General features: G+C 44.5%; 3 protein-coding genes and 1 long non-coding RNA gene across 4 annotated transcripts; 1 reads left to right on the top strand and 3 right to left on the bottom strand.

Annotated features, from left to right (window-relative positions):
- Positions 1 to 3,452: 3,452 nt before the first annotated feature.
- Positions 3,453 to 8,981, bottom strand: GRP (gastrin releasing peptide). Its single transcript, XM_067316064.1, has 3 exons — positions 8,816 to 8,981; positions 7,122 to 7,372; positions 3,453 to 3,799 (listed from the first exon to the last, which is right to left on the bottom strand). The coding sequence occupies exons 1-3, from the start codon at positions 8,979 to 8,981 to the stop codon at positions 3,746 to 3,748; spliced, it is 471 nt and encodes a 156-aa protein (XP_067172165.1). The 3' UTR covers positions 3,453 to 3,745.
- A 12,520-nt stretch (positions 8,982 to 21,501) lies between these two features.
- Positions 21,502 to 29,294, bottom strand: SEC11C (SEC11 homolog C, signal peptidase complex subunit). Its single transcript, XM_067315509.1, has 6 exons — positions 29,063 to 29,294; positions 27,217 to 27,326; positions 25,835 to 25,984; positions 23,522 to 23,641; positions 22,140 to 22,197; positions 21,502 to 21,717 (listed from the first exon to the last, which is right to left on the bottom strand). The coding sequence occupies exons 1-6, from the start codon at positions 29,102 to 29,104 to the stop codon at positions 21,664 to 21,666; spliced, it is 534 nt and encodes a 177-aa protein (XP_067171610.1). The 5' UTR covers positions 29,105 to 29,294; the 3' UTR covers positions 21,502 to 21,663.
- Positions 29,295 to 48,481: 19,187 nt separating this feature from the next.
- On the bottom strand, positions 48,482 to 102,637 carry ZNF532 (zinc finger protein 532). Its single transcript, XM_067315897.1, has 10 exons — positions 102,561 to 102,637; positions 102,006 to 102,114; positions 83,954 to 86,316; positions 77,115 to 77,296; positions 73,918 to 74,094; positions 67,309 to 67,471; positions 63,857 to 64,135; positions 53,921 to 54,033; positions 52,032 to 52,179; positions 48,482 to 50,739 (listed from the first exon to the last, which is right to left on the bottom strand). The coding sequence occupies exons 3-10, from the start codon at positions 86,294 to 86,296 to the stop codon at positions 50,245 to 50,247; spliced, it is 3,900 nt and encodes a 1,299-aa protein (XP_067171998.1). The 5' UTR covers positions 86,297 to 86,316; positions 102,006 to 102,114; positions 102,561 to 102,637; the 3' UTR covers positions 48,482 to 50,244.
- Positions 102,638 to 104,927: 2,290 nt separating this feature from the next.
- LOC136995347 (uncharacterized) lies at positions 104,928 to 108,454 on the top strand. Its single transcript, XR_010886921.1, has 3 exons — positions 104,928 to 105,060; positions 106,651 to 106,933; positions 108,413 to 108,454. It is a non-coding gene; the product is annotated as an uncharacterized lncRNA (long non-coding RNA).
- The last annotated feature ends 32,375 nt before the right edge of the window (positions 108,455 to 140,829 follow it).

Raw genomic sequence — 140,829 nt, 5'->3', positions numbered from 1 at the left:
TCTTTGCTCAGTCAGAAATCTCAGGCTCAGCATAGAGAAGCACTCTGCAAAGCTCTGTACAGGTCACCAGCCTGAGCTACACGGAAGAGAAGACAGTTATCATAAAGAGCTTTGAAGGTCTCTGAATTAATAATTACGTGAAAAAATGTCATCATGAAACTTGGTCTCAATGCCAGCATCTCTCAAGCAGAAAGCATGTACTAATCTCTCTTCCTTCCCACCCCTGCTCAAAATCCTGCCAGTATTCAAGCAGACTGGCGAGGGAGGCAGTCCTGGCCTAGAGTTTGTCACGGAGTTCAGCTCAGCTGCTTTCCAGCGGAGCAAGGCTGGCTCTCAGTCCAGGGCCGACCCTCAGTCCCGGGCAGAAGGGGTCGGGAGAGGCGGCCGTAGAGCTCAGCGCCGCTAGTGACCTGCTGGAGCAGAGGGCCGGCCGTTGCGCCTGCTCCGCGGCCGCGGCAGGTCGCAGCACCTTGGGTGAAAACACACAGAACTCAGCCGCGGTTTAAATTTCTGTGCTGAGCTGCAGGGGGGTGTGTGGGGGGGCAACACCACGTCCTTCCTCTGCTGAGGACGTGCTAACCCCTGCAGGCGGGACGGCGAGACGAAGGGTCTACCTTCCAGCTGCCTCAGCTACATCTGCCCGGGATTTTGAATAAGAACATTTCACTGATGTAACTGAATGATTACCCATGTACTGAATGATTACTACTGTGGATCCCAAGCATCTGCTCGAAGTTCCCAGCCGCGCTCCTCGCCAGTTCAGTCTGCTGGGGTTTATAACGAAGTCCCGTTCCAGCGGGCACTAATTCAGGGGTTTCCCTTTGGCTGCAGCGGTCTTTGGGCTGGGCACACGGGTTCTCACTCCCGTGCAGCCAGCGTCTTCCTGGGACCCTGATGCCGTGTGATATAAACCTTGGAACTCTATCAGCTTCTTTCCATAGTTCGCCTACCACTGAGTAGCCATTTAAAAACTCCTGTTATAGGAGAAAAATGACGGAAGGTGAGAGGCCTCTGGGCAAGCCCAGAACCTGAAGGAGGGGCTGCTACTTTTGAGCAATGCTTTGAAGCAAAGGGCTCCTCAGAAGACCTGCTTAGCATTAGCTCTCTCCTGCTCAGATGCCACTGCCAGCTGCAGCATGGCCCAGACACAGCACGGCTTGTACAGGAGGCAAAGCCCCAGCCGTTTGGGGCTTCCTCATTTGTCATGAACCCATCATAAATATGCTGCTTCCCTCCTTTCCCTGTAACATGCTAAAAAACATCCTTTCAGTTCATTTGATGCTGCCTCTGGAACAGGGCAGTGCCATTCTATGTGCGGGGAAACTGAGGTACAGAGAAACATGAAACACCCGAGCTCAGACAGGGACGGCACGATTGTGTTACCTAAGCCCAGGCATCCTGCGCCATTTGAGACCCTGCGAGGAAATCCGAGTCATCCACACAGGCCTGGCACATATGACACAGGCTCTACAAGACCTCTTGCTCTGCTGGTGCCACAGCTGGAGGCCGGGTCACGGGTGCTCGTGGTGCCTGTGGGTAGGATCCCACCTGGAGTCTGTATGAATATCTCCCAAGCCTCCAGATGATAGATAGTGCCTTGGCTTCTGGGCCAGCTTTCTTCTGCTTTATTTCTTGGGTGTGCAACATATGCACATATTCACTCCAGTGACTTTGGCCACATGAAAACCTGAGCCAGCTTCCCCAGCACCTTTGCCTAGTGTCCCTCTTATTTTGCTCAAGCCCTTCCTCGCTCTTCCTTCCTCGCCGCCAAGGTTGAGAAGGGGATGCCTGACTCCAATGTGCGCGTGATGCTTCCAGGGATGGCCTAGGACCCCGCGGCTGTGGGGCACTGGCTGAACTGCTGCGCACTGAGCAAGGTCTCTGTGTGGTGTGAGCAACCTGTGCCTCACCGGGGAAATGAGGGCCTGCCCTCCCCTCTCCCCAGGAAAGAGTCCTCCCCGCTCTTCTAGGGTTCCCTGTATCATCCCTCTGACGAGCTTTTCTTCTGCTGTTCTGGCAAAGGACTTCTTTGGTATAACTGTCCCACTCTAGTGCCGCATTGAGTCCAATCAAACGACTTGATGGCAGAGCCCAAAATGCACCTGGGAAGCGCTACGTGGCCTTTTTCGTACGTCCTTCCTCCAGGAGGGCAGGGGGGGCCTGGGAGGGAGGTGGGACTGGCACACCGCACGAGCAGGGGGATCTTTCTGAAGAGCTAATCCTAACTCCCGGCAAGGCCTTGCAGTGTCTGTGGGCAAGAAGGCAGACAGGGACATAAAGAGACATGCAAAAAGGAGAAAGATCAGCTCGTTTGAGTTATAAAATTCTGGGACAGGAGTTAAATGCATTGGGTAGCCCCTTTGGCTGCCGTAGATTGGGATGTTCACTGAGATAAATGGGATTTACTCTAGAACCCAGAAAATCTAAAACGAAGCACGCAGGTATTCAGTTACAGCCTTACTGACTATATTCCCAATCGGCACTACAGTGCCTTTTTCTCCATGGTTTCGTCCTAGGAGACCTGCAGGGCTGGATGAGGGGGCTACAGAATATAAATCCGGACATTATGTAGACCTCACTTCACCTTACTTCTGCTTTGGGAATAAATTGCTGAAAGGAATGAAAAGGGGAATTACACTGCATAACGCGGCATTCACGAGGGATCAAAGGGACAAGTCCCGTGCATCCGCGCCGCACTCGCGTGGGGACAGCAGTTTGGCGTCTAACGCACAGCGCTGCCCTCCAAGGCAAGGGAGCCCGGCGGAGGGGCGCGACCGCCCTGCCACGCCGCGTGGGCTGCGCCAGGCCGCCACCGCGACGGCGACGGCGACGGCGACGGAGACCGCGCGCGCCGCTGCCTTGGCCGAGGGCGCCGCCTGCCGGGGCCGCGCAGCGCTGCGGGGCGCCGCGGGGTCTGCAGGGGCCCGACCTGCCCGTGGGGTCTGTCCTGCCCTCTGGGGTCCGTCCTGCCCCGTGGGGTCTGTCCTGCCCTCTGGGGTCCGTCGTGCCCCGTGGGGTCCCGTCCTGCCCCGTGGGGTCTGTCCTGCCCCGTGGGATCTAGACCAGATCTGGGCCTTCCACGGCGCGACCGTCCGCAGGCCTGCACACACGGGCGCGGGGCATGCCGAGCTCCCCGACCGCCCCGCCCCGCAAAACACGGAGGCAGGCTGTTCCAGCAGGTTTCTCCGCTTCCAGCGTGGGCATCACGCTGTCTGCACTTGGCCCACAGAAACCTTGGGAAGACAGTGTCACCTTCAGTTCACAGAAAAAAACTACAGACCAGGGAGCGATTCAAGATCGAGAAGACATTCAGTGAAAAATGAACCATCCTGTTGCTTGTTTGCTGCCAGCTACGGCACAGCCGATATTGCCGTTTTCTTAACTCAGATAAAAGCATAGACTCAGCCTTTTTATTAGTATTATTTATTGTGAATGTTGAAAAATCATGTAGTTTCAAACTAAGAGATGAACTGATTAGACAGGTAAGTCATATAATTAATTGGAAGACCCTTCCTTGACAATTATGTATACCAAAGCAGTTCAAGCGAGAAAATGCAACTTTGAAAACGAAACAGAGAGTTTAGTCGATGCTGGAACATACCAGAATATGTGTATTTAGGTATTTTACACAAAGGAAATCTTGTTTACAGAAAAGAAACCTTGTTGGTTATCTGATACAATCAAGTGCTTGTGAAACATAGTCTCTTACGGAAATTATTTCATTCCTTCAAGGCTGAGAGACCTTTCAACTTGGAGTGCTTTCTTTCATATTCACAACTTGAAGCAGATACTCCATCATCTAATAAAAAGAGATGAATAGTATTTATAGAGCGGTCCTGACAAAAGTCACTCACTAAGTTAATAAGCCTAATGTATAACTGCTCTGCGTATTCACATAACAAACACATTCCTAATAATCTTCCCATAACAGACCCCATTTGTTTTGGTTAGCTTAATAACTGACTGCCAAAGTACGAGGAAAGTCATTCTCCCCAGTAATTCTGCCTGCCATCTCATTTATATAATGTCTCATTAGTGTTAAAAAGTCAAGGCACAGAAACAATTTGAAGTTTACTTTCAACTTATTTTTACACTTGGGCCAACTTGCAAAAGCAAGATTTTCCTTCTGATTTTTAACTACTTTAATAGTAACTTATTTGCTGAATGAAGAGCAGGCAAGGTCTTAATTTGCTTGGTATTAGCTGAAAACAGAAGAAGACAGCTCAGACGCACCACACTGTCTCAGAAGTATTTTGCCCATCTCTGTTTGGCTTTTTTGACTATTTGTATGTCACAGCACTTTCCCCTTTCTGGGCCAGTTTTTTAGAAGGAAATTTTTCCTTTTATTCTTGAGAACTGCACACTGTGAGCATCAGTGGTGAATAAGGCACCGGATGGATTTGAGCTAACAAGCCAGACCCTGAACTCGGTTACCTGAAGTACATATCCGTATTTCCTTCTGCAGCTTCCAGCTTTGGGGGTAGTAACTTCTGATCTTTAATTCAGAATTTAAATTTTGAATTAGATCAACTAAATTCGTCACAGTCCATGAAATAAAGCCCTCACGAGTACATTTATTTCCAAGGCAGCCTGTCTTCACTTGTGTTCAGTAGATGGGAGCGAACACATCAGACTCCTCGTGGTGAGCATCTCCGCCGGGACACACTCAGCCTATGATGAGAATTACAGCCCCTTGGTCCCGAAACGGTCCAGGGACAGTCATTCCCTCAGCTCACAGCAGAGTTACCTTTTCCGTTTACATCTCAGTGCCTCAACCCAACAGACAAACGTGCAGTGAATACTAACCCACTGTAAATACGGCGTCTCGTTCCTCCTAGAACGAGTTCCTATTTCAAACTCAAATACCAAATGGCTGGGAACGAATTCAGTGCCAAGTACAAACTTTCTCATCCCATCCACTGCAGCACCACCATCAGTCAGCTCTACCTGGCCGCCTTCTGCCTAGGCAGGTGCCTGCATCCCTCGCTCCTGCACGTGGGCACCTTTGTCAGCTGTGACACAGCAGCGCATTAAATGAAGGTGTTGCCTAACCAAGGTCTGGGCAACACAGAACCCATCGCATCCAGAAAAATCTGGAGAACCAAAATCCAGAGGTTGCTTACGCTCTTTTATCACTGTGCACTTGTATCACTGACTTTCATATGTACCAGATTCCTACCTTTATAAACAAGCAATGCCTCCTTTATTAAAAATAATAACTATCGTGATTTAAATGTTTAGGAAACTATTAAAGCTCTCTAAAAAGTAAAGCATATTCCTTTTGACCTGCAGATCTTCTGCACCTGGAAGGCAGAGCTCAAAAAGGTGCACAGTTTGATTCTGAAATGCCTGCTTTTTACTTAACTGAGCCCAATGGAAAAACAATACATTGTGTCTTAAGTAGCCTGCATATAATCATGTATTTGTGTCCAACCACAGGAAAGCACAAGTTACATACTCCTGTCATGATTCTCTTTTACTCTGCGGTGGAGACAAACTAATTGTTGCATGCCAGAGATCACAGGTTCTACCACAAAATGGGGCTCTGCAGGTTGTCATATGTCTTAATTACATGAAAAATGTGAATTTTTTACCACTCACTGGAGAATCCTGGAAATTTAAGGCAATAATCTCATTAATCCATGTATATGTTCAATGTCCAACTACAAAAATGTGGATTAATTAATTTAGGATAAAAGTATACACATGCGGGCACGACTCAACTTACTGAATGAACATATAGCCTTAGTAAGTAGAATTTATTACCAGATACTTTTAGAAGTCAAAATATTTCTCCTTTTACATAGCATAATGGAATTCGTCCATATAACTTGATTTCATAGCTGCACACTGCAGAACTAACGATGAGATAAATAGTTTACTTTTAGATACTATTAGTCACAGTTATTGTAAGTGTCACTGTCATAAAGCCATAGCCAGAAAGAAACATATGGGCAGCATTCATATCAGTGGTGTACGAGACCTAAATTGTGGCTTTATGTAATGGGTAAATTTGTATCCGTATTCAAGTCAGTGACAGAGCATTCACTGATTTCACTGTGCCAGGATTTCAGGAGGGAGACCAGGGTTGAAGTGAGCTCAGGAACAGTAACTACATCCCATCACGGTAGAATTACAGGAGGAAACCTAACATCTGGAAACCTAACATCTTTGAGGGAGAATATTAATCTTTCTGCACCATTTCAGCACCACCCCAAAGAATTCCGGAGCTGTATCACCATTACTGTACCTGATGCAACATACAGAAAGGAGTTTTCCAGTAAATGCTGCAAGCTACATGGTAATTCATTTATACCCTGATTATTTTCTGCAAAACCTCACTTCCAAGTATATTTTACAGGATTTTCCAAAATAATAGGGGTAAATCTGTTCCAAAGTCTTGTTCTCTTGCGGATAATAAGTACATTAACTCAAGGGAAGAAGAAGTGGGTCCCAGGCACATATAAAACTCCTCAGTGACCACAGTCTCATTTTGCAAGACCAAAAATAACCACAGTAGTGGTCAGCATCATCTGCTGGGGAAAGCGATGCCTCGGGGGGAAGAAAGGTTTGCATGGGACAAAGGCGGAGCTGGGAGCGGAAGCAGCTCTCCAGCCCAGTGTGCTGTATCCCCGGATCTGCAGTATCCGACAGGTCAAACAGCGGGAAAATAACAGCCAGACGGGCAACGCTGGAAGACAGTTAACATGACGCAGCCTTACACACAAGACCCGTTGCCTTCTCCTGCCCTCCTGCACTCATGTCCTTTTCACACTAGCTTGGTTTTTCTGAGTCGATACAGAACTTGGTGTTGATGTGGTCATCTGAGCATGAAGTGCCAGAAGAGAAAAAAAAATAACTACCAGGGGACTTGCATGGGATACGTGCACTGAAATCTGCCTAACGCTTGCTGAGCGCACGCCCGGTAGCAAGTGAATTCATAAAAGAGGTAATCTATGATGGACAATTTGTAATCAAGAGTAAGGTCTAACTTTTACTGAATGACTTGTTCATTAGACATATTTCTGCTAATTTTCTGGACAATCCATAAGTTAGAGGAAGCTGATATGTTACTATAAAGCAAATGCTAAATATACAGAATCTTTTTGCTATAAACTTACATCCTTCCAGCTGCTATTGTCATCTGTCTCCCAGGTGTTCCTGGTGTACCAGGGAAGCCCTCCTTTTAAGATATGAGCACTCTTATTTTCATTTCCTTCCAGCAGCCTTAGCAAATATTTGGACATTTCTTCCCACTGCAGATAGTCTTCCAGCTGCTTGATATTTTCAGGTGATGCTGAAAGTGGGATCTTGTTTTCTTCTTCATCGACATAAGGAAAATCTCCAGTGCTCTTTTTCCCCATTAAATGTCCTGTAAGAACAACGGCAGTAGCATGAAATTAAAAAAGATGTGAGTGTGATCGTTCAAAGATCAGCTGGGGAAGGGAAGGGAAGGGAAGGGAAGGGAAGGGGATGAGATGATGTCAAAGCTGAAGCACACCTGGGACTGGAGATTTTGTCACTGTGTAATTTCCTCTGTCTCTTATGCTAAATTGGCAGGGAAAATGCTGCTGGGAGCATGCAGAGCGAACCAAGCACTCTGCCTGGGGTTAGGGAGGGACACCCGGGGAGATCTGCGGGAGTAAGGAGCGGGTGGAGGAGGTGACAGTTTTAGACTTTCCCTGCCCTGACACGGGATGTGGGATCTCCAGTACAAGCCCGTGTTCCAGTGCCGTTCTAGGAGCTAAGGTGGCCGCACCTTGATGCCCCATGCTTTGCTGTCAGTCACAATGAATCCACGAACGGCTTTGGGGCATGAAGGAGGCTAACGAGGCTCCGGGAAGAAGGGGGGTCCAGGCAGCGCCCGAGGAGCCTCCCCCGGGCTGAGCCTTCCCCAGCGGGGCGCAGGGCTGCGCCTCGGGGCCCGCGGAGCTGCCGCGTCCTGCCCCGCCGCCCCCGGGCCTGGGTTGGGCTCCCGAGCCCACGAAGAAAGGCAGCAGCAGGAGACGGAGGCACCCAGCAAACACGTCCAGGGCAGGGGGAAGCCGCTGCTGCTGCCCCGCGCCGGGGGGGCCCGGGCGGCAGGGCGCTGCGCGGCGGCGCTGGCCGCAGCCCGGGGCCGGGGCGCGGGGGCTGCTGCCGGCGGCTCCGGGGCTGTCGGCGGGGGCTGCCGGTGGCTCATCGCCCCCGCGGGGCCGGGGCCGGGGCCGGGGCCGGGACTGGCCGGTGGCAGAGGCGCCGGGCAGCGCGGCCCGCTCCGCCGTCGGGGCGCTGAGGCAGCGCCGTCGGGGCGCGCTCGCCCCGGCGCCGGCACGGACAGGCGCCGTCGGGGCCGGCGGCGCGAGGCGGCAGGAGGCGGAGGGCTGCGGGGCCGCTCCGGGCGGGCAGGGGGCAGCGGCAGGCGGCGGCGGGCAGCGCTGCCGCGGCCCGTGGCTGGACGGTCGGGGCGGCGCCGGGCCGAGGAGCGCGGCCGCCGGGGAAGCGCCGGGCGCTCCCGCCGCTGCGGGCTGGAGGGTGGAAGCGGCGGGGCCGGTGCCCCCCCGCCGCCGCTCGCCGCGGCCCTCCGCCCCGTCCAGGCGCCGTGGCCGCGGGGCGGCGGGGGCACCGCGGCTGCCGTCGGGGAGGCGCGGCGGGACGCGGGGCCCCGGCGCCCGGCGCCCTGCGCTCCGCGCCCGAGGGGAGCCCGTTAGCGGCGCCCCGCTCCCGGGAAGGAGGCGGCCGCGGGGCCCGACGGCGGCGGGCGGGCGGCGCGGAGCGGAGCGGGGCAGGGGCGGCGGCGGGCGGGAGCGCCGGGCCGGTGCCGCGGGCGACTTACCCACAGCCCAGTGGCTGCCGCGGGGGTAGATCTTGGTGAGCGCGGGGGAGCCGCCGGGCTGGAGCGGCGCCGCGCCGCCCTGCGCCGCCAGCAGCGCCAGCAGCGCCAGCAGCGGCAGGGAGCGGGGCCGAGCGCGGGGCCGCCGCGGGTCGCCGCCGCCGCCCATGGTGCCGCCGGGAGCCGCCGTCCGCTGCGCGCCGGCTGCGGCTGCGGCTGCGGCTCGGGCTGGGCCACGCGGTGCCGCCGCCGCCGCCGCCTTTATACGGAGCCGGGGCCGGCGCGAGCGGAGCTCCCGCGCCTGACGCCTCCTCGCGGGGGCCGCGGGGCGGCCGCCCCCGGCCCGCGCCTCCCTCTGCCTCCGCGGGGGCGGCGCGGACGGCGGCTGCTCCCCCCGCCGCGGCTCCCCCCGCGGGGCGGCGGCCCGGGCTGCCGGGGCGGGCGGTGCGGTGCGGTGCGGAGCGGGGGCCCCCGGCGGAGCCGCCGTCGGCAGGGCCCGGCCGCAGGCTGCGCCCCGTCGTGCTGCGCTGCGCCCTGCACCGCTGCGCTGCGCCCCGGGCTCGGGCTCTGCGCGCCGCCGTCCCTCTCCCCCCCCGCCTCGGTGCCAGGCCTCTAGTGCGGCCAGCGTGGCGCCAGGGGGATTTTCCCGATTACGTTTGAAAAACAGACACTTCTCACAAGTCTCTTTTCCCCTTGTCTCCCCTCGTCTAAGGCCGGATGCCCGGGGAACCCGTCGAGCGAGCCGGCCCCGGCCCCGGCCGGGAGGGACGGGCCCCTACGCGGCCGCACGGCGCGAGCGGAGGAGACACGAGTGGGTTTGACAAATGCGGAGGAGAGGGGGGAGATAGATAGCACCGGCCACGCTGCGCGCTCTCACCAGCTGCGGTGCGGAGCGGGTATGTGTGCACTGAAACGGTGTCGCGCTGCGCCGGGGAGCCAGGGTGACTCGGTTGTGTTTCTGCTGGAGGAAGGACTTCTCCGAATTTTACAGTTAAAATGAATCTCTCTTCCATACAGAAAACATGAACATGTCCACAGAAGTTGTTTGTGTCTCTAAATAACTAAAATAACAAGATGACAACGTTATGCAAAAGCTTGTGAGGAAAAAAATTAGATTTTGAACCAGCGTTCTTACTTATTTTTTGAGCTGGCCAAATCATCGCAAAATGACAAAACTCAAAGGACAGTATCATGTGAAGCTCACTGAAAGAGATGATCTTGTGCAAAGAGTTTCTTTTAATTTCCAGTATCTCACGTGTTTGCTGTCACAGGTATTTATTGATGGGATTCACACATTTACAGGACTTTTTCCTTGCCTTGCACAGAAACCCTGTACACTTTGCAGAGCTCCAAGGCCCCTGGATCTGTCCAACTTTCTAACAGTTAACGAATGAAAGAATTCCTGTCGTGAAGCAAGAGGGCAGAGATGGCGAAGCGGAAAGGACGGATGAGTCACTGGTGGGGGCAATGGAGGACTGCAAGGGCCGTGAAGGAGTGAAGCGCTCGAACGTGTACTTCTGGCGTGTGAGCGGTCCCACCGAGGCGACGGCGGATGAGTAAGTGGTAGGTGGCAATAGCGTCTTGGTGCGCTGCTTGTCCCGGAGGGGAACAGGCGCGGGATGGCGTCTGGAGGAACTGGCTCAGCTTACGTGACGGCTTTGCTGTCCCGAGGAACGGTGCTCGGGGAGCAGGGACGTTAGCAGAGCTCGCTGGAGGGGTTTGCCAGAGCCTTCGGCTGACCTGCGTAACCGGAGCTGAAGTATACCCGGATCCCTTTCCTCATGGAAACTGGCACGGAGCTGAATTAGCCTAATTGCTTTATGAGCACACTATTTAGTACACTCACTTTCGAAGTCAATTGTGTATCCTACTGTATGAGCTAAATTGTTCCCTTGTTTAGTGTTAGCTTTTGCATCTTCTTTTACTGCTTAACGTGATTCATTCTTTGATTTTGGTTATTAATTACGCGTTCTTGTTTAATTCACAGTAGGAGTCTCATGCCTCGGTCAGGAGTTTCGCTGCGCCACCTGCGGCAGAGCTGCGGGTGCTGGGTGCGCGGGGGGGCTGCGTGGTGGCCAGCCGAACGCGGTGCTGCCATCCCAGGGAAACTCTAACTGCTCGTTGCGGTTCGAGGCAGGAAACTGAAAATTCAGGAAACTCTCCTTTTTTGGCGGAAGCAAAACGAAAGCGCAACAAGCTTTCCTCGCCTCGGCTGCCTGTCCGGGCGGCTCGCCGGCCCGTCCGTCCATCTGTCCATCTGCCGCCGCTTCCGCGCCCCCCGCTCCCCGTCCAGCCGGGCCCGGCGGCATGAGGCCGCCCCGCTCCCAGAAATGGCCGCCCCTGCACGAGCTAGTCCTCAGTCTATTTACCATAAAAGTCATGCAAACAAATAAACTTTCCTCGTGTTCAGTATATATATACAACAGGTCTTAGTTCCTTCCGCGTACTAAAGGACATGCCTCTGCCTTCAATCTCATCTCACACTGTCTTGGGTTACTTTAATTTGAGACTGTTCCTTATGCGCTTCCCCTTTTGTATCTTGTACTGTGGACTTAATAAAAATTTAATTTATTTTGCCCTTTAGGCATTCAAGTTACAGTGAGAAATACTAAGTTACAGAGCTGGTCAAATTTGGATTTGAACTTTCTTTTTAATTAGCATTGGCTTTTCAAATGAAGGGGCGTTTTTGCTTGGAAAAAAACAGATATTTTCAGGGTTTTTGTCATAAACAAGTACAAAAAAAACCTCCCCTAAACATTCAGTCTGGGTTATTTGAAGCGAGCAACCAACAAAAAATCAATTTGAGGATTCTTCTGTTTTTCTGGAAGAAAACCAATAATTTTTCTCAAGTAAAGCGTCTCTGCCAGCCTATTTATCTTTTTTATCTTTTCCTTTGCTCTTATACCGGCACTCACCACCAGAGTCTTCTCTCTGCATCGACTGTTTTCAACGGAAGGCAATTCCCATGCTTTTCGACAGCAACGGGCCCTGTTAAGATCTGCAATCCTGTAATTTGCACGTGTGTCTTGACGGAAAACCTGCCCATACTGCAGTGAGCCCCGAGCCCTCAGGAGACTCGAGCATCCCTGGGCAGTGCTGAGGGCAGCTTGCAGCTTTCCGAAGCAGCCGGGCGGTGCCCGACCGGCGCCAGGACACCTGCGACCGGCCGTGAGCGGTGGTGGGGACGCTGCTGTCGCCGGCTCCCCCCCGAGGGACGAAGGACAGGGGGCACGAGGGGCACGAGACACGTGCGGTCGGTCCTGCCCGTGGTGCCGAGCACCGACATCCGTGTCGCTGAGCGTGGGATGTCCCGGCGGAGCCATGTGCTCGGGCAGCGCTGCTTGCTCACGACCTTAAAGGAAGGGCATGAGCAGACCGGCCGGGTCCCGCGGCGGCTCGCGCGCCGGGGCGAGTGAAGGAGGAAGCCTTCTCCCCGCTATGTCCGCTGTGTCTGCGTCCCCGGGAATTGCACACCCCGATGGATTTTTCACAGGCAGGATTAGCGTCCGCTTTCCCGGCTCATGTAACCTCGCGTGCAGGAGCCGGCTTGGCCCGGGCCAGCACGTGGCTCCTCTAATCGCCTGCCTTTCCCGGCCAGCAGCTCTGGCTGCAGGGACAGCAGTGCCTCGCGGGCCCTGGCTCGTCGTCTGTGGGGTGACGGACAGAATTGGGCCACAAGCACGTGAATTAACGGTTCAGCAAAGGAAGACAGACCCATGGAGCTGCTGGGGATGCCAGAGCCCTGGAGATCCCCTGCTCCAGCCCTGCTCCAGCTGGGTCAGCCGGAGTAGCCTGCCCAGGACCATGTCCAGGCAGGTTTGAGCATCGCCAAGGATGGAGACGCCACAACCTCCCTGGGCAGCCTGCTCCAGCGTTTGATCATCCTCACAGTAAAAAAGTTTCTCGTGTTCAATCTGAATTCCCTGTGTTTCAGTCTGTGCCCGTTGCCTCTCACCCCGTCACTGGGCACCGCTGGGACGAGTCCGGCCAGGTCTCCGGACACCCTCCCGTCACATAAGCGTTGATAAGATCCCCCCACCCGGAGCTTCCTCTTCACCAGGCTGAACTGTCCCAGCAATTCCAGCCAACACCAGATGGATAAAGGATCAGAGCAGAGTAACCCAGTCCCTAGCAAATAAAACCAGAAAGTCCAATTAAAACTAAGCCAACCCAAACCAGAGACACCAAACTATTCCCGTACATAAATGGAGAAACTGGGCAAGAGCAGTGGGCAGCAATGCAACAGTGAGAAACCAGGTAAAATGGGTAAAAACCCCAACCGCCCTCCAGCCGGGCAAGAGGGCTGAGCCGCCTGCAGCCCCTCCAGCAGAGGAAGCCCCGGGCCGGGTCCCTCAAGGCGCCGCCGAACCGGGGCCATGCCTCAGGCAGAGGAAGAGGCAGCAGCCTTCGTACCTCTCCCTTCCCTCCCTTCCTGTTAACATAAATCTGTGTTTGAACTTCAGGAAACAGCTCTCCTCGTTTTAAAACATTTTTCTTACTTTTCGTGTATCTATCCCCATGGCCCAGTGAACGACACTTGCGCTCCGTGGCAGGAAAACTTTAACGTGTTTTAAATGCTATTATTACAGTAACACCGTTTAATTTGCTTTCTTTACACTTTAGGCAAATCTGGTTGTTCTATCAGCAAGGCGGATTTTATGGAAATAAAAAGAAACAAAGGAAAAACCGGCACGTCGCTCGCGGCGATGCTGACGTTGGAGGCGGCTGCAGCGTACGCGCAGAGCTCACGGCGGTTTAAGCCCGCCGGCGGTGCAATAACAGCCCTGGTGCCTGAGGGACCCTCTGCAAATGCCGAAGGTGCCGGACGGCCGTGGGGCCGGCGCTCTGCAAACAGCCCAGACAGCCGCTCCGGGGAGCGGGTCCCAAGGAGCCGCGGGCGATTCCCGGGAAGGAGCTACCCGCCTCCGCGGTGGCTGAGCCGTGTGAGATGAGGAGCGTTTATTTAGCGAGGCGCAGCTTAAGACGCTTGGCTGCGCCGTGCCGCTCGCTCCCACCTGGCCATGTGCCGTGCCATGCCTCACCATGCCGTGCTGTGCCGTGCTGTGCCATGCTGCTCACTCCCACCTGGCCACACACTGCGCAGTGCCATGCTGCGTTACACTGTGCCATGCCACACTGTGCCGTGCCTATGCCATGCTGTGCTGTGCCATACTGTGCCATGCCATGCCATACTGTGCCATGCCATGCTGTGCTGCACTGTGCCATGCCGTGCTGTGCCATACCATGCCATACTGCACTGTGCCATACTGTGCTGCACTGTGCCATGCCATGCTGTGCCATGCCATGCTGTGCTGCACTGTGCCATGCCGTGCTGTGCCATGCCATGCCATACTGTACCGTGACATGCCATGCTGCACTGTGCCATGCCATGCTGTGCCATGCCATGCTGTACCGTGCCATACTGTGCTGCACCATGCCATGCCATGCCATGCTGTGCCATGCTGTGCCATACTGTACTGTGCCATACTGTGCCATGCCGTGCCGTGCTGCCTGCTCCCACCCGGCCGTGCTGTGCCAAGCAGACAGAGCAGCCCCGGAGCGTCCTGGCTCTGCTGCTCCACAGAGAGGGACTCCTCCTCTGGGGATCCAGGACCACAAGCCAAGCGCAGCAGAGAACCACTCCCCAGGTGGATGGCGGCACCCGGGATGCCTCAGCCACACGGCCACTGCAGGAACAGTCTCCGTCCTGCTTCCGCTTCCGCATCTGGGGAGCTGGGGTGCGACGTCCCCTTCCAGGGGCCAGGTCAACACAGCGATTCTGCTTGCGCTTCGTGATTATTTTTCACGCGTAGCTCCCTACCCCGGAACAGGGCATTTTGGGACACCTGGGCGGCATGTGCACGCGGCTCCCGACACACACCGTCACCCCTTCCCCTCCGCCTGCAACTCCGGGCTCAGCGTCAGCCGTGACAGGCGCCGGCAGGACGCGGTGCTGGTGGCTCCAAGGGCTCAGCGAGCCCCTGCCGGCTGAGGGGCGCCGGGATGTGGGACGCACCAGCAGGGACGGCGCCCGGCTTCCCGGGCTCGGCTGCTCGGCACGCTGCCCGCGCCGCCTGCAGCTGCCGTGGTGCGGCACCCAAGGAGGTGACTCATCTGCGCGTTCGTTAATTTGCAGCTAAACCTATGGAAAATAGGCATTGAGGAAACATAAAACCACGAGTTCTCTTCCCAAATGCCGCCTTTCTTCCACATATAGCTGCTGCTGCTGAATTCACAAGCGCCGTGTGTGGTGCAGAGCAGGGGGAGCGCAGCACGAGCCCGGGCGCAGAGCTGGGGCGGGGAGGCCGCGCGGGGCTGAGGGGCAAAGGGCCGGCGGTCAGGAAGGGCCCGAGCGGGAGCCGGCCTGGACACCCCAGCCCTGGGCTGCCTGTGGGCACGGACGTCCCGGTGGCACATGGAGGGGCCGGACGCCCCAGCTGGGTCCCCCCTCTCCACCGCGGCCGCAACGCAGCATGGGTGCCCGTGCGCAGGGACGCCGCTCCCAGCCCTTCTGGCTCCAGATTTGTAAAATACAGGTTTTCATTCAGGGCTCGCAAGCACGATTTTCACAGCACTAGAACCCGAAGTCGTAATGGGATCACGAAGCAAGCGAGGCTTTGCCCACCGCTGCTCTTTCTTTGGTCACCAAACCCAAACCCACACAGAGGGCTGGATTTCAAACAGCTTCAAAATTCAGGCAAAGTCCCATCTTTGGCTACGTCTACATCAGATTTGTATGCATCTCCATAAAGATAAAGAATATATATATTTATATAGAGAGAATTCTGCTGGTATCATATTCATGCACAAATGAAAGAAAGGCAAATTTGGTTCTGAGTACAAAAGCAATGTATCTGGGCGTGAATGATGACGCAGGAAGGATGGTTTATACTCATTGAGGCCAAGCTGTGTAACAGAGAAACACGCTGAAGTTTTTATCATGTAGGTGGCTTACATCTTGTTTGCGTTGGGCCACAAGATCTGCAAAAAACATTGATAAAATTTATGCACGCAGAGGAAAATGTCCTTTTCATCGCTGCTGCTCGCTATCTTGATTAAACACAGAGGGAGACGTCTGGCTGACACGGCCGAGCCCAACACCAGCGATCGGCGCCTGCCACTGGCCGCGTCCCGTCGCGGGGGCTCCCTGGAGAGGGTGCTGCGGGGCCGGACCCCGGGGATGAACGAAACCCAGCACCTGCCCTTGGGCTTCGGGAATGGTCAACCTGCCACCACCACCATGGGGACCGTGGGAGCCCACCACCTCCAGTGAGCAGGTCACCAGATCCAGGTTCATCCCAACCCATCCTGAACACGGGGGAACCGGCAGCCTGGAAGCAGAGCAAGCAATTCAAGAAGTTACACTTGTAGAAAAGGGAAAACCCTCTGATGCCTCAAAACCACCCAGGATCTTACCAGTTACTGTTTTTTTATTAGTCAGCCCCACGTATAACTTCTACCTATCAAAGCATACACACGGCCAGGGGTTGTCCCTTGCTTCTGCAGAGCATGCCCCAAGTCCTGCTTGGGCAGGATGCTGGGCACCTCGCAGCACGCCGGAGCAGCCCAGCGCAGTGCCGCCACCGCCGCGCGCTGGGGGAAGGACGCTGCCAGTGGCCTCATGGGAAGCGGCCGCTGCGATGGGCCCTGACGGAGTCGGCCTGCTCCTGGCGCTCGGGAGCATCCCGGTGCATCCGAGCGTGCCGAGTTAGTCAGGTTGGGGCAAACCCGTTCAGTGCTTTAGCCCAGTGACAGCATTGGGCCTTTTATTTTTTTTTTACATCTTCACTTATGCCTTTTGCACCAGAATAACAAAATCAGTTAAACCCTGAAAACAGCACAAAGTCCTTATTGATAGATGAGGACCCAAAATCATTTCAGCACTGACAGAGAGCTGTGGTGGCTGCTGGCACCTTTTCTCTTTGCCTTCTAGGCAGCGGCCTTGGATCTCTACGTCAGTGAGACAGAGATTTGGAAAAATGTGGGATTAACAGAAAAGGCTGGCAAAAAGCTGAATGATCTTCTCTCTGACACATTAAGAAAGAGGTGAGTGCTAAAACCATTCCTTGCTGGGTGATAACATTAACATTCAAAGTAATACAAGCATTATTTTTAGAAAGCCAGACTATTCACATTAGGTTGAACTGTAAAGCATATCTCCTGTAAAAAGCACATGCAGCACATCTGTGCATTTCTGTTTTTCTTTTTTCCTGAGAAAAAGAGAGGTGTGATTAACCAATTGTAATAGGTTGTTTCCTCTCCACTGCGAAAAAGACTTTGTCTACTACAGTTTAAAAGGTGTCATGATTACAGAAGTGAAAGATTTAACCTGGGGATGGTCTTGGATCTGGAAGACATCCCAAACCCTCAGATAGTTTTGTTTCATGCCCGTTTATTGCCACAAACCAGAATTTCAGTGACTGGCGGTGGGAAATGCTAGCTGAAGAGCTGGGAATGTGCAGAGAAGGGTTCAGGCGTTGCCCATCATGCTTTTGCGCCTGCAGCTTTGCACACTAGGTGCTTGCCCTGCTCTTCTCTCCCCGCCGAGGGTGGGAGATCCTGTGCCCAGCTAGCTCGTGCCTTCGGGAAGGCTCAGGCTGCAGGAGCGCTGCCGATGGGGATGCGCGAGTGCAGATTGCATTCAGCAGCACCCAAAACAGCCACGGCACAGCAAAATGCAATGGGTTACAGGTGGAGACTGGGGAACGTGGTGCGCTCAGTGTCAGCTCCGTCACGGCCTGATCAATCCTGAAGTCTTAATGTTCACTTCATGGTGTTATTGGAGGATTCTTCACCTAAGGGAACACACTAACATATCGTTTGACTCCCCAAGTCCATAGCAGACATAGAACTGACTCCCCTCCTCGTGCCCCTTAGATGTCTGCTCCACCAGGTACGTATTACAGTAAGAACATACTTGTTCTTGAAGCGCACAGGTGATAAACATGAAGTTACACGCTACAGCTGGGCAAATCTAACAGGTCACTGTTCCCAAAGGCTAAACCTGCCTCCTTTCTTTGCCTCTGCCGTGCTCCTGGCTCTTTCCAGGTGCTTTGCTGAGCCTGCTCAACTCGCAAACCCAGCAGAGAATTGCTGACTTCTGGCTAGGTTTGCAGGTTGCGTTGCCTCCAGCGAGCATGAGAGCTGGCAGAGAGAGAGAGACGCGACCATGTTGTCTGCAGTAGGAGGACTGTCCGATCTCAGCTGATAGATCAGTTTAGCTGGATCACGTGAAGTCACCTTCAAACTTGTTCTCAGCAAGACTAGTAGGAAAAACTCATAACATTCAGTTACAAAACATTTCAAATAGGAAACAGCATTATCTCCACGGCTATAACAATATTTAACAGACATTAAATCATTCAAGCCTTGTACAGTGCAATTTACTCACAGCAGAAAGAAAACATCCTCCTGATATGCATTTCACTGACAAAGCTCATTTATCTTTGTTACTGGCTTGAGAACTAAAAGTCTCTAGCAGAAGGAAAGGGTTTATATCAGAAATTCAGATCCTGGGCAAAATCTTTTGCACTTCTTCCCTCCCCTGCTTCTACTGTAAGGTAACAAACGAGCAGCACTGCTTAACTAGATTACAAGAAATGGAAATGGTTTGCTTAAAGTAGCTCAGACAGTTATGGGAATCCAAGTCAAGAAGAGTCAAGAGCAACCCAACCCCTTAGGTCATGAGTAATCTCTAACCATTCACAGGCAGCCGATAAAATAGGCCTGAACGAAGCAGTCAGTAGGGAGCAAATTAATGCAACTTATTCACAGAAAAGGTAAGCTTGCTAGTGATCAACAGAAATACTAATATGCCAAAAAAGAAACTTTAAAACGATTATGTGATTCCCAAATCCGAAAAGTGCCATTTCTCCTACATAAGAATAGCTGTACTTTGTCACGCTGCACATTTTGTCTAACATGGCATTAATCTCCCATGAGCAGTAATGGCAGGTGCATATAGAGCCGTTGCGAGGCGAGGGGACGCTTCCACAGAGCACTGCCCAACATCCAGCAAAGCACTACCCAGGGACTTCCCAGGCCAGAGGTTAAGCTTTTGGATACGCTTCTATACAACTGTAGGTTATTTTTTGTGGTACTTTACCTCCTTCTAATGCAGAAAATGACAAATGCGCAACCACGGTGTCCTTCGGCTCCCTAGCTTTGCAGCTAATAACGTTTTCATCTACAGATAACTGTAAAGAGAAACTCCACACAGTTCTCCACACACCACCTCTCTAATGTGTGATGTCTAACTGGGATCCCACAAGCCCCCATTTCATTTCATGGTGTCCTCCAAACCCACGGAATAGCCTGTCTGATCTTGAATTCTCACAGCATCATCGACAAACCGATAAAGCAAGGAGCTAGAAATAAGTCATCATTAGACAATACTTCTCTCCTGCACCCATGAGAAATCTTCAAAAGGGAAAGAAATCACTTGGAAAAGTTCTTTTCCTCTCAGTCCTGTCTTGGCACAAACGGGTTGATCTCAGCGTCAGCAGAGACTCCAAATGCCAAAAGCTGGTTTGAGTCTGCATTTCAGTAGCCTTAGTGTCAGAGCTACTCCTTTGCTAAACCATGCAGAAGAGCTGAGGGAAGATCAAAAAGAGTGACTCAAAATACCTAAAATCAGTACAGGATCAAAAGAATAAGCCATTTATGGGAATAACCCTCTCAACACGGGGAAAGCAGCCATGGGAATCCATCATGGCTTAGGTCTGTGCCACACTGAAGAATACCCCAGAAACCAAAACTTGGATTTCAACAGATGCATTTACAGCAGTCCCAGCTAGTGGAATCACTCCTAAAACCTGATAGGAAACTACATAGGCAGGAACTTTTAATATTTATGTAAAAAGATCTAGCATTATGGCATCTAGTCTTACCAGCTGAAAAAAGCTACTGCGTATCACAGAGGAAAATGTAGATTACTTATATGCTTGAGCAAGTTACTGTATGTGGCTGACCAAGTTGCTGCTGGATGCAGCTAGCACATCTCTACACACCCGGCTAAAACCAGGAAGAAGCAGCGAGCCTGCGCTGTCATCCCGTGTCTCACTACATGAGCAGATCTGGCAACGCTGACGGCTGTATGCCACTCTATTTTGCAAGTCAACTCTACAAATTAAGCTTTTAAGCTCTTCTTGACAAATCAAGACACAGGATATCATACCCAAGAACTAAAACCCTTTTTTCTGAGCGTGAACCCACATATTTAGATATTTATCCTTCCTTCTCATCACCAATCCATGTTTCCTCAACACAAGAAAAAATTTCCATAATCATGTGTTGAATCTGTCATCTGGGTTATGTCCGAAACCCCACTCAAAATTAGAGCTGATGGTGATTGCATGAGGAGTAGAGGGAGGGTGCGCACGGGGAGGGGAGAGAGATAAATTCCAATTTCAGCAATAAAAAAATTAAAAAAGTCTTACTACCTGTACACTGCCTCCAAAAATTAAATTATTATTATTTTTTTAACTGTGATGGTACCCTTCCAGGAAGATTGCATTAAGAATATCTAAATTATTATGACATGCCATTTATTATACTCAATTTTATTTCTAACCAGTTTGACACAAAATAAGTCATTTTTATAATACAGTTTGTTGTGAAAACTGCTTACTAAGAGACAAAAGAAGTAGTATTACTTGGAAAAATTCAGCAGTTGTCTGCCTTTCAGCACTGCTAGTTTCAACAGAAGGGGTGCCATTATTGTAAAATATTATATTTTTTAGAGGTGAGGGATTACAGAAGAAACAAAACTCCACAGGAAAAAAGCCTCATGCTGTTCCTATCAAAGCTACAAACCCAAAGCAAGCAAGGAAAACAATTTCTGCTTTGCTGAAGGTACAATATTGACATTTGAAGCCAAGAAGAGAAAAGTCCAGAATTTCACACAAGACAGTTCTCAGGTTAAGTTTTAAAATGAAAAATCAATTTTATGTTTAATACTCTTCAGGTATCATATCACAGGAGAGCACAATACATTCTCAGTACTGCAATATGAATGATGTTTTTCCTTATTGGTAGTAATATTACCTAAGTATACTATGGTGCTTTTCATTTAGTAATTTTCAAGTGTTAGTAAATCGCCATAAAATCTTTTTAGTAGCTTTGTGCTGTAGCTGGGAACATGAAGGCAGAAAGGTTAATGGCCTGAATTCCAGAAACATGGACAGTCCACAGTTCTAAAATCAGGTTGCAAGGTTTTTGTCCCTAGGCCACAAGGGAGCAAGTTTCAGATGCACGGAGAAAACGCAAAGGCTCCAATCCTCAGCTCCTAACCAGAATAAAGGTCTCTTTTCTGTCTACTTTTCTCAGAGCATATTGAAACAACTTTCTTGGGGCGTAAGTGTGACTAAACTCCTACAACTCACTACCTGTTCCAACCCGTATGGTGTGTCCTTGGGGTAGTGAAAAGACCAGGGAGCTCACAGAGGTTAAAAATAATCAAGCGAAATAACCCAACAGACAGCAGGGAGCAAGCAGGTTCAGTTGCAGCACTGCTAGAAATCAAACAAACAAACTGCAGTCCCAGGGCTTTGTCTTCGACGCGTCCAGCAGTGTTGCAAGTTACTTCAGCACATGGAGTCAGTGCCTTCCATTTGCAAAGAGCTACCTGAAAGCAGTAACTACTTAAGTTGGTAAATATGCAATTACATAATTAATCAACAGCCAAAAGCTTTACTCATTAGCTGTACAGTTTATTTAGACAAGACAAAAGTTTGCACAGTTTTGTAACTGTTTACAGAAATTAAAACATCTGAAATATATTATCTTTTCCCAGTATATTTAACTTCATTCTTGGAAAAGTGGCGCTCTCTCTCTCTTTTTTTTTTTTTAATTTAGGATTCACGTTTCAGTAGTACATATGCTCCCATTACTGCCAGAAGAGCATACTGCAAAAGAAAATAAGGACTGATTTTAAATTCTCCTCATGGAAACTCTGAAATTACACATTGTTTCAAAATGTGCCCCCTCCAACATTACACCTTCTAGATGAGTACATAATTATAAAATTACAGGAATATTTTAATGTGCTCATATTTATTATAAATAGGAATCGTAACTGTATACTCTTAGCTTATGATATTCTTACAAATAAAATGCTTCAAATGTTTAAAAATACTAAGTTCTATGGGTAATAGACAAGCTTTTTATTTCGAAAGCCCAAAAAGCAGCTAATTTTACATTAGGCAACCAAACTATGGAGGCAAATTTATTAACATGTGTTCTTCTTATATACCAGATTCTTTTCTTATTAGTTTTACTTGTTATTTTATAGTTTTATATTTCATTATTCAAATGTTTGTATACACACCTTAAATTTTGGATAGTCATTCATTATTATGGTTACCATACCAACATAAGGCAAAAATCTGTAATCGACAAAACAGATCAACATAAAATTAACCCTCAAAAATTACATGAAGATGCTTCAGTACTACTCAAATTTCATTATTTTAGATAATTGATTTCAGAGAAATAAACATCCAGAGAGACTGCAAGACCTGTAAAGAGCATGTGTGCTTGACACTGCAAGCTAGGGAGCAAGGTCCGAGATTCCCCTCTCCTCCCATCAAGTAAACACTCTGCCTGGCTGCATATTACTTATAGCATTAGAACCACATCAGCACCACAGAAGTGGCAAGTAAGTATCACCATAATGAGGGGTAGCAGCAAAAGCCTAACTTTCTGCAACACAGGGGAATCTGGGAATTCGTCTTTCAGTGTCTCTTGTTGCTGTGGAGCTATAAAAGCCATATAATCTAGTGCGGTAAGGATTTCGACCTAGTATGAAACATAACTTAGTTGGTGTTTAACCTAACCTACCACAACTAAAGGTTTGGAGGGGCACTTGTTTTATTTCTTTTTATTTAACTTGAATGCAGGGACAGAGTCTAGAAAAAAAGCAAATAAATATTCTTCAAAAAGAAGTATTTGTTACTCTTACCCTAGAGTTTACCCTAAATCTGTGACAACTTATACCACTCTTAAATTAGGCAAGAAAAAACACAAGCAACTATATCACTTGACACAAGAAGTCCTACTTTCTGCTAGGATTGGCCCATGACATTAATCTTAGCCTAATGGACATAGCAGAATTTGCATCAAGTTTCTGATGGCATCGCTAAGTCTCTCAAAGCCCAAAACACACTTTGCAAAGGGCTCTAAGCAAAAGTGTTCCAAATAAGAACAGTGTAAAGCAATCACATCATTTATACTTGCCACTAATGTATATTTGAAAGGGGAAATAAGAAGTTAAATTTTAATCTAAGAAAAATACATATAACTGAATTAGTTTGAGAAAATTTTTAAGACTGACTTTTCATCCCAACTAGGGGATGGGGGCAACCAGGATGGGGCAAAAAGCTCAAACCTTGTATGAAATTCTTGTGGGATGTAAAAATCATTTCCTAGGAATTTCTGGTACAAGGATGATTTGGTTAAATTTTGTGTTTACTGGTGAACTATTTATGTTGCAATTTACCATGTTTTAAAAAATTAAGTCCCACTCTAAATTAGTGAGAGGACTACAAAAAGCAACATTTCCAGGTAAATTATTTTTGAATTTCTTAAAGAAAATGGTAATTAAATGATTATCAAACAAGATCTAGTTTGTACTAACACTGAAGTTGATTTAAGTTTAAAATTTTCTTTCTATATTTCTTGCAAAGAACATAGACATGTTGCACTACTTACCCTCTTGCTCTTCCAACAACGTCTTTCTTCTCTAACCAGTTCTGACCCTCTTTGTACAAGCCTCTATCATCGACTTCATTATTATCACCTTTAGTCAGAAATTTGATGTCCCCATTTTCTCTAGAAGGCAACAAGGTGATAAACTAACTACCACTTAATTTAAAAATCTCAATTAACATCTACAAAGCACAATGAGGATGAAAAGTACTACAAGATTAGATAACATTTACTTCCAGTCCTGCTTATTTAGCAAACACCATTAAAGCATTAACATTACAGACTTTACTGACAGAGTCAACAGATTTTAACAAGAGGTGTTTTTTTAAACACGCTCCCAGATTGTCATTTGATGTAAGCAATTATACTCTGAACACCAGAGAAGCATTTTTCATCCAGAGCAGGCACGAAACTCTGTCATCAAAGCAATACGTGCGGATGAGGAACCCCCCCCCCGACCCTATATTTTCAACAGAACAAAAATGAAACACTGAGAAAAACAAACAAACAAAATTTGATTACCAAACATCCAAATGAGTAAGAAAAGTTTTGTGTTTGGATTTTTTTAATAGAAATTGAATAAGATCCAATGATGTCATCACACATTAGAGAATGAATTTAGCTGAGTTTCAGCAACAAACTTCAGCAAATACAAGGTACACCCTAAATCTTCATTTAGGAATGGAATTATGTATAACAATATACTGTTTTAAGTAATTTTCTTCTAAGTTTAATATACTTGCTTAACTCATAATAGATCTTTTTGTCATTGTCAAAATAAGCATGATGGGAGTCCTCCTTTTGATACAAAGAAATCCTGAAGACTTAAGTGAGCTGCAAATTTGCATCAGATTCAGTATTTTGTCAGTAAGATTGCACTACAATTTCAGGTGGTTTATTGTTTACCTGTTAAGCAATATAGTGAGTTCCTGGCAAAACCTTAGTTATAGTTGATATCTATTAATGTGGTAAATAAAAAAACGTAATTGGTCTTTAAATAACATCATGTGGACAAAACATTTTTGTGGGTTTTTTACTGGATTGTAAGGAGAAACCTAAGGGATTGAGATGGTTCAGTAGGTGGCACTCTTCCTCTCACATGAGTAAGTGCTCGTGGCGCTCAGGAGAACCAGGCTGCTCCCTCAGAGACATAAAACTGAAGTCCTGACCTCTCCCAGCCATTAAAAAGGCTCAAAATTATTTTTGTAGGAGTAGGTTTTAAATCCTGAACATGCCCAAATCATAGCTTTTCCCTACTGTTTCAAATGGAAAAAATATTTTACACTTCATTCTGAACATTATGTAATTTAACCATCGGTGTTAGACCTGCCATGTTTCAGTCCCTTTCAAGCACTAGGCATACGTACAGTTGATGCATATATGACTTTGGTTCAACACTATCATTCAAATAAAGTTTACAATCTTCAAAATGATTTTGCTCCGTTAGCTGCTAATTGCAATTAAGGATATCAAGAAACAAGGAGTTTTTCTGAAGATCGATTAGGTATTTAAATGAAAAAAAAAAACCAAAAAAACAGGCAGTACTTGCACATACATATTTGTTTTGAAAAAGCGTTGAAGGACAGACACCACTTGAAAGATAAACACCTTCAGTTCATTGCTAGAACTTCCTGAGGAACAAATATATTAGTGCTTGCCACATTCAAGTTACATTTTCATTATGCAGGAGTGGAAAAAGAATTGCCTCTCTTTTGTTTGGGAAGGAACTGTTTATCATACCAGGTATATGCAAGAAAAAGTAAAAACAACCTGCCTGTTGCTTTTGAGTATAAATTATTGTTGGTATTGTGATTAATACACACAAAAAGAGTAACACTTTTAGTCAAATCTCTGTTTTATGGAAAACTGCCATTAGCAAAGGTCACATACTTGTCAGGTTTCATCTACAGTTCTAATTCCGAGTCTTCGTGTCCTTCTAGAGATTTGTTTTTAGATGTAGCTATTTCTCATAACCAGACTCCCAATTCTACAACAACCACTAATGGAAGTGGACTCTGCTCCCATACACATTCCCACTGATTGCAAAATGATGTGTATAGCTTGTGTTACCAGACTCCTCTTTGGTGTAGGTTTACCCACTTTGAACCTGAGCAACTCTGCTGAGGGACAGGAGTCAGGGTCTCAAGAAGCGTGCCACAGGATTGGGGCCAGATACGGATTAAGCCTAGAGACAAATTTTATCTTACTGTGCATCCTCACTTGCCCTTCTCAAAAGATACTACCAAATTAAAATGTAAGTGAAAGTCAGTAATGGAAACTATATTTAGGAGCAATGAAAATGTCAAGTTGCATTACTTTTCATGAATTTTGATTACTCTGTGAACTATTGGAATGTCTCTGCCTTCAACTTTAAAAACAACTATTTCACCAGCTCTGATTGGGTCATCATGGAAATTTGTTAAGAACAACAGGTCTCCCCTGTGAAAAGCTGGTTCCATGCTGCCACTGCAAACAAACAGAAAGGGAAAGATTATTGGCATTATGGTAAATGAAAGAAGAACCACAAAAGCAACGAGCATTTAATCCTTACCGATAAACTCAAGATTTTAATTCAAATCTGTAGCTTCACCCATTCAATAGCAGTATACAGACATTTGATACACAATCCAAGCCTTAGTAAGTCCCAGGCTGAGATAGCCTGTGGAAGACTTACCCTACTGCCTCAACAAAAGAAATAAATGAGCTGTATAGAAAAGTATTGGCATTGTTGCTATGATGGAAGGAACAAAATGAGCCATTCTGGTTAAGATAAATAATTCATTAGTGAAAAGCCAAAAGACGTTTCACAGAACAGGAAGTACTGCTCTATATAGAAAAGGTTTGACTTACACAAACAAGGCTGATGCTTACATTAGTGATTACTGCTCATGATCTGAAAATTCATGCATTTTTTCAAAGCTAGCCATAATATCTTTTGGTAGCAGCCTTTAAGATAGGACTCCAGATCCCATTACTAATTACATGAACAAACAATTCCCATTAAAATATTATTATTCCTACATTCCTTATATATTCCCTATTGATACACATTGAATCTCAGTATGGCTGAATCTTCCACATATGTTTGTGCTTAACTTTGTGTATTTGATTAGTACTCAGGGGCCTGCAGGACTGGGCCTTTATATACCAGAAGTAAGATATCATTGAGAAAGAAGCAATGAGTATGTATAGTTAACTCAAAGTGAGTTTTACCATAATACAATTCTAAAATAAATATACATAGGCAAACAAGAAATTAACAAATAGACCTGAAAGTGTTCAGTGCCTTCAGCAAGTGCACTATGCTTATTTAAAGTTTTTTTCCCAGAGACAACAGAAGTTTCACAGGATTACATATATTCCTATTAAAGCAGAACTGATTTTTTGGAGTCCTAATCCCCACACAGATAGCACTACACAATCCTGGGTAGTTGATATCTATACAATAAGGGAACAGACCCAGACTTTCAAAGGTTTCACATATCTACTGCTTCTATTGACTTCAATGAAAACTAGATTGCTGCTATGGAAGTGGCCTTTGCTAGATGCCCAAAAACAGAGCTAAAAGAAAGTAGTGCTCAAATGCTTATTTTAAGTATGTGATATTCTAAACTCCAAGTCTATCCAAGGGGAAGGGGAGGAGACAAAAGACAAACCACTGCTTGGACTATAACAAAAAAGCCTTTACATTGACTTACCTGAGCACCACAACAATTGGGCTTTCACTTCCCGTAATGACAATCAGCCCTTTCCATATCATAAGGGCAGAAGACACTATCATAGCAAAATTTAAGACTTGGTAATACAGCTATAAGACACAAACAAGAAAAGTGTTTTAAAAAGTTACTGTGCTGTATGCACAACATAGAATTTCAACCTTTGTGCACTGCGCAACCCTGAAGCACAATCCAGGCTTGTTTACTTATATCATATTCCAGCAGAAGCTTCATAGATACAGCAGCACAACTGTGAACACCATGCTGCAGGATGAAGTTTTAATCCTTAAGTGTACCTTAATCTTGGTTTATGACACCTATGGAATATTATGCTTGCTGGTGCTAGAAGCTAGTGAACTTCCCACTAGCAAAGACTTCTAAAATATGTGAAGCTTTATGGCAAATGATCAAATCTATTTTTGATTACACGTCCCCGAGTCCTACTTGAGACGATAAGTATTCAAAACACACATGAAAAATAATGTAGACTACTACTAAAACCAGGATCAGCAAGAGCCTTTGTAGTTTGAATAGTTTTCTTTGTTTAGAGAGAAGAGTTGGGGGGAAAGAGGGGAGGAGATGAGAGTGCCATTTTCTCTTACTTTCGGACAGGAACTTCTTACATGCAAAATCTTTTATCAATTTCTTCAACTCACTTACCAACCCTTACAATAATGGGTACATTTTCTTCCTACCACCTCCTTTTTCTTTTCTTGGCGGTACAGAGATACTCTGGTGCAAAACGGCCCTGCCCACCTCTGTTTATCATGCAACTCATCTACCTAAAACATGGAATTGGAAATTCTGAGACCATCACCCTAGTTTAAGGATCTATTTACTGGGGTTTTCAGGGATATGATTCACATAACTTATCAGTGGACAAGCTTTTAAATTTAGCCTCAAAATCTCCTCTCTAGCTTTTTTTTTTTTTTGAAAATGGTTATTACAGATATTAAAAAGCAACTAAGGAACTTCCACAGCTTGGAAATCAGGGAGTTTGTCACTAGTCTCATATTCTTCCTTCCAACTGCTTATTTGCATAAGCATTTAGTAAACATAAAATTAAGACACTTATTTTGAACTACGGGTATTCAGAAAAAACAGTTTGCTTCCACATGGTATACCTCTAAAATAAAATTAATTACTGAGAAGAATGTAAAAAACGCAGTTTCTTAAGTTGAGAGGGAGATCAGAAACAGTCTCCACAGGAAGCTGCAGTTTCGCCAGCTCTGAACGAGTGCTACGGCCCCTGCTTTTGCAACAGAGGCAGCTGAACGCCAGACCCTCCTAGAGCAGGACAAGGTGCAAAAGCAGTTGCGCGGACCAACGCAGCATACGTGCCGCAGGTTACGCGTGTCGAGAAGAGGGGCATCTCACGACACCACGCGGCCCCGCAAAACCCGAGTCTCTGGGGCCTTCTGCGGGGTTATGGAAACACCAACACCAAAGCGCCTATCTTGCGCAGCCTTCCGCTGGACGCAGGCGCCTCAAGCGGAAGCATTAAGCGGAGAATCGGGTGACTGCGGGCCGTTCCCCGCCCCGCAGCCTCCCCCGCGAAGGACGAGCAGGCGCCGTCTCCGCCCCCCCGCGCCAGGGAAGGAAGCCGGAGGGGCCCGCGCGCCTCCCCCGCCCTCGGGGCGCGAGCCGCCGGGCCGGGCGCGCTGACGGCGGAGCGGCCGGGAGCGCGGGCGCCGCTGCCCGGCACCACGGCGGGCCCGGAGCGGCCCCGGCAGGCCACGCAGCCCCGCGGGCGGCCCAGCCCCGGCCCCAGTCCCGGCCCCGGCGCCCCCGCTGCCGCGCGGAGCCCACGCCTCGCCCCGGGCGCTACCTGCCGCTTGTTCATGCGCCGCAGGTCCCCGAAGAGATCCATGGCGGCGCCGCGGCGGAGGCGGGAGCCGCTGGCGCCCTCGCGGGCGGCCCCTGGCAGCGGCGCGGAGCGGGGCGCACCCCGGCTCGCGCGGCGACCGGTACCCGCAACCGTGACCCGTCACTGCCCGAGCGGGAGTGGTGGCACCGGCGGCCGCCCCACTCCCCGGGAGTTGTAGTCCCCCTGCTCCCGCCGCGGCGCTCGCACTGGAGGGGTGCCGCAGCAACGGGACTACAACTCCCAGCATGCATCGCGACGGGGGCCTTGATGGCGAGGCCCCTTGCCGCCTGCCCTTGGAGATGTCCGGCCAGTTTGCTGTCCGACGGGGCTCTCAGCTGGCGCTGAGGCCCCACGAGACCACAGAACGAGCCAGCCCTATCTGCGGAGCAGCGAAATGGCGGCAGCGGCCTCCCAAACCGTATCTCTCAGACCAGGCAGCTGCGGAGGCAGCCCCGCTTGCAGCTGCCGCACCGTGTGCACAGCTCATTGGCGGGCCGAAGCAGGGGCGGGAAAGGGACGAGAGCGCATGGGCGGGGCCAGGGGGCGGGGCCAGGGGGAGAGGGGCGGGGCTCTCGCCTGCTGTCCGTTGGGGCGGGGCGGCCGCGCTGAGGGGCGATGTGGCGGGGCGGGGGGAGGGGCGGCCGCTCTGAGGGGCGATGTGGCGGGGGGGGTCTCGGGCAGGCCTGGGTGGGAGTTCGTGAAGGAAGGGTTGGCAGCGGCAGCCCAGCACACAGCGGGGGCCGATCTCGCCAGCAGCGCGGCAGATGGGATGTGCAGTGGGGCGCCTGCAGCGAGCTGCAGGACCCCGTGTCCTTCCCTCCTCATGTCCTCTGCTGCCTCTGTCTGAAAGCCTGATCTGCCCCTTGCCCCCAGAAAACGTGGGTGTCACTGCCAGAGTTGAGGCAGGACGAAGCTGCAGCTTCACCCTGAGGTTTTGTAGGCTGCTGCTCTGTCGCAGCTTAACGCGTGTGCCAATGAACGCTGTAGGCACCGCGCTTCTGGGGCTCGGGTCTGGGGCTTGGTTCCCTGGTGCCTCCTCGTCCCACGTCTGCACAGGTGCCATCTGCCCTACACCGGGTTTGTCAGGGTAAAGCAGCTCAGCATCTAATAGTGCGCACGCAGCAGTACCTGCTCCTCACTTCTCCTAAATGTGACAGACAGGACGAGTTGTCACTCTCCCCTTACCTCTTACCAGGCATCTTCTTTTATGGAACATTTGGATCTAGCTGTACACAATCTTTACTCTTCCTTGATACTTGTTTCTTAGAAGAATACCCCATCATTAGTTTCCCTTAGAAGCTCTGGGCTACTACCATGACATGTAAATGGTGATTTTCATCCTCAGCCTTTGAATTCTGTCTTTGAACAGTGTTATCACCTTACACACACTCAGACCACTGTTTTTGTTGTCTTGGTGACTGCTGAGATAGTTTTTTAGCATGATTTATTTTAATCCACGATGAGAAAATCAAGAGATTCTCCACCGATGTTGCGCCTTTTTGAGCAGTAGTGAAAAGAATTTCAGATCCTGAAGAATGAGTAGCTAGCCAGAGCTATCATAAAATCATAAGAAATCCTTCTGTAGGGCAGATAATTTTCTCTTTACCCCATTCAGCTTTTAAAGACATTTCACTATATACTGATCCATCAAACTAAAATGTTTTTTATAAGCAGGCATCTCGTCTTTAAAAGCTTCGTGGAGCCCTCTGTAGAGCGTTCCTCTGAATGCTCTTTATTCTTTTTTTTCCCCCATAAAATGGCGTTCTTATTTGCTTCTCAACAGGTCAGTGACTCAAGCTGACCCTGCAGACCTTTTCATAATGATCAGGTGACAGTAAAACCTTGCCCAGTATTCAGAAACCTCATACCCTGAGACCTGTAATACTATGTTAATCTACCTATGCTATTGCAAAGCCCATTTATCTCCCAAGCTTTTTGTTCTTGTAAGGGGGACCAGTCACTTGTTCCCAAGCTCTCTCAGTGGATTGTCAGTTGTCAGATCTCATTCCACAGCAGCACAGGCTGCTTCCGTTTAATGCTTGAGACATGCCCCCGCATCTGATGTTCACAAGATAGCTCAGAGAACTCCCATTACCTTTATTAGATGCTAAGTCCTCAACTTTGCTCGCAGACCAGATACATCTCTCTGGAAAGTGATATGCCTTGAAAAGCATTTGAGGTTAGGAAACAGCAATTTACCTCATTAACTCTGGGAGGGATCAGCATCACCTAATTTCAGCAGCAAACTTTCACCCAACAGCCCTTGAAAAGAGAAACTCACAAAATTGTAGAAAATCTATACTTTTATTTGGCAGCAGCACAGTCTCTTCCAAGAATAAGTTTCTGCTAATCAGAAAAATTGCTGGCAGCAGTTTGGTTCCTCCAGGGTAGGACAGAGAAAGTCTATACATACAGTTAGTTATTGCAGTCTTCTCTTAGTTCTTTATCACACAGGAACTGATGTTTGTAAAAAAGTGTGACCTCACAGAAAATGATGAAGGAACTGGATTTGATTAGGCAGGGGTTTCATGGATGTTCCTCTCAACAGCAATGCCAGATGAAGGAGTTTTGCCCATCATTAGGCTGCCTGTCCTCCTACCACTGCTGCGGCTGTGCCCTTACAACTGTATGATTATGCAGTGAACTGGATTTTGAGCTAATCCCTGTAAAAAAAATCACAGGGGAAAAAAAAAAAAGACAGGGAGCATGGAGAGGGAAGTATTTCTAAACTGCATTTTCTCCCAAATCCAGTTCATTGCATGGTTTCACAAACAGACCAATAACTGTTAGAAATTATCCTCTTTCCATGCAGAAGGATTGACCAGATGATCTCTGGAAGTCTCTTCCAGCTCTGCATTTGAATGATTCCATACATCTAAAGTAACAGTCATGCAAATAGGTCCTTGCCCACAGCTCACTGACTGCCTGGAATTAGTTCCTGCAAATTGGGGATGGGAGCAGGAGAAAAAAAAAAACACAGGGAAATTCTACTAGGATAAATAAAAAGGAGCCATTTGTCTGAAGGAGCACTGGAAAAATATTTCCACAGATTGTCAGAAGTTGCTCAAGACTTCCTGTTGGCAAAGGGTTGGAAAGGAATGACTAAGAGTGCCAGAACTGGCATCAGATCACAAAGAAACCTGTCACTGTATCATGAATGGACAAAGGTGGCAAATGGACACCAGAAAGAAAGCTCCAAGGACACTAGAAAGGCATTTTCTTTACAAAATCTTTGATCTTCCAACCTGATTATTCTTTCAGTGACACCAGGATTACTTTACTGACCACACAGGAGTTACTCCTGTTTATATTATTTCAGGTTAGATTTTTTTCTGATATCCTTTAAATACTCAAAAATCAGTATTAAGCTGATTTTCTACATTAAGCATATATCTAGGGCTTGCATTGAGAAGTGTTTGAGGAATTCTGACATGCAAGGAGAGGCTGAGGGAGCCAGGATCGTTTAGCCTCGAAAAGAGAAGGCTCGGGGGGATTTTATCACCATGTATAATACCTGGCGGGAGGGAGTGAAACACACAGAGCCAGACTCTTCTCAGTGGTATCCAGTGACAGGACAAGAGGCTAGAGGCACCAACTGAAACACAGGAAATTCCATATAAATGTAAGAAAAGTCTTTTTTTACTGTGAGGATGGTCAAACAGTCAAACACTGGGACAGGCTTCCCAGAGAAGTTTTGGAATCGCCATCCTTGGAGGGATTCAAAACCCAACTGGACATAGTCCTGATTATGGATCGTGAGGACAACTGTCTTACTGGGAGCCCACAGCAGCAATGCTGGAAAGAGTGCGTCATAGCAGCCCGTACCCTCTGCACATAAATAGTCAGAGAAGAGAAGAACTGAGAAGTTCTGGGAAGAACTTTGTCCATCCAAGACTCGTGCCCCAGGGCACGTTTGTTTTTATGGGTCTGTAGCTAGCATTACATCTGGCTTCTTCGTCTACTCAGCCTGAATCACCCAGTTGTCCTTTAAAACTAGGAACATCAGCATAAGTCCAGAATAAGACAGTTGTCCCTGGATGTCCCTGGAGCCACAACAAAATACATTATACAATTTGTCACTATGCCCCTCTGAGCAGACATAGTATTTGTAAGTAATTACTAAGACAGACATGGAGAAGGAAAATACACAAGAGCAAACACAAAGGTAGCTCTAAAATTTCTGAATTTTGGCTGTGCAATTAAGATCTAAATGAAAAAGAGGCAGAACAAATGTATTTAGAAGAGAGGGATCTGTCCACTGAAATGTTTGATAGATTCTTGCCTAGCAGAAAGTTTTCTGTGATTCCCCTGGAATACCATACTACTTAGATTGATTAAAAAGAAGTAGACTATTACTCCTTTGCGTATGAAATCTATCTCACAATTAAAAAAAAAAAGTGACAAAGATTCAAAACAATGCTTGGGAAAACATGATCAGGAAGCGCAATCAATAGGAGGGAGACTAACAAATCACAGTGTCTTGCTGGACTCTGTTATCCAGAGTTTGCAGCCATGTAGTGTCTTTCATACAGCTTCTGTGATGCACTGAGTCCTTCTGCGGATTTTACAGAGGTTTCCATATAAGACAGATAAAGAAAAGGAAAGAGAAAAGTAATAGTTCATGAAGCTTTAGGAAAAGCCCAGTTACCTGTTGATTACCTTCTGACCATGACACAAAGGCGAGAGTTATTACTGTGAGAGGGCCATCGTTCAGGTCTTTGATTTTTCACTGGTTCCTCTTGGAGTAGCCCGTTGATGATTCTCTTAAAAAAACTCATGGTTTCTCATATATTCTCCTGTTTCAAATGAATTTCTTCACAATGAGCAAACTCTCAATTATTGCTTCTAAAGTGTGTACCATGATGATGATGATGATGTAGAGTCTGTGCCTATTTATGAGCCCATGAACCTTTTCAGAGCTAGCTAAATCCTCCTTATGGGAGCAGCCATCAGGCTGACTGATGCCGTAAATGTATTTCCCACATGTCTGATATTTATACAACTGGGAAATGACGATCACAAAACTGCTAATTAAAGTATACAACACTCATGTTGTCTAATAACATTTGTCTACCAGAAAATTGTTCCTTTCAAGCAAAAAAGGGCCAAATTATATTCTTTTATATTATAAAATATTATAGAATATTTTATATTCTTTTATATTTACACCAGAAATATTTGTACCTGGAGTAAATCAAACAACCTCATTGAATATACCACTGATTTATACTGGGGTAGCAGAACTGAATTTAGCCCAATAAGTCATAGGCAATTATAAACAAACTGATGATTAGATCTTTGCTAAATTTCTGTTGGAATGAAATCTTTCTTCTTGTGGTTTTACAGGCACTTTTCGCTGTAGCTATACAAAGAATTCATGATATTAATGCAGAAAATCATATTTGCTTCCATAAAAACCCCCAAATATCAGCTTTTGTTCCAATGTACCACACCCAAATTCCTAATAAAGTAGAATAATTGTGATTTTCTGGGTGGTTTGGGTTTGTTAGCTATGTATTTTCCAGTAAACTCTTTCAGGCTAGTTTTCAACAAGTGACCAGGGCAGTACTGTGATGTGTGATTGTAACTTACCTCTTCAACTGCAACCAAGTCTGCAAGCCCCAGATATTGCTACTACAGTATGAAAAATGGACAGGACAGGACCAGGACGGGAAGCATGGCTGATAAGCCTTTGGGCTAGCTGACTCTTGGCTGCGTTCTCTTGTGGCTGCTGAGACCCAGAATAAATCAGAAGACTTTTGAGGCTGCTGCAGGATTTCACTGATGCAAAGCAGCTAGAAGGACTTCAGACACTGTTGGTCACAGATATCTGCCTACAAACTTAGCTCGGTACAGTCGCACTGTAGTGAAGGAGCCACAAAATGACTGGCTGGATTTGCATATAATATACAGGACTAAAGGTGCAATGTTGCAACATACAGAGTGAAGCTGCAGTCAGAATCTAAATGGTTATGATAGGAGAATGACCGCTGACTGTTACGGTTCGTAGGTAGTTCTTTAATTCACAAAAAAAGGCAGGCAATGAGAAGATGTTCTCTGTGAAAGACACAGGAAATTATTCTCACCCATTGTGGGTTAGTATTACATGAATTCTTGAGTTTAAATACAAGCCATTTAGCAAGGTAATGACAGTATCTTAGAGAAAGTAAATGACAGACAGACTGGGCAGTGTTAGAACAGTTCCTTGCAGTCATTCCTGGTGGAGAGGACTAAAAAAGGAAGTTCAGTTGGTAAAAACAAATTTGGTAACAAGTTGAGGGAGAAGGCAGAGCAGAGCTAGGGAGAATTTAAAAAAGCAAGAAGGCAACTTTGCAATGAGACCCAGTAGGAGTGAAGCTGCTTCATTTTTGCTCACAAAGATGCTACATTCTTTTTTCTGAGGTACAAAACCACACTTAATTCTGAGATCACAGTATCTTTGAGAGTATCTTTGCCAACTTCCTGTTGATTAGAGTTCTAGAGCTCAGAAGGCACTTTTAGTTATCTGTTGTGCTTGGTGGAGCCTGGTGAATATTGGCAAAGTGCTTCTCTTCCTCTTCCAGAAATGCTAGGAATCACCCACACTTCTGTTGGCGGCTTTGTTATTTTACTGTCTGGATGATTTAGGTTTTTAAAGGTTACATGTATTTTGAAATCTTCCATTCTCTGGATGTTTGACTTTAATATTTGTACAGTAGATCTTTTGGAGCTCTGCAGCTAGCCAATTATGCTATTTTTTTAGTACACAGAAAAATATAACTCTTGCCGTTCTGGCTGTTTTGCCAGGTCTTTGCAAACATCCAGGCATTAATGCTACTTATATATAAAATATTTGAATTACAGCTCTTTGTTTTTGAAGAGACTTGTCATGTGCAAATAGCTAGCACCTTGCATCTCAGCTGAAAAAATGTAGGTTAATAGGGAAAGCCGTAAAATTCCATTTGCAGCCACTCAGAGTGAAACACAGAAAAAATGCAGTAACTGGCTTCCCCAGTGAGCACTCTTTTTTTCCAAATACATTTGGAACTATTGTGCTTCCTGCTCCTGTGCTCAACAGCCTGTTAGAGTAGCCAGTAATGTACACAGCGCCATCCAAAAGCAACAGGATAGCACTCATGCCAATACTACGCACTCTTCTGTGTTCTTTTAATACTTGGAGCACTAAGTTGCCTATATGAGTAGTTGCATCTGAGCGCCATAACTGGAAAGCAGCCTTCTTTGCTCTGAAAAGAAGTTTCTGCTTTAGCTCCCAAGCAATAGCATTTAAAGGGGTGAGATGCGTGTCAGAGAATGGATATATTTCAGCAGAAAGGGGCCGAAGTATGAAACTCAACAGGCAATTTGGGTGAGCACTGAACACCTCCACTCTGAACCCATTGCTGGACACGGGGCAGCAACGCTGACCCATGGGCACACTGTAGACAATACTGCTTTTCCCTCTATTGGGCAGCCTCAGTTTGATTTTCTTTATCCATGTCCAAAAGCAGGATCACAGTCTTAATCCTTTCTCTCGTTACTAGAGTCAGAAGAACTATGCAGGACTGGATCTCCCGGTCTTCTTATCTTTCCACTCCACATTCTCACCCAACATTACACACTTGTGCCAAGCTGCAGGGGACTTCAAGCTAGACCCAGCATTAGCATTTAAGCGTGTGTGTTTGTAAAATGTTTCTACTTCTCTTCAGTTTTACAAAAAATCCATCTCTAGACATTACACTATGCTCTGAGGCACAAAGCTGGGTTGAGGATGTGGCCTGGGCTAACCAGACTACTGGAAATGTAACTCCAGCTCATGCCTCCTTCCGCACGAAATCACATTCCTGAGGAAGGCAGGGATGCTAATGGCTCTTCTGCAGCAGCAGGCAGGTACTGCTTTCCTCCCTGTTGTGCCTTTGCTGTTATCTTCTAACACTTCACTCATTTTCGAACATATATTCACTGACATGCTGAAAGGTTATTTTCTGTGTGTGTGAAAAACAGTACAGGGGAGTATGACTCAAGGTACACACCTTTGCTTTCCAAAGTGATTCTGAAGTCATTTCAGATGCCTCAGACTGCACACCAAGTAGTCTCAGGCAATGCTGCATGCCTTGCCTTGAAGTCCCATTAAAGGTTCCTTAAATTGGACACCCAGCCGGCAAGGCACTCAAAATGACCTGTCACTGTTGGAAATGTAGGCCTTAATGCTTGGGGTTATTAATGGGCCTTTCTGACTTAAGTCTCACTTGTCTGAAAGGCTTTTCTTTCAGTCACTGAAAATCTAAGTACTGACATTTCCCTGGGACTTAGTGTAAGTCCTGATTTATCTATTATTTTCAGTGCATGCTTCCAAGAGGCTCCTTATGTTGCCGTTGTGTCTCATTTTGGTTTTGCATTGCATTCAGATTTACCTGGCTTTTATCTCAATATTTCCATTCTTTGCTTTCAGGATGTTAAGTGCTAGCTGGACAGCAGTGCTTTTTTAATTTTAAACATCTCATCAAGGATGTCTTTGAGAACTTACTGCTGTGTCCTGTCCTCTCCTGTCCTCTCCTCTCCTTAAGCACCAAGTTGGTGCAAATTAGACTTGTCTCTTTGGTTCACACTTCTCTTTAGAAAGGAGCAGAATGCCAACATTTGATAATTATGGGAAGATTCATAACCATTCCAACTGCTGATGTTTCTGTGATGCGGAGAGACTCCTGAATATGTCTCTCCGCTTGAATCTGCTCTTCTTCTAGCTCAGGTCCTTGCCGGTGTCAGCTTGGAGCATGCAGGGTGGTTTTCTGGACCACGAGCTCATCAGGCCAGGTGTCTCCCAGGTCAGCAGCTGTATGAAATGGCTGATGACACTTCCACGACTTTTGTCAGTGGCCTCAGTTCAGTCTTGGTTGGCTAGAGGGTCTCATCACAGAAACTGCTACTTGAGCTGATGCTGTTTTGCATTCAGTCGGCGCTCTGAAGTTGTGTTAGATGTCAGTCCACACACTCACACTCACCCTGCTGTGCGTGTTTCCCAGGAGAGGCTCCCTTTGGAGGAGGTTGTGGTGGCGGCACCTTCCCAGATGGGGCTGCCTGCACCTGCTCCGTCCCAGCCATGAACGAGGTCTTTATCTTCTCTGATCAGCCTCAAAAACACTATTCATTTATGCAGATTGTGCTGACAGCAGTACGCATGTGTAATTCCCTGGGGAAGCGATTTCCAAAGGGGGGGTTCTCACGCATATCCTGGGTGTGCGTGATGGGATTTCAGCCCCGGCGCGGCCGCTGCCTTGCTGCGGCTGGTGGGTGCTGCCGGCGGGGGGGACTCCTGGCACCAGCCCCTGCCCTCCGGCAGCAGCCGCCGAGTCAGGAGCAGCTTCTGCACGGTTAGGTTTGCACTGACCCCAGTAAAAGTTTCTGTGTCTCTTGCCACAGTGCCAGGAGAGAGAGGTTTCTTTGGAGCTTACATGGCTTTTGTCTTGCATAACTTTTCTCATGAATCTTATTATCCATCTCGGTAGCTAGCAAAGATCTATTCATAGGCGCAGCTTTCGGGCAGGATGTCACTTTGCATGGTTGTGTTTCTAAATGTATGAGTCATCACTTTTAGTCTGCTCTGCAGCCCAGTATCTGGATAGCTAATATGATTACAGCTGAGCGGATTTTTTTCAGGGAACAGTTTATTTGTGAAAATAATTCAGGGCTTTTTGGGGAGGGGCAAGGAGAGGGAAGGATCAAACTATCTAAATATTTGATTGAATTTGGCAAATAATGTCCTCTTTTCCTTTCCGTTCCCCCAAGAACTAGGGAAAAAAAAAGAAATAATTTGAACAGTATATTTAGACTTTTTCAAGTGAAAAAAACCTGTTAATTTTGAAAACTGCCCAAGAGTAAATGAGGGAGAAGTAGAAAGTTTTTTAAAAAATGCTAACAAAAGGAAACATTTCATCCTTATTGAACAATAATCTCTTGGTGACCCTAAAATGCGCTTTGTGTGTTGGGTTTCATTTTTTTGCGGGGGCAGGGAGGAGAACATCAAGATGGCTTATGGGATTTTTTTTCTTTTTCCTATGAAAACTGAAAAAACTTTTCCACAAAACCAGCTTTGCTTGGGGCCCTGCTTTAAAATGAGCTGAAATTCTCTCTGCATTCCTCTTGGATACAGAGAGCATGAATTCCTCATGAATAACATTCACCAGCTCCAGATTGGTTTCACTCAGCCTCCTTCACAACAGTTATTTTGTGGAGGAGTTCCTTGTTCCTGAAGGGAAGAATTTTTCACATATTAGTTCATTTAATGTCAAGTTCTATTGGCAGACTTTGTTTTCAGTTATTTTGTTCTTTTCTCTCCTTGTCATGCCTTGTGCCAGCCCACAGCCATGGCGACTTGTGCATCATCAGCTGCTCCAGGCTGCATTGCGCCATGCGGCAGTAGGGAAGTGGTGCCCTGGCAGAGGTACCGGTGTCCGCGCCGGTGTGGGGACGTTCTGCACAATCTGTTTGTCTCTTCAGCTCGAGGTGCCATGAATTCTCCTTTGCAGTTGTTGTTTCACTTCCTCTTTTGTTTGTCGTGTCCACTAAAACCTAGAGGTGGTTATTACAAATCTCATTCTTCTCCAAGGCTCGATAGCTTAATCCCCTTCTAATTTAAGAGTTTTTATTTTAAAGACACTTATATTCAAAGTGCATGGGTAAACCTGACTGAGCTTTTCTCTTCTCAGCCTGAAGAAATAAAGATTAAATGCAAAGGCAGGTTTGCTTGTAACGTTTTGGCTGGATTTCAGGCATCAGAGAATTAAATTTACCTTCTTGGTGAAAGTGAAACCATTGCTTGATTTCATTCACTGATTTGCAAAACCCATTTGCAAAGCCAGTCAGGATACTGCCACGTTCTTATCTTCCCAGGGATTAACAGAGTTAAGTCATCCCTTTACACACGCACCTATTACCGTGTTCCTGAAGATGGCAAGTTTTTAATGAAGCCAGAAGTAACTTCTCCCTGAAAGCCAAGCAATCTGATGATACCTCTGACCATTAGGAGAGGCCAAGTCCTAGCCCATTCTTTGGACTTCAGCTCAAGGCCAGTTCTGTCTATGTCTAAAGAAGTTTGCAACAAAATCTCTCTTCCTTTGCAGGTGGATTTGGTTACATTTGCCAGATTGATAAATGGAAATTGTAAAACTGGAGAAAATGCTCCCTTGTTGTCAATAAAATGCAGTCTTTTCCAGTACCAGCAGCTCACTGTGACCGCAGAGAAGGGCATCACCCAAAGCGTACCAGCTGTTGCAGTGTGCTGCACAGCTTGGAAAAGTTGAACAGATCAGGGTGTTTTGCTGCAGCCTTTCTGACTGGTGGGGGCCTTTTTCACTTTGCTTTACTCTTGCCAGAGCCTTCGCCAGCGAGGTGCTGGAAGCTTTCGGAGAGGTGACGAGCATGCCCGGGGGAGCTGAGGGTTCACAGCTCTCTGCAGGCTGGGGCTTCTGCAGCACACATGCCACCTCCCTTTTGATGAGGTGAGCTGGTAGTGGTCAGCGCTGGAGCACACAGCTGCCGCGTGCTGACCTTCCTGTGCTGCTTTCCGTAAGGGAGGAAGGCCACATGGCTGTGCCAGGGAGAGGGTCTGCTTTGCACCGCCACTACGCTCCTACGGCCGGAAAGCAGCGCCTCATGACAAAGGTGCACGAGCATTTGAGGTAGTGAACTGTGCATCTTATTATTTTTACAAGACCAGGTCTGGATATTTAAAGCTGTAGTCAGAACAAGTGTTTAAATCACAGTAACATTATCACTCCTGTGTAGTATCAGTGGGCATCAGAAATGTCCCTGAACTCTGCCTCAGTGGCTCCTGTGATGTTGGTCTCTTTGTTAAGAAGACAAAGAAGCAGAAGATTAAAGAATAAAAACAAGATCACAGAGGAAATCTGTGGCGGAGTTTTAAACATCGGCTAGATCTCCTGTCCTGTCCAGCCCTGTAGACCAAACCATTTTTTCTTCTTCACTGCAGTGTTGCTCAGAGACTACATGGATGATAAAGACCCCTCGCAGTCCATGGGATTTAACTTAGCTTCTCAGTCTCAGACTCCTCCTCTGTACTGGCAAACCTAAGCAGTGGAAACTAGCTCACCTAAGCTTGGGAACACACTTTTCTTCCAGAGAGTTCGTTCCCCTTAGTAAAGGCATGCACATATCTATGGCAGATGTGGATAAAACCTGTTAGCTCTGAGGATGCCAGATGTCCCAACAGGGGTGTTATTTTGAGCCATGTTTTCAAAATCATCATCCATCTTCAGCTTCTGTATTTTCCAGCTGGTTGCTTGGATGTCTGTCCGGCTTAGATACATAAGTTTCAATGGTACCATCAGTTTCAGGCTCATATAGGCGCAAAATACTGCACTTCTCAGGGAAATGTGCAGGAGAGAGTCGCAAGGGATGGTAGGATGCATCTAGGTGCCCTGCCAGGTCCAATGTGCAGAGGACTGTGGGCGATTCTGCTCCCTGTGAGGGCTGGAGGTTTGGCTCCTCAGCAGTTCTTCATGCCCAGGAACAGAAGCACCATGTGTACCGCATATGCTTTGGGTGGTTGATGTGAGGCATTACTGACGCCATATGCCATGGCTTCAGAGTGACCATATGGGTCTGGGAATTTTAGAAGAGAAGAGTTTCATCTAAGAGCCCTAGAGTAAGAGAAATTGCTGCCTGGAGATATCACTTGGACACAGCTCGCATCTATACAGAGGTCCTGGTGCTTTGGCAGCCACCGTAATAGCGCAGCCACGCAGTCCTTCTTGTGCACCAGGGATGGGAGGTGCTTGGTGCATGCAGCACATGTCCCTGAAGATGTCCAGTGTGCAGCCTCGTAGCCCCAAGGTCAGTGGAGAGACACACTTCCAGGGGGCACAGCACGGCACCTGAGCTGTCAGTGCTAGATGTACCTCTGCCATCCTCTTAGTGAAACTACCACCAGTATGGTGCTTTGAGAGGGCCTGATGCTGAGCCAAGAGCAGATCTCTCATCAGCTTCAGGGCTCCTAGGTTGCCCTGGTACAGTCCTGTTCTGAGGGAGGTGAGTTACGGGAGGCTGCGTACTGATTCTCCTGTGCACTGCTCCGCTTGCTTCTTCTCTGTGATACAGCGTTTTTGCATCATGACTGATGGGCTACGTGATCACAACAAAAACAGACTCTATCTGAAGTGTCTGTTAGATGATACAGCTCTCCCTAAAGTTGCCTTATTTTTATCTTTTGCATCTATGATTGATTGTCATCTTTCCATGGATCTACTCTTCTTTGTAAGTGGGGGACGACCCATCTCCTCCTCCTTAAGCTATCTGAACAGATCCAAAGCACTGTACATTCAGAACTGCCAAAACACTGTGCAGGAGCTGATCAGAGGGCCCTGCTGCCTTCTCGTTTCACTGTACTTTCTCTCTGTCTTCTGCTGCTGGCTTAGTTTTGTCCCTGGGACCGTGGCACAAAGGCACTGGCAAGCTTTGGGGTTTAAACCACCATTAAACATGAGAAGTCTGCCGTTGTGTCCTCCCAGACCCCAGGGTAACTCAGTGCAGGTGCAAGGAGACAGACTGGGTCTGTGGTTAAACCAAGAACTCTGCTACTGACTGCCTGACTTGTGCTCAGTTCACTTTTAGCACAGCTGAGTCCAACGCCTTTAGAAAATGGCCTGGCCAAAGTGAAATTATTACTGGAAGGGTCTGGGAGCCCTCATGAAGCCTGTACCACTCATCTAGCCTGCACTTCCTGAGCTTGCCTACGAGGATGTTATGGGAGACAGTGTCAAGAGCCTTTAAAACATCCTAAACATCCTAAAAAACCTCTGCTCTCTTCCCACTGGCCTGTGACGCTGTCCTGATGTTGTGCATTGCTTTGGGAGCCACGGCTGGGCAGTGCTGTAAAGCTCAGAGCCCAGCTGTAAGTAAGTGCTCTACGGAGCAAAGCTCACGTCACCTCTGTGCCTTCACAGTGCATTTTCTTTCCTAAACAGGTTTGATTTTTTTCCCCAAGTTTATCCACAACTCTGAATTTCTTGGCACTCTAATGTTGTTCTTGAACTATTTATGGCTTTTCTGTGATCTTTTCTACCCTGAAGTTTCTGAGCTGTTCTCTCTTCCTGTAACTGTTTTGCCTGGGAACATCAGCAATGTTACACCAGCAGCCAAGCTGGCTGATAATAATACTCATTTACTTTGCTATTTGCTTAACCTGTGCTGAAAAACTGAGGCTAAACACTATCTAAGAAAACAAAAAAGAAATTATATATGTGATGGCACTTGGTGGCCTCAATCATGGCACCACGTAATAAGATCTGGTCCCTGCTGAGTTCGGTGGAGACAAATTTGGCCTCTAGACGTAAGGTCTGCTATTTGATGCTTATGCCTTGACTTTTATGAGCATTTGGAAAGTGTCCGGCATTACATGAGAGGAGCACATCAGGCGTGGGACAAATCTTGGTGAGGTGAGTAATTCTGAAGCCGCTCGATGAAGAGGCATTTCTCTGCATATAAAGGGCCTTGTTCGCTCCGCTAACAGCGGCAGTATGTAAATGCAATGATCAAGCGATATTTTGAGAAAGTAGCTCCTCCAGTTATGGCCCGATTGCATTCGTCAGGAATTGCTCTGCATTTTAACCGAAAAAGTGACAGTCACTTAAACCAGGAAATATTGCCATGCTTGACCCTGAGTATTCATCTGCCACGCGGTGCTGCGGTAACGCTGGCCAGGCAGCAGACAGGCTCCGACGGAGTGCCGCTTACAGCACGCTGCCTCCGTATCAGCACCATTCATTAGACTCTGGGAATGCAAAATAGCCACATCAGAGAATATAAAATAAACAAAGTGGATAAAGGCTGCTGCCAAATCACATTACGGGACACATCTGTGGGGGATACAAAGTTCAGATTATTTTGCTAATAGTCACATTAGCGCTTCAGATAAATTTTCTCCTTCAAAGCAGAAACCGGGGAATCGGAGAAGAAAACTGCGGTGCCTCCAGTTCATTTTCCAGATGAACCTGGGTCATTCTCCCCGCCTCGCAGGGACCTGGGGCCGGTGGGACGGCGTCTGTGCCTCCGAGGCCGCGAGGGCTGCGCTCAGCCCTGCAGGGCGGCCACAAGGCGCAGAGGGGACGACCCGTCCTGCGCCTGCGCCACCCCCGTGCCACCCCTGAAGCCCTGCGAGGTGCCGTGCTGCCACCCCCTCAAGGGCCTGCTGGACCCCAGGAGGGAAAGCGGTTCCTTGTCCAGCCCCGGGAGAAATGACAGTGAAATGACCAGCTTCTGTGCGCTCACGTGCAGAGGAGAAAATACGCTTGCTTTCCAAGGCAAAGAGGATGCAGGAAACGCGTCTTTCGTGCTCCTTCTGCATCCACCTCTGCCTATAGACCGGGTTGTGTGAGACACCAAGGATGTGGGTTGCTATGCACCCTTGTTTGCTATGTTCTGTACTTATTTCTCTTTTCACTCCGTTATCTGTCCTTTTGGGAGCCTAGACAGATAACCTTTTAATAATAATCTGAAATTCAAATACAAAGAACTCACTCCCAAAGTGTCCTAATATTTGAGAAAGGTTTTAAGATAAAATAGGTTTTTCCGTGTCCCATTATTGGCCTCGCAGCTGTGCGTGTGTTGGGTGTACTGAGAAGGGTAATATTAACAGAACAGAAAGGTCAGAGTTATATAAAAAAATCCTTTTCAAACTAAATAGACCTGACATGCTGAATTCCCCACAGGTACGCAGAGGTTAAGAGCGCAGAGTGTTTGGGCCTTTGGCAGCTTGAGCGGTGCATCTGTAAATGCTCTCCAAAATGACAAAGGCTGCGTCCGGGAGGGCAGCGGTCACGGGAGCAGGTCCAGCTCGTGCAGCGCACGGCTCTGCAGCGGTGGTCCCAGGCCAGGCGCCTCCCGGGCTCGCTCGGGGCGTTTCTGTGGCTGGCAAACCGAGCGTCTTGGGAAGCGTCTCAGCAGGGCCCCGTGCGCAAAGCGAAGGGCCGGCCCTGCGCCACCTCGCCGCGCTACTGCGGCTCCGCAGGCCGTCGTTTTCTGTAGTCCGGTGTGTATTTTTCCGTTGGTGAGGGAGCGAGGCTCCCCATGAGAGCGTTTGCATTCAAAGCTTTCCCAGGGTTTATTGTACGTGTGCCGGAGCTCACTGGCCTGCTTCTGCACCATTTCCCAAAGCCTCCACGTTTGCACAGCCCCGTGTAGCCTGCGCGGCGCCACGGCCGCCGGGTGCTGTGGCTTGGGGTGACCCCGCAGCCCCCCGGCCCCGGCACAGCCCCGGCGCAGCCTTGGCGCAGCCAAACCTGCCGGCAAAAGGAGGCTCTGCGAAGTGAAGAGCTGGGGAGCAGCCACCGCTCGCAAACGCTTTGTTTTGAACACCAAAACAGCACACGGACCGTTTCCTCCAAGACCGTTTAGCACTGCGAGTGCTAGCGAAGACAAGCATTGCTGGGCGGGTTCTGGCAATGGCCTTTTTCACCAGGTCGCTGGTCCAGCGTTGGGAAGCGATGATGAAGGAGGAGGGAGAGGAACGGACGTGCCCAGCGGCCTCGTCGCTGGTGGCTGTGGTCTGGCAGCTGCTCTGCTGTGCGGTCTGCACAGCCGGGTACGGAGGAGGAAACCTGGGTTAGCAGCCTGCCTCACGGAAGAGCCGAGCGCCTGGATGGGAATGCACGAAACAGGAGGATGCTCCTCTGTGCGGCACCGTCTCTGCTGCGATCCAAAACTCCTGCCTTGGCACTGGACAAATCAAGTGATCTCGCCAAATAGTAACCTCAGCCCTGATGCGAACTCGTCGTTTTGCCTGCGTAAATTCTGCCCGAAGCCTTAACTGGTATTTCTGCTTTAATCTGCTGTTTGGATTTGATGTGCCGTGTTCAGTACCTCTGTGGTCAGCTAAAAGAGGGGCTTCAAAACTGCCAAGGGCAAACGATCCCTTTCCTACCTCACAGAGAGTTTTAAAGGTTTAGCTCGTTATTGTCAGATCCTCAGTGGAAAGCTGGTGTAGAAAAGCCCTGTGTTGGCATCACTGCAATTCATTCTAAGTTTCACAACATTAATTAAAAGCAAACGATGCAAATGTGATGCAGAGAGGCACCGGCAAGTGCAAACCAGCGGGTGCCCAGCGCTCCAGCTACACGGCTCTCGCGGTGTCGTCCTTGACACATGCTGCGCGGCGCTCAGGTGGGCAGGCACCTCGGGCGCAAGCCCAAACTGTCTCTCGACCAAACACTGTATTTCCCGATTTTCCCTAGGCCTCCTATGTTGTTATATCAAAATGAACACACTGCATAAGCAAAGGGACCCTTGACCTAGCTGGGAAGGTCAAACCAGAAAAACCAGCAGTAGGACAGTAACATTAACAGACAGAAAATAAAGACTAGATAATCCAATTAGCAAGACTTTCAGTAACGAAGCATTGATTTTGTATGGCAGACTGTCTCGTCCTGGCATGAAAATAAGTCTGTGGTAACCAGAATTATGTGTCTCAGACAGAGTTAGCAGGAAAACAAACCTTTGCTCGGATCTGGTCTAGGTTTTGTGTCCTACAGCAGTTTGCCATCACCAGGAGGTTCTGTGCTGTGGCGCAGCCCTGACTGCTTTTCCTTATGGTCGGGATACTCACTGATGCAGGGACGATCCCGTGGCCAGAGCATCGGCCTGAAGCTCTGGGGGCAGAGCTGAATTTCCCGTTTAGCCCAAATGCCTGGGACAAGGTATTCAGCAGCTGTTTCAAATTCACAGTGTAAAACAGGAGATTCTTCCTAACTCCAAAATGTGTGTATAGGAGGATAAATTCTAAAGCTTCATTATAGGTTTGAGATGTAATAACCTCAGGGTAAGTTTTTGGGCAGGCAAATCACGTGTCAACAACCTCGTCTCTTTGGTTCCCTCTCATTCATCGACCCCTTCTGAAATCCAAACCTCGCCTGTGGCCACGCAGAGATCCTGCTGCAGGCGTGGAAGAGATTTGCTTTCCTGTCCCTCCTGCCATTCCCAAGATTCGGGAGCCTCTCCAGAGACTCACCTCCTTTTCTTGAGGGAAACACCCCGAATTCACTGCTAACGTACACCAGACCAGAGTTGGCTTAATTCAAACAGCAGCTGTTCCTTGTTCAGTTCATGCCTCAGCAGTAGCTTTGGGAGCCAGTCTGGGCTATTGGGAAGGTTTTAGTTACTCCCCTTTCAGCCTAGCAGCAAAACAAACAGGAATAAAAGGAGGAGAGAGCATAGAATGGTTGAGGTTGGAAGGGACCTCTGGAGATCATCTAGTCCAACAAATCACAAATTCGTTTCCTTTCTTCTCGTTCCCTTCTTTCAGCACAGCTCGCCAGCAGCTGTCCTTGGCGCCGAGACCACTGCAGTTGTGTGGGCTGCTTGATGCTGGTTTGCTGGTATGAAAAACACGCAGAAAACATCTCACACATTCCCTTCTTTGTGCCATCTTTGCTGGCTGTGGCACTATGCTGTTATTTGTTTTTTATAGATTTATTGGAAATTTTGCCATGATTTCTGAAAGGGTCGACCAAATAAAGTGTGAAGCTTGCTTTGCACAAGACCAAGCAAAACTCCAATAAACAAGTCAGTCAGTCCTTACCAAGAAATCACTGGTGGAGTAACGCTTGGAGACTGGTCTGGACAAAGAGGTGCAATTTACCCTGGAAAGAAAGAAAGAAGGAAAGGTGGCCTAACCAACAGGCCTTTCCATTGCTAGCACCTAGGAATCTTGAGTTACTCAGAAGATGCAGAGGGAAAAACCCCCAAACTCCAGAGGACGAGGCAAGTAATACCAGGCAAGAACCACTATGATATAAATTGCCCCACCAGATCTCTTTTTCTAAGTCCGGTTGGACCTAAAAAGCAGCAGCAAAGGTCCGTGAGAGAGCTGCATGGATTTCCATTTGCCAGAAGGAGACCTCAGGTCAAAGCAGTGGACTATTTGCCAGGAAGCAAAAGCTGTAGTTTGTGCTACGCCCCAGCATATATAAATGCTGATACAGAAGTGTCAAGACAGTGCAGGGCAGTTCGAAACCCACTGTCCATTAACCCACTATCCATTAACCTTTCAAGAGGTTACTGGAAGGAGAGAGAAATCAATCTTCCAATTAAAAAACAAAAAACTGAATGGAGCCCACTGCCAAGCAGCTGCACTCCACTCGCTTGCCCTGCGAAACGAAGTCCCATGCGGACGCTTAGTGCCAGTCCCGGGACCCTCCTTACCCTGCTCACGTCTGGCCAGGAGGGCGGCTGCGTCCACGCAGCTACCCAGCAGCCTTCAAATCGCTACCGGCTGGTCAGCTACTTTCGGTGTTTCGCCTCTTGCGACTACAAACCATGACTCAGTTTTTGGTTCACAGTAGCCTTTGCAGGTGCAAGACCATGACAAGAGAAAATAAACAAAAAGGATTAATAATGGCTGTGAAAATTTAACTTTTATTATCTGTTCACTGTATACAAAACACCATTCTGCATAGTGATAACTCATTTGTTGTACAGTTGACAGTGCACACCAACAAACAAGTGTCAGAGGTAAACACTTAATGAGAGGGCAGTGATGGCCGGTGTACATTACACACTAAGAACCTGCAACGCCAGCTATATGTTTTAGAATGGAGAAGTACCTTATAACCACTCAATATTAGAGTAATATGATGGGATAACAAGCATTTACCAACGAACCAAATTAAGAATGAGGATGAAGAGAGAAAGCAGAACTAATGTATCTGATACAGTTTCCAGAATGATTTAAGAACGTTTACAGAGGAAGCTGAGAAGGACCCATATTTTTTTCCAACATTTCCATCTTTAAAATTGTTAAAATTTAATGATAAATAACAGAATCTCACAAATCTTTAGGGGCAAAATGCTCCACATTTATTTACATATGAAATGTGTTTAATACAGTTATAATGGACATAGTGTATAATAACATCTGACAGCAGCAAGACTTTTAAGGAACCAAACAATTACTACTGTATTTCATGCAGCTATCTATATATACACAATTCGTTTTAAAAAAAAGTACAAAATTTGTTTAGGGATACATACAAGGTATAAAATGCAAAAACGAACCAAAAATATAACTCTCACAGAGAACTATATATGAAAGGGACAGGATGGTACCATTTCTGCTCTTCAAGAAAGCACGACTAGTGACAGTAGATATACTTCTGAGATGGTCGAACTAGCTCCACAGGTCTGTGCTGGAGTCGGACGGCCGTTGCCGTACGCAGGCTGGTGTGTTGGCTTCGCGACAGTTGCGGTTCTGTGTAACGCTGAGCACCAGGACGTTTGGCATTTGCATACCGAGCTGGGAGGTGTCAACCCTGCAGCAAGGGTTAGCTATTTTCTTTCAAGAACCAGAAAAAGAAAGGAAAATACATAATGATGTTTACTCGCTTCTATATAATGTTTAATAAATTACATGACAAAAACCATCATAATTATAAACCTAGTCCTCTAGTTACACCTTATTTGTTTAATCCAGAGCAGCCCAGCCCTTTTGTAACAATTTGAGCTTTGATCACAAGCACCTGATGGCAAGGCCTAAAAAATTACTTCATGATACGCAGTTGTGCAATGACACTTTTCAGAAGCACTTTGTCCCTCTAAGGGGTCTGCACCCATCTGCTGGTGCTGCCTAAAACCAGCACTGCACTCCACACGTGCAGTGACAATTTTGTAGAGAAAGTTTAAAAGCTTCCTTAGGCATCGGGAAGCAAAGGTCTGGTGGAATCCCAAACTGCCCCTTAGGCTTCAGGCTCTGCCTCCGGAGGCGCCCTCGCTCCCTAGCTGCTCTTCCAGAAGCTTGCGCCTAAGGAACAGTCCAGCAGGACCCGCGGAACTGCCCCAGTATTAAGAACTCTGCTTTAAAGAAACTTACTACAAAAACAGAAACGAAACAAAAAACAGATTCTCCACTAGATACCAATACAAACACGTAACAAAGAGTATAAAAGTTATTAGTTTAAATATATACAAACTCTTTTCAACTCAAATACTGCTTTCATGGTTTTGAGGGTATAGACAATGAGGTGAAGAGGACACATTTATGCAGAATATATTGCAACAGCCTGAACAGTACTGTTAACACTATTATACTGTGAACTTTCTGTAACAAAAATGTCATTAATATTCCAATGTGGAGAGAGATTTCTGCGTCCCAAATAATCTGATCACTTTTCAGCTGAACTCATTCTTTTTGATTTAATGAAGGCCATGCCATGTGTTCTCATGTGAGTATTTAAGGCCGCTTCAGTTTCAAAAGTCTTTGCGCACACTTTGCATCTTCTGTCCGATACCGTATTGTCGGATGATTCATCCTCATGATTGGGTTTATTTTCTTGCTGATTATCCTCCCCGGACCCATTTTGTTTTGATACTGGTTGAGGCTCCTTCAGCTTATGTACAATGAAGAGATGTCTGGAGAGAGACACGTGAGATGTGTAGCAGAGTCCACATTCCCTGCACTGGTAGGAAGAGCCATCAGACTTATGCTGAGGAATATGTTCATGAAACTGGAGAAGATTTTCTGTTGTAAAGCCACACACAGCACACTTGTGAACTTTGAAAACATTTATCTTTAGCTTCTTCAATGGCTGAGTGATTGCACCTCGTGGAGGCCTGAACTCCAGGACAGGTTCTTCCAATTTACGCTTTGGACTAGGAACCTAAAGAAGACAAAGAGTATTTCATGTAACCATAAATACAGAGTTAATTTCTTAACTGTTTGTGACTTGCAAACTTCAAAAACCTTCCCAGGGTAGATGCCAGTAAAACTTTGATAAAGACAGTATTTGAAATCATACAAGCAACTACAGATTGTAGATATTAGAAAAATATTTTTTTTTACTATAAATTATATGTAAAATTTATTTTGCCAGCTCTGATCGAGTTATAGTATCTAATGCACTAGATGAACATGAACAAGCGTTTGCAAGTATAACTGCACCCAGCTACACACCGAGACCACAGTTGCCTACATAATGCAGAATATCAGTTCTGTCAGAGTATCAGAGCTCTTTAGCACTACCTTCAGCAACTACACTTTAATTACGCTTTTATTTCATGCATAAAGTTTCACACGGCAGATCATCTCCTGATTGTTAGCAGCTAGACTAACATATTGCCAAAGAATGAATCAACATGTACAACCTTTATTACTCGTTAAACTGATTGCTTTTTATTCTCCTTGTTACTGCTCTGACATGAATATTTCTCAAGAATACCTGCGTCCTCCTTAGCTCACATATGCCCTATGATGTTTCAAAAGGACAATGTACATAGCAGCTATATTTTTAACATTTAAATAAGCAGACAATATGTTGTGTTGAAAAACAGTCATGTAAGAGACAACAAACTACATTTTTAAAAACACCTGTGCTTGTGCCTCTACTGTCAGCTTTGGATATGGTATCACAGGTGAAAATTGTCACCATATAGAACACTTGAAAAATGCTGCTGACAATCTCTCCATGTAAGAAGTTTTTGGACAGTGCTGTCTTCTTACCACGCTCCCCTAACACCCTTCCTCCAACGCTCACCATCAGATTGAAATCAATTTCCCTGCACAGTTTGTGTCCAGCAAACTTGATGCTGAAGCTCATGTTCTGGGTCTTTGGAAGACGCTCACATTGCTTATACGTAGCCTGTAGCTTGCCCACAGCTAGGAGAGGACTTATTTGCAGGGGTTTTGAAGGATGGTTTTAAAACAAATCACCAACAGAAAAGCTCTATACTCCATCATTCGGTGACTAAAATCAAACAATGTCTTTCAACAACCACGCTCCAGTTCAAGCATGACAAAACTTCTCGCAGGAACCTCTGAGATTTTTGGGGGCTGTGCTTCACAGGAAATGAGGCTTCTGTGGGATCAAAATTTCTGCATCTATTTAAAAATCCTGAGAGTACACCCACAAAAAAATTCACTTTTTGTGACTAAAAGAATTTTCTAAGTGATTACCTTTGTATCTTCTTTCACTTCCCTTTCTTCCATATTGGCTGATTCAGTCATTTCTTTTACATCAGGGTCTTTAATGCCATGCATTAACTGAATATGTTTTTCCAACATCAACCGTTTGGTAAAAGTACGTCTTGAATCCGGGCAGTGCCTACATAAACACAAAGCAGACCGATTCAAGTGTCATCCCTAAAGAAAAGCAACAGCATTCTGACAAATATGAATAGGATCTGTAAATAAGTCCGGGCAAGAGTACGATCTGTTAAGGACAGCACCAATCTTTTCCCAATCAATTGCACAGATAAGTATTATAACAACATGAGCATAATTACAAAATAAATTTAAAACATTTGAGCAGCTTAAATTTACAGCAAATGAGAAGTTCTTTTGAGGTAACATCCAAAATTTTACACTGTGTGGGTCAGAATAAAAGCTGGGAGCACCCAAGCTGCTTTTTTGCACATCATCAAATTGTACATTTCTATCAAACACTTTCCAGATTTCTCCTTAATCTAAATTTCAGTGGAAAAACAATGATCATCCACGTAGGATGAATGCTAGCTTCTAACGTCACCTAATTCTGCATTCACGTCTAAACTCTCTATCTGCTTGGAACTAATCATCCCTTCTCAGCTCCCTTTCCAACCTCAGACTAACTAGCAGAACAAATCTATCTTTCACAATCTCATTTGTTCTCCCACACAGAACCAGCTGCAGCAGCTCTAAACCTCTCACATGATTTTGGAGGTTATGTGATTTCTCCTGAGCTCTAACAACACTGTAACATATTGGGTAGGAGGTATTAGGAGGTATTGTGCAAGTGCCTGGAAGAGGGATGACCAAAAATAACTAAAAAAAAAAAGCAGGGAAGAAGCTGAACTGCAGTACTCTCTTTCAGATTCTCTCTCCTGAAGTTTTAAGTTAAACAAAACAGTAAGCATTCAAAAAGATAAAAAAGTCAGTGTCTTTCTCTGAAACAAACTGTATGAAACAGTGAATGAACACAGAGCGCTCCAGTATGCCTTCTGCTAAAAGGAATGCAAAACCCCACAGGCTCTTGCTACTCGTCACAGGCCAAGCGAAACGGAGTGTCTCGGCAGGCCAGTGCGTCTGGAAGGGAACGGAGTGGAAGGGACACGCAGGCTGCGTAAGGCAAAGCGATGCCGGGAGCCGGGAGGTTATCCTGCACTGTGCTCGACCACGGCGCGTGGCAGCGCTCCAGGTTTCCACACCGCCGGGTCTTTGCTTTCCGTAACAGAGCAGAGACGTACTAAGGCAGGGAAGGGATTGCTAAGATCTCAAGCACAGGGAACGGCTGCAGCTTGCAGCTCCGTTTTCATAACTTCAGACCATTCCGCAATATTCACATACACACAAGACTAAGAATGAAGAGATACAATAGAAAGCTTGTATTATCTATCTCATCTGATTGACATGTCTTCTATCAAATTATGCATCACCTCTCCAGCCACTTAAATTTGATTAAGCATTTTTAGACATTACAAATTGTTTTATGTTAATACTGGCTTCTATAGATTAGGAGAGGAGGTTGTGTATCTGAGAGAAACCTAAAAACCAAATTCACCACTGTAAAACTATAAGTCATGGAAACTCTCAATTCAGTTAAATTTCTCATTTGCTTGTGAAAGCACCTGAAAGATAGCAAACTTTATTTTATGTACATGCATTCTGAGTAGCTTGCTATGTTTTACGTACGCAGAACGGCCCAAATACTTTGGCCCATCTGTGTATCTGTAAATAACTGATTAATTTGAATGAATGACACACTTGCTTTTATACAATCAAGAAGAGAAACTCAATGAAGAACATTTTCTGTTGGCTTCTTCTCTGTCTCTATGTATCTTTAACATATAAACAGAAGTAGAACTTACGAGCACGTATAAACCTTCCTAATGCCTTTGTGTTTGATACGGTTGTGACGACATAAACTGTGGGATGAACTGAAAGATTTGTCACATTGCCGACAAGGATGTTTCTTCATTTGCTGTAAAGAGGGGAGGAAAAAGAAGAAAAATACATTAATTAAAAAAGGCAAGTGAAAGCAGCGCATCTGTTCAACCCGTTGGCAAGAGGAAGGAAACGCCACTTACCAGTATCCGGCATTGCACCTTCCAGTACATATCGCTCCCACAGCAACCCCGCAGGCGTCGGGGCCGCAGAGCACTCTGGACGCAGGAGCTACGCACACACCGTCCACCAGTGATAAACCCGCGCCACCAAGCGTGGTGAGGTGAAGCTTTTCCACCAAGGAAGCAGCAGAGATCAGCGCGTTATTTTTGGATCAGCAGAGGCTGTTAGTGGGAGACCCGCTCTCACTGCGAAGCAACCTCTTCCCCCCCATCACCGAACTACTCCCGCGCCGGCTGACCGAGGGAGGTCATCAGCCACCCGCACGAGGAAGGGGGAAGGGCACCATTAAACAGCGACCAGAGCACAACACTGACGGGGCTTAGAAAAGTCGGGAGGAAATGAGAGACACAGTCTGCTGTCAACTTGTGGGATACCTGCTTGGGGAAATCTACGGGTTTTATAATTACAGCTTATTAAGTGGAAGGAGAAGGAAAAGAAGGAATGAAAAAGATGAGTGGTCTCTATCCATGGCATTTCAGCCGGAACAGGCCACAGGAGCTCTTGAATCTGAAGAAGTAACACGTCCCTGAAACTCCGGCCTGTAAAAGTCCCCAAAAGAGCAAATGACGTGGTCCTAGCCTTTAAATTACTAGCACAGCAGCAGTCCTAAATCTCTGGACTGGGTTCAAATGGCCTGTCCTACCAACCTGAGTAGTTGCAGTAAAGAAACTGAAATATCTCCTATCAAATTTCCTGCTTCCTTTCACACACACGTAGATTTTTCAAGCTCAGATCTGTAATTTTCTGCTGTCTTGAAGATAATAAGGAAATAAGAAAATCCAAACAGTGATCAAAAAAAAAAAAAAAAAAAAAAATCAAACCTGGACCTTTCAAAATTACTTTTCAATGATCTGGTCAGGGCCAAGATCCTGCACTCACCACTCAGCATAACAATTCCTGCCAGGCTCAAGGCTTCCTGGGTCTGACAAAGAAGAAATGGGTTTTATTGGAAACTCCTGCAAGAAATCCAGATCACTCAGACCCAGATTTCAAGTATTCTGGTCTGAGGGAGGGCTTACGCCTGCTACTCAGGTTCAAGGAATAGCACAGTCTCATGCAACCAGTCAAGTGTCTAGAAGGAAAATCACATTTCTTGGATCTCTTTTTCCCCTTCTAGCAGAGATGGTATTCTTCCTTCATAGTGTCAATAACCTTCTCTTTCCTACGTTTATTGGAAAATCAGAAAAACAAATCATATAATTTAGTTCCACTATTCCAACTGAGGTCACTGAGTGAAAAACTTAGACCAACGTTTAAAATTGGACCCATCTTGACTCTTCTAGAGAATCCATCCTACGTCTGTCCCTACGCTATAGCTCCAAAGCACAAATAGCTAAGGTTTTCCTCAGAGAATAACATTTAAGGTTTGGCTCATTTACTCTGGGCTTCTGAAGAAGTGCCCAATTCCTGACAATGGAGATGTACAATAATCCACATGGACATTTTAATACAACATGAGCCATTCTCTGTGCCTAATCTAAATAATAATAATAATAATAATAAAATAAATCCTCAGTTCTAAATACTAATAAGCTCAAGCCCTACAGGAATGTTTAAGGAACTGAAAAACATTTTTCTTATATTTGTTGTCTGAATGCTGCACTGTATGTAGATGCTCATATTGTCCGTAATGGCTACATTGCTCGTGAACAGCTACAGCATCTATGAGGCAGCGGAGGTCTGTAGGGATGATCTCTCTTCTGAAAACCATCATTTACTTCAAAGTCTGGGGGGAATGGCAGAAGGTTTGTACAAGCAAAAAGCGATAGCTGGCATGACTAAAGGAATAAATGTAAAAGCAGTTTCAGCGAGACCTCTTATTACCAAGACCAAAATCATATGGGGGGAAAGGCAGTTTTGAAAGCTCTTTTATGCAAATGCGAAGCGTCCCAGTTATTAAGAAACATGATGTGGCAAACTTATTGGAAATAAGTGGGGATAGTCTCTACCATAATGCTTTTAGAAGCACAGTACTGCTCAACCTAGATGTCCCTTTTACGTTTATAGGCCAACTAAATAAAGAAGGAAAATCAACATATTTATTCCTTAAATTGTTAAAAGTGAAAACCTGATACTGTGTACACAGAGCACATACTCATTACTGTTAATACATTCATCAATACATTTTGCAGTATGGTTCTGCAGTATGCTTATGACCACAGTTCTTTGGGAAGAATTTATAAAAGATTAGATTAATATCTAAAGGCATATTATGGCTTCTATCAAGAAACAGCACAAATGAGGGAAAAAAACGGCTTATGCTTAACATAATTAATGAAAAAGTATCGCATCTTTTAGCAAGTCTCTATTTAACAACAGATCCTCTTCCCTAACAAGGAGCCAGACGGAGGCACAGAGGATCCAGCCCTGGGACAACAGCGCACGCAATGCGGCACGCTGCAGCCGTGCCCGAGCCAGCGCTGAAGCTGGAAGCACCACGCCTGTGCCACCGCTGTCCTATGCCGGAGTTGTATATGGCTTTTTAACGTGGTAGTGATCACCGCGTGGCCCCGCACTGCACTGCACGACCACACCAGCTCACCCGAAGCGGCTCGGGGATCTTTGCCAAGGCCGCTGCACAGTGCAGATTGTGTCCTCAACCGCTTCATCAGAGAAGCAGTGGGATGACTGTGCTCAGGAGGACGCAGCCCCTCAGAACATGAGGACGCTACCTGGGGACACCATCCATGACGCTACACTTGTCCTAAATTCGCCGGAATGATTCTGGGTAATGACCCAAGACCTGGGGGACACTGGACACTTCCGTTTCTGCAATGGCAGCCAAAAACAAAAGAACAAAAAATTTGCTTGCTAAAAGCAAGCAAAAATATTAGCATATGAAATTAAATGAAAACAGCGAATAGACACACTATCATCTTAGCTTGTACAGAGAACAAGGCTGCACTTCATCTGTCCACTGATGCACTTTACCTCCAAGAAACTCTCTATAAAAATAGGTGCAAGAGAAAGAAATGTTTCGGGAATGGACAAGGAGAATGACTGGTGTCATGAAAGTAAGTGGATTATGAAGGTAAACCAGAAAGATGGGCTTTCTAGGAATGAGTAAGAGGGAATATCATAAATAACAGTTCCTGTGTTTTAACATGAAAAGACTGCTCCCCTCAAATAAGCCAGACTGAATCCAAGGTTGGGGAATTATCTTGGGATAGAGGAAGTAGAATTTGGGGAACCAAGAAGTCTGAATGGGGAAAGAGTACAGTGGAATAAATATTTTTGTTTACTCATAAATGTGTGACATGCAATATTGCTAGTAGGCAGACATTTGATTTTTTTTTTTATAATAAGAAAACCTACACATTATATGGGTGAAGATACAGGTATTATTATTTATAATGAAACCTTCTCATAAAAGGGCTTAGGGCACTAAGAACAACTTTTCCCAATGCAAAAGCATCTCACTCAAAATTACTGCACAGAGATGAGCACAGATAAACAAAGCAGCCCAATAATATAGCAATCAGCCATACATTTAGTATTTGTTTCTGTGTTCTAATCAGGGAAAGGTGAAGTAAATTAGATTTCAGGCGGACAGCAAGACCCACAGAGTTAGTGGTGCTGTAGCAATGCCCAAATTCTTACATGCATGCTGGTAAAGACTTAAGCACTGGTTGGTTTTTGAGCACAAAACAGGTCTTGAGGATAATTAGGCTGCTCCCTGTTGACAGTGTCATGCACCAAGACAGTTAGTTTAAATGTGCCTCGCCACTTACTAAGTCACCAGCATAAAGAGAGCAAAACAGGCTAAATATTATATCAATAGGTCAAACTTGTGATCAGTCATGCTGCTGCACTTCGAAGAAGCTGCAAGCAGCAGATACGCCTTGCTGACAACCTGGCAAAAAGCGAATTAGAAGTCACTGAGCGATTAACTAAACAACGATTCCATACAGGTTGGAAACTTCCATTCTCCCTGGCTCCCAATATGAAAAGAGGATATTCAGAGAAACTGAAACGCAGAAAGTGCAGAATGCAGAGGGGGGAAATGCCTTTCTACACGAAGCACAGTTAAGCCGGTCTGCATATCTCACCGACAAGACTCCGCTGAAGCCAAGAGCTCAGCAGAATTCAAATTAAGACGCAACATTTTATGTCTAGCAAAAAACCCACAGAGTTATACTACTATTTAACATTTGGGAGTATTATGAATTCACATGCTATAGGCTGGCACGTTAAAATGTTACTAGGGGAGTTAGATGTTAAGCACAAATCTGTTCAACTTCTTAAAAAAATTCCTCAAGACATAAGGAAATCTGTCACTGATGAGCTTTAGGATGCAACTTTCCCTGCAGATAAACTATTCTGTAATGAGGTGCAGCAGGACCTCTTGTACAGCCTCTTGTCTTGGCTACAGGAAAAAAGAGGATGTTAAAGGTAGTATGAATCAGTAAAACAATTCCTGCTTAGAAAACATCTGTCTTTTCATAGAAACACACTTATGCACAAGTCCTAAGGAACTAAATGTATTTCTACCCAGCTGAGTGCAGATATACATGAACTAGTTTCAAGCCAGGAGTTGTAAAGCCTTGTTAGTACCATCCTTTGTGTGGGCTAATAACAATTTTTCTGGAAAACAGGGCTTTTAAGATCAGGCAGAGCACGACACCCAAGGTGGCTGCAAGTTTTCCCACCCCACAGCTGGCTTTCCTTCACCCCGCTCAGGAAGAGGATACAGCAGATGCGCATCCCTGTGCCTGTCTGCGCAGGCATTTCCCAGCAAGGTCTGGAAACTCAAGGATCTGTCCAAAGAGGACACACCTGGCAATACCTCTCCTATGCCTCAATAATCCAGCCTGCGATCAGCTAGAAAGGGTTACAGCTCCAGCCTTTCACTGTGAACCTGCAAGAGCAGCAACTAAAGTTTGAAACTAGTGTCTTCAAACACCTCACATGGCAATGGATTCTGTGAGTAGCTCACGAATTGCTTAATTAAAGTTTTCAACAAACATTCCACATACGTCATTTTAGCGCACTTAACCAAAACCTCGCATACTGAAGAAAAACAGTCTGTCAATTCATCCCATAATTTATTAGACCCATATCACATATCTTGTTATCTTGTGCTCATTCCTAGTCTCTCTGCAATAAAAGGTAGCCTTGAAAGTTTAATTCTTGAATAGAGTCATTAAAGAAAAGCTAACAGTTACTGAAAATTTCAAGAGGTCTGGAAGAAATGTAGCAACTGGTCTTTCATCACCAGTCTCTGAAAGACATAAAGTCAATTCTCTATTCATTTTAATATATATATGCCTCCCACTTTATCTGAAGAACAATTTTAATAGGGATAAAAAAAAGAGTAAGTACATAAATATAAGCATTGGCCTTTAGGCCAATATCTGAGCACAATAATTATCTAATGTTCCATAATAGGGGCTGTTCTTGAGCTAACATTGCACATTCCTTATTAAACACCAGATACTAAAAGATTAGTATTTAAGGCTAATATTTAAAAAGCATTATCAGTATGGTACTAACCTTACTTTACATGCCTGCTGCCATTTTGATGTAGATTTGATTAGACTGAATGTGATTCTCTAGTTCACTCTAAAGTGACAATATCCCGGGGAAGTTGTTTTGTTTTGAAGAATTGCATCAGTGTAAAATATAAGTGTATCTGGTCTTAAACCCATTTCTGTTTGCCAGTAAAAGCATCGGTGTGTTATCATCTGAACTAACAGGCAAAACAGAAGGGGTCAGTGTTTTACATGCTGCTAAGGAGACTGGTTTTGACAGAAAATTAAAGCGTGGCTGTGCGAGCGTTGCGGGATCGGAAGTATGCGTTCACCTCGCAGGCGTTCTGCGGGGACCGCATCCCACTTTACTGAGTTTCTTTACAGGCACCGCAGAGCAGAAGCGTCAGGAAAACGCCTGTTAGGCCTGAACGGGAAAAAACTCCCAGTTCCTTAGGAACTCCAATGGATGCAAATGCAGAAACGGGCTTTTAAAGCAACAGGAAGAAGAAAATAGGGATCACGCGATCTCAGCTGCTTGTCTGATTTTCATGCCCTCAAGCCGCAAAACGAGAACCAGGTGAAGGCAAACGCAGTTCTGAGAGTCACAACCGCTGTGGGGTTGTGTGTATTCCTGTCCAAGGGGGCTGGAAACGCGGCTGTGCAGCCGGAACGACAAGCAATTCTTTACAGCAGGAAGGCAAGGTTTCACAGACACAACCGAGAAAATGGAGTGGGAGTCACCGAAGGCAAAGAGGAACATGGAAACAGCCTCCTTTCAGACAGGCTTGGATGCTATTTTGCTTGTAGTTGTCATGAAAAAATTAGAGATGACACTCAGGAGTCTGGTATTTTCAGCTTTTCGAAAAAGTGTTTAGAAACAGAATAAAATAATTTGCACAACTGAGAGTTTCAGAGATAAGCGCTGCAATTTGAAGGGACACAGAAACCTCTGAAAACATACTGTCATTTATTGTATCATATCAGCATCCTGAAAATTACAGATTTTTACTCGGGATGATCCTTCTCCATTTAGACAAAATGAGTCCGTTTTCCCTTCCAGTCCTGCTCTTTTCCCTCAGTGCAGCACAGAACTCCAGTCTGTTTAATTCCCGCTCCTCAGCTAAGGAGAGCATCCGAGCGTTCCCACTGGCACAGCGTGAAGGACAGGACGACTGCGGCCCGTCTCGTCAGCAGCTAAGCCAGGCCCAGCTGAGGATCCCCAGAGACAGGGTCCAGCCTGGGGAGCGGTGGGCTGGTGTGTCCCCCCAGGGCCGCCCTCCCGCCTCCCCTTGACCTCAATCCTGCCTGTAACACCCACTCCGTGAATCCTGCCTGTAATACCAGCTCCCTGGCACCTTTTCCTTCCATTCCAGATGTTTGGGTCAATACAACCTTCAGCTTTTCTGAAGTTCCTAATCCTGGCTCACCTTGATAACCGCCTCCTGGCTCCAACCCTGGTTCTAGGTGGGCACAACATTTTTAACACCAGCAGGAGCTCCAATGCAGACAAGGCCACAGGAAGCAAAAACAGAACAGAGGGAGGGAACTGAAATCTAAGTCTGTTATTCAGTCCTTCATTTCTCCTGTTGCGTTCTCTTTGCTTGACAGTGAGTATTTTGGCCTCGCTCCTGTAAACACTCATGCACCTGAGTGGCCTTACATACACAAATCGCTAAGTATTCGCTAGGAACAGCAACAGAGGGCCTGGTTCAAACTGAACCAACCCAAAGAGTCTCACTGCCTGCACTGAACTTTGGATCCAAACCCAGTGTGATGTTATAGGCAAGTATAAAGTCTGAACTGAAGGTGGATAGCTCATCCTAAATGACAAAACTGCTTGCTTTTTTGCTTTACTCTAGCCTGCAGCACCAGAATGTACGAATGTGGACTCCTCAAACTCCACCATTGCAAAACACAGGTGCCACTGAATATGTTCTTGTTGTGAAACAAACTGAATTGTTTCTGTAAAATTCAGATAGCAGCATCTTTATGCAGACATAGAACCACAGAAGACTTACTGTACAAAGTTCTCTGTTAAGCAACGCTCTTCTTGGTAGCATCTCAAAAAGTGTATGTTTATTGTATCAGGCTGTAAAAACTTGTCCACGATGAATATCAGCTACTTAGGCATCTATCTTCAAATACTTAAGTTGGGAGTCAAGGAAAGTGTAAGGAAAGGCTCCTCCTGGAGATTTAGATCAGGATTCTAAATTAAGTACTTCAAATTGTGCTCTGGAGGAGCCTGTTCCTCACCCTTCTCCAGAAGAACAGTAGGGAGGCAATTCTTCTACCTTAGGAACCCTTCGGTTAAATGTCTGATGTAAATGGTACAAACACACCTCAAAATCTGATATATACTCCACTTTTCCATGCTTCACTTTCTTCTTCCTAACCAATTTCCAATACCTAATACCTTTGTATGGCAAGCTTTCTATTCCTCTGCCCTACTTCTGAAAATTATTTTTGCTTCTTACCTGTATGAGAGGTAATACACAACTGTGCAATTTTTTTTCAGTTCTGAGGAGTTTTGTTTGAAAAATAAAACCAAATAATAAACTCATGTACTATATTGCTAAAATTGGCTATTCCTGACATTTAAGGCACCACAATGCTATCTTGATTCTCTATTTTCCAGCTTCTTTACGGAAAAATTCTTGCCACTGTTTTTTACTTTGCTGTCTATGCTATTCTTCTCCAAGAGCAGCAGACTCATGCTGAAATCACAAACTCATCTTAAAAAGCATAGAAACAGTTTGCTCTGTAACATAATTGATGTTGTACTTTTAAAAGCACATATGTTTTGTTAAATGTGTGGTATTTTGAAGTGTTTTCTAATTATCTTTAGAAAAACTTTCATATTCATTAGAGGAGAATAAAATTTGCTGAAAAGTTTTGACAAAAATCTGTTCACAGTTCCTGTCTACAATCATCAGGAATTTGTTAAAAGATTTTACATTGAACCAAAAAGATTACTCATGCAGTTTCTGGCATTCATTTACCTAGTCTTACATTTTAACACCAGGTATCCCAGAAAAATGAATGGTTTTTATGTTCACAATGAACTTATGGAGCTGCTAATGGCCGCTGCTCAAAGATGTAGAAATTTGGGAAACAATACGAACGTTTAAAGTTTTGCTAATAACACTGCATACGCCGTTTTATCCTTTGTTCGTTTTTGAAGAGCTACAGTTGTTTCAGACGTATCAGAATTCTCTAGGTGCCTCCTCACTAAAAGACCAAATTTTACCAGTGACCAATTAAAAAAAGAGCATTCACAAGGCTCAGAGGCCATTATCATTACACGTCTTATCTCCATCAATCTACTTCCACCTGTGAGGAGAGACGAGAAGGCTGGATACCTATCAGGATAATTTTCTAAATGATGAAAAAGGGAAGAAGATCGATTCACTTATGAGGTTATATTTCCTACTGTTCTTTTCCTTTTGAAGCCAAATTTAACAAGTCAACGTTGTAGCTCACTTCCCTGCAAGCGGAAACAGAGGAAAATTGTTCAGTTCCACTACTGCTCACCTGGAGTCTTTTAAAAAAATTTCACTTACTTGGAAAAGCTAAGAGTTGCAGCAAGGACATCAAGCTGTCTTTGCTGACTTGAGAATACAGCATTCTCATGTTTTACTTTCAATTAATTTTAAGAAAGTTATCTCAAATATAGCTTATTTAAATAAAATTTAAACTTGTTCAACTAAGCTGACTTGTTGACAGAACCTGCAAGCATAAGAATTAGAACAAGGAACTGACCTCAGAATGAGTCTCTATTTGAAAATGAGATTCTGTTTGGCACTCATTGGGCCAGTAAAACAAGATTTGATTCCCTGAATCAAATAGTTAATGAATTTTCAAGAGACAAGGAACCAAGGAAGGCACAAAGGAAGAAAAAGAACCTGGATCAGATTAGATGACTCAGAAGAAATGCTGGAACATCTTTCCCTCTTTCTCCCTTGAAGAAATTTTTGTACCGGATGAACAAGCCTATAATTAACTGAGAATGTGTGGATTTTCTCACTATGTAGAAAATGACAAAAACTAAGCAGCATAAAAGAGAAAGATGAAATAGATATGAGAAAAGAGAAGAATAATGATGGAATTTATAGGAACATCTGCAAATACACAACTAAATTGGAAAAGAAAATTACTTCATATTTCAGGTTTAATTCACTTTTCTGTAATTTAATATTAGTCATTTACCTTTCCATGTTCTTTCCTCATATGGGAGATGTAAACGTCCCTCTGAGTGAAGAGTCTATCGCACTCCCAGCACGTCCAGCCAGGATTACTAACTTTTTTAGGCTCTGCTTTCTTTATTGGAGAAGGCGATTTCTTCTCTAACTTTTCTGTTCCGTTGACAGATTTTGTGTCCTCTTTGTTGTGACTGGCTGAGTTCTGAGTTGTAGGTTTAGTACTGAGAGGCAAATTTATCCCCAGGTTTGGCGGCCCCTCAACACTTTTCAAAGTTCCATGCATAGACTACAATAAAAAATAAATGTAAAAAAATTAACACAGATGTATACCGTTGTATTGACAAAATGCACACCTGCACTTCAAAATGCAAATTCAGACCTCTGAACCCAAAGCTTTCATTTACTTCTTATACTACAATTCAGGATCGCATTCTTAATTTAAAGAAATGATTAAATAAAAGCAAGCTCTAACATCAACAGAAACTAGCAACAACAGTAACAGACACCAGACATAGCTAAAGAGCAATTTTCTTCAGTGGTTTGATATTTTTACAAAAAATGAGACTGTTTATGTGATGTTTAAATGCCTGTTTAATAGGGAGGAAGAAAAAAGGCTAAAGAAGTCCTTTATGTTAAGTTTAATTTCTCACTTTACTTGCCTAATTTAGTTAATTGAGCATCCTCATTTCAAACTATGCTCTCAGAGATTTCCAGAAAGCAGGGTTTTTTTTTTTTACTCACAAACTTTGACTTGACACATTGGGAAATAAGACAAGACAAGGCAACTCTGAAAAGATGAGGCAACTATCTTTATCAGGATATATCAGTATTTTATGTCAAGCCTGGGTTAAGCCCTACCTTACTGCACACAGGGTATGAATGAACATTGCTAACACAGTCCTCAGGATCAAGGGCCGGCAGGGCGGACGGGATCCCTGAGACAGGACAGCTACAAGGTGGCTAGCAAGCCGTTCTCAAGCACCCTGCAGCTGTTAGCTAGTGATCCGTCCTCACCGTTTTACTTCTAGAATTTAAGATTAGGTAAAGAACCAGTCAGAAGGGAAGAACTCTTCCGCCTCCTTCCCTCCAGTTTCTGAAAGCAGGATCACATGGCACTGAGCTTACAAAAGAGATGACTGATTCAGGTAGAGCCGGGCTTCAGCTGGGCTTCTGAGATTCATTTATGAACGCAGACACAACAGTAGTAAGTCGGTACGATTCTGGGCCAACATAGGTGACTGAAGCCCCAAAAACTTAACATATTGTTGAATACAGGTTCGCTATCAGGAAGGTCTCTTCCATGTCCCAAAGACTTGCCCATTGCAGTGGCAGCATTTCCTCTACTGCCCTTTAGTAGAGTTCTCCTGGATGGCGTGTCCAGGCATCCCGAACGTAGTTATTCTTCCTACAAGCCACCTCAGACACCAGAAACATTCAATACATTCCTAATTCAGAGAATATAAGAATACTGTAAAGTCCTTTAAACATAATCCTTGAAACTTAGTTTCTTATTTCAACAAAAAACATTGAAAGATAACATATTACCCGTGGAACTGGGAGTGTTACGTCTACAGTCCAGACCTTCACCGCACATTCTAACTAGCTGTCAGCCACTCTCTCGTAGCTAGCCATTAGAGGAAAACGAGACATCTATTTTGCCAAAAAGATACACTCCCATCTGCAGGAATTATTCTAGGTTATTTCTGTAGCTTTAAATAACCTCCTCCTGAGCGTCTCTCTATCCTTTTCTGCTCTACTTTCATCCAGGTCTTTCCCTGCCCTGTTGGCTCGTGTCTAGCCGTATCAAACACGTACTCTTCCCGCAGCCGGGCTGAGCTCTGCCCTCACCAGCATTCTTCTCCCTGCGTCCTCTTCCGCTCTTACCTGCACCCTGTTACCGTTGTTTGCTCCCCTCCTGCCCAGTCCAGCTCAGTTTGTCCCTACGCCTATACACACCCCCTAAACGTAAGACGCTAGCATTCCTGAACAAAAGCAGCAATACCGAGTATGTATTCTGATTCTCTAATTTTGTCCTCACAAATGTCTGAATCATTTGCAGTGAAACATGCTAGAAAGAATACTGGGCAGAAGTACAAATACTGCCATGGAAAACTACAGCCAACACAGTTAAAATGTACCCAAGTTGCAAGTAACTGAGAACAATATTGTCATGGAAGATGCAGACAAACCCTAACTTGCGTAAGCATAGCTCCTAGCGCTACCCACAGTCAGGTCACGCTCCTAAGAACATTTGTCTTCTGGTCTTAATGAAATAAGTATCTACAGATATAACAACGTTACAATAACATCTGAATAAAAAAAAAACTAATTACATGAATAAGGCATACATTGCAATATATGGAATTTGCCTAATTAGTTAAAAAAAGAAGCAATTACAAGTAGATCAAAGGAAACTGAAAATAGGACTTTGCATTGCTGTATGAGAGGACCAGCTAAGGTATCTAGCATAAATTTAAGAAGATTCTTAAAGTAAATAGGAACTAGTTCAAAAACAAAGAAAATACCTGGCCCTTGCATTTCTGAACACCTTTCGTCTGCCCCCCCCCCCCCACTTCATCTAGTCTTTAAAATCTGCCATTTTTCCAGGACTTCTGATCTTGTTTTCAATGTAACCTCAAAAATCACCAAAGTTGCAAGTGCCACAGTTGAGGCTAAAATGCAAAACGCTGGTTTTAGCAACAAGAAAAGGTGTCTGATTTTCTAATATGTTGTGTATTTTACTGAGTCTTTTATGCCACTGCAAGAGAATCCAACTCAATTGAGTGCTACCATTCTGCATTATCATACTTTGCAATGGTGTAAATAACTTCAACTGTTACCCAGTGTCTTTTGATCAAGCTAGTAAGGTATAAGAAATTTCAGCACTGCTAACAGATTTGATGTTTTTAAAACAAGGTAACAGAGTATATTTAAAAATATATAGCTAACAAATTATAGCCAGGGGATTGACGATTCTTAATAACATAATTTGCAAGGATGGCAGAAAATGTTCTCCAGTAAATCGATTCATTCAGTTACAAGGATATTTATGAGATAATCCATTAAGTTTTTTTCCAAAGCGTGCATGTGTTCGTGTGCGTGCACACACATACAAATATATTTAAGAAGCATACTTGTTCCCACCATGGAGTTCTGAAAATCAAAGGCTTGATTTCTGTAATGTACACAGCATCATCAACTCCTAACAACTGGAATAACAGTACTAAGAATACTGTAACTAAGGCTCAGTACTTACTAGGACTGGACTAACTCACCTCACTACACCCAATATTATTTTTGATAAAATGACATATTGAAAGCAATGCACTGAGATATTACTACTGTATCAAAATCAATATTCATATAGAAAAACTTCTGTGCCTTTTTACAGTATTTTCTGAAAGCATACGATACATGACAAACAGTATCTAAGAATGATACAAGAAAATGCCTACAAACCTTTATATGATCCATCATAAGCTGCTTCTGTGCATATAGAAGGGAACAGTCTGGACACTTGAAAACAGACACCTTCTGGTTTTCAATGTGCTGATCAAAGTGGCGATAGAGTAAAGGTTGTAGAGTAAACACAGTGTCACACATAGAGCATTTATATATTATTCTAAAAACAGAAGTACAATAAATAATGTCAGTCGTGTTAATGATCTATTTGAAAGAATCATGTTAACTTTTTTCTCAGCAGAAATAAGATGTGACACGTTTAAGCAACCATTTCAGATTGTCTGAAAAACAGTTAAAATGAAACTAAATCAAAACATCCTCAAATTTCAAAATAAAGGAACAATCAAAAACCAGAACAAAATCATTAAACAGTGCAAACAAGAAGCCAGAAACCACCAGTATATGCCAGTTACATACACAAAGCCAACAACTGCTTAAGTTGCTGTGAAAGTGGAACATTTGGACAAACAATATAACTGTTTCAGGTGGCAAGGGCAGTATTTTGAAGGAGTTATTGATTTGATCATAATCAGTAACATACTTCAAGCTGAATTTATTTTCGGCAATACACATGGTTTTGAATTTCCTGAACGCCAAGTCTCAACTCTCTCTCTTAGCATCTGAAGCCGGAACTTCACCGGATGATAATTCCCTATTTCACAGTCGCAATCCTTTAAGAATCGGTCCATGTCTATCAGAGCAATGTAGAGGCACCACCAAACCCACAATTTCCTCTCTCAGAGCTTATACAGCTTTTGAAATTACCTACCTAAATCTCCCATTCTGATGGACAATATTCTAATAAAAATTGTAATAAAATGTATTTATGTTTTAGTAGCTGAGTAACTGGTGAAGCAAAGTGCTTTAGAAACAAATATGCTAATTAACAAAGAACTAGGTAAGTACTGGACACTAACAGCATAGTCCCTGCAAGTGAAAATGATACCAAATTTCTGTATCATAAAATCATAAGTAAGTTATTAAACAATCTGAAAATAGTTGTAATTTTAGCAGATCTTTGTCAAGTGTCTGACCAATAGATAAAAAACAGATTACAAGCAGAAAATTAGTCCTCTCACCTAAATGCCATAACAGCTACTATGTAACAATAGTTTGAAACTTACTTCATTTTTCTGAAGATTTTATAATGAAAAGTCGGTTTAAATTGTTCTAGGTAATAATTTACTCGATATTTTGCTTGTTGATTTTGCTTATCCGTACATTTGATTCTGTTAAGAATTACTTCACTGCCAATTAAAAGCAAGTATCAAGATTAGCCATTCAAACTGTAACTCTTTTATGTATTTGCTTGTAAACGGTAAATGACTGATTTTATTCTTTCAGAAACATCACAATTTTTTTTATAACTTGGAAAATGAGAGAAAGGAAATGACACAGGAAAGAGAAGTAAGAGAGAACATTGCCACAGATCATCAGACGAGAGGTAAGTCTAACCCAAGAGCCACCAGCTCAGGTAGTACTTCAGATAAAACGTAAGAAACCCAACTACAGGTGCTTCCTCCGCGGAAGCATTCCTCCTAATCCCATCAATTAGGTTGATCTCTGTCCTGAAGAATGCCTCGGTATTAAAAAAAAAAATAAAAAAATCCTGCTTTGTTACAATACTGAACTTTCTCATTCTTCACCTAAGTACTCGAAATCCTCTCTATATCCCTCTAACCAGTTGTCTTCTAGGGCATGTTGTTCGAAAGAGCTCTGCAGACCACTGGGCCCTGGGCTTTGGGGTAACAAGGGGAACAGGGACGTTGCCTCAAGTTCCAGGCCGTTCAGCGTTTTCAAACATTTCAAATAATGGAAAACAGCACATTTACTCACATTAACCGTCAAAAATACTATTTTTGTGGTGTACGAAGCGTTCCTGTTACTCTGGTTACGTTTTCCTCTCCCTGCTTCCGACATGCGCTAGGGGCAATCCCTCACTTCCGCAGCATCCTCCTGCAGCTCGTGCAGCCCCGCAACACTTTGCTCACGCACGGCTTCTCAAACGTTACTCAGAGCAAAGATTTCAGCCCATCAACGTTATTACTGATGCACGTTCCCCTAGAACCCAAACTCCTTGGGTCACCGCCCGGGCTGAGCACAGACGGACATGGAGAGCGCGTCTCCTCCAGGCACAGCGCTACCTCCGGCACGCTCTGCGGGAAGCGCTGCTTAAGCTCTAGGGGATAGAAAGAGCCAAAACACTCACTTTGCAATGGATCATTTCCCTTGGCCACCCAGCGCAACCACACACGCTCCACCAGCACCCTGGGCCCCCCTCAGCAAAGCAGCTGAAGGCAACTTAAAGCAGTGATTTTACTCACAGCTTTCTTCACTCCATCCAAGACAAGACAGGATTCCCTCTGAAAAGTACTCGATACAGTTCTGCAGCTAATCTGTAATGTCCCAAACTCATGAAAAACTGGAGGACTTTATTTCCACAGAGAGCTGCTATTAACTGCAAATATTCCCAAATTCTGCAGTACCAGATATTTTTATTTTGTGACTTAACTCTTGTCTCTCAGAATACTGTCTTACATCTCCATGACCAACTTTGTCCAAAAGTCGGGAAGTGGCAAAATTGATTAAAACTAACCAGTAAACTGGCACAAGACGATGTATCAAGACCTTGTCCTTGACAGGGTGATTTTCACCCTTCGGGTTCATTACTTGCACACCACCGGTAACAACCAGTATTCCAGACTTCTGGTACCTCTTGCTAAGCACCAGATCGCACGGCAAGGCTCTAAAAACAGATGAGCAAAACTACATCACTCCAAGTCAGCAAGCTCTAAAAAAAGACTGGCAGAATTCCAAATAATTCTTGGATTCTTTGATATATTTGATTGTTTATATTTTTATTAGAATCATATCTTGAAAATAAATTAGACTCATGAGAAATTAGAAAACCTGTTTTATCATCTGTGGTGGAACTAGACCGTGATCTCAGTTGGAACTATTTCAGGTCTGTAGTATATACATTTATTGTCACAGGCTTACATAATTTATCGAATAAACTATGGCATATTATTTGCCTCAGCTTCTTCTCATCGTATCTAAAGTAAATCAGTCCCTAAATGATCACATTGATCCCTGGCTAATGCAGCACTCATTATTGATAACAGCTGCCGTTGGTTCAATGCGCCGCTCAAGCGAGGCAGTCAGTGCCGCTGCGATCGCAGGACCCGGGCAACGAGGCTCCGCTCGCTAGCTGCTCGCTCCCCCTCCACAGCACGCGCCAGGACAGCCATGTACGTTCCCCTTTTCACTTTTCAAAAATAGGGTTAATATACATTTACATATTATCTTAGAATAAATACACACATACTGCAGAGGGAGATACTTTCATATAACATTAAAGATGTTAAATGTTTTAAAGGCTTCTTCATTAGAGCATGGTACTTCTCCTCCCTATAATTTATTTCTCTAAAGAAATGGTACCTGTGGGATAATATACTGTGCACCAACAGTACAGCATAATCTGACTTCATAAACAAGAATTTCTCCAATATCCAAAAAAAGATCAGCCATGAAAAATATCTTAAAGTTGTTCCTAAGAACTTGCACTATTTACTTAAAAAAAAAAAAAAAAAAAAAAAAAAAAAAAAAGTAAGCTCTGGTTTCCCATTAAAGCATTTTACGTATGCTACAGGAGAGAGCTTAAAGAGTTGAAAGAGAAGACAGTCATCCATTTCCATATATTAAAACAACCTAATTTCATCCCATAGAGATTCACTGCTCATAACTTCATTTTTTGTAAGGCTAATTGTTTACTATATCTATTTTGATAAACAACCATTTGTAATATAACTATAAATCATACTATTCCAGTAAATGCCAGGGGCACACAGCCATGTACCAGCGAGCCTAATTCTTGTAAACAAAAATTGTATGAACGAGTAAACAGACCCTCAGGATTGGGCTGGCCCCAGCCCATTTATATGACAGAACTAATAAATCTTCCCCAGCTACCTTGATTTGCCCCTTGCACTGACACCTTACGTCCTGAGGCATCGCTGTGGCTTCCAGAAGATTATCTAGGTTACCAGGTTCTGGCTACCAGGTCCCATAGGCAGGGAGGAGTTGAAAAGCATTTGCTCATGGGGGTAAGCTTTAAAATTCATGTTTAAAAATGTGGCTTTAAACCTTCCTTTTTTACACCAAATGTGTATAAATCTCGAAGGCTTCACATTTTCAGCCATAAAAGGCTACTGTACACTTCTTGGATTTGCTTTAAAATTTTTACTTCAGAAAAATAACCATTCAGCTGAACTTATATAGTCATATCTGCAGTGTAATATATTTGCTTCTTTTCAATTATGAATTTGTTAACCTTTTAAAACATATGTTAGCCACATGCAACACGAAAGACAGGTAATACGATACAGACAAATCAGTAGTGGCAGATTCTTCAAATGTGAAAATAGTTCTCCAAATACAAATACAGAACACTACAGCAGATAAACCAGAATTTGAGATATGTCACAAACACTTGATGTCACTCAATCAATATAGTTTAGAGATATCCTCAGAAACCAACCGACACAAATAACATAAAATCATTTCCTTTTTAAGTTGCTACTGAGCAGCACAAATACATTTAGTTAATCCTGAGGAAAACCTCAGGTCCTGATACCTTGAAATATTAAATGGTGAAACAGCAGTCAGCGCAAGCATCCTGAGCGCTGGCAGTGACGCTGTGCTACCTACAGGCGCTTGGGAAAGGGAAGCAAGTAACTCCAAATAATGTGTAGACTGGGAAAAACATACTAGTCATTCTGCAAGAATTTAAGAGAGCATCTTGGTTAAAATGCTGAATTTGAAGAAAACCATCATGTCTTAAGAACAGCACTCAACTGCAAATTCTGTCTATAATTTACTACAATACAGTAATATTTCTTAAAATCTTTAGTCTTTTTATAAACAAATTTCCAGAAGTTCATGAAATAATGTAATTATAAGCACACCTATATGAAAAGGAAACTAATGCAAAATATTTAATACACAAAGTTGACCAGAAACTGTTCAAAAGATCCAAACACAAGTCAAGAAATCTTTTGCACTTCTCCTATGTGAAGTATCTTACACAACTGACTATTTTAATGTTTTGTTTTTTATCTGATGAAAATTGTGGAAACCTGAAACACATTTTAGATTAAATGTTGGTATTTCTGAGCCTACTATTGAAGATACCATCCTGAATTAAAAGAAGGTACCATTTGTCACCACTGAAAATGTTAATTTAGTATCAGAAACAGTAAGTTTGTTGCTATTTTGCTTTGATGCAGGTTTAAACATCCTAAAGAATGAAACTCCTGTTAATATGTTAGAAGAAACAGTGTTAAGCCAACTCTTTGTGAAATCTGATCTTACAATACATGGTTACCTTGTGTCTCTCGCCTGCCTCTCACTTTTTGGTAAAACGTACTAGCGTGTTCTGTGCACTTTGGAGAAACAAAATGAAGCTGAGTATTTGAGTATTTACTCCCAGTGCTGCATTCTCCAGCAGAGGAGAGATAAGACAGAAGAAAAAGGGCCTGGATTAGAAGGCAATGCGCTATAACTGATGAGATTTGAAGCCCGGTTTTCAGATGTATTTGCACCTGCAGCTCCCACTGACTCCAGCTGAGAATCTGGGCACTCAGCATTTTTTTTAAACTCAGACCCTGAAGCTGAATTCCTAATTGCCATATGACTCTTTTACCTTCTTCAGTAAATTATTTACTGTGTTTATGCTTAAAGTCCTAATTGCAGAGTGGAAACAGTTAAGCCTTAACCCAGGCTGGAAGAGGTTTAATGGCAGGCACCTCACTTAATAACATACTAAAATTGTCTCTTCAAGTCATGAGAGTCTTGGGGAAGCAAAAACCTGGTCACCAGTCCCAAAACTTGTGGCTATCATTGAAGAAAAAAATAGCAGACAGAGGGAGAAGAACAGGTCCTGCAGGAAAGAAAACCACTGACAAGAAAGCAGCTACCTAACCCAAAGAAGGCTGCACGCAGGCAGAGCGCCCAACTCTGGAGAATCGCCTGAGGTCAGCCTGCAGAAAACACCCAGTACTTCTACAACCATCCACCACAAGCAAATACCCTAACGCCCGTGCACGGAAGGTACCGAAAGAACCACATTTTTGGTACTCACCTAAGCAACTCTCTGTAAGTATGTAATAGAGGAAATCATTCTTTCCTGCCTTTTCAACCAGATGTTATGAAAATCTCTACCTAAGTGCTGAGGAGTCTTAGCAGCTCCTTTTGGAATCACTTTATCTTAATTCACAGTAAAATGCAGCTGAGATAATTAGATTAAAAATAACAATGAGCAACACAGACCAGCAGCTTGCCTGAAATGTTTTTGTAATTACTGTTTTACTGTCTTGTAGTGCTGTGTTTAAAGAACTGTTATCACTATGTTCACGGAAACCTAACCTTTGCCAAATAAATTGCCAGCTAAAAACTCATGAATATACAACAGGTACCTCCACACATTACCAACAGGATGACAGCATGCACAGTATGTGACTTTCATGATCATAAATACAGGAGAGAATGCAATTTTACAAGTTATGAAAAGGCGGGCAAGTGCAGTAAAAGATTAATTTTGCTTACTTTGGTTCGCCTATCTTGATACCCGGGTGTTGTGTATAGGCGTGGGAATGTGTGCTGGGAGCAGATTTAAATGCCATGGGACAGATAGGACACTTGTAAAAGACTTCACAGTGAGAACCTTGAATATGAGACTTGAGAGCCGCCACATCGGAGTACACGACATTGCAATGTACGCAGCTGCAAAAAGAGCGGAAAAGAGTCAGGTCAGCCTAGCAAAACACAGTATTAAAAGAAATGGAATCAGCACTGATTTTCAAGCAAGTGGAAGAGGTAAACCTATATATACAAATAGTGATAAAAACTATTTGAAAAAGTGATAAAACAACACTATTCTGTCAATTTTAAAGTACAGACAACGCAGTAAGAATCAATCACAGATTTGTATATCAAAAAGGAGGAGAAAAGAAGTTACCCGAAGATGATTTGAAATTTGAAGAGTACATTTCTATAGCATTACAACAAACAGATTAAAGGGTCAACAGAGGAATATTGTATTGATTTTAAAAGAACGCTTAAATCCTCTGCAGATTTGTAAAGAGATTTTACAAAATGCATTTTCATCACATGCAATGGATTGAGTAAAGTACACCATAGCAATTTAGAAACTACCACCAAAATGGAAAACCCGTAAGCAAAACATTCCTACCATTTCCCTTGCTTAGGTTTTATGAAAAGATACCGATAATGATTTTATGCACAAGTGATCAAATCAATGCTTGGATTAAAAAAAAAACAGTAAATTTTAATTCAGGACAACTAAACTGGAGCGCTACAATCACATCAATATATCATACTGGATTTCTGAAAATATTTTTCAAAAACATACTTCTGCAATGTCGAAAATTTGTGACCTTTCCGCATCTATTCTAAAATAAAACAATTAAAAATTGAATTAATATTAGAACGTAGTAATTTCTATACACAATGGTCCCTTTTATGCCACCCATCTCCAGTGCTACATGCCACCAAAAAAGTCCAAAAATACACTGCAATACATTGCAATAAGCAATTACAAAATAATCTGTCAAATGAAAAAAATTCTTATTGAGCAATATTTTTCAGTAAGGGATTTACAGTTTAAAAGGCTTCTACCATTTTTGGCTTATATCATGGTAGTATTCTTGTTGTCATATAAACATCAAGTAATTTTTGATATTCTGTTTTAATGCCTTAATAATGGCAATAAAGCATGAAACCCAATTATATACTGCATACTTGAATCCTGTTTTCCTTTGTACAATGTATCACCTTTGATGTTTGTGAAATGTCATCCTCTTTTTTAAGCACTTAATTTACATTCTTAATACCATTATTTTATATGTACCTACACCCACACCCACACAACTACCTTGTGTCCACTTACCAGTACATCCTCTAAGGTAAATGGTTCTCACCTTTTTCAGATCTGTTAAAAATTTCTCTGCTTATACAGAGATGAATGTTTCTTTGTAGTGGTACAAAGCACGATCCTCTCGTTACGGTGAATCTTTATCAGTTCTACGCCTAATGTTCCACCTCAGGAGAGCTGGTTCTATCATCATCTCTCTCTCCCTTCCCCCAGAGTCCAAATCCCATCTGGATTTTATTCTCTAGTGACATTAAATAATAAATGATCCTCAGCATCCACCATTGTGTATTAACACAGCTCTTAATGCCCACGCCTTCCTTTCTCGGACTGTTACAGCAGCTTTCTTGCTCCCAACTTGCAAGGATGCAGCTAAACTTAAGGTGGAATTTTTCAGCTGATTTAGTTCAAATAACTAGCTCGAACCACTGAAATCAAACTGGCCTCACACAGGTCCTTTGGAAAGGCAAGAAGGGTTAAGCTTTTTCTCAAAAGTATGCTCCACAGTGGTAAGAAAATGAGGAGGAGTCCAGGAAGTAAGAAAATAATTTTTCCAGATATTGCTTTTCTTTGCCTGTGCATTTCTGGTTTAGTTTCACCACATAAAGAAATTTTGACTTAGTGTGACATGAGATTTTTTTTAATAAATCTTGAAATTTTAGTAACACTATCATGATTCACAGTGCAAGGTTTACGAGTCTTTTGGTGTTACTGGTACAGGCCACAAGTCCCTGAAGAAGGTACTAGGTCCAAACCCAAGAGATGACACAAACTAGAGGGAAGGCGTGGTGGAACGGAGGTAACAGACACACAGGAAATTTAGGGCAATAAAGATTATTGCTTGAGAAAAGAACAAACAGAAGAATCCAAAGAAAACTGAAAGAGCTCAGAGTTGAATCCATGGCCTGATGCAATCTGAAAACAGATTGCCGGAGCAGCTGGCTTGGTGCAGTGAAGATGGTTTCTTCCCTTAGCAGAAGATTTCACATCCATCCTAGTAAACAAACTGCAGCTCCTTGAGGGGAAAAAAGTTGCCTACTGGTAGGATTTTAAATCACTCTGCTCCAGTCAGATAAGATGAAATGGGAGTGTTTGAGGAGCGCTGAGCGAAGCCCAGCTGTACAGGTTGCTCTTTTGGAGTTTTGCTGTGCTGCCATTCAGTGCCAGTAAAATTCTAAGATAAAACAGTCTTTCAAGCCTTCCAAAACTTAAAATGTCCATGAAATGCCTCCTACCCCCATTTTCGCAGGAAGCAGCCATTGGGGGAAATGCAAGAATAAAAGAGGAACTGATGAGTAACAATGAAGAACCAAAACAGCAGGAGGTTTGAATGAGAAAGGACAACGGTCAAGTGGTGTAAAGCTGAGGAATCTCGACTTCCAACAAGAAGAAGAGAGCAAAAAGATTTGCTTTAGCAATGCTAATAGAAGGTGCAATATACCCATCAGGATCTTGATAGTAAGTTCTAGCAATGCATATTGAAAATGACTGTTCTAGTAGAAAGAACAGCCTAAAATTCAATGGACAAAAAAAGTTTTTAAGAACCTAAAATTAGGACAATACATCTGAATTTTCTAGCTTAGAAACTGTTAAGTCCTGAATCTGACATTTTATGGCTGAGTGCGATTAGCTAATATTCTGATTCAGTAACTCACAAAAGCAGATGCCCAAAACAAAGCTGAATTCTAATGCAGTATTTATTCCAAAATTTGTAGTACTAATAGCACTGTTGCCATGACAACTTTAAACCAATGAAGCTGTATTCTACAAACAATGCTTATGAAAATGGGAAATTACTTTTGAAAGCATAAATTATATATAAATTGACAACGAAAGTAATCATTATACTGACCGAAAACCAACTCTTCGTGTATAATGCAGGCAGTTCTTAGTGACATGAGTCTGGAAGTGGACAGATCTGCAGATTGCTCCACATTCAGGACACGTGTATGGAGATTTATGCTGATGAATTCTCTGGTGTGATGCAAAACTGCACTGGTTAGGAAGCAGCATCTGGCAGATATTGCATGTCTTCTAAACGATAAACCAAAATAGATGAAACAAAAGGTTTGGTTCAGCTACATATAATTTCTTGTGTCAAGCACTGTAATATATTAAATAAAAGGTTAAATGTTATGCCTGTGACGTGAACCAAAAGAAGTAGACAAATTCTAAATGCAGGCTCTACTGACAAATCTTGCAGGACAGAGGTGGTATATCAGACATAATGGCGTTCTAGGCCCAGTTCCGATACAACGAAGCTCTTTCATGAACACTGGCCGTGAAAGATGCCATATGGTTAATATAAATTCTATTTAGGCCCCCCCATAAGATTACCTTAATAGTGTAAAATCCTACGTATAACCTGCAAATGGTTTTAACCATATGGTTTTAACTCGGTGCACCACAAGAAAAAAAAAAGAGCAAACCCACCAAGTATACTATATTTACTTTCTTTGATCCTTGCCCCTGAGGAATTCTAATGATAATATCCATAAAACCAGTGAACTAGAATATTATCAGGCAGAAAGTGCATAGATAATATATTTCTCAGGCAAGAATACATCAAAACATTGTACATTTAAATAAAAATCATAGATACGTAAAAAAATTACAAAATTTTTCTTTGAAAGTGCATAAGTTATTTCCTAAACTATTCTTTTCTAGTATTTTGTTACACAAAAATAAAAAAAAAACTTCTACAACATGTTGATCATTTGCCAAATCAGACACATGGAAATTCTTAGGGTGCTTTGTGCCATTCCTGGGATGAAACGCAAATGATGCAACCCAGCTGTAAACACAGGCTTCAGTTCAGCGCACAGTTGCTTTCCATCACTGGAGGGCACAAAGAGATGAAGAGTACCTGTAGAACTGTTCCAGAAAATGTTTCATTTAGGGTAATGCATCTCTAAGATCGCTAAGCAGATAGGTGACATCCTGTATGGAGCTATGCTTCTGTTTAACTTTGATCATGGAAGCTGCTTCATTAATGGAAACAGTCAGTCTAAAAGTCAAGCACACATACAAGTCTTTGCAGAACAGGTCTTTAAGTCAACTTCATTTCATACTTATATTCCACTGTAGGGTTTTTTATTATTATTTATATATGGGAAACGGATTACAAAGAAAAAAGTAATATTAAAGGAGTAATCTAGGGCAAGACATGTAAGCCCCAAATCAATGCCTAAAATAAAAATCAAACCAGCAAATCTTATAGGTCCTAAACAATAAATCAAGATCATATAGAATTTTGGTGTTTTTCAGCCTTTTTTTTTTTTTAAATAAACTTAGAGGAGTTCATTTCCAATGAGAAATTAGAATGTCACTGGCTGAAAATAATTTGAGACTTTTTAAATCATTATTATTGCTTTTGGTTTGGACTTATGAATCTCTTCAGTGACTTACAAACATTTAAAAACAAAACTAAGGCTCCTTCATGACATGGGCATTTCTGAACATGAGATTTGCATATATTTAGAAATGTTATCCTTAAGAGTCCTGCACATGTAGTGAGAGGTACATTTTGCCAGAATACACAATGAAACAAAATCTCCAGAGTTGTATTATAAATGATTTACTGACCTACGTAGAAAGAAAACCTGAAATAAATAATTAGGACATAATGTTTTTTCTCATGTTAAAAAAGTTTCTTTGTTAAAGACGGGTACTTCACGAAAAGTTGCCTCCTTCCAATTTAGGCTACTCCTTTAAATCTCTTTTGAAAAGCAGTAAGATCCAAAGCACATAATACCAGTATAAAAACTACTGTTGTCAAAGAAATAGCGGTGTCACAAATAATAGATTTCATAGGAGTCTGGCTTACCAGTACTGACAACTATGCCAGCACATGTCTACAAAAATTAATCTGTTCCCGTTTAATTAATAGGAGACAGATATTGACTCCAAAGGCAGAAAGAAAAAAACTTTACTAGTCACCATAAAAAAGGATTTTTTTTCCAAATAGAACACTGTTTAATAAAGACCTAAAATGAATTCTCAAACAGCTGAGCAATTTGAAAATATTGCTGATATTCTAAGAACTAGTGCATTTTTCTATTAGGATCTGTACACTTTTTTTTTCCCCTCAAAATATCTTGATCTAAATAATTTTTTGAGGTTGTATGCAAATACTCTCAAAAAACCCTGAATATTTTCAAGCAGAAATGAAACATGAAACATCTTGAGGTCACACATACTGAAGCAAGAAGTGTATTTTTATGCAGTTCACTTTTAATATTTCCTTTGTGATCACGATGGCCGGATGTGTTTGAACACAGCCTCCATCCAAGTATACGCCTCAGATGTCCTCACAACAGCAAGATGGTAAAATACAAAACATTAAAATAGAGAAGTTAAGCAAAGAAAATCTATCATCACTCAAATTCAGATTCAATATTAGCACTACAGGCAGCTTAAAAGATTAGTAGATAGCAGGGATGTATCTGCTACCTTGTGCGGAAGGCGTCGTCGGAGGGTCGTGATCTGCGGGGATTTTGAGCTATCACCCTGAGGAGAAACTTTGCGACCCGGTCCAAGCCTGAGATTGTGCTCAGACGCATAGAACTATTCACCTTGAAATGCCAAATATTTATCCTTAATTGACCAAACAACTATGGCCTGAACCACTGATTTATGACTTTCAACACTAAACAGACCTGGTTTGGGGTGTTAACTTTGTGCTCAGCACAGGCTTAAGGGCAAAAGCCCAACTAACCATAACTCCATTTAAAATGTGCTTACCACATTTATTTGGCTTCAGTACCATTGCCATCATTTATCTTTTGCCACCTATGAATTAATAAGCAGTAATACAGTACTGGAGAATCTGGAGTGTTCTTTGGTTACATAAGAAAATGACAAAACAGAACTTCTTACTCTAATAATAGAAATAGATGTTTTTTTCACAGTCCTTCCAAAGTAACCTTGACTCCAGCACTACAAAAGAAAACCTGGATGTGATGCCACAGAAAGGCCAAACACCATTCCAGCCCCAACTAAGGTTAACTCAGGTTCTGAAGTTGCGACAAGCAGTCTGCAAGATCCATCTCCCCTGGCAGTAACTCGGACTGACACAAATGAAATAAGGCTATTTGTTAAGGTCACAGCTTTGCTACTTTGACAAGTATAGTAAAATGTTTATTTGTAACCAATTACAGTAGAACATGAACAATCTACTGTGAAATCCTAAAATTCAGCACTTTTGCTTACCATTTTGGGCTTAACGTGGCATTAACGTCCAGTTCTCTCATTCCAACACATACCAAAATAAAACACAGTGAGTTTATGAAAATCATCACCTTCCTGCATTTAAAGTCAAAGTGCCAGAAAAAAGAGGGTTAGAAGAAAAAAAATAGTGGAGGTGGAAAACAAAGCTATACAAGAACTATGAGTATGAAGGGAAATGAGCTATGCAGGTTCCATGAGAGCTATACACTTATATCTGTAAATAAGACTAACATTAATTATCCCAGGTTCACTGCTTTTTTCCCCCTAAGAAGTAGGTGAGGGTTCAGCCAAGGAAACCTATCAGCGAGTGGTCCCAGTCCTTTTAATAAGACCATTAACACAAGTGAAATTATTTTGCAGTATTTGAGGATTCGTTATCATTATTTTTATGGTAGATAGTACAGAAAGGGAACAATTTTGTAGGGAACATCTTTCAACTGCTAGGGCTCTTTTACTGTTATTTTAAAGGAAACATTCTACCTTTACAACAAGAGCTTAAAAAGAAGAGAGTAACAGCTACTTATTGCTTAGACTCTGTGAAATCACAAAACTGTATGCAATTGCCATTTCAAGAGCAATCTGGTGGGCACTAAGAAGAATGGTAATCTCCAAATAACACCTACTATATTTTCTATTATTTGTCTGGAAAATAAAAAAAATTATCTTTTTCCTCCTTTCTCCCCAAATAAAGCCACCAATTTTATCCAACTTTCCTGTCTCCTTCCCCCCCAAATAATGATAGTTTTACAACAAAAAGCCAATGTGAAGCACTAAGACAAGAGAAATCAAAGAAAGTATTTCTCTTACAAGCTGAGAGGTAACATATCAGGAAAAAATATTAAACTGTTTATTAATAAAATGCCTATCCAGAGTCTTTCTTCGGCAAGCACTATCCTCATAGCAATGCTTACGCTGACTGATGATGGGACAAAATGACAGCTTGGCAGGAAAGCAGGATGTATTGCTCTCACTAAAGCAACCGCTCAGTTAAACTGCTTCCGCAATGGGCATTTTGGTATAGCTATAACACTGCAGCAGGTAACATAACATAAAAAACAGCAGCACAAATGTGAAAACTGATTCCTGACATATGAAAAGGATGAAGGAAAAAATGTAATTCATTTTTCAAAGGATATTGCAACAAAGGAGTTTCAGAACATTTAAAACTGTATTTATTAACAAGGCTTCTTTTAAAATGAAACAACATGAAAGTTGCTTCTTTTCCTCCAGCGCTTTGCAGCAACCTGGTGTTTTTTCTTTTTTTTCTTTTTAATCTGGAAATCTACGGCCTAATAAGGAGATATTAAGGCTTTGTGGACACCTCAACTCTTAAGAGACAGGAGGCATCCAATAAGAGATACAGACACGCTGCTAGTTAGTAGGCAATGCAGACTTTTTTCTGTACGCTCATAAACCTTCCTCCCTCAAACAGCAGGATCTGCGCGTCCATGCTTATCTTGCTACCTGCTTGCTGCTACGTTTTGACATTCTACGAAGCTCTCAGCTCCTTTCCCATCGTAAGCCACCAGAGCAAAGAGTATCTGAAAGGACATGCAGAGAGAGCAAAACCAGCAGCAACAGCTCAGAAGCACCACGAAGCGGCAGGAGGAAAGGGCCAAAGCTGTTTCTACACACCTGGTTAGTCTACCTATCCACACGGGGGGGTCACCGACAACACCCCCCCAAAAAAAAGCTACTACAGCACTTTTTATCTTTGTGCTTCTCTGTTCAGTTTTGCTCATTTTGTCCTTACCTCATCCTCCCAGCCTGTTCTCACTGCATTTATCTGTCCCATCCACTTGCCCTGTCCTGCAAACTCTCTGCTTACAGACTGCCTTCTTAATCACTTGTTCTTACAGTGCTGAGCACGACAGGGCTTTCACAGGGACAACTGGATCTTATCGTAACACAAATGAAAATTACGGACCTATTATGAAAAAAAAACAAACAAACTAACACACACCAGGACAGGAGTTAGCTAGAAAAAACAATTCCTGAGTATTAAGCAACTCGGGTGTTGGTGCAGAATGTATTCATGGTCAGTCATCAGAAACCGTTTAAAACTGCAGTGAGATCTAAGGATGGAATATATTGTACTAACTTCTTTCTGACACAAAGCTTAAATAAACTGTCTTTCTGTAGGTGTATCCATAGAATTTCACAAACAGCAATTTGCTCACACGGCATTTCACTGAGAATCTGGGCTATTTCGGCCTAGAGCTGCTGGCCAACTAGTGAAGCAGGAGCTGAGGCAGAGGTACATAACGCACGGCCAGGATAATCAGGATTATTTCCACATTCAAATGTGTCTTTACACACATTCCTATCGGAGGTGGTGGGCACAATGTGCCTGCTTCAAGGCTCCACAGTAAGCCTAAAGTTTAGTAAAGACATCCTACAGGAAACCGTCTGCACTTCTGCTACCAATGGGCTTCCTCCTAAACTGCAGGAACCCTCTCCTGCTCCCTGCTGTGACATTTCCAAGGATATTCCCGGGACATTCCTCTCCTGACTGGTCTGAGCACGCTGGCAGGCTTTCAGCTGCCCACACAGCGAGAAGCTGCAACATCCAGCTCAACCGAATGCTTTGAAATACACTGGAATCCCGTTTAATTGGCACGCCCCAGTGGAAATCCACCTATACCATTTAATCAATGATCTCAACTCTTACAGGATTATAAAATACATTGCACACTGACTAATATTCATTTTTATTGAAAGACATGTTTCTTTCAGATTAGGCAAGATACAAATGATTTTAAAATTCTTTATTAAAGTAAGTTTAACTCATAAGCAATCATAAGTGGAAAAGAAAGCCAAAACAAATAAACAAATGGTCACACAGCAAGAAACGCATGCTAGTGAACACCACTTTTCACTTCTGTTTAAGAAGGACCTGAAGAAAACAGCATGCATATCCTTTAAAGAGAGCCAGTGTGCCATTTATTCATTGCCTGGAGTCCCTGTCGCTACAAGAGAAATGCCTAGCTTATTTATGGTGATACGTAAAAATAATAAAAACTGAAGTCAAATCAAGAATGAATCACTTAAAAAACTATCATTCAGATTAAATAGGTGTGCTGTTAATGAGGGTGCCAATTAAGTGGATTCCATTGTATATTTAAATTCCAAAGCATAGAACAAATCATTAAAAATTCTTAGTAAAGACCATTATTAATTTCAATACCATAAAGTTCAGCTGTAAGAGCTGATGTTCAGTCTTAATTAAAAATATGCATCAGTGTAAATTTTAGACTTTAGGGCCTAAAAAAATTCTAAGAAAACTCTAATTTAAAAAATATTGACATTCACTATGTAAGTGCTTGCAAGACTTTTTGTGGTTTTAGTTTATATTTTTAATCGTGGAGGTTCAGACAATTAACATCTATACGAAAGTAAAAACATCCGAAGTCCCCTAGGCTTATAGATGAAACATTGGAATTTAAACGTATGATACTCTACTTGTCCACTTGTGTCTGCAGCCTGCTGGAAATGTGTAGCAAGAGATGTCTCATCTTGGAAAACTTCATTACACTCCAAACACTTTAGACTATGTCTACAAAGTTTTGAAGGATCTTCGTCTAGCGGCATAGCTGGAATGATAGGTGTACTTGCTGGGGCCGATATTACTGTCCCAGTTATGCCAGACTGTATCTTTGCAACAGTATGTGTGCCAACTCCCACGGGGCTTTGAAGCAGAGAGGATGCAGCAGTATTGCTTGAAGGAGACGCTATCATTTGATCTGCTGGGACTGGTTTTAAAATCAAGTGGGAACACTGCATTACAACTCCTTTTTCCTTGTGTCCACGAGCATGGGAAAGGAGACTGCACTTATTGTAGAAAACTAAATTCTTCGTACAATGATTACACGTCACTTCAATTCGTACGCTCCTCCTGTCATAATGCTGGGTCAGGCTCTTCTCGAGAGCAAATGAGTCGCCGCACTCCAAACACTTGTAACCTCGCGTTGGCAACGTTATGCCAGCATTGGCAGGGGGACTGAGGTTCGGGATGTAAACCGGGACAGGATTGACACTACTCAGCACCTTGTTGAAGGCTTCCACTACAGAACTCTGTAGAGATGATACCACTTGGACTCGAGACACTTTTTTAGAAGGCTGAGTGGCTGCTGCAGAAATTATTGCCTGCTTTATTTGTTGCTGAGGTTTTGTTAGCACTTGGCGGAGTTCGGAGGTGGTTTGAGCACCTTGAGGCAGAAGATTAAGGTTGGCAAGATGGACTGTCTTTGGCACAAGTTTAGCACTGGCAAGGCTTGACGCTGGCACTACAACAGTCTGCTGCTGTATAGCATTGGCAGCTTTTATAATGGCGCTACTGGCACTCTGCACTGAAGCAGCAGATATTACAGTGGCTTTCACTGTAGTATTGTTAGCAAGCTTCAAATTAATAACTTGTGATCCTGCTGTTTTAACTGCTGAAACTGGGAGAAAGGCAGTAGCCACAGGTTTGATAGTGACCTGTTTTGGTGCAAGTTCTGCAGATGCAACTGCATTGGTGACAACTGCGGACTGGAGAGGAGCTCTAGGAGGGGAGGAAAGAACAGCAGCAGAAGTTGGTGAGGACAGGAGAGATGTCATGGAAGTCACCATAGAAGCAGTCTGCTCCAGCTTTTTACCAGAGTCCAAATCAACTTCTGGCAACACTCTAGTAACAGTCCTCTTGATCTCCCCAGAAGAAGTCTTGATGGTTTTTATACGAACTTTAGGAATTGCTGGTGTTGACCCTGCAGGAGAAGATGGAGACCCTTTGCTACTGTTTTCACTTGATACACTCCTGGGACTATCAGGTTGTTTGATAGATGGTTTTTTAGCACCATCAATGAGACTCTGAGATTCAGGTGATTTTTCAATAGCCCGGGGACTTTCATTCATGTCTTTTGGTAACGGAGAAGATTCTCCAGAATTAGACAGCAAATCCTTACTGGTATCTGTAGCTGCCTTTTTAGCACTCAGTGCTGCAATTGCAGCAATGCATGAAGAAAGCTTTGCTGATGACTTTGCTTTGGACTGTGAAATGCTAGCAAGATTTGTTTCACTTTTTTCAACACTCAGTTTTCCATCAAGTACCCTGTTTTCAAGTAGCTTCTCAGAACTGTCTTTCAGCAATTTGTCCTCTACCTTTCGAGGTTTAAAAGGCTCATAGACACTTAAATTCACAGAGTTTGTCTCTGTCTCTCGTTTACCAACTTTATTTTTATCTATATTACTTGAAACTGGGATTCCAGATTTAATCAAGTTCTCTCCACCAAGTGTTTTTAGTTTCTCATATTCCTGCTGAGATACAGAACCTGTCAAGATATTTGCTCTGAAATTTCCACGCACCTCTTCTTTATCTGGAGGGTCATCTACCTCAATTTTTTCATCATCATCAAATTCTTCAGCACTTGAGATTGGACTAAACTGGTTGAAAGCTGAGTCTTTCAGGGTAGTCTCAGAAGCTGACCCATCGTCTTTAAGACACTTCCCTTCATCTTTACCGTAGCTATCAAGAGCTGATGATGTTAGAAAACCATTATGCAAGCCATTGCCTGTGGAATGGTGGCCATCCTTGTCCACTCCTTCAGAAGAATCAATAGTACGTACATTTTTCACAATGACACTCACACCAACATCAGATGATGATGGCGCATGAGAATCTTCATCTGCATGAGCATTTTGTTTTATGTGGCTTTCATGATCATCATGTCCAGACTCAATAGCTGCTTTTGGATCTACCATGTCTGGTATGTCAAAGGCTGCAAGAAGGTCATCAAAGTCTGGGGTCTTCATATCCCCCATGGTCATGTATTTGATTGTAAGCAAATCTGTAAAATAAGCAGAAAGTCATCATCTCAGTATTTAAAGCTTTAATACCATACTTTTATACAACATAAACTTATAAAACATAAACTTATGCAAATAGGTGTTAGTGCACTCTTCAATTCTGAAGTAACATTTTCAGAAACATACACTACAGAATAGCAGTTCAAATGCAAGTGTACAGTCAAATTACTACAGCAAGAGCTATAGTATCCACCAGCTTTCAGAGGCTGTATCTACACTATTCCTGACAGATGTCTCACCTGCTTTTGAAGACCTCCCATAATAGACTCTACAACCTCCAATGTAATTTATTCCAGTCCTTCACAATTTTCATCACTGTGTGTTTCTTGTTGCATAGTTTGAATCTTTCCTGATGCTGTCTGAATGAGCTACATGTTGTTCTCACCTGTCCTCTTTGCAACAGCACTTTAAGCCAAGACCATTATGTCCCTTCAGTCTTCTCTTTTTTAGGTTAAACAACACCAAGCCCTTAGGTTTTTCCTCACAGATAACATTTTCCGCATCTTATTCTTTTCGCCTTCCACTGGCCTCTATCATTTGCTCCCCCCCCCCCCCGCAATTCCAAACCCAAACAGATAACTCAAACCTTACCAATGCCGTGTGAAAAGGAAAACTAACTGTGAGCATACTTTTAGTTTATAAATTCCACTATGATATTTGCCTTTTCCACAGACACTTCAATAACATGCAAAGGTGTGCTGGTGAATCCAGGTGAAACACTTGCAGAGATCTAAAAAAGAATCAGTTAGAGACAGCCCAGACAGACAATTTTCAATTCTCTTTCATAAACCTGCACAGGTATGATTTGTATTGTTGTGACAGAGCTGATTTTAACATATTTTGACTGTTCAGAATTTTTAAGGCCTTCAGTGTTCAATGTGAAAAGGTATTTAACCAATTAAATTTTCTTGTTAGAAAATGCCCATTTAGGGAACATGCTGTCTGCCTTCCTGCTTTGGAATCAGTACTGAAGGACTGAAAAACATTCCTATTATATAGCTCAACGTTTTGTCTCCAGTATCACTTAACACAGGACGGGCCATCGGAGAACCCCTGTGACTATCTGTGACAGTGCTCTCCAAGCTCCAAAATTTAGTTCAAATAATTGAGAAGCTACTACAACATACTCCATGGCAAAAGGTCTGTTGGAACCTACTTGTCAATGGAAATACATCCTACGACTTCAGTAGCTCACTTCCTCCTCCTCTTACCACATCATTTTGAGCTCTGGAGAGAAATTACTTGCTGACTGTTCAATTGAGCTGTAGCAACGCCACGAAAAACTAATCAAAACGCATACAGGTATGTTTAAATATGTATTTTATGCAAATTATCATCAACATGGACAACATTAGCTGTTCCACAGAAAGATGCAGTACATTACAATGGCATAATCCCTTCACTTGAGAAAAATCTGAAAAACTTACGTATGCATCAACACTGGCTACCTGGAAGCAATTACGGATTCTAACAAATTTCAGACAACTGAGGAAAAGTTCTCAAGGATGGGACAAGGATGTAGGAATACACAATGACATTTCATATAACAGCTTCTATGGCACAGGTTTGAAAATTGTTTACATGATCCACATAATGGTTGTGCTGCTTTGTTTAACATATTAATTCATTCTCATCACAGTATGTCTGCTAACATTCAAAAATACTTAAGACACACCAAGTCCTTCTGCAGAGCTGAACTCACAGTGTTAGTCTTGGAAAATATGAATACACCATTGCAACTGATGAATTTCCTCTCTTTAATTAACTCATAATTCCTTTACTCAATAGACAACATATAGTAAATGCTCATTATCAAGACTTCATTACTTTTGTAAAGCATATGATGTGCTGTAGAATATAAATCAATTACATCCATACTTATCAGACGTAAGACTGTTTTGGAATGCTGATAATTCTGGTTTTATTGTGTATTTGGTTAATTATAAACTTTAAAAATTCATTTATTCAAAATAAAGCTTCTGGCTCTTGTGCATTTAAAACTGGTGATCGGGATAAAACGAACATAAAGATTTAAGGAGAGCGACTAGACAAGTAACCAATACAGCTCAATTCTTTCTAGTGTAATTAGAACACAACCCATTGTGTTCAGCACATAAAAGGGCAGCTGCCACCTTCTTATACCAAAGCACGATGATTAGCACACATATCCACAATGCTGGAGACCTGGATTTTATTCTATCCTCTGCCTGAAGGATTTCAGGTTTCTGAGAGAGGACCATAATTACAAAGGCAATTTTCTAACAAATATGACATGTCACTGAAACAAAGGCAACAGTCAATATGGATGTGGTTTAGACATGCTAGGATTATTAATTCACTTCTGGACCATGTTAACAGTAAGACCAAAATACTACAGGAAGTTCAAAGAACATAAAAAACAAGAGCTCTGTGAACACAATAAACCTACCACAAACAAGAATCAAGACCTCACAAGATATGCAGAAATGGCCAGGATCAACAGGAATGCATAGCTGAAGATTTTTTCATTTTGCTCTTGACCATGCCTGCCAATTCAGTTAACATAAAATTAATGTTCCGGACAGAATTTTTCTGCATAAGGTTATATGCCTATATCCTCATATAAAACTCATTTTGATAATGATATAAAGGCTCATTTTTTGATTAAACTTTAACTTTTTAGCTTTGCAGTCACCCATCACAGTATTTAAAAATCTCCGGCTATCAAAAACGGAGGACACTGTATTTATAAGTTCACAACAACACTGAAAAAGGAACCTTCCAATATTGCTGGTATGTCCCAAGATCTTCAGATAAACTATGCTTTAAAAATGCATGCTATCAATTACTCATACAGGTTACTGGTAAGAGATAGAGAATAATTCATCAGGCCAGTAAATTTCTTTGGAAGTGTTTTGTTTTGGCAGCAAGCTCCATGCTGTAAAGGTCCGAACTCACCATTCCTTCCCAACTGAGTTCACAGGATACAGGCAGGGAAAGAACAGTAAGTGCAAGGTTACGATGATTTATTTTTTGATGACTCTAGTTGGCAGGAATGATGGTTGTCGATTCTCAGTTCACCCAGATGAGTGGCATTTAATACTGTAGCCAATGAAGGATGTCAGTGGAAGGCAACACACTACCTGATGGTTCATTTCACTTACTGCCTCATGAAAGAGCCCAGAGGGTAGTTTTAAGAAACTATTTGTTTGATCCAAGAGCTCTTTTACCACAAATATCCATTTCCTCTCTCCACACAGCATGTATGAGGCCATGAGGGTTAAAATGGAATCCTACGAAGCAGTGACTGCAGGACGTTCTCGTGTCCCATTTCAAATCTCCCTCTCACATACATTATCCCTGACCAGTAAAACAGATGCGCTAATGTTTAGATAAAACTCAGGAATTTGGTAAGAGTGAACAGATACTTATCCAGGCAATATCAAAGTAAAGAGAAACAAAACAAAAAATCAGGAAGACTATGCATCTTCCCAGTTCAGATATCAGGCTAAATTTACGCTGTTCAAATAGCAGCAATAGCTAGAAGTTTCCATCTTGCTACATTAAAACTACTGGGTTTTTCTTTCACTTGAAACTACCCTCTCTACCATTTCAGGAAAAAAAATAATCAACAGACTGAATTCTAAAATGAGGATAAATCAAAATCACATGGAAACAACCTAAACCAGTATGCAGCTACTCATTCACTACAAATTTCTTATGTAAAGTATAAAACACCACTGCACAGTGATACAGTCTGGCTATCAGTTTAGTTAGGTGTTTTTCTTCAAACGGTCAATGATTTAGAAAATATTTGTATTAGAAAAGATAAACCTCACTTAACTTTATGCATCTATCATGGCTATCTGCATCTACATTCACCACAAGTTCTCTTTACAGAAGTGTGAAAGAAGCAGGCATTCATGTGGCCTATTTCAGAAATCTACTTCAGGATATGGTGAATTGCACATTATAACTGCCTATTTCTCCTCCTTTCTTACAAAATCAAGTCTTGTAAAAAGCATCTAGCTCAGAGGAAGATGGTTATCTATAGCCTTGGCAACATAACTTGGAATTTAGTATCACTTAGAAATGCTGAAAGCCCACTTGATATAAAGGAAGAAAAAAAGGACAAGTGTTCTGTCAAAAAAATGTTTCTGAAGCCACCATGATGATAGTCCCTGTTTCATTTGATTTACTAAAGCCCAGATGATGAAATCCACCTTTTTCACGTTTGACTGAAATGCTGCATTTGAACTTATTATTGGTAAAGCTAGAAGTATTTTCCCATGAATGTGATTAATCACTGAATGATTGTGAATGTTATCCACCGAATGGTGTATTTTCAGGCCCAGACACCAGATTATTTCTTAACAGATAAATAATTTCAAAAGTTCACCTGGCATCCTGCTCCCTTAGCTCCCTTGAGAACGAGATGCAACTATGTGAATCTGAGCTCCTATAATTCCGTCTTTGATGCAGTAAGTAATACATTTACAGACTCAGTTCAAAAAGCTTTCACAACGTGAACAGCAGAACAGAGAGGAAAAGTACACGGAAAAGACAAAAAGGAAGTCTACATTGGCATAAATTTTTATCTATTTACACTTTTACATTTAGTCATGAAGCTTTCATGAAGCTCCAACAGAACATACAGGTTTGATACAGAAGTTATTGAGTGAGATTATTTGGCTCAAGTTTTGCAGAAAGTCAGACTAGCTAAACATAAAGGTCCCTTCTGGCCTTAAAAGCTATTAAGTTATTCCCTCTAAGACAAAAAGAGATAGATCAGCATTTCTGAGATGCAAAGATCTTTATATAATCCATGATTTAAAAACTGTAATAATCACTTGCCTTACACCAGCAAGGCTATTAGCAGAAAGTAAAAAGAAGACGCTGAAACTCTTTACAGAATGTCTTCTCTTAGTTGCCTGTAAAGCATGATGGGGGGAAAAACACCTTCCACACTGATGTCACAGAAGAGTAAGTTGGCCTAAACGTACAGTCGTAACGCTCTGTTATTGGGACACAAACCAGTTCATTTAAAACTGGCTCAGATATCTCTGTATCGCAGTGCAGTCAGCAACTGCAGTTCAGACCTAAGCCAGGGCGGCACGGCACCGGTTACACCGGTTACACTGATCCTGAGCAGAACTACCCATGGGGAACACCGGCAAAGGAGAGCACTGCCACGCGAAGGTGGGCCCCTTCGCAAGGAACCTATCCTCAGCACAGCTCCGGAAAGGCACAGCCCTGCTGCTTGCGTCCTCCTGCTTTTCAGCCTTGTAAAGACACTATAGTAAGAGCTCTGCCCAGACACAGTGACAAACTCCTAAAAGGATAATATTTAAAAGGTAAGAAAAGTCATTTTGCTGGTTTGAAAAAGGGGAAGAAAGGGTTGCAAGTAAAATATTAAGCTACAGAGAACACCAGAGATCAAAACATTACCGGCTTTGGAGACACAGTCTAGCAAAACAGCCAAGGATGCAGGATTATCTAGAACTAACAGCCTGATTTTTATCCCTCATTTCCATGTGGATGCACACCTTATCATACATAGAATGTGAAATAGGGAAATATACTGAATGCACCACAAGGAAAATAACCTTAAAGATAAGTGTCTAAAATGTCCCTTTTCTGCCCCAGCTATGTTTTATTTACAACACAGATAATCAGAACCCCTGGTAACATAACCCATGCACCGGAACAATTCAGTGTTAAAGCTGCTACCTAGATTAGGGAAAAATATAGTGGATATTTCAGTAACAGCTCACTTTGAATTACAGCTTCAATACTATACTTTTAAATTACCGAGCAGAGACTGTCTGCTGAGTTACAAGGTATTAGTTAACATCCTTGGGAATTTAAATGTTTACAAACAGTAAGAAGAATCACACACATAATATGAAAGTTACACAGGAAATTCTTTTAAAAATTAAATGGAAAAGATTCTAGAGACCAATACATATCAAATCCATATAAAACCGCACAAAAAAACCCTTAACTGACAGAGTTTTTCACCATTCAATATGCTAATTGCACTTTGACTTTAAGTCTGCCAACAGGAGTCTTTCTACAGTTATTATACACATTCTAGAAGAACTATAAAATACTCCTAGTCTAACACTTCCTCCAGTCATATATATTGGTGTTTAACACTTATCAACAGCAATGAATTAAGTAAAGGCCACTTATATAGTACTTTATCTAAATGTTTAGGGCTGAAACTCTGCACAACAGAGAAGATACATTTGTCCCTTACCAAGTAACTCAATTAATGCTAATTCCAAAGTAGAAAAATTGCTTAAAAGAATCCAGAAATCTGCGGCTTTGAGGTAAGATCATAAATTTCTCCATAGAGTGTGCACTGCATAAGGTTGCCACTGTCTTTCAAGCCGTACATAGAACAACTCCCATGCTCCAGCAGAGCGTGAGAACGGAACAGTTTCGTTTACGTGGGGCACCCAGGAATATTACTGCCCTTATGAAGAACCTCTCCCATGCTTCAAACTTCTAAAATAATCCAAGTCAAACAAAAAGGGACAAAGAAGTGGCCAGTCTTGTCGAACAAGCAAACGAAGTTGCAGCCTGGACATTTTATTCAACCCTTCTTCTCTTTTCTAGACTATCGCTTTTAGATTCAGTGTATAAACTGTGTTTCCACCACATCTGCCAGGACTCAGAAGCCACACTCCTCCCTTTTTTCTCCAGACACCATTCAATAACCCTTTGCCTTAAGATAAACTCCACCTTTCATCCAAGATTAAAATCAACCGGAGCCTTGGCTCCCAGACATGGTACTAGCCTATTCCTTCTGCGGGCCAACATGAGGCCTGTAAATGCTTCAGAAAAGGAAATGAGGCAACTTCCTGGTTCACCAGCAAATTGTGAATTTCCAGAAACTGGAGCTTGAGAACTGCTTTTAGAACCACTGAAAGCAAAGCTCGTTGCTTCCAGAGAGACACAGAAAGCTGTGAAAAACCTAGTATCAGAGAACTGCCATTAAAATTACCCATTTTATTGGTAATGGCTTTTAAGTGCACTTAACCAGGGAAGATTATCTTCAGATTTATTCTGAGATAGTTTGCAACGTGTGTAACCAGGGATACATTCCTCCGAATAAACAAACAAACAAACAAAAAACTTTTATGAAACAAGCAGCAAAAATTCCACCTCCTCAAACATCTTTTTCTGAAATACAATTTTTTTATTTTTAGTTAAGAAACTAAAGACTGCTGCTATTTCTACCTCAAAGAAACCAAACTCACCTCAGAATGGGGGATTGCTAACTTGAAGCATGTGTTATGAAGCACAGTCTAGATTAGACCATAAATTAAACATCTCTAATTTGGGGGGTATTGATATGGAGAGTCAGCTCTTAGATTTACTGAATCCACCTATCCAAGTGTTATTTCATTTTCAGACAACACAGTCTCACTTTATAAGACACCTCTTACTTCCTGTGGACTAGCTCCATTTCCTTTTTCTCTGCCTGGCGGTCTACTGATGTTTACTGGAAAAATGTCCTGGAAACAGCTATCACTTTTGTGTTAAAATTTACATCTTTCAGGCTGCTTGAAGTACTTAAGAAAAGTTGAAAAAAAAATCAGTTTCTTTAAAAATTCAGATGTTGTTTTGCTTACTAATTACTCAATGACAGTAGGAAAAAAAGAAAAAGAAAAGAAAAATCCCTGGATATGACCAAAAGAAACTACACAGCTAGAGAACCAAGCAAAGTGAAGAACAACGCTTCTGGGTGATAAGCCTTCTGCTAAGTCTACCAGTGAGTCTTACAAACTCAGCGTAGTGGATTCTGAAACATCTATGGATATAATGCATGATTTCTATTCATCTCTTTGGGGAGAGAGTTCATCCCTACATGCATATCAGTATCTTACTGAAATGTAAGGTCTGAATTAAATTCTGGAAGAGAAATTAAGATTGCTCTGTTTTTCTGTTCAATGTATGTGACCGTGACTTTCTACATTTTTCTTTCTTTGGAAATGCATCTCCTGAAATGAGTGCTTCCTATAAAGGGCATGGAGAGGATGACCCAGGTTCAGCCAAAGGAAGATACTGCTTTATTGTTCCACTGCCTTATTTTCCCAGTTGTCCTTTTTACTCCAGTTCATCTGCTAACGCATTCCAGTGAATCGTTCACTTGGATAATTAAGTCAAAACAGGAACCATCCCAGAGAACTCTCTAGCGACACTGGAAGAAGCAAGCAGGACAAGAATTTTCTGCTACACGAAAAATAGTTAATCTCTTTTAAACCTTCTGGGGCCTTCATACCCTGGCTATTAGATGGAAAGCCTAAGGATGTGTTCAAAAGTTTTAAAAGGCTGACCTTCAGAAAGATGGGAGAAAGTCTGCAAAATGGAGCGTATCTGAGAGCTTCTACCCTATCAGAGATTCCAGAGACCATTTTGAAATACTGCCTTCTTACATCAACTGTTTGCTTAGATGGGAGGGAGGCTCAAATACGTACTGACGTTAAGTAGCAACTGAAGAAACATCAGGGCTTAGAAGCAAATAGCTGCTTCTGAACAATTAATGAAGACTGTTTTGTTTTAGTATAGGCAATTTTTGTCACTCCTCCTCAGGCCCTGTATCTGTGCTGGTTCCCGGTGGAAGGACTCTAGCCATATGAGAAAAAAAACAAACAAACTGACCCTTTCATAGACTATCAAGGGGAAAGAAAAAACCCACAGAAGAAAACATTTTTCCTATCTTTTCAAATACGATTCATCTTGTAGCTTGCGCTTTAGGACTGCTGCAGATGGGGCACATTATTCTCCACAAGAAAGACCAAGCTGCTTATAAATTGCTGCTGAAATTAAAAGGCACTTTTTGATGTAAAGCAATTGTAAAGCACTCAGACTCTTTCTGGGAAGCCCAAGAGCTGACTGAAGACAAGAGAACAGAACGGTCTGGCAGCTCCCAGACAGGTTATAGCTCCAAACTGGTTATAGATCTAAAGTCTGATTCTGTCTGTCAGGTACAAGACCTGCTTCAAGTTCTCCAGACCCAGTAATGACAGATAATCCTCCTTCCTTTCCAGTATTTTGCCAATTAACATCCTCTATGCCTAAAGGTTTCTAATAACCTTTTCTTCAACTCAAGCATGGCCTTGCATGCTCAGTTTTTACTCTTTTATTTCATCATTTGCCTTTGAAGAACTGGCCACCCCATCCTCCCAGAAACTCGCACTCCTGCCCATCCAAATCTTTATTCCTCATCACAAGTCTGGTGACACTACGCAATCACTTCAACTGTCTTTACTGGCCCACTCTTTTCTGCTGTATTAAGTTCAACTTCCTAACCTTCGCCTTCAAATCCACACCTACTATATGTATCTCCATGTTCTTGTTCAAATAACTACTCAAAGCAAGCTTCTTTCAGTAGCAAGTCTGTTTATTATTTAAGGAAACAGGAAAAAAAACACAACACATTAATTTGCACCTACCAATGGAATTCGCATTGCTGTGACTACAGACCTTTATCTTCCCTAAACCCTTCCTAAGGTTTCTTACTTCGAATTGTATTATATAGTGTTGTAGACTTCATTTTTTAGGACAGAGATCATTTCTTTCTGTATGTTCTCTAAAGGAGGTTAGCATCCTTTTGGTACTGTAAAAACAACAGCATTGAGACAACACTTCAATTTCTGGCATGGCTATACATAATAATACTATAGTTAGACTGATATAAATTCCCAGGTTGACATTCTATTCCAGAATAAAATTCTGATAACCTGGTATAATTATTCTGCTTCCAAACACAGGTAATTACACCTAAATAACATCATGTTCATTCTGGAACAAAATGCCTATGCAAGGAGTAATACCAGCAATAGTAAGTTTTTTTTTTAATTTCTGTATTGTTATGCCAAGAAATTTCATCATGTAGAGAAGACTTAAGTATCTCAATCAGAATGACAGTAATATATCCTAACATTAGGCAAATATTACCCTAAAACACAGCTTATAAGCAGTTTATTAGCTGTTCAGCATATAGGTAATGATGTCCGATTAACACTTCTCATTATCTACTTTAAAAGCTAAGTATCTCAAGAAAGGCAAAAGCAGTATGCTAGTTCAACCACCAAAACTTCTCCAGGAAATGAGAACCACATCTCAAATCATGACTCAGTGTGGTTTGAAATACTCAGGAGGCAAGGAGGATATGCAAGAGGCCACTTTAACCACAATCAGCAATGCCTATCGTACTCACATAAAATACAGGCTCCTTTGGGCTTATCAAAGATACCACGATCTGTTACTGTCGAAAAAATCAGAAACATTCCTGCTTCCAGAAATACAGCTTTCATAATAGGCAGGATTTTGATTTCTTAGGATAAAGGTCTTATTTACCATCCATAGTATCAATAAAGTCAGGCCAATCCTTAGATTTTTACACATCTTTGTGAAGTACTCAGGTGTTCAACAGTTGAAATTTATATCAAACAATCTGATATTTCAACATTGTACATAGTGTTTATCTTAAAAAAAAAAAAAAAAAGAGAATCAAATTTGTCTCTACATACAAATTTCAATGAGTAACGGAAACCTGAATTTGCGTCTCTGGTTTTCAAAGAGAACATTCCATCAATTTTCTTCCCTCCTCACTGTTCTCCAGAAAAAAAAAGCTTAGGAAGGGAAGTATTAAACAATATTTCAAATATTAATTTTTTTTAGCTTTTTTCTTTTACAGTGAATGATAATAAAAGTACTCAATGCAATAACCCTACTGTTGACAGTTCTGGAATAATTTCAAGATTTGTTCTTTACTGGCCCCCCAAAAGTTTTCAACAGACATTCTGCTGAATTTCCTGTCCAGATAATCACTAAAAAGATAGCTGAAGTTGACAGGGACCTCTGGAGACCATCTAGTCCAATACCCCTGCACAAAGCAGGTTCAAACAGAGCAGGTTGTTCAGGACATGGTAGAGTCGGGTTTCTAGTATTTCCAGAGACGTAAATAAAATTAAATTAAGCATTTTGGTTTTCATCATAAGTTATTTCCATCGGCTTAGACAAACACAGGTGTTACCATACTGTACCAAAAACCTGTATACAGAAGTAGACAGCACAAACCAGTATATTACAATAGTTTTCTTCTTCTGAGACTAAAGTTATCCGTGTGCAGGTGGGTGCTAAATGAAATAGCTTTAGAAAATTTCCACATTCTCCTCTGCCTTTAACCACAAAAACAATGAACAACTGGAGATACCTGGTCTCAAGCAAAGCTCAAAGCTGGCTATGAAAGTTATGCATAGCAAAACCCTAGGAGAACTCGAAGTACCAACATAAGCTAGTTCAGGCTTCTTGTATTTGCTTCTCAAAAACTTTGGCCACAATTTATTAAATAAACAAACAAACAAACAAACAAACAGAAGGACTTTATATTCAGTAATTTCTTTAAAGGAAATTCTAAAATTTGAAGAGTGAAAAGAAAATGTTTCTGTTACAATACCAGTTCACATTTGACTTGGGTCTGTTCCTAAGCTAGCTGTAGAATTAAGATGCTATAAACAAATCTGGATGCCTTAAGGAGGAAAAGCCCTAAAAAGTCAGTTTTTCTCAACTGTTAATCTAAAATAGTATTGTTAGTTATTATAAACAAAAGACAGCATGGATTTTAAATAATTGCTAAAATACTTATGAAATGATAAAACCTGATTGAACAAACTTATTCCTTCCATTCATTCTGCTTTTATTCATCTAGTTCTAGGATACTACAGAACCTTGTTGACCTACATACTGGCTGCAAGACTTGTTTGTTCTCAGCATTCGTTAATTTAAAACAAGTAATAAGAACACCGAAGTCACTGCATCACCAAGTGTATTCTGTGGATTTGAACAAAAGTGCAGTTTGGTTGTAATTATTTACAAATACTGAGGTGGATTTTGTAAAAATTTTGGAATTTCAAAATCACATACAATGAAAGCAGTTGTAGCAACTTATGTTTGGAATGGCAGAAGCTGAAGTCATGGAAACATCACAAAGACACTGAATTGCACATGCATGGTGTTCATGGCATACTGCTATAATCTGGCACAGAGGCTGACCTAGAGTGCATGAGTATGCACACAACCTTTTTCCTGGTAAACAAAATATTTTGGGAGTCCCCAGAGGCTGTAAGGATGATATCTATTTCCACACATGGAATGCAGATGAAGTTGTAGACTGATGTTCACAAATTTACTTTTCCCAGTTTGTCATAATTCCTACAGGCCAAACTTTTTCCAATCAGTCTTCTTGTGGATTCAAGTTTTGAGCCTCAGAAATACAACAATCTCTGCAGAGAATTCTCTTTAATGTGTCTTTAATGTGAGGTATGGCAAAGTGCTATTTGTGTTTATTGCTTAGCTGAGTTTTGCAATTCTGGATTACCAAGCCGTATCAAGCCAACAAGTAAGATATTTATCTCTGAAAGAAGTTGTTTTACAACTGTAAGCAAGTTACTACAGTCTTCAAAAAAAAAAAAAAATCCATTCCTGTAACAGATTATAAGAGAGCAGGTAGCTGCCATTGTTCTTTTTTTCTACTATATCCTGCATCTGGTTATGGACCTCACACATCTGACCTGTTAAAAAACTGGCCTTTTTTCCTCGCAATGGGTATTATTAAGTAAAGACAGTTAGTGAGAGTTTTTGTTTGTTTTCTTAAGCAAATTTCCACCAGGAATTTTCCACCACAGCAATAAAACCACTTGTAATTTATGGCTGCTCAGAAGGTTGATCTTGTCATCTAACTCCTTCTCAAATTTTGAATTTTTTTTTGGGGGGGGGAGGGGGGCGTGGGGCAAAACGGGCATCTCAAGTTCAGTTCTTTGGGGAGAACAGCACAGAGGGCAAAGAGAAAGAAGGGGTATCTTTTCAAGCCTGCCCATTTCCTCTTCTCATACCACTGCTGAACTACCTCCAGCCCATTTTAAAGAGCACCAGATGCGACTGGTGCAGAGTTCACTATTACCAGCCTCTGGCTGGCAGGAAGAAAGAGGCTATTTCAGCACTGAGGTAGGGTATCTCCTTTTCCACACCATATGGAGCTGAGCAGACCAGCTCTATCTACAGCTGGCCAATGGAAAACTGCCTACATTTGCCAAGAGATGCAGTTAAAGTTTTGGGCCTAGTAGTTTCCTAAATTTCTCTTAAAAAGAAGGTGAATTCATGAAGCAGGTAAAGCCCCAAACCCCTCTTTTTGCATGCTAGTTAAGAATGGATTATAAAAATGGCTTTTCTAGTTTTGTATTTTTATATGTAAAATTGCCTGGGACAGTAACATGTGAATGACTTGGAGGTACAGCAATAACGAACAGAATGTTGAGATTCCCAATTTAATGCAAATTTGAATCACATTCTAAATGACACTATCTTCCTGTCTATTTCCTCTATCAGGTTAATATATTCTTTTTCAAAAGTGAATGGCAATTCTTGCTTGAGAACAGCGTGAAGCAGCTGCGGACAATCTCAGTGAGAGCCCTCCAAGTCGGGCAGGGCCTGCCTGCGCAGCTCTAGCAACAAACAGGCCCCAAAACATTAGGGTCAACATTTTTTTTACATTCACTCCCAGGAATCAGTATGCATATTTATATTTTATTATACAGTCATACTTATAAGAGAAATAAACCTACTGATTTCACTTAAAAACCACTTGGAACTCGATAAATCATTACCCTTATTTTCAAGATCAAATACCCGAGACAAGCCTCAATGCAAGATGAGATCATGATTACTGATACAGAGGATCAACCCTCCAACATTTAGCAGCATTTTCCGTTGGAAAGCTGGCCTATGTGTAAAATCAAAATCTGGTAAAGAGAGTTTATGAATATTATTAATCTAAAAAAATAAAACTCACCAAGAATACTGCAGACTCCAGCATCTATTCAGGTTTCTCATCTTACAGCCTAAAAAATCCCTGCAAATGCAAAACCTCCTGTGCTAAAAATAAAAAAATTCATAGTACGGATCTTGTTCCAAAATCCAAATCAAACAGATACATTGAATTTTGTGACAATTCAAGTTCTTACAATTTTAAAGCAGCTTACTATTCTGGTAGAAGAAAAAAAAAATCTAAAAGGTGCTCTCATGTAACATATGATTTTTAGCTGACACTTGGAAAAGAGCATGCATCATCAGCAGCAATAGATACTATTCCTATCATGCACCATGAATTCATGTTTGCAAGCATAATTCTGCTACAGATGCCTACAGTCAAATATAGAACCTCTGCATTCAAATTATGAAAAATATGAACAGAAATAAGCATAGTGATCTGTTAGACATTTTGCTCCACCACGCATGCTATTTACCGCCCTATAAAATCTGAGAAACAATACGTTCTATCTACATTAAAAACTACACAAATACATTTTCAGGCTAAACATTAGCATGCTACTTTCAGTCAGCTACAATTCATTTCTAAATACCTTATGTAATCTACTGCAGTGAGAAATAAAAAGGTTCCCTTTTATTTGTCACTCTTTGATGCAGACACCCTACCTATGATCAGCTACCATACAACTTACCAAATATCCACAATCTCTCAAGGCTTTTAATGCTGTCTACTTTATTTTCCTGAACACAGAGGAAAAGACCCTCACTGCACACTAGACTAAAACATTTTCAATGTTTTTCCTCCATATTTATCTTGATTGTAGACTACCAAACCAGCTAACAGCCAGGAATGGTTAGATTTTTTTAAAATCGTACTGGATAAGATTCTAGAGTTGCTGATTTCCTGTTATAGGAAGTAACAGTTCTAGCAAAAGATCCCCAAGGCAAAATGTTTAGTGTTCCAATGTGTAAGCTCTAACAGCCTTTGTTCTTCCCTTTGCTATATCCATTACTGCTTTCTTCTCTCTCCCCCTCTCCCTCTCTCTGAATCCTCCAGCTTTCAATATAAGATGCAAATGCCAGCTCAAATCTAAGTACACATTTATTTTTTAGATGAAGGAAAAAAAAAAATCCTATCCATTATCCGTTGCTGTGAAGCTTTGAGTTAAAAGTAGTCATCCCTCAGGAGCTGATGCACTGCCCATCCGGTTTCCTATTCTTATTTCATTACTGCACAATATTATAATTCATGCCACTAATAATCCACTGGAGCTCCATCAAATCTCTAAAATACATCTTTCCACTTGGCTGCAAAATTCTCCCTGGGTTAAAACAGTTTAAGAAACACCATCCACACTATTTATTTCATATGTTTTTCTATGTAGGCTATATTAAGTACGTGTTTAACATTAAAGACCTTAATTCACAAATAAGCATCAGGTTACTTAGACATGGCCAAACAATCAACCTTTAAACAATTAGACAGCAAATTCTGAATGTGTAATGCTGTAATGCAACACAGAACAGTTCGCTGCCATGTGGTCCACAATTTATGATTGTCACTCAGAGGCCTATTCTTTATGACTACATTGTGATAAAAATGTATATCTGGATGTGTGATATTTAAATAAAGATGCTGTACTTAGGCAAGATATCAATAAGTCTTTGCAAATAATAGCTTTAATCCTATTAAACCTGGAGGAGGTTAATAGTATTTCTTTGCTAACATTTAAACCATTGTCTCTTTACTAACGTGCCAAGTGTGCAATCAGGAGCCAGATTTACTTTTCATATACATGTACCTTCATGCTATTGTTATATTCATACCCAAAACATCACGTCTCACCTTGTGAACCTTGACCTTTGAAAGATATTTTAGCCAATGCTCAGTTACTGTCACAGACGCATTACCTCTGCAAATACGAAAGGGTTAAAGGCAGCCCCAATCAATAGGCCTACAAGGAAAAAAAAGGGAAAAAAGAAGAGTATGCCTTACAGCATCTTTGCAATGCTTTTATGCACAATTCTACAACAATATTGTCTCCTTTTGGCCTTTCAGAAACACACAGCACACAACCCCCCCACCCCCTTAACGTCTCCCAGAGAAGAAAACCACAAGACAGCACCCTGTAAATAAAACAGCATGCAAAGCAGCATTCTTCAGTCACAAGCATAACTACAATTACAAATCATTCAATCAATTTTATTCAGTTTAGTTTAAAATAGACTGCATAACCGGTGTCCCACCCTTGCAAAGCAAAAATATTTTAATAAGGGTCATAAATCTCAGCTCTTGCCCATTCCTTAAGCATAAAAAGGCATGAAAAGCCAAAGTAATCTCAGTTACTGCAAATATGTACATTTATATACAGAATCCTTTATGACTACATTAGCCACATACCAGTGCTGTGTGTCTAAAGTGTGCATTCACATACTGTTTTGGGCTGGTATCTGTCTGCAAGCTCCTCTGCTTTTGGCTGCCATGGAGGGAGGAAGCTATCCCCGTGCAGCAGCTCAGTGACTGCATTGTGTTCGGGAGCTGATCTGCCTCAAACCAGTTCCAGCCGGTTCTGGTCACCCTACATAAAAAGCTATGGCAACCCTCGCTGAGTTGCCAACAAGTCCCTGAAAATCGCCGGGGCCGCTTCTCGCCGGTGCTGTGGCCGTGGGGCGCGCGCGGCGCTGGCGCTGGCGCTGTCCCCGTGCCTGTGCCTGTGCCTGCCGCTGTCCCTGTGCCTGTGCCTGTCCCCGTCGCCGCCGGCAGCGCGCCCCACGGCGCCCGGCGCCCTGCTCCCGTCCCACCCCGCACGCACTCCCTTCTCCTCCCCCACTTACCTCCCACAACCTGGCTGGGAGCTGGGAGCTGGGAGCTGGGAATGTGTGCCTGCGTGTCTGTAGCTAACAAAGAGACTGCAATAAAAATCCTCACAGGATCTCCCTTGCCGCGCGCGGCGGACTCGGCCGCGGCGCGGGGAGCGGGCTGCCACGCAAGGACGCCTCGCGCTCTCCTCTCCCCTGCTCCCCGCAGGACGAGGGTGGCTGCGGAGCAACGTCACGCCTGCCCCCTCATGCCCACCGCCGTGGGGCGGCCGGCTGGCCGGCCGCGCTCGGCGCCCACTGCCCTCCCCGCTCCTGGCGGGCGCGGGGCCGCTCGAGCCGCGCTTCTCCCCTCTGCACAGCATTAACTACAAACATTATCCACACACGCCTCCCTCCCCTCAAGAAAGCCATTTCCGCAGCAGCGAGATGCCTGCAAAATAGTTCCTTTGCCCCCTCCTAGCAGCACCGACTTGGCTGCCGAACCCTTTTTTTTTTCTTTTCACTATTCAGCTATCCTGGAGGCGCTCAAGGGAGGGGAGCCGACAGCCCCGGTGGCCTGGGCACGGGGCGAGATGGGCGCCGCCGTGCCCGTCCCACCCCACAAAATGGCTCCCGGCCCGAGTGCCTGCTCGGCCCCACGGCCTGGCCTGGCCCAGGCGGCTCCTGCGCCACGTCGCAGCCCGCTGGGGCGCCCGGGTCCTTCCCGATCCAGCGCTTGCCCCCATCCGTGCCCCTGGCAGCGCTGTCCCAGGGCCGTTCCCCCTCCTTGCTCTGCCAGGCAGGGCCTGCACACCTGGCAGCCCCCGGGATGGGGACGCTGCCTGCCCGCTCCGCTCGGGCAGCTCGCCCCGCGCTGGCAGGCACAGCAGGCCCCACCGCTATGCCAAGCCCTGCGCGTGGGCATTGGGGTGTGAGGGCACTGGGGCATGTGAGGGCATCGGGGTGCGTAAGGGCATTGGGGCATGTGGGCATCAGGGCGTGTGAGGGCATCGGGGTGCGTGGGCATCGGGGTGCATGGGCATCGGGCACGTGGGCAATGGGGCATCAGGGCACATGGGCATCAGGGTGCATGGGCAATGGGGTGCACGGGGATTGGGGCACGTGAGGGCATCGGGGTGTGTGAGGGCATTGGGGCGTGTGAGGGCACTGGGGCATGTGAGGGCATCAGGAGTGTGGGCAACAGGGTGCATGGGCATCAGGCACGTGGGCAACGGGGCATTAGGGTGCATGAGGGCATTGGGGCGTGTGGGCATTGGGATGCATGAGGGCACTGGGGTGCGTGAGGGCATCGGGGCACACAGGCAACGGGCGTGCAGAAATCGGGGCGTGTGGGCATGGGGGCAGCCTGCCCCCAGCCACGCCGCCAGCCACCCCAGGAACCCCACGGCCAGGGGCGCCGGTAACCGTGCGGGCGGTGCGGGGCACTGCTGCCCCGTGCTCCTCGCCCAGGGGCCGAGCCCCAGCACCTCATCGCGCTCGGGCCTCCACCCCGCGCCGGGGACACCGCGCCGTCCTCCCCGGCGGCCGCAGCGTCCTCCCTCACCCGGGGCCCCCCGCCGCCCCGGCCGGGACCAGGGCCGGCCTTGCCGCTCCGGCGGGAGGGGGCCGCGGCCGGCAGGGCCCGGGTGGCGAGCAAGGGCCGGCGCTGCGCGGGGCCCGGCGCGGCCGCGGAGGGGAGGCCGCGGGGCGGCCACGTCCCCGCCGCGCTGGCCGCAGGCCCTGGCGGCTCGGTGGCTCCGGCCCGGCAGGGCCCTCGCAGCCTCGCCGCGCCTCGCGGCCCGGCGGCGGCGGCGGCGGCAGCGCTGGGCGGGGGGAGCCGGCGGCAGCGCAGCGGAGCGCGGCGGCGAGCCCGGCAGGCCGCTGCGGCGCGGCTGCCCCGGCGCGGCGGGGCCGGGGCCAGGGCCAGGGCCGGGGCCGGGGCGGCAGCGAGGCGGGAGCCAGCCCCAGGGCGACCCCAACCGCATGCAACCGGCGCCCCCCCCCATGCAAACACACCTGCTGCGGCCGCGCCGGCCGGCCCGCGCCCGCGCCCAACGCCGCCACTGCCGCCGCCGCCGGGGCGTCAGGCGGGCACGGCTAAGGTGCGTCGCCGCCGCCGCGGCAGCCGGCGGAGAGGCCTGCTAAAAGATGGTTGAACATAATGGCAGGGAGAGCGCGCGAGAGGCTCTTGCCGGGACTGAGGCGCGGTGGGGGTGGGGGTGCCGCCGGCTCGCACAGATGGGGGAGACGCTCCCGTGTGATGCCGTGTGAAGCGGCTCCCTGGAGCGCGCCGGGGGCGGGGAGGCGGCCGCGGCCTCCGCGCCGCTGCCGGGGCCGGGGCCGGGGTTGGGGCTGTGGTTGGGGCCGGGCCGGGCGGCACCGGGGAGGTCGCGGCCTCCTGCCGGCGCTGGGGGCTGCTGCTGGCTGTAGCCCGCGGGCTGCGCCAGGCAGCCGAAGCGCCCCCTTCCCCCCCCCCCCCCCCGGAGCAGTTGGACAGGCTCCAGCCTTTGCGGTTTATCGCTGATTTACAGCGCGCCAGCGCCCAGACCGCCCGCTCCGGCGGCCCCGGCAGCGCCCAGACCAGCGGCGGCAGCGTGCCGCGGTCCTGCCCCCCCCCCCCGGGGGTCCTGTTCCTCCCCCGGGGTCCTGTTCCCCGAAGGTCCTGCCCCCCCCACCCCGGGTGATGCCCCTCGGGATCCTGTCCCACCCACGGGATCCTGCCCCACCCCCCCGGGTGATGCCCCCCCCCACCCCGGGGTCCCGTTCCCCGAAGGTCCTGCCCCCCCCCCGAGTGATGCCCCTCGGGGTCCTGCCCCCCCCCGGGATCCTGCCCCCCCCGGGTGATGCCCCCCCCCCAGGGTCCTGTTCCCCTCGGGGTCGTGCCCCCCCCCAGGGTGATGCCCCCCTCCAGATCCTGCCCCCCCGGGGTCCTGCCCCCCCCCCGAGTGATCCCCCCCCAGGTCCTACTGTGTGGAGAGGAGCAGGTTGTGCCATTTCCTTGTGCCACAGTTTCACCACCTGTAAAATGGGGGCACCATTTCCTTGTTAATTTCTGGTGTGCTAGTGCTTTCAGATGAGGGATGCTCTAATAAAGTGAACAAGCGTATGCTCTTAGGTGGCAGAAAGGCAGGGGGTTCTTTCGTTAATTCATGTTTGGTTGCTTAATATTTCATTAGCATTGTTTGGGTTTTAAATAAAGGACAGGTGAAATTACACGCTTTTAAATCAAACGTTTTAAATCAAAGCATTAAACACTTCATAAAAGTATTCCTGTACAACACAGCAGCTCTAAAAATTTAAGGTATCAGGCCGCTATTTCCACTGCTAATGCAGATTTGCATTTTGTTTAGTGTAGACATGGGAAACAGCTTCTCTTTGTAGCTCGTAAGGGTCAGTCTCTGGCTATGATCTCTTGTGGCAAGTGTACTACAAGCTGCATTTAGTAATAGGCTTTTGTTTATTACAAAGCAACCGGACATTAATTCCATTATTTTGAATTTCACTATGAAATTTCCTCCCTTTCTGCAGTGGGACAGCATATCTTACAGCTGTGCAGCATGATTTTTACAATGTAAAGTTTTGCATGTGAATCACTTTGTAGTAGCATGGTAGTGACTTTAAGGTACATTCAGTGAATTAATAACACCCTTCTCAAATTTATGATATAAACTTGACTTTTTTTTTTTTTACAGACTATATAGAAAATAACTATCTATGCTATTTGCAACAATGATGTATTCCTTTTATAACCCGACTGACAGTGCAGCAGATGCACTAAGCCCTCCTGCGTTACTGTTAGAGCAGCTGCTGGTGGGAGGATGCCCTCCCGGAGGCCCTGTTTGCAAGGACTGATTGCGCAGGGCAGTAGCCGGGATCTGCCACGCGGCACACGTGACTCCGTGCGATCTGAACGCTGACTTGCTTCCAGGCTTATCGAAAACAACAGCAACCTGCACAATTACCAACTGGCAATCAGTGAGCCTGATAAGGTTATACAATTTGAATATAATAAATTGATTTAATAGGTTGAAAATAAACAGATTTGTGTTCTGGACTAGTTTTAATTTCAAGAAAGGCCCCATGATTTAGTTTGCACAAGCCTGCAAGTGTGCAAGGAGCTTGCTCATCCTGCAAGTGGCTTGCAGAATCAGGCCATAATATTTTAACACAATATTGTCTTCCTGATTAACTAGTAGACTTTGGTCTGATAAAAAAAGTGAAAACTACAGTCTATTTTTTTATCCTAGATTTCTGTGGTCTGCTTGCATAATGGCAGCTGCTAGAAGTATTAGTATCTAAAATATTATGTTAATTGATTTCACAGTTTATACATGGCATAAAGGTCTCTGTGCATGCTGTCTTTCAGACTGATTTACTGTTTTCCTTCCAGCCAGGTGTCCTTGACATCTCCATGGAAGGAAAGTCTGTCACTGCAAATATTTAACTGTAAAATAATAAAATTAAGAGAATTTATAGTATCATTTACAAGTGGTGCCAGGCTGACAGCCCTTCCCTCAATTCTTTTTTTGTTCAAACACAAAATAAGAGGCAGTCGTGATGCAAGTGTCCCTAAAAAGCTAAAGCTAAAAAGCTTCACTTTTGCTCTAGAAGGAATCTGTAGGCTTTTTAGCATGTTGACTTTATATCATAGGTCTGAGATTTAGTTTCTAAGTCACCTCAAGAGCCTCATGACTCTGCAGGTAAAGTCAGCCGCTGGGGAGGCAACAGGCAGTTTAAGTTACGGCAGCTTTTCCCCGGAGGTAAGAACTGGCACCTCTTGATTTGTGCTGCCTCAGCAGCTGGTCAGTACAGGGACATAACGTACGTAGTCGGCTAGGAGGGGGCTGGTTCCCACAGCTGCTGAATTCCCACCCTTGGTGTCACCATCTGAAAGTATTTTCTCTGTCCGCCCCTTACTGCATTGGAGCCAGCTATTAATGCGGTACCAGGGTCCCTGTCTGCAGAGGAGGAAGGGGGATGCCCTGAGGGTGGGAGGGAAGACGAGGGGGGCTGGAGGAGCACCTTCTGGCTGCCGGCAGCCTACGGCGTTGGCAGCCCCCCCGAGAATAAGACTTGCCCTTCTTCATCTGCCAGAGAGTGTCCAAGACGGAAGCCTGTTCGCTTCCACTTCAGACACCATGCCATATAGTCCTTAGAACCAGTGGTAGAAGAAATTCTTATTTTTCAAGATTACTCCGTTTCCTCCTTTGGCCTCTTTGCAGAGGCTAGGAACCAGCTCTGACACTGCTGTCTTAGCTGTGGAGAGTCTCTACAGCACCAAATGAAAGCACCAATGTATTCAGTTATACTCCAGAACAGCACTGAGACGGGGGGAATGTTTTGTCACCTGCACTGATGAAGCAGTAAACTTTGCTATTAGGTCACATACCATATATTTCATTCTCCCAGGAACTGTCAATTTTTAATCCCACCTTTCCTTTTTCCTGAAAAAAGACAAATACAGCCCGCTATTCTCAGTGGTCAGCAGGAAGGAGTGCTCCTATTCAAGACATTCTCCCTTTGATGTTGCAGTAAATGCTGTATTTGTGCACAATAATAACTTTTTAATGATTTATTTTTTAAAGGATTTTGAGACTTTCAAAATCCAGATCTCTGAAACCTGGTGTATTCTTCCTACTTTCTGTACTGGAATCAGTTTTAGTTGTATCAAATATAAATAGCTAAAAACATAGCTTTTACAAATCAAAAATATGTTGGAGCCAAAGATGATTTTGCAGGTGCATTTACACAATTAAGAATGAAACCAATTTGCATTTAATTTTTTGCTTTCAGGATAAGTGATATCCTTTTCGTGCTCTCCCATTTTTGTTTGTTCTTTTACTCAATAAAATGACATTTCCCTCCTGGCTAGTGAAACATCCTTAGTTTAAGCAAGAAGGGTAAAATACATATTCCATATTTGCGATCCTAAATTTCTTTTCTGACCCATAACTCTACAACTTCTGGCAAATACTTAATAGTATCTGTCAAATTCAGTTGCTTTTTTAGGTTTTCACCTGAAAATTTCTTGTATCATGTTATCCACAAGAGCAGAGCAGAAGCCTGTAGTTCTTTTTCTATAATACTTATATTTTTCCTTTAATCACCATTAAGAATGCAAGGGTACTTTTCTTTAACACTATACTTCAAAAGTCAGTATTTTAGAAAAATGCTTAAAACTAAACTTCCCTTTTTCAGATGCCCAAATTACTGTTCTCTAGGTATTTTCTTGGCAAAACTAGTTTCCTTTCTTGCTTATTAAAATAATTGTCCTGTTATGTTTCGAGCTAAAAGCTCTGAGATTGCTTCTAGAAAAAGCACTAGACTTATTAAAAGGAAGTGATCCTAGATGAGATAAGATAGAAGGACTTTGGTAGAGAGAAATTGATAACTAGACTCAAAACTTGCATCTACATCGACAAATTTTAGATTGGAAATGTCTTCTTTTAAGATAGCTTCTATCACAAGAGCACCCTAAAACCTAAAATTTGTCATGCAACGTTTATCAAAGTGCTGTAGCATTTTTGGCACCTGGCCTCCTAGTAGACTCCAGTGCTCTGACTTACAGCCAAGACTAGACCCGCAGGAGGACACAGGAGTTAAATATCACCTAATTCTCACTCTAGATGCCTGAATCTAGTCTGTAATGCTCTGAACTCCCACACAACCATCGGCTAACCCTGGGGGGTTGTATTAATTCCTGTATCACACCTGAGCTTTGGCGCTGTTCCGAAGTGGCACTGGTCTGTATCTGAGCTGAAGGGACCACCGCTCCAGCTGGCTTCCTTGCAGCACAGCAACAGCAACAGCAGCAGCTGCACACACACAAAGCATCATTAGAAGTCATTCTCCCAAATACTCCGGAGTTAGGAGTATTCCTAGAGCTTAGGGGAGTCACGTTTGCTCCCTTGCAATATTCAGACTTAAATTTCCTGTCTCCTACAACGTACTAGACTGGAAGGATACTCTGGTAGACATGCTTTGCTTTTGAGCTTGTATTGCTATGTCGAATGGAGCAAGGAGAGGAAGAAACCATGACCCACCACCTCTCAGTGCAAGCTAGGCCTGGGTTTTGGGTCCGTGCTGCTGAAGGCTTCCTATCAGTAATGTACCAACTGTTAGTAGTCTGGACACCGTGAGTGAGTGACTGACTGTGGTCCAAGGAACATTGTACTGCTCCATGGAGGATGGAGCCATGTTCTCAAAAGAGACTGAGAGTACGTTATCGCCTGGTGGCTAACGCACCCTCCTGAGGCGTACAGCCATGAGCTGTGCGCTCTTCTAGTCCATCTGCAGCCTGTCACCTCAGGCGTCTTCACAGACACCCATGCCTCAGGAATTCAGGCTCCCCATTAGGCCTGTGAGGCATTTTTCCTTATGCCTTTAGTCCCTCTCTCCTGCTGCAAGTTAAATCCATTAAGTCACATGCACTACAGAGAACAGAGGACTCCTGCCCAGGATCTACCTTTTATTTTTCAGGAGGAGGCTTAGCAACATTTTCAAGGATGCTACACAGATTTAGGCAGCTAAACTAAGCCCTTTGTTGGACCTTGACTAAGGTGCTAAATCCAGAAAGTGGTTTAGACACCTTATATATAGATATAAATGAGGTCCCACTCTCAGCTGTTGCTTAACGCTGACCCCACACATTTCCAGCATTAAAGCTTTTTTTATTAATGGACCTCCGAGTTGTACATATTATTTCAACCAAGGAAAAGTCAGAAATAGTAGCTCTGCTTCCAGTGCCAAGGTGAGGACTTTGCAGGCTCCCTGTGTCCCTATGTCAGCTTTACAACCTGCCTGGGAACAACTGCAGCATCTGTGGTGCAACATCTGCTACAAGGTGCCTGGGGTCACCCTCGCAGAGTCAGCGTGTGGAGCTGAATTGGGGAGAATTCGGGGAGGATCTGGAACCTCGGTGAAGATGGCCTTTTAGAGAAGCTAATTGCGTAAGGAGCTGTTTTCCATGGCTGCAGTACATTATTCCCTTTGCACCTGTTAGAATAATGTGCACAGTTGCTAACTTTTAACAGAATTTGACACAGAAAAGTATATCAGCCAAATCTGTTTAAACAGAACAAATACAAAATACAGCGAGGTTTGTCTTCCAATAAATAAATAAATAAACAGAAGATGGATTACTTGTTTTTTAGCTTTCGTTTTTTAAATAAAAATTATTTAAATATATGTCAATACTAGAGGACTTTTGAAGTATAATTTGGTAATCCTCGTCAAGAATATTCTGCCAAAGCAATGGACTTTGGGGTCCATTTAAATTAACTCAGAAAAAGAGCATGGAATTGTTGTCAGTAATCTCAAAAATACGGTGATAGAAAACACGTGCAGAATGTGTACAGATGTATTCTATCTCCTAAACCTTGAAGTGTAAGCTATGGTCTTATTAGAGAGGTCTTACTATTTAATAGATACGGTTTACAATTTGGTTTTAGATTGGTGGGTAGTCAGATGGCTTTTATCCCACTCATTAGAGATTAACAAATATCATACTTATGTAAATGTATGAATAGCTGCTTAATTTAGGAAGCAAGATGGTATTTAACCTGCAAATTGTCCAACTACCTGCTAATTTTGTGGCAATACATATGTTACAACATGAAAAGTAGAGCCATTTTTCTTTTAGAGATCATAAATCACTGGACCATTGCTGATCTCTTCAAGCCCAGCAGATCTTGCCTAGGGTCTGGTCACACTATGAAAACTACCAAGTACAACGGTTTATGATGCTCTCCTGGCTACTGGAAAGCCATCAGCTATTTTCAGGACCAGCAACCGTCAGTCGCTACTGACTCAGAGTGGAAAGGCCCAAAGGCAGGCAGAACAGAGGCGCACGCAGTTGGGGGAGTTCCTCTCGTCTCCCCTATCGGAGGGGGACACTTCCCCCCTTTGGCGGTTACCTCTTGCTGCTTTCACAGGTCACGTGTATACTGAGCAGCTAGGAGGCTTGGAGGACCTGGGCATGTTTGCACCCAACTTTGTATCTCCATCACTTCTGATAAGGGCAGTTACTGACCAAAACAGCACCTAGCTCAGAACAATGAAAGTTTTGCACATGCTTTAAGTGTAAGTGCAGACCTCCACAAACTGTGGTTAAAACCTGCACAGGGCAAATATAACCCATAAATATATATGTATTTGAAAATGATGCTGAATGAGAATTATGGTCAGAAAGTGAGAAATATATGAAACCCCTTCTTAACTATGTTGTTCATTAACTACATTTGTACATTAACTATGTTGTACATTAACTACATTTGTCTTGGCCTTCTCCCCCCACTACAACTGGTTTTGAAGACTGTCTCAGAGAAACAGGAGGAGGAGGATGAAAGGAAGAAAGCGCAGTAAGTAGATACAGACTAAAATAAATGGACACAATCTCTGGGCAGGGGGGGAATGTGAGAATATAAATGTTAGCACACTCTACACAGGGTAGATCACCTTCAAGTCATACCGTAACTGCTGCATAACCTGTACTTGTACCCTCCAGCAAACACTGCCTATAGCTATGGAACAAAATGTTCACAACAGGCAATCTCCCCCAAATTTAAAGAAAACACTGGACAAAGGCTAATGAGTAGAAGTCAATAACTCTTATCACTCATTTGCAGAAAAAAATCACTAATTACAAAGTGAAAATTTACAATGCCAAAAATAGTATGAAGAGTGAGAAATCCTAATAATTCTCAGGATGTTAAGTCCTGGAAAAAACAGAATGAGGTAAAGTCTTGGACAATAAGAGACTCAGAAGATTTTTAATCATCTATAGAAGAAATGTTGAATTCAGATATAATACAAAGCCAGGAGGATTGGACAGGGCTTAATAATTTTTTTTTTTTCCAGCTGTTAACAAGGCTGAGCAAACTAGTCATTATTCAAAGAAATCACACTTGCTTAGCAAAGAGTATGGCCTTAAAATGGTTCCATAAGTAAAGGAGTTATAGACAATATCTCCGCTTTTCAAAATACACTGAGAGATATTAGCATAATGCCATGCTGAAGAGGTCACAGCATCTCTGAACCTGTCAGCAGTCACAGACCTGTTAACTGGCAGCTGTGAAAGGCAGCCTACTTTTTGCCCACATACAAAGGCAGTTAAACCACGTTACTCAGGGGACAGGCTGAGAACAGTGACAGCCTTCATCCTCAAGGCTTCAGCAGGGGCTGGAGCCGAGGCAGAGAGGGGAAATGGCCCAGATGGAAACAGGGCTGGCCGGGAGGTGCTGTCTGGCACACAGCAGGGCAGTCGTCGGCCAAAGGGAGTCAGCAGCGCTGCAGCCGGCTGCCCTGCCAGGGTGGGCGTGGGATTCCCCGTGCTGCTGACCCTTGCGTGCAATCTGCTCTTCCTGCACATTCGCTGCAACTGAAGTGGACTCTGCCACAGAAATACCTCACAGCTCTCATTTATTTCTGTGTCTCATTTATTTCTGTGTCTCATTTACTTCTGCATTTACAAACCAGTCTGTAAGGCCCTAAGTATCAACTAGCAAAAATGGCCGAAGAGACTGCAATAGTGTAACTCCCACCTGCACTAATGACATCTCTCTGGGAGAGCTGTGCCATGGACGTGAAAATAGCCTCTGTCTGGGGAATCACCCAGAGCAGATGTGAGAAGGCCCCGTAAGTCATTCTACCAGCAGTATTAAAGTGCTACGATTTTCTGAGCACATCCTTCACTTGCTTTTCGTGATGTACTATTTATAGAAGTGAGGTTGCATCCACCCTGGTGACAGACAGACCAGCTGAGCTATTTTAGCAGATCTCCATTGCAGACTTTTTGGCAAAATTATCTAGGCTGAAACTGAAGTTGCCGTGCCCTGGCAGGGCTTTCCTGGCCGAGCCGCCGCTGAAAGGCCTCCCCCGAGGGCTGCAGGCGTGAGGCATCCGGCGTGCCCACTGCCACCGTAGCCAAGGACTGCATGCGGGGCGACAGACACAAGCAGCGTGAGGTGCTGACCTCGCCGCAGCCCCCTGCTCCAGAGGGACTCCTCAGCTGCAGGGCGCCCATGGCACTTAGCAGGAAGAGCCTTGCAGCTCTTCCAAAGACCAAACCAGAGCATCTGTGTGCTCCCCGTGGCGAAGGCAGGCCCACATCAGGCTCTACCACATGCAAATGGTAAATAGCTGAGCAGCAGAGAAGTTTTCTGGAGCCCATGCATGCCTCGAGCCAGCCCTCACTTCAGCCATACCTGCAACTCCTGGCAGAAGCATGGATCTCATCCTGACAGGAGCATCCAGCTGAACTGTGGCTCTGTCTGCAATATGACGGGAAGGGTTGCAATGGCATCCTTTTTCGTTCCTTAGCACTGCGTGGTCACTGCATATATAGATAAGAGGGCACATTTATGGAGGAATTTGAGGCCCCATAATATCTATCCAAGGGGAATGCTCTTTTGCCTGAAGAAGAGAAGAAATTGAGTATCTGAAAAGTGCTAAGTCCTCAGAAAGAAAGTGCAGAAAATAAGACAGATATTCCTCATCAGAAAGGTGCCCAATACAGGACACCCAAATCTCCAGATCCACACTGTGCCCTTCCAGTAGTGCTGCCAGAACAGCTGGATATCACACTTGGCAGCATCAGTGTCTTTACAGTGAGCTTTTAAGCACAACTCTGACTCATTGTCTGCTACGGAGGTTTTAATGCAGTCAAAAAAATCCATATGGGTTACATCAGTGCTGGACACAGAGCTCTGACCAGCAGTGATCTGGGGACAGTCAGGTTTCCAGCCCAGAATATCCTTCTCTTTTTAGAACAGAACTTTATAATGAACAATAGAACTTTACAAATGAACTTTACAGTGATTGTCAAAACTTGGAAAGGTGTTTCTTCTGCGCTGGAGTACCACTTTTGAAGAACACAAGATCAAGACAGGAAAAGGAGAGGGACAGGCCCTGCTGGAAGCAACCCTTGCACCAGTTCCTCTCACACCACTGACGAGCAGTGGCCCCCTTACGTGAGCGCATCACGAAGGACTTGCCTTTGCTGCTGCGCTGGCTTGCATTAGCCATGCTTTGTCCACACCTGCAGGCTATTCTTGTTGTGCACTAAGATGCTCTCAAACAACTGGAATTATTTATAGCATCTGTATCAGCCGCACAGAGGCCCCACTGAAAAATTAGCTTGACAGCTGGCATTGCTAATGATGTGCCACACCATGCACTCCAGCAGAACAATTCGTTTAAAGTAAAACACTGCTTAACCCCAGTGATAGGGGTGCAGGTGCGTGCGCATGGGAAGGAGCTGGGTGAGGGACAGCACACGCTGATCAAAGCGACTTGCCCAGCAACATGGAAGAGCACTGCAGAAGGCCAGACCGGGCCCTGGGTTTCCCTGGCCACCAGCTCACAAATTCAGTCCTCTACCTGTGCCACCAGCAAATTGCACAGCGGGGCTCTGTACAGATTACAAAATGCAGAGCTAATGGATCTACTCATGAGCACTATAGTCTTTTCTGCTTACTAACACCTTCCAAATGCTGGGCCAGAAACCTCTCACTCAGCTTTCTCTGCAGGCATTAGCCACCTGCATGATTAACATCCAGTATAACGAAGCTCATCAGCCTAAGACATTGAAAAATGCCTGTTTTGTTCCCTTAATATGCCATATGTATGGGGTTTTTTCCTTCCTTCTCTTGATATTTATTCAAAGATACGAGGATTATTTCTGAATTATTCATCATACAATATCTGATTAGACTGTGGCTCCCACTGCTTAATGAATGAGCCATTAGCCTTTTGCAGATGGTGCTATCAACAGCTATTTGAATGCTGCATGTTCACCTGCATTTACACAGTACTGTGAGGAAAAGGCTGGAGCAGAACCTTGCACAAGGTTATGGGATGATTTTTTACTGTAACATCCGTTAGGTGTCATGTACAGTGTTTCCTGGTTCACTCACCATCAGAGCGGCGTTGCCTCACTAGGTGTTCCCTACAGGAACCACAGATGCAGCCTTCCAAACTGCATCTTCCAAGTGTCTCTTTTCTCAGGCTAGAATCCTGTAATCAGGACAAGAAGGAGAAAAAGTATTTTTACAACACATAAATTTTGTTTTAAAAAATACCTGATACAATTTTCTCAGACTAGAAAATCTTTGTGTAGTTAAGTATACACCCTAGTAACTACCCATTACATCACTTCAAGCAATGAAGCAAGTACATAAAAATAAATTGCCACAGTTATGTTTACTTACATATATGCTGTCCTTCTACCCCCAAGTGTCCTACAAGATTTGGTCTCTGTTGCCGTTTCTGAGCCACGGCTCGCCTGCACGAGCAGAGGCAGATGCCATCAATGACCCCTTGCTGCTGCCCTGTCACGAGCAGGTGAAGGACAGTGCTTCGGGCCTCCCGCACCTCCCTCCACTCACGTAGACGTCAGCTGTGCTGGAGGCTAGTTTGGAGGAACACGGCCTGGCCCCTTTCCCGCGGGTCTGGGGAGGTCGCAGCAAGTCCGGATGCACTGACCCCTCTGCGTCTCCGTCTTGTGGACGGCAACGAGCTCTGTCACTACCCACAGCTGTGGCTGTCACCGCTGCGCTCCCCCCAGGGTGCACTGGCCTTTTACTTGCAACAGTTGCCCCACTCACAGCTGAGAAGGTGCAGTGACCTCCTGGGTGGAAAACAGTACCAAAACAAGCACAGCTTGGAGGCACAACGTCCCCAGAGCTTGTGGCTGTTGAGCATTTCTGGGCACTGAGCCCAGGGCAGGCCATGGTGCGGGGGGGACATCTGCTGCTACCAAGTCTACAGTTTGAGGGGAAAAAAATCTAGGGACAGCAATTAATGAGCAGTCAGGCAGGAAAAAGGGGGTTTGTCTCTTTCTCAGTAAAAGCAGGTGCAAAACCCCTACACTTAATGGGAACCACAGAGTAATTTAGATGCCAGGTTGGAAGTGGGCTGGGAGAGCAGGGCTGAACCCTCCCTATTCCTGAAAAGCATTTCATGGAAACCTCAATAACTGCGCAAGATCCTGGCCCTCACGGAAGATACTGGCTCTAGCAACTCCCCTGAAATGCACTAGGTGCAAAATCAAAATGGTTAATCCCACTCAATAGCTGCCTTAAAGCTAATTTAGCAAAACTCTGGCCTGTGATGACACAGAAGTACCCAGCTAGTTTGTGGCTGCCTGCTGAAGGGAGGCTGCTTCTTGCGGTAAGGTGATCAACACTTTCCTTGAGGTGGAGCAGGAAAAGCAACTGCTGAACAGAATAGCCAAAGAGAAAAGTAAAATTAATCCTAGAAATGAAAGCAAATAAACCCAAACCCTTCAGCTTTCTGGAGAATTGTTTTTATCACGGCCATTTCTCTCTCTCTCTTTTTTTTTTTCTTTCTCCTTTCTAAGAAGCTTTTTCACACCAATCTGCAGCAGTTAAGAGACTTGGCAAACTCAGAGCTAGGAAGTGGTTTTGAAGCCATGAATTTATGCAGGGAACAGCATGGAAACACTCTGAAGCATGCAGTTGATTTTCCCCTTTCTGTTGAACCGCCTCTAGCTGGAGGCGGATATACAAATAGGGGGGCTGAAGGCTGAAGCCATAACTTTGAATTCTTTTCTTCCCTCCTCCCTTTCATGCTTTCTTGGAAGCTGTAGGCATGTGTACATTGGTGCTGAAGATTATTTCTTTCACTTTTGAATGCAGAGCGGGTGAGGTCTCGTCCCCCGTGTGCACCACTAGCACTCTTGATAAGACAAAGCACCGAGAAAGAGCGAATACACTTGTTATTTCCAGCTCAGCAGCGGACAATAATCCATTTAGGCACTGGCCACCTGGCCTAGCGGCATTTGCCTGCTCTTAGTGACACACAACACACAGCTTCACCAGCCGAAGATCCCTGCTGTTCTCCAGTGCCTGCTGATTTGCAGGGAACATCTGCTGCTCTCAGCCATGGGTCCACCGCAAGAACAGGTACCAATTATACACGACTCCGCACTCCGGATACATCTTTCTCCTGGAGTTAGAAACTAAGAAGTTAAAGACGACATTATGCTAAATAACCTAATCAGGGGATTGAGAACAGGCATACTGGTACAGGCACATCTGTCTTTTGGGGAGATCTGTGACAGGTGTTAGAAGAATGTTTCCTTATTCATTGCGTTTTGGAGCACCACATAGCTCATGATGCCAATGAGCCAGTGAAATTCAGTGTAGAATATACAGTGTGCTTGTACACCCCCTTTGCAGGGCTCCCGTTAGGGCCCTGAAGGCCAGCCGGGCAGCCTGGCACAGAAACAACCGGAGAACGGGGTAGCTGAAAGGTGACAACTGGTGTCACGCTTGGCGCTATGCGAGTGCCTGGTGTCACCTACAGCAGTGTTTGCCCATCCTCTGGAGGCAAGTTCAAACAGGCGTTAGACGCCAGCAGAAGGAATGCTTTTACTTCTGCCCTTCCAGAGCCTGCCCCATAAAATGGAGTAAGCACATAATAAAATAAGGATAAAATAAAACCCGCAACATCCAGAGCAAGTCATCAGACGAATTAAGTGTGAAAAGAAAGCCCTTGGTAGCCAATTAGGAAACCTTTAGAGCTGGAAGAATCTGAATTAGGTACAACATTGTCTCCAGCAGGAGTGATTTTTCCTGCTATTTTTCTATTGTGTTTACCTCAGAAAACACTGTCCTCGCAGGAGAAGATACCTTTAGCAGCTTAGCCTGTCTGTGGTTGCTGATTTTGGGCCGTCCGCTGTGTTGTTCCTACAGCCGAAGCAAAAATGAAATTAAAGGAGGCTTGCTGATTTGCAGCCGGCACAGCCTGCAGATCTTTCCAGCAATCTCAGACTTTCTCTGCTGGTTTTTGGTATCTCCTGCTGGAGGAAGGGCATCTGATTCATCCCCTCCAAAGGTTATAAAAGATGAGTCAGGATTATACAAATTCTGTTTAGCTTGTGTAATAGCACTATTTTCTGTACTCGAGGACTTCCTTTTCCGCTGCCGCGGAGATCTCTACTGAACAAAATCCCAAATACAGGGGGTCCAGGGAACCGCCGCCCGGGTGGCTGCAGCGCTGGCGCTGCTGTGTCTCAGCCTGGGGCGGCAGGGGCTGCTTGCGGCGGCAGCGGCGGCGAGGCCGGTACCGAGGAACGCAAGCGAACCTGAACGTCGGCACAGCTTCCTGGCAGTGGGGCTCGTCAGGACGCACGCGAAGCCTTCCAAGGGCAGGAGCGGGCACCCAGACGCTGTGACGCTGCATGCTGAGAAGAGGGGCGGCGGGATAACGCAGGGGATAGCCTTCCTCGAACGAGCAAGGAGGGGCAGGATCCGGCCTCACGCAGCCCCAGGGAGCCGCCGTGCCTCTGCCGCTGCCGTGCTCATGTGCGCAGGGCTCGGGCAGGGCGGCGCTCCTGCCTCGGCACCCTTGAACGCGGCCCCCCGCCACCACCAGTCCCAGTTGCTGGTGAGGATGCCGACCGCGGCGAGATGACACGCTGTGAGGCGAGGCGACGCGCGGCGAGGCGGTGTGAGGTGAGGCGGTGTGAGGCGAGGCAAAGCGAGGCGACATGAGGCAACATGAGGCGACGTGAGGCGAGGCAAGGTGACGTGAGGCGAGGCAAGGCGACGTGAGGTGACGTGAGGCGACGTGAGGCGACGTGAGGCGAGGCGAGGCGACATGAGGTGACATGAGGCGTGGTGAGGAGAGGTGAGGTGACATGAGGCGACGTGAGGCAACGTGAGGTGACGTGAGGCAACGTGAGGCAATGTGAGGCGACGTGAGGTGACGTGAGGCGATGTGAGGCGTGGTGAGGCGACGTGAGGTGACGTTGAGGTGACGTGAGGCGAGGCGACATGAGGTGACGTGAGGCGTGGTGAGGCGACGTGAGGTGACATGAGGCAACGTGAGGCGGTGCAAGGCAGCGTGAGGCAAGGCAAGGTAAGGTGAGGCGAGAAGAGGCAGGTGAGGCTGGGTGACACACACCAGCCCCATGCGGGTCCTCGGCCCCCAGGCGCAGCCAGCCCCTCGGGCAGCCCATCTCCCATGCTCTGCACCAGCCCCAGCCCCAGCTTCCCCCTGGGCAACCGGGGCCAGGGCTTGGGGCCAAGCCAGAGCCAGGAGCCATCGCTGAGGGACGTGGGCTCCTGCCCCAGCTGCGCCTCCCTTCCCCAGCGCCGACTGGCCACGGCGCCCCGTGTCTCCCCACGCCTGGGCGGCTGCCGGTGCTCAGCCCCGCGGCCGTGGCAGCTCAGGGCGCCGGGTGTCCCTCCCTCCCACAGCAGCAGCGCGAGGGCCGGCTGCCAGCCAGGGCCACGGCCCCCCCGGCATCACGACGCCCTGCAACCGACGCAGGGCCCCAGGGAGAGCTGGGCCTACAGAACCGAATGCTCCCGTCCTTACATTTCATGGACCCAGACAGAGCAAAAGCCAAAAGATAAAGAAGAAAAATGTTTTCCTATAGATTTTACCAACACTTATCCCCCCTCCTTCTTTTTTCCAGTCAAGAATTCTAATTAAAATAAAAAAGAAAAAGAGAACAGTGGTAGGCAGAGATCCAGATCACTGAAGGTGTCTGTTTCCAGGGTGCCATTGAATAAGCTATTCACAGGTTTAGGACGACAAACATAACTATGCTATGATAAATGTATGGGCATTCTCTATTAAAATGTATATAAATAAGGTTTTTATTGTGCTTATCAGCTAGTATCTACATATACAATCAATATAATGGAAAAAATATGAGAACTTCCACAATAAATGACACTATGCTTTTTCTATCGCATCCCAAACCCAGTCAAGTAGAAGATAGAAATAACTTTGATCAAGTATTTTGATAAGATGGGGGTAAAATGCATATGTAGTTTGCATTTGAGTATTAAATGTGGTATATATTGATTTAGAACCCTGGATTACATCTAGAGTATTCAAAATACTGGCAAGCTCACATTTATGTTAAACAGTTAACCAACCCCCCCACCACCACCACCAAAACCCACACTCCAAAACCCCTTGCAACTTTTGCTATTACACACATCATTTTTCCCTAGTGATCATTTTAAGAAAATATGATTTTTACAAAAGGTTAGGAGATATGTAAATTCCTCATTTTGTTGCTATATTGACTGTTGAGAGCGTTTCTTTCACCTCCTGTGGTACAAAGACGGAAAATGATCTCTCCTTGGGAAAAACAGATGCTATTATCACCATTTCAATTTCTTTAAAATTTCAAATATTGCTACGTCTTCTGTGATTCTTTCACCCAACAGTATTTAATGACATTCACACTTGACATCTGAGCTGGCTTCTGTGCTAGTGGTTGTTTGGGGAATAAGTCAAGAATGAACGTAGGCCTGAGGAGTTCATCAACATCTGCTTTTGTCCTGTGAATTATCAATATTGCGAGGTTACAACAGAAAACTTAAAATCTGTCTATACAATTGCCATTTATTTAATGGTGAGCTCTTTACCAAAATGAATCCACAAATTTTTGTGCTTTATATTGTTTAGAGTGTCTGTCACAGTGTGAGTTGAAAGTTAGTAAACATAACTTCTTGGTTATGAAGCCCCCCTGGAGCGATGCTAAGTCCAGTTTCTATAATTGAACAGCAAAGCATACAAAACTGAGGTGTGCAGATTTAATAGAACTGTATGATTTCTTCTCTGGATAATCTCTCTTAAGAAACAAATTTCAAAATTAAGAAAACCTGAATACTTCCAAAATCACAAATTCTAAACCACCAACTGCCAGAAGATAACAACCCAATCAGGAATGTCTTTGCAGCTTTAGGAGATAGGAGGGATTTTATTGAAATAAATAAAAATCATCACAGAAAGTTACCCCTACTTTCATCTAGGACCCATGGATGTGCCCAGGCTGGTTTCTGAACTGCCTTATGGGGAAGATCCAGCACAGCTGGTGGGGGAGGATGAGGAGGAGGACAAGGATGAAAAGAACATTACATTTGTCATGCCCGATTTTGGGCTGTGGAGCAGAGACACAGCGAGCACCAGCTGCGGGGCTGCTGCTGCATCCTGTCACCAGGAGCTGGCCCTGCAGCAAGAAGTGGGGGGGCTCTGATGCATGCTGCTACCACAAAACCAGCTACACTTGAGGAACCAAACGCGCAAAGCAAGTCTGGAAAAACAGGCCCTGAAGAGCTTGTCTGCGTGGGGAACTCTCCTGGCATAAGCCAGGGCCCTGTCACCTGCACCGGGAGACTGGCTGTGGAAGAGGTGCTAGCGCCCGGCTGGCCCCACTGCCATTATTTTCAAACCTATTTTGAGAGTAGTTGGTACCTTTCTGACCTCAGCCTCTGGATGCGCTGTCTCTGTGCAGAGCTGATGCTCATCCTGCTCAAGAACAGGAGCATTAAATCCACACCTTTGCGAGCGCTGCTGTCCCGTGGGAGGGCAGGCTGGGGCACAAACAAGGTCAGCTTTCCTTGCTGCTCCCTCAGGAGATGCCAGTGCACTGGGGAGCCGCCATCAGAGGAGATGGGGACGTGCTGGTGTCAGTCAGCCTGACCTGCTGCCACAAAAGAGGGGCCAGCTGCTGGCATTTCGGTTTGAGTTCTCAGATCATCTGTGCAATCAGGCACCAAAATAACCTGATGAGGACCTTCTGCTTTGTTCAAAAGTCCTTGGGGGACACATCAGCTGTGGAGAATCAAAAGAAAGCAAGCACCAGGACAGTAAGGGGGGGAGGATGTTCTTCAGGTTTCAAGAATGATCTTATTCATATAAAGGACTGAAAACCAGTTCTCTGACGGCATCCCAGCTTCCTAAGCAGTCAGAAAAGCCACACAAAAGGCAAAGGAGATAAAAACAAGCGGAGGACCATCTGGGGACACTCTGGATCAGTGAAGCTGCTGAGATGTCCCCAGCTTTTAGGTGCCCAATGCCCAAAGGAAGCCATGTCTCCAGACAGGATCAAAATAACCAGCACGAGGAATAAAGAGTGCCTGAAGCCAGCAAACATCTGCCTAAAACTCACCAGCAAGACACTCAGCAGAGGCAGGAGGGTCTATAGGTGCCACGTGCCTGGTGTCAAGGGCCACTGTTCCTTCAGGACTCCCCGAGGTCAGCCTCCTGAGAGTATTTTCATGCATGCTTTTTCCTCTAGTGAATCAGTTAACACATGGTGCTGAGAATGGCACTGCATTGTGCTGCTTCCTTTTTGTAGAGGAGCTTCCTAGGCAAGAGCACAGACAAAACTTGGTCTGCTCCAGTAGGAGGAATCTGACCTCACACTTCCCAGGGCCCAAAGAGGGCCCCAATCAGACTGCCTGGAGGCATGGGACCTCTCTGCTTCTCCTCTGTGTTTGTGCCAGTGTGCAGAAGACAGGAGCCTCCCCAGGGCCACGGCAAGAGCAAGACTCCTGTGTGGCACTGACTGCTGACATGTGAGGTGAGACCTGGGACCGGCCACAGATGTTGAGCAAACTCCAGCAAAGATCCCCAGTACTGCTGTGAAAGAAAGGGGGCTGCTCCTGCATTTTCTGGGGGGCCCAAGCCTGCCAGCACGGCACGCACTGGAGCCCTGCCCCATCAAGCACCTCGCAGGAACACCAAACAGTGCTCCCAGGCTTGGCTGGAGGGAGGACCTGCCGCCCAGCTCTGCCAGCTCAGGCACGCTGCTGAGCGTATGCAACGATCAGCTTTCACGTGTTCAAAGGACTTCTAATGTCACAAAACGCGGTAATCCCCACGGCAGCTCTCTAGCATGGTGCAGCCGCTGATCGGACAAGCCTGCACCGCTTGCGAGCCAGCCGGTCTCACCCTGCACCCTCAAATGCAGGCAGCAGAGAGGCAAAGCAGCCCTTTGCCTCTGCCCTCCTCACGCTCTGACAGCAGCACTTGAGGACCCAGCATTAAGGGCACACATATATATTCCCCATGTCTATACGTATGTATACAAACATGCAGGATAGAAAAATCTAAAATCTTAGATTCACTAATCCTTATCAATACACCGTACATACCCATAGCAAGTTTTTAAGCCTTCTCCTGAGAAGTTTGCTAGAACCGGAAGACAGGCCAGGGAACAGACCTGCCCCCAAACACAGCCCTGTGGAGGGTTTTAGGACTCCATATGGTAGTTAAATGGCTAACTACGCATGAAAACAAGGCAAGTTTATAAATATTTACATAAAATCTTCTGAGGAAAATGAAATGTCTGCAGCCAACATCAAGAAAAAAGTTACAAAAGGTTGCTTGTTTGCAGACTTAAACAAAAGGAAACCAATGGCATTAATAGATCTTTGGCCTTCCTCTGCCATCAACATGAGAATCCAAGTGTCTGCTGCAAACATTTCTCTAGTTCAGGCAACATCTGCTGTCCTTACCAGGCAACTTAACTCATTACTGGGCTTTGGCATTCTCTCTGCATGCTCTACCCTAGATAACTTTAAAGTGCTACAAAAGTCTTAAAAACACCCAACAACTTAAAACATCAAAAATATTTTAAAATACATTCAATAGTCATTTCTCAGAGGGTAGAGAGACATTTCTGCTCGCATAATTGATCGCCATGTAGCATGCAACACTGCTAATTTGATGTGCCCAGCACTGGAAACACCCCTCTCCTGTTTGACATAAAAGGAGGCAGAAGGATCAGGTCCTACGGAAGAGGGAGAGGATGAACCAGGGGATCATCCAGCCCAAGCACAGACTCAGCCCAGAGCGTTTCAATGCTTGGCGGCAGCCCGTGTTTACAGTTTTATCAGCCTTCTTTGAGACAGTCTCTAATGGCTTTCCCTTCTTTTGGACAAAAGGGCAGGTGGTGTGCGTCTTTTGGTTTGTTTCAAACAAAAGCAACAAATACAGGATAGTTATCTTGCTGGAAGGGGTCCCCAGGTGATGGAGTGGTCCCTGTGGGATGGCGAGGTGGGTCAGCAGCACATCCCCACCCCCAGCTGCTCTGGCCCAGTTACCTCCCAATGAAATGAGTGTGTTTTCCCATGCTGCATGATGGCAAACGGTTATTCCCTGGCAAGACATCCGTTGCTGTCAGTGGTGACAATGCCTGCGTCTGTCTGCGCCTGCTGTGGCCCTGATTAGATTGTGTTTAATGTCAGCCTGCTCAGGGAGATTACGAGCACGTCGGGGACATTGGCTCCTTCAGCACGTGCACACATTGTCCGTGGGGGCTAATCCACTGTTTCAGACGTGGAGTATCTTGCCTCTTTGTACCTTCTCCCCTCAGAAACCTCTCAGAAATTATTCTCCCACGCAGCTGCTGCTCCCTCCCCAGTGCCTGCCTACACCACGGGGCTCAGCATCTGCGTTTTTATTCCAGACTGGACCTCACTGCACCACTGCCATCCCTTGGGGTTGCATCCTGTCCCCCTGCCAGCATGTCCTTAGGTGGCAGATGTGGCCTGGGGCAGGTGGGGGATGTTGTCACCCCCGGGGCAGCAATCCTAAAGAGAGTCTCTGAGGTTTTGGTTCCACAGAAAGACTTTCTTTTCACTACTTCTGAGTGGAACTGAAGTTCTCAGAAACACTTCTTACATAGCATAACCTTAATAGTTCAATACTAGGAATTCACATTGTTACCCAAATGCCTGCTAGGAAAAGAAAATTAGTAGCTCAGTTAACTGAAGAGGGCCAGGACAGAGTGAAATGCAGCCCAACGCAGAAGTATGTCTCTGCAGAAGAACGTTGACACCTGGTGGCTAATTCAGCCAACTGCTCAGGTAGCAATTAGTCATCTTGGGTAGAGTATCAGACTTTGTGTCAAATGAATTTTAGCAATAGAACAAAATAATTAAAGAAAAGAGTAAAGCTTTACTGGCATTAACCATGTGTTAACCTGTGCGTACATGTGGGAGAGGGGTGTACAGACTTGGAGGAACATGAGAAATGGAGTTTCTGTTGATGAGTCTTTACAGAGCTGTCTGCAACCACAACAAACCCGACCTGCTCAACAAAACATGCAAGCACATTAGCGCCTTAGGCCTAAAAAGCCTCCTTTAGGACTGAACTACTCACCACTAAAAACACTACTTTAGGTTTCCTTAATGACAAAGAGTAGCATTTATTTTGAACTACTGTGCTACATTTTCCCATTAACAATCTTACGCATAGTTTTCTACACCAAGAGAAGATCTAGAAGCAATGGTTAGACTCATGGGCAACAAACTGCACCACTTAACTAAGCAGGGCCAGGGCCAAACTCTGGTCCTGAGCCCAGCTGGCACATGCTGGCCAAGTTCATGCAATTCAATCAGCTTCACTTTCAAAACGGGGTGGCTGCATCCCGGCTACCTTAGTTAGGAGCATAGGAGTCTCTGGGAGGGCAAAACCCATGCTCTGGGAGACAGGATCTTACATTAAAAGCGAGCAAAACAAGCAAGAGAGTCATACGACTCCTTTGTCTTTCTTTGCAGGTATCTATGTATAGCCACATCCACCTGGGCCAATGTGAAATTTCAGGTTCTGTTTGTAAAAAAATATTTTACATAAAAAGGGATTTGAACATGGCTTTTTTATTAGTACAACACCTCCCTCCTCAAAGGCTCCAAAAATTAATCCATTTCATCAGCAGGCACTCACACTAGATGCTGATGAATTCCAAAGAAGAATATGGTACGGACAAGATTAGAATTAACAAGATGAAGTGCATTGCTACTATTACTCTAGAATTAGAGCTCAGAGACTAACATATCTGTGCAACTTGGTGGCAAACTGAAAAAATACCGGTTTGTTTCTGGGTTATTTAAAACCCTTTCCTTATTAATGAAGAAATACATTTAAGACACTCTCAAAGCAAAGGCATTATGCCAACAACAGTATAAAAACAAAACATCTTGGTTTTATTGAAACAATTTCCTCCTTCTTTTTTCCTGTCAAAACTGTTTCCTAAGCATTAGTCACAGCTTTGCATGTTGCTGACATCCTCCCTCCCTTCCAAATTGCCTGAGTGATGTAAGGAAGGAAGGAACAAACTTCTGACAATAAAACTGATGCCTGGGTTATAACTACAGTTATAGCAACACTTAGAAACCCAGAACAAGACTGAAGAAGTGGAGGATTCGAGATCTGAAACTCAGGCATTAAAAGCAGGCCTAGAGGCAAAGGCAGATGGAGGAGCACAGCGAGGGCTCCCAAAGCCCCACTGCCAAGGATGAACCCTGCACGTTGTGTTCAGCTCACACGCACAGGCATGATGGAGCTCGCTGAGCATCGGCATGACAGACCAGGAGCTGAGCCCATGGACCTTCACCCCGCCTCTGTCCGGCATCCCCAGTGCCCACCGGTCCATGGGGGCTGAGGGGCAGGACAAGCACTGCGACGGCCCTAGCGGGCGTGTGGCAAGGAAGGGACCCAAGCAGCCGGAGTGGCTCACACCAGGCTACAGCCGCCTCTCCAGACAGGGTTACGAGCAGCAGCAGCAGCAGTGTTGTGCCTGGATCTACGGCAGGGGACAGACCCTCCCCCAGCACCGCCCTCGCCTGAGGTCCTGCTGTTGGACTAGGGGCACAGAGCGAGACCCAGCACCGTGGCTTCACTTTGAGCATTGCTGAGAATTTGAAGGAAAAATAAAGGCAAAAATAATATGTTGAAATCATATTGAAAGTTAAACTGTGGAATAAAAAGTACAGTTGGATACGATGTAAGATAGTCTACTGAGTTCCCACTGTGGGGGGACTGAGTAGATTATCTACTGATGGTAGTGCTGATAGTAGCACTGACAGTCCTCCCCGGCCAGGGCAACCCCAGGGCACAGCGGAGGCGACCAGAGCCCTGACAGCACCTCCAGGAGGGTCTTTGCCCTGTTGTCCGGGGTACAACAGTGCCTGATTGCCAACATTTGAAAAGTCAGTTCATTTAAAAATCAAAAATCTAAGTTTAGAGCCCCTTATAATCTGAGAAGAGAAAATAACAACCTCACAACGTTATTTTTAACGCTTTGTCCATGGAAGATAGGTAATAATTATTTAATTAGTGAGTTATTCGGTTGTGCTAACAAAAGAATGGTAAACAGCAAAAAGCTGATCTAAACCCTGCTTGGTCTGCATGCCTACGAGACAAATTTCAGTGCCATAACATAACCTTTGCAGGCGGAGGACCTGGATGCACCCATTCTGAAAGCCTTTCCTGACCACCCTTCTAAGGGAACAACAACAACAACAACAACAACAAAAATAATAATAATACATATAATAATACAAATTAATACAAAAATAATATAAATGAAGGCCTAGTGTGCAAGAAAAGGCTTGGCTTCAGATAAGGCAAAAAATTACATTTCGCACAGCATGCATGCAAGTAATAATCTAAGTACCAAAATTAACTATTGGCATCATATCTCTGTGTAGTGCATCACTACACTTTTTATTCTCTCTCTTCTAAAAGCTGTCCAAAAAAAGCTGTCCATCTTACATGTTAAAACCAACACCAGGCTGTGTTACATCGAAATTCTAATTATACCTCTTGTACCCTTATATATACCATAGTTTCAGATGTGACAGGCAGATGGAGTTTAACAGGAAATATTACATCAACAGATGCTACTAGCTAGTTATCTTTGTTCAGTCTGGGAATAAATTGAGGGGTAAAGCATGAAAACATGTTTTCTTTTAGGACTACCATCTGCTAATTTCAGAAGTAGCTGTCACTGATGACTCAGTATCATTTGTATATGTAAAAATATTACTAATATCATTCTCAAGGTAGCTATTATTATATATTCATTACAACAACTGACTAGCACCAAGATGACAGCGTTAAAAAAAATTGTAACTAATGATTCTAAAAGAAAAATAACTTTGAACAAAATTATTTGAGAAAGGGCAGGGGGTTTTCATGGGAAACTTTAGAAAATAAAGCTTGTTTTTAATCCTTCTTTTCCATCATATTCTGTTAAGAAAGGAAAATGTTTGTTGTTTGACATCAGATAGAGCTTTTCCAGTTTTGGAAACGTACAATCTTCACAAAAAAACGTGTTTGGTCATCAGAGTTTATAAAAAAAAGAATTATTAGATTGCCAGAAGCAGCGACAACAAGTTCCAGTGACTTGTTTTATAAAACAAGATGATGGGAGACAGCAAGGTGTCACGGTATCCCAGCACACCCAGGGCCACCACTTGGCTCATCCCAGCGGATTGTAAAAGGAAAAGGGAAGCAAATGCAAGGAACGCTGCCGAGTGGAGGGTTTTGCTCCCACCCCACTGAAACCGAAAAGCTTTGCGTGTTCGCTGCGCCCCGTCCAAGCTGAACGCAGCTGTGCCTGGGACGGGGTGAGGAGCACGCTCCAGCCTGGGCGAACACTGCGGCGACTGGCGGGGGACATGAGGCCAGGCCTCGCGAGCAGCGCCCTGCGGGCTCCCTCCCCAGCCAGCAGCTGGCAACCCATCCCTGCACTGCGCCGGGAGGAGAGGAGCTCTGCCATGTGCACGAGGGGGATGTCAGACTTTCAGCCGGAGCCTTGGAGTTGCCAGCTTCCAGGAGGGCACTTGTCTGTCACTCCTCGTAGAGAAGTGGTAAAAACCCCACACCCTGCATCCATTAAACAAGTAAACATGAAACCATCGTCCAGGGAGGTCTGCGTGTTTGAATTCTGCAGTGAACATGTATGCAACCAAGTCGCAAGCCAAACCCAAGGACCTGCCTGACTTCGAGCTGTAGATATATAATGAATTATCTTTAAAGATCCACTTTTCTTTCCACTGCCCAGTGTGCTGTGCCTGTGCCGACTCACACCAAGTACATCCGCTGGTCTTCCTGTCGTACTGGCCGGGTCTGATCTTGTTCCATCACTCCAGCAAAGCACTGTCTGTCACCGCGGCCTGGCGATTCAGGCCCTGGACTCGCTTGACTGGGATTCGGTGCTCAGCTGGACCATGCCTGCTGCGTGCGACCTGGGGCCCCTCAAGGCCCTGTTCAGAAAGCCATGCTACACAAGGACAGGGGAGCAACAAAACCCAACTTATAGCGGGAAAACTGTGCAAAAACATACACCAGGGCCTCCAAGAAAAACACATACGTTGGCAATGTCGCAGGAGTTTTTGCTGATGATACAAAACTGGGAGGAGTGGCTGATACACCAGAGGGCTGTGCTGCCATTCAAAGAGACTTGGACAGGCTGGAGAGGTGGGCAGAGAGGAACCTCATGAAGTTCAACAAAGGGAAGTGCAGGGTCCTGCACCTGGGGAGGAATAACCCCATGCACCAGTACAGGTTGGGGGTTGACCTGCTGGAAAGCAGCTCTGCGGAGAAGGACCTGGGAGTGCTGGTGGACACCAAGTTAAGCATGAGGCAGCAATGTGCCCTTGCGGCCAAGAAGGCCAATGGTATCCTGGGGTGCATCAGGAAGAGTGTTGCCAGCAGGTCGAGGGAGGTGATTCTCCCCCTCTACTCAGCCCTGGTGAGGCCACATCTGGAGTACTGCGTCCAGTTCTGGGCTCCCCAGTACAAGAGGGATGTGGCACTACTGGAGCAAGTCCAGCGAAGGGCCACAAAGATGATTAGGGGACTGGAGCATCTCTCTTATGAGGAAAGGCTGAGAGAGCTTGGCCTGTTTAGCTTGGAGAAGAGAAGGCTGAGAGGAGATCTTATCAACGTGTACAAGTATCTGAAGGGAGGGTGTCGAGAGGATGGGACCAGACTCTTTTCAGTGGTGCCGAGCGACAGGACGCGAGGCAATGGGCACAAACTGAAACACAGACACTTCCATCTTAACATGAGGAAAAACTTTTTCACTGTGAGGGTGACAGAGCACTGGAACAGGTTGCCCCGAGAGGTGGTGGAGTCTCCTTCTCTGGAGATATTCAAAACGCGCCTGGATGCAATCCTGTGCAATGTGCTCTAGGTGACCCTGCTTGAGCAGGGGGGTTGGACTAGATGATCTCCAGAGGTCCCTTCCAACCTCAGCGATTCTGTGATTCTGTGATTCTGTGAGTGACTGCATCGCCATTCTGAGCAGACCGATATTAAAACGACACTTAAAGTTATGCTCTTACCTAACGCTGCTGATGGCAGTAACCAGATAATAATCTAGACCAGCAAAATGTCCGGAAAAGAAATTCAATTCCCTTTGGTCCCCAGGAGCATTTTTAGCCTCTCTTCTAACACCGTTGTGATAAAAGACACAAATCATATACTGCTCAGAACGTGCAGAAAGCCAGGGGCAGGACTACACAGTGATGCTCATCTGGTGTCCTACAGATGGATGCAAGAGCCTTCTGTGACTGGTTTAACTGCTTTACCCACTAAATTCAGAAGCATCTAAGTTCATATTTTAGCATTTAACATGAGATTTCCAAAAAAATCTCTGAGCTGAGTGGAGTCCCCTGGGAACCAATCCCCACTGAAAGAGTTATTTGGACTCCAAAACCCTGAAAAATTCCAGTTTCAAAGAATAAAAAGAAATGAAAAGGATGCTCTGATAGTTTTGAGCCTTCTTTTCCTTCCAAAAACTTTTGAATGGGGAATTTTATTAAAGCTGAGCCCTCTTTGTAAGGGTTTGGTTTCAGTGAATCTGTATTTTAGGGAGCTGGGGTGAAGGGGGTTGATTGGGGAACACCCTCCCCCCCCCCCAAACTTCCAAACCCTCTGATTCACTCCAGGCACCACATAATGTTCACATTTTGGAAACTAGACATTAAATAAGAACTTACTTCCAACATTAAAACATACAAGCATTTCAAACTAGAGGTTTGACTTTTCTTGTCAAAGTTGTTTGTGATCAAATAAGCAGCTACCTCCTTAGACCTCTTCTCTGAAAGGATGAGGGTTTATGTAAGTTCTTGCTGAATTAGTGATGTATCTGATAAAATTATTTCATTCTAGTGCAGTGCAGAGCCTAAATAACTGAATGTGTTATTTGTTTTTGATTTCAGTGTTTCATATTTATTGTTTCTTAACTGTAATTTAAGTGGCTATATTTGTTGAGGTTTTTTTTCTCTAATATAACTATACCTGTAAATGAGTTCTGCCACATTGCTTTCAGTAAGCAATGACTCCAAAGCTTTACTTCTGCAGAAGCTCATTGATCTAGAAGCTCATCCACTTCCTGGTAGTTACTTAATTCTTGCATCTTTCACAACCAAAAATGAAAGAGAACTTGCAGCTTTCAGGAAACTGGTAAACTTCTGTGCCAGGCAGCTACGTGTCTGCCATCCACAAAGAAGCAGGCACACACCAACAGTATGCCTGCGCGCCCTTTAATGTTCCCAAAGAACAGGAATATTTTCATTTAAAAATTAGCTGCAGCCCTGGGACTCCTCAGAAGTTGTCAGATCAGTCTCTGTTGTCAAACCGCACAAGCCAGTGTCATGAACAGAGACAGCGACGTTCTCTGCTTTTCAGCAGCTTTCAGGTCTGCAGTTTCTCTCAGTTACACTTCACCCGATCCAAGCGCCTGCTGCCCGCTTTCCCTCACTCTAACCAGCTGGCTCATCCCGCATTTCAAGCGGTATGCCTGCAAGCAGCGCATTTCGACTTCGCTGCTTTTCCGTTTTTACCTTTTCTGTTCTCTCCCCACTCCTGCTAGTCACTCCATCCTCTCACTCTCGCGCCCGTCACCCCGTCCTCCACACCACATCATGTCTCTAAGTGCAGCCTTGGCCAAAGCTGCACCCTCTAAAGAACAGGCAATTTTTGCAAGGTGCTGAGCTCCCGTGCTGCCCTCCATGGGCAATAGGAGCTGAGGAGCGTGGACATAGCTCCACAGCAGGTGACGGGAAGGCCCTCGCAGGACTGTACCTCCGACCAGCGGCTGTACGCTTCCGTTCACCCACTAGAGAGCGTGCGACTGCACAGAACTGACATAGCAGCAGTGCCAGGCTAACAGCAGATCGTACTTTTCCAGAGACATACAACACCGTTTATTCTATGAAAAGAAAGAGACTGTTACAACCTTGCGCACCAAAAGTACCTCTTGTCTTGGCTCCAAGGTTACCTGGGACTTCTGGTCCTGTCCTGACTCCCAGCTCTGCTTTTCCACAGGACCTCATCCACATTCCCAGAGACAGGCAGCACACACAGACCACTCATCAATGACATTTAAAACAACAGAGCTGGAAAGAAAGTTCCTGCTTTTGATGTACAATTGGATTAGCAGAATAATTGCACAATTGTCTATATGAGGCATATTTGATTATACAACCCCAAATTTGCAGGTCAGAATCTTCTAGTGTAGTTTTGCCACACAGTGAACGGAGAGCGGCATCTTAAGCTAACATGTAGCTGCCTTTACTACATATACCATGTATAGATGTATACCATGTATGTATGGTACATATACTGTATATTTGCATCTATTTGCATTTTAATTTGCAGTTATGCATAGAAATATTCAGCACATCACTGACATTAAAAGCAATGGCAGTTTGTAAAAGTTTGTTTTGATGGCAAATACTGGTAAGAATGATGGGCTGCTAAATTACATATTCACAGATACAGTATAAAACAAGTCATTTTAAATGTTGATTTAAATGAAGTGTACCAGCCAAAAGGAAAAAGATAATGTTCAGTTAATTTCTCTGCAGATTGGTTGTAGCAGCATGATCTACCTCATACTGGCCTCTTCTGGTGCTCATGGTCTCTGACCCAACAGTGGCAGGGGGGACGCTATTCTCCGTCCTTTCTGATCCTTTTCTTGATTTCCACCTGCCCGTTGGGACCCTGGTTGTGCACTCTGAGCTGTAGAGACGGGGCAATTAAGACTAAGATGGTCACTTGCTTCAAATAGCACAGCACTGGAATGACTGAGAGCAACAGGAACCAGCAATGCCGAAGTGAGGAGCTCTCCAGATAGACACCATTTCCTGGCCTCGGCCGTGTTCATTTTCAAGCCGCTCTTTTTGGCGCCGGACAAGTGCTTCAGCAAGCCAAATCATGGCCTGTGACCCATTACACCAACAGCAAACAGTGAGGAAGGGAGTCCCTACCACTGCAAACCAGAGTCCAAGTGCTTTCTTCTTTCGTAAAAAGCATTGCAGTTCCAGAATTTCTACTCTGATGGGAACAAAAGCAAGAGCATCTTTGTACTTTTACGTGAAATGTCTCCAGGCAGACAGAAGGGCACTACAGAGCACGGTAATATTACTTAACATGGCAGCAAGCAGGTCAAGCTCCTCTTCAAGTCCCTTCCACAGCCCAGGTATCCTGGCCACTGAGCTAAACCCAGCGTACAGACTTATCGGCCAGAAAAACATCCACGTGCAGCTCCTTAGGTTGAGAGTTGCTCCAGCCCCTTTGTAGGCAGGAGGACTTCCCGGAGAACTGGATTCAGACTCCGAGTTGAACCTGGCTATTCTCTCCCCTCCAGAAATTTGCTTTCAGGTTTAAAATATTAATGACAAGCTTTTCATCACAAGCAGTATATTTTTTGCAGAACATAACTGTAGGTAGAAACACCTTTTTTGATAGAAAAGCTTCTTGTTGAATGCTTTTATGCTAGCTCTTGTCTTCATTGTAAATGACTTTGGAACCAGCATGGTTGCATGTCTCAGCCTCAGTGATACAGTCTTGATCTGACAGATCTATCGGCATGGTTTAGGGGAGTTTTTTAATGGCAGTAACTTTCTCACATGAGAAGTCTTTCAAGATGGCAAAATAAAAATTGGATGCTATGTTAAACATTTTATTTATAATCTGCTATTGTCGAAGTTCATTATTGCTTCAGTTACACTTTGTACATCACAATAAACACCAGCATAAAAGATTATGAGCTGAAATAAAAAATGCTGCTTGCTAAGTAGTATTTGCTTTCATTAGAAAAGATATTTTTGCAACCCAGAGAATGGCTGAACTCTCAACATAGTTGTGAAGTCACATGGAAGCCAAAAAACCTAAGAGACCCAGCTGTGAAACATCAGTCAAAAGGCAGAGGCCAAGTCTGGAGGAGCACCAACGAAAGAAAACCTATGGATCCAGACAAATTTGATAGCTAAGCTTATTGTAGATTACGTAGTGTTAAAGATCCGAGCTGAGTATGACCAAATCCAAAGCAACAGACATCTGATTACCTTTACATAAAGCAGTGTTACAGCTGAGAGAGGATGTTAAAGGATAAGGTGCACGTGAGCTGTGACCTCTTCTAACCACTGAACAAGCAAGGTTTAGGGAATAAACCTGCTTCGGTCTTGTGTCTCCTTCATACAGTGTTAACAGGAGTGATGGAAGACTGAAGGTATAAAAAACCTCCCCCACCACGGCTTATACAGCCAAGCCTCATGCAAAAAGTAACCTACTAAATCATGTCTACTGCCATTCATTGTGAAATTAAATGGCAGAGTTTAATACTAACATTAAGAACTAAAAAGACTGGGAAGTTTTGTAACTCTTCAGTAGTTGCAGAACAGGGTCGATACAACTCCTGTCTCCAGATCAGCCTCAGAACAAGAGGTTGCGCTGCCAAACACTCGCACACTCACACCAGAAACAGGATGACGTGCAAACTCTCAAGCAGGCATTTGGAAACAGCCCCTGCAACGTGAGCCCAGCATGCTGGATTCAGAGAGTTAGAGCTGGAGACATAACGTCAAAAAGAACTTGGATGCTCAGTGGATAACCAGATGCTGGATAACCACATCACCTAAAGATGTCCCAGAGCTTCTTGGAAGGAACTGCGTTGGCTGTTGCCAAATCAACCACTGCACAGGCAGTAGTGACAGACTTAAGTGCACAGATGTGGATTATGTAAGTAGAAATCAATGAAAAAACAGAACATGATGGAAAGGAAGATGAAAATTCTGTTGTTGTTCACAATATATTTCTAATACTGAACAACTCCCATTACATCTTTAATGCTTTCATTAAGAGAAAACACTGCATTGTTTAAAACAATGAAAATCACATACACACACATAAACTTTGCATTTTTAGAGCAACACAGTATGTAGTACCTAAGTTCTGCAAAAATATTTCTGTGATTTTTAAATTAAATTTTTTAACATTGTACAGAGTTCCTCCAAAAGCATCCTTACAATTTACTGTTTCAGGCGGTATCAGGAAATTTAATTTATCACTGTGGCTCATTGGGTGAAAGAGTTCGTGACTTAATTAGCTCTGTGTACTTGAATGACTATTTCACTCACATTTTTCTATTACTTATGCCCTTCCGCGGGCATTTTTCTCCCACTGCATTTGCAGGGCAATAGCTAGCTTCCAGCAAGCATGCGAGCTAGTGGCACTTGGAATTTTTGCCTCTACGGTCCTTTACTGAATGACGGCACTTAGAGCGGGAAATTCCACTAAGCACCTGTTTCTCCAGCACCCTGAAGGCCTCCTCAGGAGAAGCACGGGAGGGCTACGGAGAGCTGGCCGTGGTGCGCTGGTCTCGGCCTGCTCGAGGGTTGGAGCACCTTCCAGTGGACAGACATTAATAGAGGTCGAGGGGCAGCAGCTGGCACAGCTCCGATTTCCTTGCCAGGTTTTTTCCCAGCTGGGAGTTGCCGTTGTTGCTAAAGCACTATAGAAACAGATTTTTCTCTCTTTTCTGTACCTTATACAATACAAAATAGTTAGTATTAACACAGGTTTCACTGACTTTTATCGAATTCCCTCTGCTGGGTTCCCCACTGTCTTATCCGACTGCCCGGGACAAGCAGCACTCCTCAAAAAATAAAAACCAAACAAAATACGTTGCTCTATTAATTTAAGAAAACCTGCAGAGAGAAGAAAAATCTAGCTACTTCCCTTATCATCCATCAAAGAATGCAAATGGACTACCAACGCTTTTACTACACGGAGAATAAAAACACCAGATGAATTTAGTTTAACACAGATCCCTTGGAAAGAAGAAATGATCTCTTCACTTCTGAACTGCAAGGGAGGCGTACTAAGAAATGATAGATATTAAGCAACTTATTCATTGCAGGCATGATTACAAGAGCACCATCATGGTACGTACAGTTAAAGCATCCTGCTTGCATAATCAAATATCACATTCTTGACTCCAGCAGCTGCGATCATGGATCAAGTCTTGTTATCTGGCAATTACCCCTGTTGAGCTTGAAAGACAATTTTAAGCATCTCCTAGTATGATATATCCCTTAAAAGAACAAACTGAAGGGTACATATACTGCACATTGTATGTCTTCTCTGACTAATCTCTCGCAACTGCCTGTCAGAGCCTCAATTTTAATTTTAACAAATACTTGGGGTGGCACATTACCCAATTATCTGGCTTTTAAGTGAAAATTTACATGCTTCCAAGGATTATAAGCAATATCAGCACCGTTCTGTAATAAATTAACATCTCCAGTGACTTTCACCCTTGTTATTCTGCCTCTCACACGGTTATGGCAGCAGGACTACGAACCTCGTCCTTCTCTTCCAAGACACGCACATGCCCAACCCCCAGAGCAACATCAGCAGCGTCACCAACTCTTCAACTCGCCGGTTCAGCACAGATTTCCTGTGGCTTTGGCATTGCTCTGCCAGGACAAGCAATGCCTCGGAGAGCTTTCTAATTCAACCATTGTATTTTTTTGTTAGGTTCCCATGCTTGAAAACCTTTCAGGAGAGCACACTGGCAGCCTTTCCCCTTTCAGCTGTTTGGCGAAGCCGATGTTACACTCACTAGAGCATCTCTGCGCTCCCAAAGGGAAGCAACCCCCACACTGCTCTCTTCACCTTGCTTTTGTTTAAAAATCATTCTCCCCAGGAAGGGCGGTATAACACAACCGTACAGAAATTCCTTGTGTCAGGGAAGGTCCTAAGCATCTTTTTTCTAGATAGCATCACTGACAAAAGCAGTCATAAGCAGCACTCTCGGCAGGAGGAGCGGCTGGGGCATTCACAGCACACGCTGAACGTGGCCCAGATGCCACTTTGGAAAGAGCACCTGATTCCAGACGCATTGATGCATTTTGTTACGCAGGTGATGGGGCACAGAGAGGACAGAAAAACCTCTCTGCGGTGGGGCACAGGGGCGTCTGGTCTCCTGTGGCTGTAACACAGCGTTACTGTGTGCATTCGCGCCCCGTGCTGCGGGCTGCGGGAAGGCAACGAGAGGGACCAGGATGGCATCAACACCTGGACCACACACAGGTTTGAGATGGGACACTAAAGCAGTGGTTCTTGACCTGAGCTGCGCTGATCTGCAGTCCACTTTTAAAGAGTCTGCAAAACAAAGCTTTTTTGTTGTCAAAAATCTTTCACTCCTCCTGCAACATCCGTATTTCCATTGCAAGATCTTAGGTGAAAGGGATTATTTTAGAGCTTGTTGGGTTGACAGAGCACATCAGGATACAAGGTGGGCATACGACAAGATATTCTGATTCACATTTCCGGGGTATACTGGAATAAGGACAATACCGTCTTCCCTTAAGTGTCAGGAACACTGACACCATGGCAGCAATCACAAGAAAACTATGCGCCCTGTAACTAACACCAGGTTGTACCATGCAAGTACGGTGCAGTGACTGTTCGTTTCTAATAGCAACCTTTTAGGGGATGCTGGAGGTCTTACATTACTAAGTGATGCTACACCCACACTAAAACCCAGTGCTACTGGTTCAGAAGCACAGCTAGCGAATGCTCTGCTCCCGTACATTGCACGACAGGAAAGCGTGTTTTAACACATTGGGGGGCTGCCACGCTGCAACAAGGGTTATGGCAGTGAAGGCAGTATGACAGAAATTAGCAGGGGGTCTCCCACTGCAGTGCGTAGCAAGAGTCCTACCCCTGATTTATGTACAGCAAAACCCATGCCACCATTAAGCAGAAAATTATTTCTGTGATTACAATGCGGTGTGCAAACAGCTGTAGTTCCCTGCCTGCTAGGACAGGTAAATGGCTTGGCATGAAGCAGAGCTATTTGCTGATTAAAATGATCCCATTATTTCCATTAAAAGCACAGCTGATAATCTAATAGGCTGTTCCAGTAAAATATTTTCTTTGCAGCTGCAGTGTAAAAACAGACTCTGCAGCAGTTTCTTATCACTAAGACAGGCATAAAGTAAAACCCACAAGCCTTTGAGAACCAGCAAGTCAAAATTTTATAGTTACTCTTTACTTCCTCCAAAGGGTGTAACACTTGCTGCAAAAACACTTGGTACTTTCTGACAATCCCAAAACAGTTCTTAAAGACTGCAGGACCAATCCTCGTTGGTCCTGTGAGAAAGGTGTCATGGGTACTACTGGCATTCGGCAGAAGGGAAAAGAAAGGAGAAAAGCTAAGAAAGGCATGAAGAAGATAGGAAATGGACCGAGAAAAATCCTGGGATGAGCAGAAGACTTCAAGCAGACAGGAGGGGAAGAGTCCAAGAGGTGCAGAAAAGAAGGTAGTTCCTCTCTTCCATCACTGCTTTCTGGTTTTCCTGCTCACTGTTCATCTCGAGTGCATCTTTCAGAGCTGAGAAAACTGTCCACTTCCTCCTGGGAGAAACTGGTGCAGACCTTTCTATTTTGCACGGTGGACGCTGGGAGAAACAGAGGCGAGAGGAGCCCAGGAGTTTGGGGGTAAGCAAATTCATCTGTCCCAAGAGGCATTTCACTGTTTTTACACGCACGTAGAGACAGTCTCATCCATCCTTCCAGAGCTAGATTGAAAGGGCATCTCTTCAGTGGGAACTGGGCATAACCTCAACATCGTATTCTCAGCATCCCTCATTAGTTCATATACAGATTTATTGCTTCATACACACAGAATTACAAGCATTCTCCCCAGATTAAAACACTTGCTGTCTAACTTAGGAGACCAGTTACTACATGGTGTCTCCCCCTTTCTCCCTTCCCAGCAGAGGGAGATTAGTGTAACAGTGTTACTGACTAAGGGACCACGGATAAATGCCTACAGACAAATCACAGAATCACATTTCATATTAACGTGAAGAAAATGAATCCATTTTCAGTTCACTTATGAGATAAAATAAAATGACTACAATTTCATGTTAAAGCATGAAAATGGTTTACTAATTTGTAAATTACTAGTTGGGAAGTTATACACGACGTCACTTAAGCACTCAGTGCCTATCCTCATGTTCAGATACAAGGTAGGAAGAAGTACAAATATATTTTTTTGTGACTTAAAAGATAGCAAATCTAGCATTACACTGAGGCTATTTCATTGTCCACCTACTCCCACACTAAGTGATCTTCTAATATTTTTCTCTCATTTTGCAAGTTACAGAGTCCAAAGAAAGCTTTTGTTGACCCCACATCAACACAAAAATAAAAGGACGTATGGTAGAAGGGAGACTCAGGGAGGAGGGGAGAAGAGAGGCAACAACCAAACTTTGCATTTAAAGATTACAGAGACAAAAATATTTTAACATTTATGAAATTTTTCTTTTGCTTAAAATCACATCAGCAAATTGTCAAAACAAGATCTTTTCCTCATTAGTGATTTTTGATGTCAGTAAGCCAGCAGTTTCCAATACAAAATATCTGAAACACGTCTGAGACTAGCAGATGGTTTGCCAGTCACGTACAACACTCTCTTCTACTGCTGGAGAACCCAAGTGGGAGGACCTTTGTCAAGGTATGGGTGACGTGCTCCATCTTGCTTACATCAGATATGAAGCCGCAGACCTATTGCAATAGTTAATGTGATCTAAGTATCTAAGATGATCTTGTTTTTTCAGAGGTTCCCACTCATTTTGAGCTAATTTTCACGATGGAGAAAGCAGCCTCTTGCACTTTATTTGAACCAGCGCTTTATATACAGTCACGCATTTCCCTACAAGTGAAACTCATTTAAGTCAACAGCACATGACAACCCAGATGAACTGAATATATAAAGGAGCTATTCCTTTAACTAATGTCATTAAAAATCCTGATGTACTTCACTGGAGACTGTTACTCAGTCCATAATTTGTAAAACTCTGCAGGCAAGGTTACTCCTTTAATGATTTGTATAAAAGGCACTAGCAATGACAAAGTGGTTTAAAAACCCATGAAATGGAACAGACCTCAAGTTCTTTGTGGCCTCTAATTTTTTAAGGAGGAGGAAATGAATAGGAAGCAGG

Source organism: Apteryx mantelli, chromosome Z (genome assembly GCF_036417845.1).
Source record: "Apteryx mantelli isolate bAptMan1 chromosome Z, bAptMan1.hap1, whole genome shotgun sequence".
Lineage (NCBI taxonomy): Eukaryota > Metazoa > Chordata > Aves > Apterygiformes > Apterygidae > Apteryx > Apteryx mantelli.
This window is presented reverse-complemented; position numbering and strand designations above follow the sequence as displayed.

Bases quoted from the DNA above. Each gene is read 5' to 3' on its own strand.
- GRP (XM_067316064.1), bottom strand. From the start codon at position 8,981: ATGGGCGGCGGCGGCGACCCGCGGCGGCCCCGCGCTCGGCCCCGCTCC. The intron at 7,373-8,815 runs GTAAGTCGCCCG...TTGTTCTTACAG, and splicing joins CGGCAGCCACTGGGCTGTGG to GACATTTAATGGGGAAAAAG. The intron at 3,800-7,121 runs GTAAGTTTATAG...TCTTTTTATTAG, and splicing joins ACAATAGCAGCTGGAAGGAT to ATGATGGAGTATCTGCTTCA.
- ZNF532 (XM_067315897.1), bottom strand. From the start codon at position 86,296: ATGACCATGGGGGATATGAAGACCCCAGACTTTGATGACCTTCTTGCA. The intron at 67,472-73,917 runs GTAAGCAAAATT...TTCTGTTTTTAG, and splicing joins ATCAAGATAGGCGAACCAAA to AATAATATATAAATGCTCTA. The intron at 50,740-52,031 runs GTAATCACTTAG...TGTCTTCTTTAG, and splicing joins AAGTGAAAGAAGATACAAAG to GTTCCTAGTCCAAAGCGTAA.
- SEC11C (XM_067315509.1), bottom strand. From the start codon at position 29,104: ATGGATCTCTTCGGGGACCTGCGGCGCATGAACAAGCGGCAG. The intron at 25,985-27,216 runs GTAAGTCAATGT...GTTTGTTTGCAG, and splicing joins CCAATTGTTGTGGTGCTCAG to TGGCAGCATGGAACCAGCTT. The intron at 21,718-22,139 runs GTGTGTATACAA...TTTCTTTTGCAG, and splicing joins ATGACTATCCAAAATTTAAG to TATGCTCTTCTGGCAGTAAT.